Consider the following 142,425-nt stretch of genomic DNA (forward strand, 5'->3'; position numbering starts at 1 on the left):
TTGGTATGAGCACAATTCACCTCGGCACAGCACATCTAAAAAAGTGTGTCATAAAGTGCAGCCACAGCCACCCTGTGAAGGTCCCACAGAGGGGCAGTGGTGCTCCTGTTCCCTCACCCTGCTTTCTCAGCCAGCTGCTGTGGCAGCCCTGGTCCAGGGGAATGGGAGTCACATCATTCAGTGACAAGTCCTGGGGAATCCAAATCACTGCCGAGCCCTCTTCAGTTATAAATGGAGTGGTTTCATTTGTCTTGGGAGGCAGAACCCTTTTCTGCCCCATGCACTCCCCTGGACACATGGTTGCTGCCCTCTCTCTTTCCTGGTATGGACTGTGTGAGCCTGCTGCCCTGTCTGCTGCCTGGACAGTATCCCGCTGGTTTCTGGATATGGTATAAACAGGCTAACCCACATTTAGCAGTCAGAAAACTGTGCTTAGAGCATCATGCTGTGCACTTCCCACAGCCTATATGATGTGCCAGCCAGCAGCCTTTTCTGCCTCAGCCATGCATCATTATCTGGGCCCTTCAGATCCACCGCTGCTCATTAGGTCTCTTTCTTTAGCACAACAGGGTCCACCAGTGCACCCCCAAAATGTCAGGGACCCTCCTGGCTGTTGCTGCCAGGGTGATGATGCACACACAAAACCAGGGCTCACCAGAGGTGATTTTGGTAGACCACTGGAGCTGGCTCAGCTCCAGACTGATGCTGCTCTGGGGAGTGGAAGACGGAAACACAAGCTACTCTTGTTACCAGGTGTAGTAAAGACTCAAACCTGTTTCTCTCCTCTGTCTCCCTTTATTTATGCCCTGTGTTTGGGTGTGTTTGGCTGCTTATGGACCCCCCACAAAGTGTGCTGGGAGTGACTGCACTGGATCCACTACTTTTGCCAGTATTTTTGTGGTGATCTCACTGTTCTGGCTCAGTTCTCAGTGCAAGATAGAGCAGAAGAAACTCCCTTTCAAAGCTCAGGGTTCAAAATCAGACCAGTATCTCCCATAGCACTTTATTGCCTATCTCAGCTGTGCCTCCTGTACCAGCAGCCTGAGATGCTCCAGCACCCAGCCTCCCACAAGGAGGAGAGAGAGAGGAGATGAACTTCCCATCAAGCATCCAGACAAGGGAAAGAGCAGCAGCCTGAGCATCTCCCAGTGATGCTCATTCTTTCATGCACAGTGAAAGAAATTGCCACGAGTAGGTCAGAGAGCTACACTCTGTTGTCATGGGCTGTACCTCAGGCAAAAGACAGCTGAAGGAAAAATCAGAAACCTTCCAACCCAGTCAACTTGGATCCTAAGAAGAGTGAACAATGTTAGAGCAGAACTACATTTCCATCTGATGTCCCTAAATACAAGTGATCAATTTAGAAAATAATTTCATAATAAAAGATTCAGCCACCTTAATCAGAAATAAGCCCTGATTCAACACAGATGTAGAAAAAATGTTTTGAATTTTTAGGTCTACACCCCAACCCCAGAGAGCTAAACACTGAATCGTCACCGCTGTGAAATGCATGTTGTCTCCTGGAAAGTTCTCCAAAAGGTGAAAAGTGCTGTGGTTTGTTTTGCTTCCAGACTGATCTAACTAACTCTTCAAACTTTCAAAGAAACTGTGTAGGAGCCTGACATTTAAAAGAATGGGGAAAAAAAAAAAAAAAAAAAAAAGAACGTGGGGGGGAAGGTCGAATTTGAAAATATATTTTTCTGCCCCCTCCCCAAAGGAGAGTGTGTCTGGAGCCCTGCTGGGCTGGCGTTTGCTCCCAGCGGGCAGGAGGTTGCTCCGTGTGTGTCGCAGGGCTGCAGGAGAGAGGAGAGCGCAGGTGGGGATGCTGGTGTCGGGCTCGCCTCGCTGCGCTGGCCGCCCGGAGAGGATCGCTCCGGAGATCAGCTCTCCCTGCATCACGAGATGCTGCTCGGAACAAAAGGAGATACTTGCAAAGACTTTACGGGCTACGGGAGATTCGCAGCTGGAAAACACAGAGCCTGCTACAGACCGGTCATCTGCCCAGACAAATCTTGTACTCCCCTTAGTCAGTACAAACAGGAATTCACTAAACTAAACTGGGGTGCATTTCCAGTGTGCTGTTCCTCCTCTGCAGAATTTCCATGCATGCATACACATACAGATATATAATAGAATCATGTAGAATATATACAGCTATTATATATGCAAGTATTTTCCCCCATCTGTTTAAGTATTTCTTCTATATTTTGAGACACATCATGGATGCAAATTAGTTGTTTGGAAGCACAGTAAAAAATTTGCCAGAGCCTATGTGTAAGTTATGAGAGGTGTCCCTAGGTACAAGCTTTCTGAAATTTAGCACAAGAGAGGAAAACCTGCTTTTTCCTTAGGAAATCATCACCAGGCAATACATATTCTTAGAGAAAGTTGGGGTTTCTTTCCCTTGCCATACTGGCATAGACAGACTCACATAAATGATCTGGATTTAGATAAAAACTCCTGAGGTTTAAATGTTGACATACAAATGGCAAAGTTCCCTGTAATCTTGTTGAGCAGGTGACCATGGGTTACTCAGCACAGCTTCACTCCCAGGGCCCTTGCAGCTCCTAAGGGAAGGTGCAGGTCCACACTGAGTGCCAGAATGATGCTGTTACGACTGGTAAGAATTTAGCTCTCAGAAACTGCAATAAATGCCTCGTTCAGGAGGAATGAGGTGGATGTTACCGAGGCTCATGAGGTGTGGAAACAAACTATTAGGTTAAGTCCTCTCCCTTGTCAGCACTGGATGTGGACTGCTGTCCTCCAAAACTGGACTCACACTAATTTTTCTCACTTATGTCATGCTTCCTATTGAAGTAAAATCAAACTCCAGCGCTGTTCCTTTCTCTGAGCTTCCCTCTGCATCCTGTCTCTTTTGTTTCTAACGGAGATTGGGAATGCGGGCTGCTCAGGATCGCAGCTTTCAGCACCAAGACTTAAACTGAAAATAGTGCCTTTCTGGTGAGGTGAGAGACAAAAAAAATATCAAATAGAGGTTAAAAACGCATTTTTAGGGGCCTCAGTAAAAAATGCAATCCTGAGAGAGTAATAACTGATACAACTATCTGCAGAATTTTTTTTTACTAAGTTAATATTTTGATTTATTGGAGAAATGCAAATCAAGATCTCTCTTCCTTAAATAATTTCATTTTTAACATTTTTCTTTCATATAAGAAACCTGTAAATCTCCTAGTTTTCTTTTTTCCTTTTTTTTCTCATGGTAAGATAAGCTAAGAATGTTCAACAAAAATTTAAAAAGAGACTTATTTACATGAAGTAAAATAAAATGTGTAAAAACAAGACAGTAACAGGCTCTCTTTTCATTCCTTTTTTGATTTTTGGTAGTCACCTGGAAATTTTAGGGGTATATTTTGCTAAAATTATTTCAGGACTTACATCCTGCATATTCCAGTTACATTTTTAAATATTTCATATTATCATAGTGGCATATTTTCTGTTACCAGGAATGACAGTCATTCACTTCTGCGTGTTTTTAATGCTGGGGTTTCTTACATCTGGTTTATAGCTAACAAAAAGGTGTGAACTGATTTGCACCAAATTCCCTCATAACAGCAAGAGTTTATAATAAAAAGTGATTGTGAGAGTGAGGGAAGCATTAAATATAATGGCAGAACGATCCTTTTGATCACTCAGAATAGGATAAGCATGAAATGCAACTATAATATGAATGATAATCTGAAGGGGAAAGTAACAGCTGAAAGACTGAAAGAATTTCAATTAAAATATACTAAGCTTAACTGATTGTGCAGATAAAGCCCACCGATACAGCAATGACGGGCACTCCTTACGTGCCAATGTAGATTCCCCGAGCACACCGAACAGTTTAATTAAAAATGAATTTCGATACAATTATCATTTTAGCCTGACAAACAACCGCAACAGAAAGTCTCATTTCATCTTACGAGCTCCCGGCGCACAAAGCGTTTCACCGTCGGGTGTTTACCCGCCCCGGTTTTGTTTCAGGCCCGGTAAGGGACAGTCGGAACGCTCCGCAATGAGCATATCCTCGCGTTGCTCCTTTGTTCTGGAATTTTATCCGAAGCTATAATGAGAGGGAAGGCGGTGGCGCAGCCGGAGCCCCGCTCGGCGCGGGAGCCGGGCGCGCTCCATCCCTTCGGCTGTGTGTCACTGCCCTCTCGTGGCTCGCGCCGCGGGGACACGGGGGACACTGCCACCCGGGGATGCCCCCGCACCCCACCGCGCCTTTTGGCTGCGCCCGCACCCTCCGGCAGCCCTGGGGGGACTTGCGGCGTCCCCGCGGGGCCGTCACCCCGCGCTGTGCCCCGGGTCGCGGCCCCGCGGAGCCGGGGCCACCCGCGCTGCAGGGCGCAAGCCTGGCCGGGGAGCTGCGCCGCCCCCCGGAGCCCCCGGGCTTGTCCGGCGCTGACCCCGCTCCGGGAGCCGGCCGCCTGTCCGGTGCCTCGCCCCGCGGTGACTCACGCTCCTGCCGTGTACCTGGACATCAAAGGATGCTGCAGCCCGAGCGGTACCTGCCTGCGTGGGGCTTCTGTAACAGTCAGGGGTTATGGGCTGTGTGATGGCTACTTCAATACTTAATCGAGCATTTCAAAGTTCCCCTGTGATCTAGACATACATGACATTTAAAACATCTTTCATGTCTGTTTTGTTCTCGTAATATTTTTTTCTTCTCCACCAGCCGCTTCTTCCTGCCCCTTGCTCTCCTCCCGAACCGAGCAGTGCCTCTCTCAAGCTGCAGCGCTCGGCGCACGGGCTGCGGGCTCAGGAGCAGCCAGGTCGTGGGCAGCTGCCCAGGGAGCTTCCCACACACATCACAACTTTCTCTCAGAAATTAAGTTTCTTCTTCTCTCCTAGTCCCGAGTGTGCTGCCAGTCACACTGATTTGTACCAAACTGTGCAGTACACGTGCTCTGATACAGAAAATTGTGCCTAATTCTGAATCTCAGTCACTTATCTAAGACTGGTGAGGAGTCAAGCTGTGACCATTACATTCAGATCACTTATGACACAAACTTGATTTAGACACGTATCTCAAGGAGCATAAACCTGTGTCTTCTGACTTTACTACAGTTTTAGATGATGGTAAAAGTCAAAACCACCACTGTAATTACCCATCTATTTCTCATTGTGTTTTCTGTAGTGCCCATCACTGTAAAACCGAGGATATGATGTTTGAAAGTTAAATAAATGATGTGGAACTTAGATCTTTGTTTCAGCCAGGCATTTTTTACAGCATCAGAGCTTGAGTGCAGACTAAGCCTTGTCTGTGCACCATGTCTTTTATTGCTTCCTTGCTTGTACAGTGCAGCATGGAGATTTTTAAGGCAGAGGAGGGTGTATGAATTGCACAGCTCTGTACCACAGATGGAACAGATCCCTGATGTAATTCTGCTGAAGTAGGAGAGCTGTAAATGAGAAGGGGTTTTGCCCAATGTTTAGTATATCCATTTCACCATGCAGTGCTCTGCCCAGCCCCTGAAGCCTCGTGCTGAGAAAGAGACAGCTGGTGGGGAGCACTTGTAGGTTTTAAAAAAAAATTTAACTGAGCAAGAGTCATATTTCCTTCTTCTATTTTCTGTGTCTCTGTAAGACTATGTAGACATCACTTTTTATTTTCAGGGACATAGCAAATCAAAGCCATCGCAGGTCTAAGTTTGTCCTCTGATGCCCTCCAAAGGTGTGGGAGTCTTCCATTAAGATGTTGTTGAATCACTGGTTTTATCTTCTGCTGATACTGAACTGATGTTCCGATGTTCCAAGTGTGGGCAAGTTTCTTATAAAGATGTTTTTGCAAAAAAAAAAAAAAAGAAAAGAAAAAAGGAGGAGAGGAAGCACCATGACTCTCTGTGTTTCTGTGGGGTTCTTACTGGTTGGAAATTATGCGTCAGTGGAACTGAGGCAGCTCATGGAGGCAGCTGCTACTCCTGCCTACTTTCCCAACTTTTCCAGCCATGTTAAGAAGACATGTATCTAGTCTTTGAAAGGGGTGGAGGGAAGCAGATGGAGTCATAGGAGCTGGAAAAACTTCTACTGGGACCATCCAACACATCTGGTCAGGCAGTTCTGCTACATTATTAATATAAAAGTGTACACACACAGTTCTCAGTCTTGTATTTTGTGAATCATTAAAACCTTTCAGTACAAACTAGGATACCTTCTTTTCAGTCTTCAGTATTTCAAATACCTCTAGCATTGAGTATAAAGATGTGGAGAGAGGAGAGAGAATTAATCTGCTTTGTGACTAAAATCCCAAAGGACCAAGGGCTAAGATATTGAGCACCCATTTCAGTAGGTGTTCCCACTGCAGACCACAGAAAGCTGCAGTTGCTGCCACACACGTCAGGTGTGTGCCCAGGGGTTGGAAGAGCTGAGGGACTTTGTGGCTGCAGGCCCTTGCTGTGACTGTGAGTTGAAATGCAGCTCCCTTTGCACAGAAAAGGCAGTGAGAGGGGAGTTTCTGTATTTGTCTGGGCTCGGGTGAATTCTGTGTTGCCATGATTTTGCTTTTCTGTGATTCCTGTCCTAGTGAACCCTATCTTGTTGCTCACTGACATTTTCTTGAATGCAACTGTTACAGTCAGAACAAAAGGTGAATACTCAGAGATGTTTCTGGAAGCCGGTTGCAAAGGCCAGGTTAATGGTTACTTGTGTGCTAACACAGACTCTGACCCACATGGTGCAGCCAGAGCAGTGCAGAGCATGGCTATCATCTGCTCACACAGCACAGGATGGCACAACACAGAGGGGACCTGGAGTGGTGCTGTCTCCTCACTGCCTCATCTCTCATTAGCAGCAGCCTCTACAGCCAGAGATGCTTCTTTGGAAACTTAAAAAGTGAGCGTGAATGCTGTTCAAAAGCCTGCTTGTTAGAAGACTAGAAATGAGTGGCAGCCTGAGCCAGAGAGATATAGAAGACTTTAAATACATATATATGAATCATATATGCCAGCCTATGAGCCAGGGTGTATAGAAACTGACCTTTCTCTTTCATCACTGCAGAATAAACAAACTGCAGAATTTGCTCCCTCCATGTGTACTTGTCCCCTCTGTGCTGTCTGTCCCAATGTCACATGCTGTAGCTGCATTTGGCAGCTTGACTCCCTCCCTCTTCCCTCTATTCCTTCTGTCCTCTGTCAGCCAGCACAGCAGAGTACCCACTTCTCTATCCTGCCTGTTTCTTCACCAAAAATATGATCCAGTTCAGGTGCAGGGGGGAGTCCTGATCAGCTGGGCAGAGGCAGAGTAGATCAAAAAACATGGGAACACCTTGTAGGAGAGCTGTCAAAGCAGTCCCAGTTTTACTGGGACAGAGTACATCTGTCTCAGATACAGAGGTTTAGGTGGCTGGATGCTTATCTGGAAAGGCAGAGATCCTGCTCTTGGTGGAAGAAAAAATGTTATGGCCAAGAAGGGAAAGAACAATGTAAAGATCTACCACTTAAAAAGGCACATGAATGGAGTATTTAGACCTGGTCTAATACTTGTTCAGGTATCAAGATTTGAGGTCACACTCAAGGCCAACACATTTTCACAGTCTGTTTTGAGGATGTATCTGCTCCAGCTTGAAGAAATTCCTCAACAGAAGGTATGGCTTTCTGTTTGGATTCCCCAGTGTTGGGGCAATTTCAGATTCAACTGGAAAGGATGCTGGGGCATCTTATCTAGACTGTGCTTTTGCCAAGCAAGGTTGGACCAGGTCCGTAATGTCCCCTTCCATCATGGTATTTATGATTCTATGATTTTGTGATTTGTAAGCTAAATTGCACAAAAAGTTATTGTTCTCAAGACTGAAGATCTACATTTAGTTTTTCCTTGAGGTAAGCAATCTCCATCAGAAAATATATGTTTTTCACTCACAGAAGCAAACAAATATTTTACATGAAACTGATGCATAAAATAAGCAAAGAAAGCACCCTTCTGTGAGTACAGCAACCTTCTAGAACTCCTGAGTAAGCAGCATTAGAAATCTATTACTTCATGGAGGCTGGAAATGGTTTGCTTAATATTTTTAGCCCAGTTGACAGTTTTGCTAACCTCTCTCCCTTTAGAACATTTTTCATGTAAATATTTTTCACCAGTAAGTATAAAGAAGCAGAGTGCTAAAGGAGCAGGGAAGTGTAAGAGGAGCACATGAAACTGGCAATGCAGGAACTGAGACCTATGAAATATCAACTCTGCAGCCTGATCTCCACCTGCTCTCTAGTGAATGCCTGCAGAGGAAAACTTCAACATTCCCCTGCCTACAAATAAATCTGGTCTCCTCTGGGCTGCACACACATGCTTCATACATACTGCCAACACACAGCCCATCTCAGTGCATTCAGCTGTGAGCCCTGGCCCCTCAACATAGCAACTCTGACCCCTAAACATGAGTAAGAGGGTTTGCAGACAGGCACCCACGTGTTGCAGACAGGAACCCCAGTGGTGCCTCTGAGCACCAGATCCATGGTGCCTTTTGTGTCCAGCTCCAAAAGACTCAGGTGCCACTCAGGATAACTGGCTTCATTTCAGTGTAACACTGAGATCTAGTCATGAAACAGGAGTGTGAGCTCTTTATTTGCTCTTGACTGCTGATTTCAGGCATCCACTGAGGGATAGCCATCCCAGAAGATGATAGGCAGTTATTTAATCAGCCTTTTTCTCGTTGTTCCAAAAGAGATTTTTTTTCCTATAAGTTTCCAGATAAAGGTGAAACCATGGCCACAGAGAATTACAGATCATAGAAAGGTCAGGCTGCATGCCTGCATGCCCTGAATCCTACATAAAGTATTTCCTGAGCCTAAAAAGCAGGAAGAATGGTAAAGACTCACTGTAATGGAAATTCTGAGCATGTACTTAACCACCAAGCATTAAGGGAGGTTTAGGTGATGGGACTGGGGAAAAGCATTATTTGTGAGGAAGTGATGTCATAACTGGAAAAAAACATCCCTTTCCTTTGTGCTGAGGAACAGCCTTGCAGATCAGTGCTGGAAGGGGCTGTGCCAGGAGGCTGTGATGCCTCTGCTGTGAAACATCTCTGAGATCCTGCTAGAGAACATTCCAGCAGTGCTAGGACAGGGGACAGGTTGATGAAAATCAGGTGAAGTTATGTGATATTTGCTGTTTTCTGGCAGATTGGGTTGTTGGATGATTCAGCTATGTGCAAACCTCTGTCTCCTCCCTGCTGTAACATCAAATTACCTTCACTTCTCCTCTCTCCCTTCCTGTGCCGCTTATTTGGATGGAGGTTAGGTGACCTGGCATCCTTTATTCATGAAAGGAGCCCTGTAATATATGTACATTTGTTCTGTGTTCACAGGGTTAATTTATTTTTGGCAAAAAGTGCAGAGAAGCAGCCCTGAAGATAGAAATCCTGTATTTTCCTTCCCAGAAACAGTGTTGTCCATGCTGCAGTGGTTGTCCTGCAGAATTTCTCCTGCCTCATCTTGAAAACCACAGGGAATTTCAGCTGCTTGTACAGTCCTTGGCCTTGCTGAGATCAGGGTAACAGCACCAGCCTGTTATGCTAGCCTGGTACGTTTTACAGCTTCCCTACCTCCTCCAAGCTATAAATTGGATTGAGGGAACCAAATTTTCTTTCCCTGGGGAACCTCAGAGAATCACAGCTGGTGACTGATGTCATCCCCTTCTCACTACCCAGCTGTAACTCATGGGCAGAAGATTTGTTGTCTTCAGCAATTAAATGGTGGTTTAAAAACTGGTTATCTAGCCCTCTTATAGCAGGAGGTGTCTCTTTAATTGTGAAACTTAACACCGTCAGAAAACTCCTGTTTGTCCCACATGTGCAATTGTGGAACTTATGAGAAAGAAGTTGCATTTGTCACTGGGGAATAATAGCTCTTATTTATAGAGTAGCCCATGCATGAAATCCTCTGGGCAACTAACAAAATACAGCCTGGCTTTAAAAAAAAATAACAAGTCAAGTCTGAAAAAATATCTCCATGTAGTCCAATAAATGCCAAGAGGGGTGAAACAGTTTCTTAATGTTTTTAGACCAAATGTGGTCAGCAGTAAATGAGTGTCAAATGGATTTTTAACAGACATTTTCTGGAGTTGCTTGGCTGTCCTCTTCCAAACAGTTGGTAGCTGTGTGGGATGATCAGAAAATGAAGAGAGAATACAGCTGAAGAGGTGATGATGTCCTGACCTCCAGCTCATCAGAGCACCCCTTCTGTCCTTTCATCTAAAACTACTGGAAAAAAACTAATACAGAGATGGCTCTGCTGAACACCAAGCAACATTAATTTTACCCTCAGATGTGGCAAATTAGGAGAAAAGGCCACCTGTTTAAAATATTTCTGGGTTAAGTCTTGAAATCCCATCCCAAGGGAGGAAATATGGGGTTTTCCCTTCAGTTCATGTGAGCAGGGCAGTGCCCATTCTCTGAAGGGGCTGAAGTCACGAGGGGATCTGAGGAGTCCCTTGAAGATCTGCTGGTCCCCAGTGCCAGGGGTGGGTGTCACTGAGCATTACACAGAGACAGCACTGGGGAAAAAGTGTGAGAAAGGACAATAACATCCAGACCCTTTTTATCCCTGGCTGGAATATGTGTGAAGATCCAGGGAAGAGTCTGGGGACCAGAGCCAGAGGTGCTCTTCGTGTCAAGGTTCTCATCTCTACTTGCTTTTTGAGGAAAATAAGAATGAATTCAGGATGCTTTCAAAAACCAGATGATAATTTATGCAGGTACAATGCATCTCTTAATATCTTCCTTCCAACCATATTTCCTGTATGTTGCAGCTTTTATTTTAATTATTGCATTCCAAATGACTTGCCTTTCAGTCAGCAAGACCGAAAGATCTTGAAAGACCCCAGAAGTAATTTATGAGCAATTATCTGATTTTCATTTTTAGCAGCCTGTACTGTTTCGATTCTGTCACCTTGGAATATTCTTCGCTGCAGTGTAGATAATTTAACTAATAGGAGGGACACCCATTTAAAAGGGGGCTTTCTAATGACAGGCCCTGCTGAGCCTGCTGACACTGGTGCTGGTAGTTGGAATTATTATGGTGATTCTCAGCATTTTCATTAATCTCTTCTGCATTCTCTGGGGTTTTTGAGTTGAAATTTGCCAGGCAAGGTCTTAGCAAAGTAACAACTTTTATTCTCTTTCCTTAGGGCCTTTTTTCCTATTGAGGGAGTCTATTAAATAAGTTAAAAGTAGTTCACAAAACTACAAATGAAGATGGTGACAACAGGCTGAAGGCATATATAGGGAGAGCAATGACTGTCTGCTGGAGCAGTGAATTCCCCCTTTCTCATACTCTTGTCCTGAACATCTGGGTCGAGGAGGGTGATGGAGTGGCAGTGTGTTGGGGGAGAGGAATGAAATGCATGCAAAGAGCCCTGTGAGGGCTGTCAGATGGGCCTCCCCCACCTGGCAGGACATGCAGAGCTGGATGCAGAGCACTCACCTTCCCCCTCTGCTTGTCCAGGCACAGTGAGGTGTCCTCCAGCAAGTGTTGGAGAGTGGGGTAAGATTGTCAGTGGGGCAGCACAGTCACATCCATTGTTCACGCTCCCTGTCCACCAAGTGGCCAATAAGTGCAGGAAATTGCTTGGTCTGACAGTGTTTGACCAGCCCTGAGAGGGCAGGGAGCTCATGGAAGAGCTGGTGGGACCAAAGCTCTTGTATTCCTGCAGCACAAGGGCTCCAAAGGGTTCCCTCTTGGACAGAGAGCCCCACAGAGGTGGTGGAACCCTCATATCTCTTGTCATCACGTCACCAGCTGGGCAGAGGGCGCCCACAGCTCTTGCAAACCAAGTTAACCAGAGATGCCCTGGCAAAATTAGCATTTCCTCATTCTGATCACTAACAGAAATAATCTGTTTTCATCCTCCTTGTGGTAAATTTGCCATTGAGACTCCTGGTGATTCAGAAGACAAGAAAATTCCACTTTTTGCCTGTACAGCATTGACTGCAGGAGGTCCCATTTTTGTGTGGAGCATTTGGGCGCTACCACAGTCCAAATCACAAATAACATTTTTGTGTTTATCTTGTCTTCCCTTTGATCTTTCCCACACTGTGATTGCTGATAGATTCAGCTAGCTTAGAAAAAAAATATTTGTTGCAGCTATGCTCTTCCATAAATAGAAATTGTATACTTCTAATTTTTTTAAATGTGTATCTGGAAGCCAAAGGGAAGGAAATCACAAGCATTTAGAAGGGCACAGGATGTAGGCATGTGTCCCATGTCTGCACTAGTGCCGAGCTGAGCACAAATACCACTGCTGTTCTCAGCAAACATCAGAGCCTTTAGACATTTAAACATTCAGCACGCAGAGGAAGAAAAGGCATGGCAGCTACCAGCTAACTGGGAGGTTTTGTTTTATTTCTCTCTCTGTTCCTCTTGAATGCACTTAGAGGGGATGGCTCACTGGATTCAAGCTTCCTTGCTTGCTTGTAGGGAAAAAAAATCATCCCTGCTTTGGGAACCCAACTTCTCTACCCAAGTAGGAAGTCACAGATGTAACACATCAGTAGGTAAGAGGAATGCTCACCTTGCCCCCACCCTGGCACATCAGAAGTGAAACCTAGGTCAAATCTTTTCATGTGTTGCTCATAGTTTCTTTAAAATAGTGTTTCCACTGATGCACACCAACGTGATGAAGATTTTTTCATGTATTATTAATGCATTTCTTTGTACCATGTTCCAAAAAAAAAAAAAAGTTTTGATTTATTCTACACCTTAAACCCAATGTGACAAACTAGTGAGATGGCAGCAGGCTGCCTCTTTCTTTCTCCAAGATTTGAAAACTGAACTTAAAAGTCTGGAATTATACTCAGATGCATTCCACTCTTGTAATATTAACATTTTTTTTATTACCTGAACTATTTTCCCTGTCTCCCTTGACTCCCACAGCAGGGACTCTCATATTATTTCCTGCAGTGTTCCACCCCCACTTTCAGAGACCTGGATTTGAGGAGCTGCCCTACCGTTTATCAAAGCTTTTCCCTTGGTCATCAGAGAGAGTCTTGTCTGGTTTGGGCTCTATGAAATTGTCTGCTTCTACTTTTTTCCTTGCTTTTTCTTCCTCTTCTTTGTATCGAGTTATCTGTTCACAGCTGAGTAATCTCAGTAGAACTGCGGGGATGGAGATCTTCTTGCCTCACGTCAAAGATACAGAACCTTTTTCAGCTGAGCCAGGCATTGGTGATACAGACAGGTATTTATAAGTGCTCACACAAAGTAGGCATGAGGTGTCCTCTGTGGCAATTCCTGTGCAATATTGTATTGATCATATATACCTCTGACCTCCTCTCCTGCCCTCTAACCCTTCAGTTCACCTCCACCAAGACTAACTGCTTTCTGTCTTCTTTGCAGCTCGCTGCCTCTCAAGCAGCAACCATCTTTCATAGAAAAACAAAAGAAAAGAAAATAAAACTCAAACAACACACTCAAATCAGAAAAAAAAAGGTCTTTGTTTCTTTTCTTCAAGATGTAGGATTTTCTCCCAAATCAGGGCTGTAAAATATATCATATCCATTCCTAGGCGAGCTGATATATTTAAATCTCAGTGGATTGTAAAACACATTAAATCATCACTATATTTATCCCACATAGATTTGGAAAGCATTTGTTTGACAAGAGAGAAAAAAATATTAAGATTTAGGTGGGTGGTTGTGAGCTAATAGATTTGAAATTGCCAGTATTGTTGTACAGAGAAAAATCACAGATCATTTCTCAGTGAAACCAATGCTACTAAATTTGTAGACAGTGTCCATCATCAGTGAATATTTTAAGGATATGATATTAGTTTAAGTGATCCAACTGCAGAGTGGTGTGATATGACTCTAAGCAAACATTTTTGTTAAACTTGCTTGGGGGCTAAATTCTTTGTGAGCTTTCAGCTCTCCTGTTGGTGATCTTTTCCTCGCAATGCAAAGCCCCTTCCCTGCCTGTGCTTTACTTCTGAAGCTCTTCAAAACCATTTCTCCCTGCAAGCCTTTCTGTGGTGCAGGGATTTTACACAGGTGGAAATTTTCGGTTGTCCCTAATCTCTGTCCATTTGTGTGACAGTCCCCTGCATGGGAGCTTCTCAGAATAGAAATGAGTCTCTCCTTCCTGAGAGTTTGGAAATCATCTAGCCCAAATCAGCACCTCTGATAAAGATGCTGACACCAGTGTTGCAGATGGCTATTATTTATTTATGTTCTTGTAACAAGGTAATGGAGTGCTCTCACCTAATATTAATAGAAATATCTTTTTACAGCAACTAGATAAATAAGAGTATACATGATGGGAACTTTATAAACTTCACTAACTAGGTCCTCGAATATTTTCCTAAACATAAATGTAAATCTCCTTTATCTCTGTTTGTTTTTCAGTTATCTGGGGGAAGAAAATAATTCCCCCCCCCCCCCCCCCCCCCCCAAAATATAATTGTCACATTTACTTTAAAAAAAATAGAGAGAAAAGACCCCTCTTGTGCTGTGTTTTCATGTTGCAGCCCTTTCCAAGCCTGGGCACTTGTGGGGAAGCTAATCACTTTCTGTGGCTACTCTGGGTGACAACTGCAATCAGAAAACACTGGTGTTTGCTTGAGATCCTGAGATATAGGCAGAAAGCAAATTTGGAATGCTAAATGGAATGCAAGGAAACAAAATCTCGTTCTAAGAGCAACACTTGATCTGCTAACCTGACAGTGAAAAGGAAACCCATATGAGCTATATATACCAAACCAAGATTTACCAGCCTAGATCCCTTACCAGAGGGTTGAAGGAAAGTGTTTTGCTCATGGTTACAAAATACAAAATCTGCGAGGTATTAGAGCACATTTTGTAAACATAAAAAGTGGGCAAATCTATAGAATAATTTATACATACTTTTTCCCACTTCTTTTTTTCTGACAGCATAACTCTGCCCATACTGTGCTGAAAAAAGGGTTTTCACAGATTTGTGATGTTAACTGTTGAATCTATATTTATGAGTTTCCATGATGTTTCTGTAATAATAAGATTATTAACGTCCTTTTTACTTAGTATGAGGCACTAAGGCAATCAATGCATGAAGCTCACCCGCCTGTAACAGTGGCTGGTTCATTAGCCAGGGACTGCTGTAAAGACTGGGGTGAACATTATGGAGTCTGCATTTATTTTTAGCAGGGACTCGATATTCTGTGCAAATCCAGCATGAGAAAGGGGAGTGGATTTCTCCTTGGCAAAGAATCCTTTCCAGAATGGCCTCATTCAGACACTTTATACCTTTTCTTTCTAGTCCTGTACCCTAAGGTGATGGTGAAAAAGCATGAAAAGCACAGAGAAGGTTTTTTTGGTGAAACTGGTCCTCTGTTTTGAGTGATGTCCATGGAGTGTGGTTCTACCAACAGCTGTGCCCATTGAATGCTTTGTCTAGTTCCCATTTTTGGCAGTTAGCTCACGAGAACATCACGTTGGGTTCTTTCAAAAGCCTCACACAATCTTCAGACTTACCCTGCTTGTGTTGAATTCTGCTCTGTCTTTAGTATCTTCTTTCCTTTCAAGTGAGACCAGGTTAGATGGGGAGGCAGCTCCCAAAACCTGGATCTTGCACCCTTTTGAGAACCCCCCAGCCTTCGTGACACCCACATCCCTTGGTGGGTATTGAGTGGCCTCACCATCCATGTGTGGTCACAAAGGCCATGATTCAGCACTGGAATCCCACGCTGTCTCTGCATGGGGCAGCCCCACACCAATGGCACAGTGCTGAAAGCGTCTCTTTGACAGGAACAGGTTGTGAACATATTCAGTTCTTAAGCTTTAATTAATCAGATTGGAAGTCCACTTGATCAACTGAGGAGCTTGCAACAGCATGTGAAAGTGACAGCTGTGGAAAATGCCATCATTAGGAGCATTTCCATAGTGTCTATGGCTCTCCATCAGCAGGCAGACATCCCAAAGCAACGCACACAGTATTTTCAAATTAATATAAAGTGTATATGAGTGGCCTTTGTAAGATTGCTGTATATTCAGAGGAAGCTCAAACTGAGGCTCTGACCTGAATTTGGAAATGAGTGCTCCTTTCAGTTAAGTAAAAGCTGATTTTTCATGACTAGAATCCATTTATTAGGTGAACTAAAAACCCCATAAGCAGACAGTTTTAGGATTTCAAAGTGCCTTCATACAGGTTCTAGGAAACAACTTGCAAAACATGCAAGAATTTATACAGAGATGTTTAATAAATCAAAGAGACACTTACAACAATGAACATCACTCAGTTTAGGTGATTAGTTCTTTACAGTCATTAGGATTGGAGACCAGAGTGTGTGGACTAGTCTCTTTTTATAGATGATTGATGGGATGAGAGAGATCAGAAACAATATTGTAGACAACAGATGAACAGAGAATATTAAAAAAGCAATGGGGGGAGGATTGAAGCCCTGCTGAAAGATTAAAGAATAGAAAGAAGTACAAATGAGCAAATCAATTATTGTGTGAAGATTTCTAGGATGCTGTTTAATTCATATTGGCCTGTTCTATATTTAGTTTCCTCACAGTTTCTTTTTTTATTGATGTTTCTTTTAGTTCCCTCTCTGGAATCTGATTCTAAGATGCATCATTGAATCATCCTTTGAGGGGAAATGTTACAAAATGAGACCCAATCTGGCAAACATTTTCTGACATGAGCCGTCTTGCCTTAACTAAGCAAAATTCAATGATGCTGTTTCAGAGTATGAAAATCACTCAAAGAAGCAAAAAGTTTGGAAATATGGGCCATGGAGGGGGGTAAATCTTTTTTGGGAGGGAAGGGTAAAAAAGGACGGAGAAGGGGTAACTTCAGACATGCTTTTTTCTTCCTCTGGAATTTACTTGAGCAGCCAGTATATGGGGCAGGTTCCTGGAAGGATGGACCCACAAATGTCCAGAGCAAAGGGGATTTATGTGCAGCGTCTGTCTGTCAGACCCCCTTGCTGGATGCAATGCCAGGAGCTGGGCAGCAGCTCAGCTCAGATGGAAACATCTGTTCAGGACCAGCTTCAGGGGCCAGGGAAAATAGGTTTTCCAGCTTTTTCTCCTGCCTGAAACCTTCTTTTTCAAAGTATCCGGTACATGGTGTGAGAGATCCTTCCCTCGAGGAGGGTGTTTGCTTTGGTTTTTGGGGTCTCACTCAGGTGCACAAGTGAGGATGTCAGAGAGGAGAAACCTTTGTGCTAGGGAGGCACCATGGTAAAAAGTGGAAATAAATACATGTTTTTAAAACTATATACTGTTAAGACAGACCACAGACTTTAAAATAATGTAAGCATATTGCTTTGCTGTCTTCAACATGTCACTAAAGAGCTGAAATCAGGCTGTTCAGGAATCAGTTCCACTTTGGAGCACATTTGCATTAGTTTTAACAATAAATTATTCAGTTTTTCAATGCCTGGCTTAGGAATTATAACATCACTGTAATTACTTTTAATGTAAACACTGAAACGTGCTGCCACCCATACCAGCACCTCCACATTCCAAATTTGCAGTGAAAGCTTAGGGGCCGTCTAAACCTAGTGTATGAGAAGGGCTGCTTTACACACAAAATACAAACTTTTTCTCAAAAGGTTCTTTTTAACAACAGCCAAAAGAATTCACTGGTATCCTTCTTGTGAAGTATTTCATAGGAACATAGTGACTCTTGCCTCTTTTCTTCTTTCTGGAAGACTATGATGCTTTACAGGGAGATTGTCAACCAGGATGTTCATGTTATTACAAAGGGTTAGGAAAGGAGGAACTTGACAGCTGCTATCATGAAACATTGTCATGGTAGGCTCATATAAAAATTTCTCAACCTTAAAAATGCTCAACTATTGAGCCTTTGAGGAGTCTGGAGTGAGAAAACCAGAGTGACTTTCCAGTGAGCTGATACAGTTGTTGGCTGTTAACAAGAGAAGCCTCACTGGACACTGTCTGCATTTCCCTTTATGAACCCCAGACTCTGATTTTTCATGGTGCTGAGTCTGTTCATTCCCAGTCTGGCCCTTTGATGGTTGTGCTGGTGGTGTGGGCACAGAGACCCACTGGGCTGCAAACACCTTGCTTCCATCACTTCCACCAGGTCTGGCTCTTCGTACCTTCCGTCCTTGTATCTTTAAAGCCAGCAACATTTGATTGCAATGAGAATAGAAATTGGAGATTGGAAAACATAAAAAAGATATTTGGTAGCTGCTTGGTCAAAAAAAGGCTGGTTAAAGACGACCAGAGGGAAGAAGGCAAACTGTACTGAATGCAGTGAGCTAGGGGGAAAAAGAGTAGATGAAGATTTCAGAGTAAAGTAAAGATAAATTAAGTGGAAATGGGACACAAAATCCCTTAGGATCTGCTCACAATTCCAGTGACTAACTTACAAACCATTCCCCCTGCAGTTATTGATCTGGTGCTTACATTTAGCATTGCTGCTCGAGAGACAACTTTCTCATCTGACAAAGTCTGATAAAAACCACAATCAGTTTTACCTGTGGTTGCCGCTGCTACGTAGAGAAAATTGCAAACCATACTGTGCAGTTTCTGTTACAAGTTTCAGAATCTTAAATTACAAAAAAAACCCCTCTTATTTGACTCCAACTATGTTGAAAATGAGCTTGAATACTGAATCATTGTCTACAGAAAAAACAGCTTTTCAGAAAGAAAATACAGGTCAAAGTATAGATCTGAGAGGAGGGAACAAAAAAAGGAATTGTAACCTGGGGAAGCTGAGCTTGAAATTAATCAACATCTTTATGCTCAACCAAATTGGCCCTGCTTATCACACCAGGCTGGCCAAGTTGAACACAAAAACAAGATAAATGTGGCATGAGGCTACTCATGTCACCACCTCCACAAGGAGAACAAGAAGCTAAGGCAGAGTCTGCCACCATGTGCAGCCTTCCAGCTGGGCATCCAGAGGAATAATTCTGTCCATATGCACTAATGACCATTAGACAATATATGAAAATTTAAAATCTGCTTTATATAGTTATTTAGTGTGCTGCAGAGAATGAAATTTTAGGAGAATGAAATATTTGTACAGTTCTTATGGAAAATTCTTTAGCTCTGCCAGAACTGCATAGCTGTGCTCATGACATGTGTGCATCTTTGCACCTGAAGTTACTTGTCTCTGTTATTTCAGTCATTCAGACAATTCATTGAACAGCATATTAAATTATTCTGCTAAAGAATTCAGAGCTATTTAGTCTTGGTATTACTGTATGAACCTGTTGGATTCCTTTCCTGAAAAAAATGATGACTCGATGAAAAATTTGTGAGCCTTCTTTAAAATAACAACACTGCAGCAAGTGGGAAGAAAAATAATTTTAAAAGTTGCAGTAATTATTATTTAATGATGTATTTTGGAGGCATGTCTTGGGTTTTTTTTTTAAACTCAGGTGTTTTCTAATTTGTGATTGCCTCTAACGCATGCAAAATAGCATGGGGGTCATATTTTATTACATCTTTGCTTGTACGAGTTCCCTCAGATTAATGTTCCTGCTCTCCACTTTGCCTGGAGAACGACCAGTGGGGCCTGTGGAGGAGGTGTTTGGTAACTGGAGCAGAGATACTATATTAGCTATACCTTTGCAGTCTAAAAATACCTCTGTTTTAGGATGGTTGGACAGAATTTGGCCCTTGGGATTTATAGCCTAGGCAGGTTAAGTGAGTGCCGTGCACATTAAATGCAGACTTTGAGGTAGGCCGTCGCATCTTTCCTAAAATGATGTTACCCTACGGTCAGATTTTTGTTTGTTTTTAATCCTCTGTAAATTTACTACAGGGGCTTTGATGCATGTTTTTCAGCTTGAAAGCAAAACTGTCTTCCTTCATCCACCACTTTACAATTTTAATGCTTTTAGCAGGCAGCTCCAAGACACAGAAATGGGCTCAGAAAGCAGCACAGCTAACAAAAATATCTGGAGCTCTTCTAGGAAAGATTTAAAAGAACACCCAAGAGGCCAGAAGAGGGCAGAAAATCTTTTAGCTGGGCATGTGTCAATCTTTGACTGAGCACATGGACAAAGCTCCACCATGGCAGGCTGTTCTTCAAGGCGGTGTTTGTGCACCTTCAGAGGAAGAGTTTGGTACCAAACCAGTGCCAGAGAGAGGCTGCTGGTCCTGGTGTGCATCCCTGGGGTGGGATTGCCTCTCTCTCCTACCAGCTCAGCTTTTTGCACCAGCTTTGAGCTAGCATAAAGCCTCTGATGAGTTACTTCTGGCTTTCAGCAGGATGGACGAGGGAAGAGCCCTCTTACATGTCCAACAGAACTTTCTGCTGCCTGCACTCATTTTCTTTTTTGCTTGTTTGATTGTCTTGAAATTTTTAACTGTGCTTTTGATCTGAGCCCAAGAATTGAAACCATCACCGGGAATGTGCTGCTAGAGAGAATTATGAAGCAAAATGCAACCACAACACTTTAAATGTTGATTTAAGGGATGTCTAGACCTCATGCTGGCTTTCTGCAGCAAGATGAATTTCTCATAGAGGATACCCCATCTCCCCTTTCCAATTTTATATTAAAAGTCAATTCCCTATACTCTCTCTCAACTCCAGTCCTTCTGTATGAAGAGGCGTAATAAGGCTTCTGCTTTCTCGTTTTCATTTACAGTTTGGAAAGGTCTTGTATTTAATGGAAGTGGAGGGAACACTAAAGAGGAAGCTTGAACACGTGTAGGGCTTTTGAGTTATTAGGTTAATTAAAGAAAGCCAGAAAATGGTAGCAGTGTAAAAGACCAAAGTCAAAGCCATGCCTATTCCATGGCGTTGCTGTTGACTCTGAAGAAAGATGTTCTTACCCTTGAAGGGCGTGCTCCTGTGGGCTGATGCCAGCAGGTATTTCTAGAACTTCTGCTTTTGTTAGATTCACATACTAGATGTTTTCATCTTGCTTTTATCTTTGGAATTTTCTCTCTTCCCTCACAGCTGTGGTGATTTGTTTATTCTGGTGTTAATAACTAGATCTGCTGTTAGTGTGTCTAACAGCATAATAATCCACATACACCAGACACACAGAGGTAGATTCAGCACAGAATATTCATTTGTGTTGGAGGATGGAGAAGAGTTATCAGCCAGGAAGGGTTTGAAATGCTTTCCAGGATCAGAATTCAAGTGATCTGTACAGTGGCAGAAAAGTATCCAAGAGTAATATTTTTTCAGTGGAAATTCCCATTTTAAGGGGGAAAAAAAAGAGGACAAAGTAATGTTTCTGCTGTTTATTCTGGCAACCAAAGCTGCTCAAGCATTATAGACTATAATACTCAGTGGTAATTCCAAATAAATCATTTGAGACTACAGTCTTTTAGGTTGGTTATTTTTTCTTTCCTTTATAGTACACATCACAGCTAGGACAGGGTATGTCTTTTGCCTGGAGCTGCTCATTAACACAGGAAAAAATAGTGAGCCAGAAGAGTTTATTATCTAAACAGACAGGACATAGTGAAAGTAGAGAAGTTACTAGCCACACTCTTGTGATGGGAATGAAGGAGTATTTAGAGAAATTATTTAATCAAGGTGGTGCCAACAGTGATGCAGAATACCCCCAGCCCACCACAGTCCTGATCCAGTACTTCAAATTTTGTTTTCATCTATTTATCATCAATTTCAAAGGATTTGATGGTTTTTAATTTTTTTTCTCCATGTTTATTGTTGTAAGACACCTAAATTGTCACAGAGAAATGCTTCATGTGCATTGTCTGATGTGCACGCCATGATCACTAGGATGGGCTTGGAGATGTAGGGAATAGTCAACTCCCAAACCCACCTGTACCTGAGTCCTGCACCACCCTTAAAGCCTTTTGCCATGCACAGCAATATACTTTATGCATTCCCATGCCCAGAGGGGGTGGCCATATCCTGATGGACAAGGAAAACAAAATGTGGGCTCACTACTTTGAAATGTCAGAATGGTTCTAAAGCCTCTTTTCAGTTTCTTGAAGCTCCCTACTGACAAAATATTTCTGTATATAGGGAAGTGAAAGAAGGATTTCCACTTGTTTAAACTTATTGTATAAACTTCAGTCCATCTCCTAAAACCAAAGAAGTTGCAGGGAGGTTTGCCTTCCCATTGGGTCTGACATGAGGACCACTTTGCCACTGTCAGGGGACAGAATAAAAATGGTTCCAGTGGACATTCTCACTGGTCAAAATCCTCCTGGCAACAAAGAGAGAGCAGCAACCTTGTGTCTAGCATCTTATTGTGTAGATTTATGTGGTATAAAAGGACCATGAGCATTGTGCTAGCTCTCTGCACATGGCAGGATTTCACTCAGCAGCTTGAGAAGGTCAATTAAGTATTAAATAGCACCCAGGACAACAGGGTAAGATCACTAGGTGCCATGTAACATTTTTTACATATCATGAGCTGTGCACAAGGGCATATCTAAATAAAATGCATAGGAAATAGCATCACACAAATATGATCTACATTTTTTCTTGATCAAAGAGGCTGAGGAAAAAAATAATTAAAAAGTAAAAGCCTTATGCAATGAGATTTAAAAGAAAACTTTGGAGGCTGATAAGACGCATCTGGCACAACTTCAAAGTCCATCAAAGTACATATAATCAATGTTTGTCAATAGCAGTTTTGCATCCTTTAATTTATCTTTCATGGATATAAAGCATGATGTTATTAGGATCCAGTCCATACCTTAATTCTGTTTGAGATTTGATGAATCAGGGCTCTATTAAAATTCAGTGCAAATCAGCTTACTCAAGGACACATTACATAAAGTCATGTGTTATCTAACTCCTTTTATCTTGCTGTCTTTCTAACTAGCTAAAGAATCTGGAATTTCATAAACTTGTATTTGTGGCTGGCCACCAACATACTGACTCAAACACATATTGCTTGTAGGCACCTGCTTAAGGTATGCACATGTGGCATAGACAGGATACCAAAATTCTTTGTGTATTTTTTGATGTATGAAATCTCCTTTAGTAATGTTCATGCTCCAGAGTAAGGAATCATCAGAAACAAGGTTCTCTGATATCCAAATTTCAGCACCTGTCACTGTAATCATGACTGTCTTTTTCACCACAAAACCATTCAGGATGGGAAGTTTTGAAGCCTTTGTGATTTCACTGTTTTCTTCTTCATATTTCAACACGTGGACACTATTTCTACCACTTTCTTTGTTTTCAGGTTCTAAACTGTCTTGGAGAAAGAATGGTCACTTCATTTGTTTTTGTAACATGCAGCACAAACAATATCTGATCAGCAAAAGTTTGTCAGCATTTCTGCAACAGGGAGTTATTTATTCTTGCAGTACTCTGATTTCCTGAGTTGCTACTGTTGTTACAAATGCTTCAGCCTCAGGAGAATACAGGTTACTCAAGAATTTAGATTTTTTATTTAAAAAAATAACAAGTCCTGGTTCTCACATTAGTGGAATAAAGTTTGAGAATATGAACTCTGATACATGTCTGAAATTTAGAAAATAATCAAATAACACACTTTGATGCTTTTAAAAATCATATTTTATGTAACAAGATCTCACGGTTTTTCCGGTGAGAGAGAAGTGTGATGACTTTTTTTCCAATCTAAAATAATAGTTGAAAGATAATTCTAATACAAGGTAAATGCTTGTTTTTAATGTTAATTTATACTGTCCCCATCCTTGTTACTTACTGATTTGAAACATTTGCCACTGGTCAATGCAATGATTATCTGGACAGGATTCATTTTATTTGATCAGGGCAATCTGTTGAACATTAAACAATATTTGAAGCACGGTTAATTATTTGCACTGAATTAGCTTGGCCTCAAAAGACTGTGACTCATCTGAAAAATCATAGACAAGAAGAAAAAGCTAATTTCAAGAAAAAAACAAGGATGGTTAACAGTGCTTTGACACTTCAGGTTCTTCCACTGGTTATTCTCCTAAGGACCACATGTTTGGGCGTGAGTATGTTTTTATTCTCCTTTTCTTTCCATGTCCCAGCTCTCCTGTATCTGAATTTCAGGCCACTGAAGTGACCAAGTTAATACAACATAAGAGGGAAGCCCCATGGGTTTTTTGAAGCAGACATCTAAAGTGTCAAGGAATGGCTCTCCTGGGTGCACTGAGTGGCCACACCACTCCTGGTGGTCTGTGGTGGGGAGTATGGTCCCTCTCCTGGCCCTGGGCACTAAGAAATGCCCCAAAACCCTGGACTGCAGCATGGGCAACTCATCTTAAAATCATAGAATGTTTTGGGTTAGAAGGCACTTTAAGATCATCTTGTTCCAACCCCCTTGCCATGGACAGGGACATCTTCCTCTAGACCAGGTTGCTCAGAGCTCCATCCAGCCTGGCCTTGGGTATTTCCATGGATGGGCCATCCACCATCTCCCTGGGCAACCTGTGCTACTGACTCACCTCCCTCACCATAAAAACTTTCTTCCTTATTTCCAGTCTTCATTCTGAATGGACTAAATATCTGATTAAACAGGTCAGGTAGGCCCTGCCTCGGCAGTTTTGCAAACTCTTCTGTAAAAGGTAGAAGTTCCCCCAGCCATATGTTTTGAATGACTGAATTATCGTTGTTGCTAACATGGGAGGAAGGTTAATGGCAAAATATTCAACACAGCTAGGAGTGACCAGAGCTCTGCTCTGGCAGAGCTTGATATACTTTCTGACATCTATTCATCTCCTCTTTAAAAAAGACTGGAAGAATGACTTGTAATCAAAGGAAAGTTAAAAGTCAGTTAAAAAAAAATTCTTTTGTTCTTCCAAGCAATCAAGTAGATTTTCTCATGAAGGAATCTGAGGATCTTTAAAACATCTGCTTTCTTGGTGACTTTTCCTATGTGAGCAGGTTCTGAAATATTTACTGAAATGCATTGCAAAAATTCAGATGTTGACATGTTTAAATTGAATTCTTTGGGAAAAATACACGTTGAGGCTGTTTAATGGGGCACAGATTTTTTGAAGAAGTCTGGAATTTGAGATCAGTAATTTTCACAACTCAGTAGAGTAATTAATAATTAGTGTATCACCAGGACCCATGCCACATTTGGCCCAGTATGCATGTAGCTTCTTACTGAAGGGATCAGCTCTTGGGTACTTAAATGCCAGTTTTACAGACTTTGTGGGAACCCCATCTAATACAAATAAGCTCATCATGAATTTGGCAGTGTTAATTCATGCTCAGTTAGGAAGATGTGGGGCCAGTCTTAGACAACATGAAGTTTTGCCCAGATTTTTTCTAACAAGTCCTAAGTGTTAGATTGATTCAATGCTTTGACAGTCCTAATCTGACTTTGCTTTTAAAATTGCTATGGAAAATGTGGAGTATATCTCCCCCTGCCCCTGAAAATTCATTAACATTGCTAAAATGCAAAAGCAATTCTGCTGTCACTGAAAAGCAGCACGACAGAATATTCAGCAGGCTAGTTTTTAATAAAACATGCTTTTTCTTCATAATTAATATAACAAGGTTTTCTGGCTTAGCACTTGGCATGGATCCCAGAAAAAAAAAAAAAAAAAAGAGGGAATCAGTTGCCATGATGTGACCATTGCATGACAAACAAGTTATGAGAGGATATTTTTGTCTTAATGATTTATCCTGAAGAAAAAGTTGCACTGAAATAGTTTGAATGAAAAGATAATAGATGCACTTTGCTGAAACCACCGTTAAATTCCTATTTTCATCCTTTTCTGGAACTAACTATAATTTTTATTTGAATCTGGTTTTAGAAGTAATAAGACAATTAACAAATATTATTGGGGAAATATAGCAGAAGTCAAACATAGGTTTAAGCAATAGTTCATGCTGAGTCAGTCACAATTTAACAAGAAAATACTTGGATATTTGTGGATCTGACAGGTTTGGAGCAGAATCTTAAGACAAAAATTTTCATTCAGTTCTTTCACACTACCTGAAAAGAAACTGATCTCATCTGCATGAATGCATACTATTTCCATAAAAGGCATAAAGCTGCATGGTGAGCACTGAATTTGGTCCTTTGCTTTAGGATATGTGATGCAACAGCATCAAAGATTGTCTACAGACATGGCAGGTCTTCTTGGGTTGGGGTTTTTTACCCCTGTTTTTCATTTCACTTCTGCTCAGCAAGATACTGTAGTAGAAATATGCCTGCCATCAAGGTACGGTATTGTTAAGTATTCCTTAATTAATTAATTAATTAATTCAAAGATAAAGCCAAATAACTCTTCTGCAACTGAGTCTGTCCTCAGTTATCCAGACTTGTATTGAAGCAACATTTCTGGAATACACTCAGATTTAAATGACATGCTTAAATGTTGTGCTGAGTTGGGCTAGAGAAATCGGGAACAGGACAATAGGAAATTGGATCCCACAACACTCCAGGGACAGCTCTTTCCATACACCAGGCTGCAGCTCCCACTTAACAGTGCTCTAAAGTGATTCAGCACATGTTTGCAGGGAAAAAAAAAAGTTATTTCTAAATCTACAGGTGTTCAGATCAGGCCTTTTCCTTGTATCAGATATCCCTGCAAACTCACCATCCCTGGCAGTGGGGAGGAAGATTTGCAAGGGTCAGAGTAGCAGAGGTGGCTCTTCACTGAATATTTTGACACTTCAAAAAATTGATGTCCACTTAGTTGTGACGGAAAGTGTTTTGAAATCATGAGCCTTGCCCAATCCAATAACCAAGTGCACTTAGTAGTGGAAAGGGAAGGATAAAAGTATCACATTAAGATCAAACAATTGCAAAAAAGAAACCCTTATCATAAGGGCCTATGGAGAGCTCTTGGCCCACAGAAAGAGGATGCTGTTGCCAGCAGTGCAGGTCTTTCCTTGCCTCAGGCGCTTGGAGACCAACATTTTAGGGTGTTCCAAAGTCAGCTCTGTCTGATATCTTTTTCTAACCCCCAATGAATGCATTCCTGTTGTAAGCTCCCTCTGCTCCTACCCTCACCCTCACTGCAGGGCTGCACCACACACACAGGGCTTCATGCTCTGCTGTGCTGATCACTGTGAAGAGAATGCTGCCAAACCCGCCTGAATTTGGGGCCCATCAGGTGTAATGCCCTTCTGCAGTGTTCTCCTAAATTTGCCTGATGCAGCAGGAAAGCAACAAAGCCCTGGGAGCGCCCCCAGCTAATTTTGCACCGTGCTCTCAGAGAGGGAAGCGTTCCTCGCTGACCCCCCAAGGCAATCAGCTTATGCCCTGCAGCGTGCAGGTTGATATCCCGTGAAACTAAAGGGACTTAATGACTTTGCATAAGCTTTAAGTCTAGCAGTATAACCTGCATTCCCAGTGCTGGCTGCAGGAGTGTTTGATAGCACAGGCACTCATGTTAGTGCGTCTAGCTGGCTCCTGCAGCCCCCTGAAACACATTTGGTAGCTTCCCTGTGCTGTGGCGTCCAAGGCTGACCCCATTTTTCACCTGGGAGCACGAGTGCACTTCAATCACCAGTGAGCTTTGAAAACATCCAGCTGCTACCAGCCACCACTTACAGAGCAAAGATTAATTTGGGAACTTTGATCTCTTGGAAAACAGGAGCAGGTAACTCCTGAGCAGAGGACCAAGCTGGTTTCAGCAGTGCCTCTGAAGGATCTTGCTTTTTTTTGGATCCCTGTGGGTTTTGTATCAGGAGCTACCATGGGACAGGTTCACCACTAAATAATCAGCAAAATAAAGATTTAAAGTGTGAACTTCTCTGGGTACTCTGTGACTGGTGGATAAGGAACACATCATTTACTCTGATGCACAAATTGCAGTGCAGTGTGGAGGCAGGAGACGTCTTGTTAGAAGTGAAGAACTCAGAGGTTTTGGTGGAATCCTTTCAGAGAATGGTTTCCCAGGCTAAAAACACAACATGTGTTGCATGTGTGCTCCAGATGATAATATGCCCTGCTTTCATTATCCTGCAACCATGGCCTTGGCTGAGAAACACAATGTCATTGCTGGAAAAGCCACTTTCCCTTGAAGTTCAAAGACTGTCACTACCCAAGATGGTTGCAGGCAAAAATCTGGCCGATTGTAAGAGCATCAGAACTGTCGATTCCCTCCTCCTTTGGCAAGCAGCCCAGACAAAGGTTCCTACTGAGAGCTGTCAGCAGGATCAAGGGGTTCACTACGAGAAGGCAGTAGCTGTGTCTGCCCTCGTGGCTCCTTCATGGCTTGTGTCACTTGTGGATGGAAGTTGATCAAATATCCATCTTCATTCTCCAGTTCAACCCCATCCCACCTCCTTCTTGGCTGCAAAGCTGTGACTGCACAGATGAACAAATGAAAGCATAATCTTTGTTTTTCTGCCACAGAGGCCACTTAGTGACAAGTTGCAGGAGAATTCGCAGGACTTCATGCAATTGAGTGAATAAGCCAATTCCTTCCAATACAGTTTAATACTGGAATTCCTGAAGTGCTTTGTTGCAGTGTCTGTGTATGTATAGAGCTAATATTTGTCTCTCTTGCTACTCTGTTATGCAAGCTTGAGTGATTACACTGTTTTCTCTGGAAGTCTGTTTTGCATACATGGAAATTCACAGCATAACCCTGGGTTGTCACCTTTTTGCTCTCCTTCTCCACCTGCTTTTTTGTTTTAGTGATTCATTTTTATTGTAATAAGAGGTAGCAATGTACCCAAGACACAATAAACAGTTGAATTGCAGAAAGGTCCTGGCAGCTGTAAATAATTTCCCTTGAATTTGGGGCCAAATCTTGCTGGGTTTATTCAGAAAATATTGCTAGAGATTAACTGGACATTTTTGTCAGAGAAAGAGCAATAGGAGTCTATTCTGAGATAAAGAAAGCTCATGGTTCTGTCATTCCTGTTTGAAATCAATTCCATTTCATTAGTCTCTCTTTCTTAAGGAGTTGAAATGGAAAAATTGCATGTATCATATATGTACAAAATGCAATTAGTACAAAAATCTATTTAGCAAAATTTTGAAGGTTCTTTGGAGGGATGACGTTTTAGTGAAGTGCTAATCATTACAGTGACAAAATACAACAAAGGTCAGGTGAAAGTAGGATATTTTGAATTTCACCTTTTTGTTCTAGGAGACCTATAAAAGTAGTTGGCATGTAGGTGGCTCTGTAGTCAGCAGTGCACTGTACCCATGTAAAACGTCCTTCCTAGCTTTTTTTCTTTTTTTTTCTTTTTACTGTTTGGGAGGCTTTTGGTTGGTTTGGGGTTTTTTGTTTGTTTGTTTTTCGTTTTTTTGTTTTGTTTTCTTTTTTGTTTGGTTTTGGTTTGGTTTGGTTTGGTTTGGTTGTGGTTTTTTTGGGTTTTGGTTTGTTTTTTTTTTTTTTTTTTCAGTTTCTTTTTTATGAGCCTGAAGTAGTAAAATTTAAAATTGCTCTCTGCAAGTTCTTCCAGCTCTGTCCCTCATCACTGCAGAACTGCTATGAACAGAATCCAGTGATTTTATTCCCTCTTGAGAGAGCACACAAAGTATCGGTGTCGAGCTGCAGCAAGGAGACCGTTTGGTGAAACCAGCCCACGGTCTAATTTCTTCTCCCCCGCCCCCCTTCCTTTTGTTCAAATCCTGCTTCTCCTTGGGCTCAGTGTTGCACCTCGTCGGAAGGACAAGATCCTCCTCTGCTGGCCACGAGCAATACGGCACTGCAGGCAGGAGGCCCTGCCTTCTCTGCCCCTGCCTGCCTCCCTCCTGAGCCCCCTCCTGACCCCCACCCTGTGCACCCCTCCTGACAGCCTTCTTCTGTATCCATCTCTAACATCCTGCATCCCCATCCTGCATCCCACATCCTCTCCTGGAGGGGATGAAGGGGAGAGCTCCAGCACACAGGAGGGAAGGAGTGAGATCTTCCTCCTCCTCTGCTGCGCACCACCATGGCGAGCTTCAGGCCATGAGTCAAAAAGCTAAAATTTGGCCCTCTCCTGGCTAGCAGGGGTGAAAATGCTTCAAAAGCAGTGTGGGCTGGTGAGTGGTCCGAGGGATCCCAGGACAGAGGCGAAAACTCTCCATGCTGAGAAGTCAGCTCTGCCAGCGGTTTTGTCCCCTGTGGCTCTGCTGCTGCAGCTTGTGACAGGCACACGAGGAGGGAGAGCTGCAGCACAAAAGGAGATGCAGGAGCCTTACAATAAAGATTGCATTTAACTCCTGGACTCTCTATGCTGGGTGCTCCAGAAGCCTTTGTTCTCAGTAATATTTATATTGTGACAGCAGACAGAGGCTTACATCCAAAAGCAGGAATCAAAATCTGAGAGTCACCAGCCACCAAGCTACTGCCTGCTCTGAAGGATGATACTGTAAACCTGTGCATTGTTGAGGGCACCACTTCATTGCAAGAGGGATTTTAGGGTACCTGCCTTTCTGTGGTCAGCTCTACCCAAGTTTGGACAGGGCAGCAGGTGGATAACCTGGGAAATAAAGTAGTGCAGCACCATGCTGCATCTTACATCTTTCCTATTTCCTCGGGGCATGAGCATTGTGAGACTGTTATCTCCACCCTACAGCTGGGGAAACTGAGGCACAGAACAGCCTGGTGCACCTCACTCTGCCTGGGCTGAAACCCTCCAGCATTCCCTGGAGTGCCAAGGGCTGCCCCCAGTGCAGGGGCAAACCCACTCAGTCAAACCTTTCAGAGCCAAACCCTTTCCAACCCCTTAAGGCAAACACCTCAGCAGGGCAGCACAGAGAGCTGGAGGGCAAGGTCAAATGTTTCTTGCATCATCCTGCTCCCAGTGCTGCTTCCTTGTTCTTTGTTTCATCTGTTCCTCCAAAAGAGAGGAGTACACTTGCAGGGTTTGTTTTGGTCTGTGTTTATGGATGAATGCTATCACTAATTGTAAATGGAGCAATTAGACCTTTGCTTTATGTGGTCTCCATTGGGGTCTGGCAAAGGATCTGACGAGTGCTGTACCTGCACTCAAGAAAAATATACACCAAGGACAGGGCTTTTACAGCCTTCTCATTTACCATCATCTCCACACTCATTCAGGAAGGGCAATTGTGTGAGGATGCGTGTCCTTCCAGCTGCAAAGGATTTAGTTCTGTATGTGTGTGGCTCACTCAAATGCACCTGGGAAGGGGCTCTGCTGAGTGGTTCAGGGGACATTGCTCTCATTAAAGCCAGTGGGGAAGGGGAAAACTAGAGTTTCTGTTCTCCCTGGCTCAAACACAAGAGGGATGCAAAGGTGCCTGAAGCAAAAGCTCATTTATATATTCCAGAAAATATTCACAAATGTGAATTCTGAGCTTTTCTATTTTGTCCTGTTTCTTATTAATTTCTTCTGATTCATTTGTTCTGAGTCTCAACCAGCATTGTCTGAGAATGTCTTTCTTCTATATAGAATGTGTGATTATTTACAGTTAGTTGTATCTGTAGCAATGCATAGGTACACATAATAATTGTGTGTGTATGTATGCTGTCTTTACTATGTGTGTTAAATTGTTTGGAAATGCATTTTACTCCCTAAAATTATGTGAGGGATGAAGAATAGCAGGTTCAAATCTCTTTCACACCCACTGTTAGCATGTGTATCCTCACTGCAGGCGGGTAATCCTGTCCTCAGCTGGGATTTAGAGCAAGAGGGAAAGCAAACGGAAATTGTCACGCTGGGGATGTGTCCTGGTGTAGAGTCAGTGCCTTTCCTTTCAGACAAACCTCACTCACACTCTTCAAAGGCTAAGAGCTGTTTTCCTTCTTCTTCTGTTCCCTTTTGTTGCTTGCCCTTGATCGTGAGCCAAACAGGAAAGGCTGGAGCCCCACGTTGGAGGTGGGACGCATGGCATTTCCTCCTGGAGAGTGCCAGAAATATTCTCCTACATCCAAAGATTGTTGGCAGCCTTCCAGCTCAGGGGTCCAAGTCCCACTGGGTGCAAGGTCCTGGGCCATGCTGCACTGCCCAACATCCACTCTGCCCTGCCCAGGCACCCCCCAGCCTCCAGCTTTGGCAGCCACCTGGAGCATGGCCTCTGTCAGCATCTCAGAGAAGCTGGACAAATAGCCACTGTGCCATCACCTCATAAGCAAAGAGACAACTTAACTCATTCAGGTCAGGTTTGCCCCAAATCAGACCAGTCCAGCAGCTTAGACTGTATGCTTGGAGAAACCAGACCTCTCCCATGGGTTGTTGACATTTTATTACCTTTTTCTAAGAGCTCTAAAAATCTAGGTCAGTTAGCTCCAAAGTGGGGGGAGAACAGCCTTATCTGGGTGTCCAGTACTAGGGGCAAACAGAGCTTTGTACTGTAAGCAAAGCTCTGTGCTGGTTTTTGTTTTATCCAGAAAAAGGACTATCTGACCTTTATTATCTCATGCAGGCTTCCCATTTTTCCTTCTGGGCCAACATGATGAAAGGTAAGTGGTTTCAGTTTCTTCATTCCAACTTCTGCCTGCCACAAAACTGAGAGGCTGGCAACTTGGTTCATCGAGACCCAGTGCTGAATTATATTAACTTCATGGAGAGCCTTGCTGTGCTTAAAATATAGTCTGTGGTCAAGTAGAAAGTCTGTTTGACTTTGGACAAGTAATATGGTGAGTGCTTTCAGGCCTCCACATGTGCTGTGCCAGTGCAGGAGACAAAGCTGCATCATGTCCCAGCCAGGAGTGTGTCTGACACACTGGAGCCAAAAACAGAGGTACAGGCAGCAGTACCAACATGCAGCTGATCACAGGGTTCTCCTGGACCCCACCTGCAACTCTCAATTCTGTCCCAAACCAGGACTTTCTGCCTTCATGTGCTTTGGGGACCTGTGGGTGATGCAGTGGCCCATGGTCTGGAGAAAAGGTCATGGTGCTGGGCTGCGAACCTCACAGAAGGATAAGCAAAGAGCATATTTGGGGATCAAAACTGGGGGTCAAATAAATGAAAGCTGACTTTCCCCTGCAGCATGCAAGTAACTGTGGAACTTATCTCTGCAAGGCTTTGTCCCAAGTGCTAGAAGATTCAGAAACAAGCCCATGCAAGTAAAAATCGTTAAAGGCTGTGTCGCATTAAGATGTTGATAAGGGAAAAGCTGTGATGAATATTGTGTGAGGATGTGTAGGATGTGTGAGGATTTGTATATCCTTTCACAGCCTATGTGGTCCATGTAGAAGATTATGGTATTATTGATAAGTTTAGTATTTTTGCAGGTAAGCCCTGCTCTTTCTTCTCTTGATTTCAATGGCTCAGTTTATAATGCATATCTACTTAAATATTACAATAATTTTGCTGATTTTCCTGCAAAAAAAGGTGGATTTTAGTATGCACTCATTCTTCATCTGCATTCCTGTTCATTCCAGTGGTGTTTGGGCTGTCAGGTCAAACCAGAAATCTTATCTCTCATACAGCAGTGCCCAAATCAATGTTGCTTTTCTAACAACATGTGTATAGAAAACAAATTTCCAAATCATTTTTATGTCTGAGCTCACTATTTGGGTTCTGCAAATATTTGGCCACAGTCATGCACTTGACTCAGGGTTTACACAGCCTTGTGCAAACTGGTTGATCTGCCTTTTGATGGTAGCTTATCCCTTCAACAATTTCTTAACTCATTCCCTGCCTTATGGTGTATGGTCCTTACCTCTGTCCCCCCACTGTTCCTGCAATCTCCTACTCCCCATCCCCCTTAACGTCTCCACTCCTTCAGCCATCACGATTCCCCTTCACCCTGCATCCATCCCTCTGAGGAAAAAAGTGCTGCAAAACTGCTTTTAAGTAACAGCCACAAAACTATTTGAAAGGCTTTCTGGCTTTGTTGTTAGCTGGTCTCCCTTCTGTCTGAAGCTGCAGCTACTCCCAGCCACAGCTCGCTTGGAAGGGAGGAAATACTGTGAGGTCTCATCTCTCAGATGAGACGCAGAAGTAAATGGGGAATATCTCATTATTTAAAATACAGTCAGGATTTCAGCCTCATAAAAATAAAACTGCAATAATCTCAGAGCTGGGGACAAAAAGTATTTAGGGGGGTGGTAGGAAAACTCGTCCTGCTTAAATTAGGCCAGATTTCAGTCAGTCTCCAGAGGTTCAGAGAGCTTGAATAAATGCTGGGTACTTTCTGGCGCTCTTGATGTGTGTTGGCAATAGGCTTTAACTCTGCACATCACTCATCTTGACAACTGCAGTCCAACAAAGTTACCTCGCAATTCAGGTCACCCGATGGCATCCTAATGCATCACTTTCCCACTTGGAACATTAGTCATCACTTGATCCAGGGAAGGTTTTGAAAACAGTGTGACTGTCGGCATTGGGCTATCTGTTCTCTCCGTAACAGAGAGCCCGTGTCAGCTAATGAACAAGGGGATATTGATCAGAAATCCATTGCTTGATTGACAGCTCTTGGCAATGTGAAAAACTGCAGATGAAAGCTTGCACAGTTTAAAAGATCACCCAGACCTCAAAGCTGATTTGAAGCTTTAAAAGTCAATCTCTGTCTATCAATTATGGGGGGATTTTTTGTACTACACAGAGGAAAGTTATTCTTTGAAAATTTGCATGCAGGATGTCTAATTTAATTTCATGTAATAGTCACATTTCAGTGACAAATGTCAGATCACTGCTTTTTTAAGCATGTTAAGGTTTTCCAGCACTTACAAAGAACGAACACTCTGATTTAGTAATATGTTTAAATCAACCAGTGTATCAGACTTTGTGCTTTAATTATGTGCTCAGATAAAAAAAAGTGTTGTTTTTGCTTTACTAAACCTATGGCTTGTTATGAATAATTTAAAAATTTGGAATGGGAGCACTTCTTAAATAAGAGATGTGGAAGCCAAATAGTTATTTAGTGTCAAAACAGTGATAAATAAGAAGACATCTCTTAGTTTGATATCATATGCCCCAGTGAGGGTTTTCTGGTCTTTGTTTTTCACTGCTTCATGCAGCTGGAGATGACATGGAGCAGCTGGGAGATGGGAAACATCACTCATATGACCTGCAGGAGCTATGTCTGTTTCTCAGTTTCATGAAGAGGGATAATAATGGGGAAAGCAGGGACACTGGTCATTTCTCAGTTCTGTTGCATTCTTACATCACCTTGGCTGGTCTCCCAGCTAGTAACTTCAGCTTCCTGACTCCCATATCCACACGGGGAACAGGGTACCCAAAAGGCTTTGCTGATGTCTTCTGAGCCCTTTCCACATGCACCCTGAACTCCATGCCTTGGCCATTAAATTTCTTTAAATGGTAATGGTAATGAAAAATGGTAATGCCAGGCCTTGAGGGCATTGCTCAGGGTTGCCTGCTTTACCTCAGCCCTGGCTACCTGAAGCTGCCCTCTTCAAGGGCTGCTGAGTGCCAAACTGGCCTCAGGTGGGCTATAGCCCATCCCAAAACCACCCCATCAGTACACATGGGGGATTGTGCCCCCAAACCTCGTGAATTACATCTTGGCTCTCTTGTTTACAGAAGAGTTGAACTTGAAAATCGTTCATAACATGTCAAGTAATTACATAAGTTTTCTAATAAATGATTAATCTGTTGCTGAGAAATCACGCCAAACAAAAATCAAGTGACAGTGGTGTTATTTCTTAACAACGCACACATTGCAGTTGGCTTAAAAACCAGGGTAGATGATTTTACAATGGCTTAGCTATTTGTGTTCATTCAGGGCACTAATTTTTCCTCTGTTGACTCAGGAGAGTCCTCTGTAAAGCATGCTGGCATGTTTGCAGTCTGCCTTTCGCAGCCGTCGCTCCCCTGTTCATCCTTCATAACTTTAAGCAGGTATATTTTTCCATAAAAAAGGATATCCCATCCTTCAGACAGCATCTGTGGAATAAAAGCCAGCATGCCCCTCTAAGATTCTGAAAATAAACAGGGGACAAAAAATCAGACTACTTCAGACAGTTCCCTCAACCCCAAGTTGTTTGCAAAATCTCCTCTCCAACAAAGTGAACTTGGAGGCTGCATTTCAGGCAAAACTTCCTTTTTGTTTTTCTTCCTTAACTACATCACATTAATTTTAATTTTTTTCAGTGTAGACAATGTCCTTATCTTTCAGCAAGATCCTTCTGTTCCTCAGCAAGGCGTACACTCCTGCAACACTTGCACATAGTGGAGACTCAGCTCCTGTGGAAATAATGAGCTGAGGAAAAGGAGTCTTGACTTGACATAGCAATAAATGAGGTGAAACTTTCCTCTATTTTTTTTTTTTTGTGAGAAACGAGAGTTGGCATGTAGAAAAAAAAAAAAAGAAGAAAAAAAGATGGTTCTATTTTAATATGAAATATAAAACACTCATTGTACAAACGTGGAATTTCTTTCTTTTTTTTCAGAAGCAAAGAAAGAATAAAGATAAAGGCTGCAAGTGAATGAATGAGGAGAGAAAACTAAGATAATGCAGTCGATAATCAGTTCAAGGCAGAGCATTATCCATGGGGCCATCGGTCCGGCCCTAGGGGAGAGCTTTTTAAGATGTCTCTGTACGTAGCTTAGCTTTGCTCATTACCATAGCTTGTCTTTGAAACACTGGAGTGGCTTCCACTGGCAAGAGCTGTACCCGTGCAAGGAGCCTCCAGTCCACTTTAATCAAACACCCCCTGCATGGCTGGCAGAGCCACGCTCCCCATGGGCTCCGTGAGGGCTCTGGCTGCTGCAGGCCACGGGCTGGCAGAGGCAGGGATGGGCTCCTCAGCACAGCTCGTGGCTGCAGTGCCAGGCCCTCGCTGCTCCAAGGCTGTTTTGTGAGTGAGAAGTCACAAAGTCGTGCAGGTGCCTCGGGCCCTCTGTTCCCCCAGTTGCTCTCAGGATGCGACTCTGTGTCCCCGCACACAGCAGGGCCCCTGTGCTGAGGAGGGCCCTGCTTCACTCTCTGCAGCAGTGGTGATGGTCAGCAAAGCAGAGGGACAAAGAAAATCCCTTCGTCTTATAGGAACTTTAATCTCTTTTTGTGCTGTTACCAGCCCCATCATCTACCCTGGCTGTGGTACCACAACTCCTTATGCCTTTGCCTGGAGAGCCCTGGCCTGCATCCCTTCTGGGGCATCCTGGCTGTCACCACAGGAGCCAACTGGGCAGCCAGAGCCCCCGTGGCCTTCAGGAGCATCCTTGTGGGCAGCACTGGGGCCAGCTGCACTCAGGGTGAGCACTAGGTGAGCTCTGCCTATGCCAAGGAAGAGCTGAACAGCATCTTTGGTCCTCCAGATGGTCACCCGCTGACATCCCAAATCAGCAGAAAGGGAAAGTACTCTCCATCTCAGGAATAACTTCTTTCACAACTTGTCTCCTTCCAGTTTTAATTCCTCTGTTCTTTCACTCTCTTCTCACCCCTCCCTGCAGATCAGGCTGATGACTATGAGAACTACTACTATACAGAAGCAACGCAGGACACCAACCTCCAGCAGGAGCTCTCGGAGGAATATAGCTGGATGGAAACATCTTTAGGTGATATCTTTTACACGGAAGGTACCTGTCAGGGGTGGGCAGGATGGCAAGAGGGGTAAAATCCCAACCCTTTGCTTGAAGCATAAGTTTGGCAGGCCTGGCTGCCAGCCTGCTCTCGAAATGCCTGCATCAAAGGGATGAGTTAGGAGAATTGTTTGCAGTGTTCTTCTTTGTATTTCTCTTGTAAGGATCCTGTGTTTTATCTCCAGGTTTCACAGGATGGATTCTGATCATGCAGAACATTTCTGATTGCTACTACAAAAAAGCACAGGCTTATTTGTCTATAGACACTGTAAGATTTAATTGCTGTTTTCATGGGATATATGTTCTGTATTTATGCTAGGAACCAAATATAGAGCAGGTTTCTTTTTTTTTTTTCCTTCTTTTATCAGTTGCAGGAATGTTATTTCTTTTGTTTGTTTGTTTGTTTTTTTGTTTTGCTAAACTTCAGGAGAACAGGAAAAGATCCTTGGGATTGCTCAGGGGACTCAAAAGGAGAGGCAGGGAAGTTGCCTGTAACAATCTCCAAGTTTTGCCCAGGTACAAAGCAGCAGAGCTGACTTTGGGCTGTCTCCAGTACCAATTGCTCCTGGCATCTCCACTGGACTGCAGTGAAGATGTTGAGCACAGTGTAAGGAGCAGCACATCAGTGACTTTCAGCAGGTGTCAGCTCCCTTTAGGAAAAAGCCACCCAGAGGTATGGTAGAGTCTAATGGTAGTGGATGGCTTTTCCAGGGGAGATTTAATGCTGTGTTCCAAACAGGACATTGCCGAATCTGCATCACTCCAGACTCAGTGCATGGAGGGAGACAGCCAGAGGCAATGCCACAGAGACAAATCTATCTCTGATCAAAGGAAGGGACTTGCCCCATTACAACTCTGTAATAGGACAAGAGGAGTAGAGGATCTCCAGACCCAAAGCTATGAGCCACTGCAGCTTGGAATAAACTCTGCAGCAACTCACACCACTCCTGTGGGTGCTGAGTTGATGTACAAGCGCAGCACTTGTTACAGAGGATGCTGTGCCCAGGAAGACAGACTGGCAAGCACAAAATGCAAGAAGAAAAAGCAGGTGATGAAGGTTCAGATGCTGAAAGATCTCCATCCTTTCTTCTGCAGACTCATGCTCCTCCAACCCCTGCAAGAATGGTGGTACATGTGAAGCCAAAGGAAGTGACTTCAGCTGTCACTGCCCCGAGCCATACGGTGGGACTACATGTGAAAAAGGTAATGGCTTTTTTGCTAACCTACACTCCTTATTTTGGCAGGTAATGCTACTGTTACAACTTTATAAACCTGTTGTTTGCTGAGCTGAGTGTTCTGACAGCCCAGAGCAGTCATGTCCATAGTTCTTAGGACCTCATCCGGGCCAAAGTCTGTCTAAAGATCATCCAGTGAAATAAACTTCAGGAGTGCAGAGAGTGCTCCTCTGTGCCTTGCAAGGTGGACAGTGGGAAGCTGCTCATTGGTACCGCAGATTTATCTATCACAGCCATAGATGTTGTGAACAAGAAGTGAGATCCCAAGTCCACATCTGCCAAATGAAAGCCTCCTTGGAGCATCAAGGGAAGGCATCTTCCCATGATCTCTGCAAGGGCACAGATCTCTGCAAGGGCACACAAAATGCTGATGATGTACCTTATTTATGTTTTCCACAGTGGAGGACATGTGTCTGGAGAAGAACTGCCACTTTGGTGACTGCCTGATTTTATTAACCCCACCCTATTTTAAGTGCAGCTGCAAGCCTCCCTACAAGAGACCCTCCTGCCAGCGTGGTGAGCACTCAGCTGGGCACAAACTGGGGGGGACAGCACCATGGCCAGTCTGCCCATTGCAGAGGGTGATCCTGCCCTAATAATGCTGCAGCTCCCATCCATCACTGGCCAGTGATGAGTTATGCTTGGTCTGCAGGGTGATGGTTCAGTCACTGGTAAAACCCCCAGAGATACGCGTTTTACAAGATTTCATGAGAACTCAAAGCCAACAGGCTGAGTGGGAGCTCTCCCCATCTTCCACTGGGCATGTGAGTGGCTGTTTAGTGTTCAGCACATTGACAAGGCTGTTCTGTGTTTTCCACATTGACAGCATCCAAACAGTGCAGCCCAAACCCTTGCAAAAATGGAGGCACCTGCATACGGAACAGATACAGATCAAAATTCACCTGCAAGTGCCCTAAACCTTTCAGAGGGAGATTCTGCGAGATCGGTATGTCACAGCCCCTCAGGGGGAGGGGTGAACCTCCAGAGAGCCAGGGGCTGGCTTCCCCCTCCAGCCAGACTATCTGATGCTATTCCTGTAGCATCCTGTGGTGACTTCCTGTCAATGCTCCAAGAGCCTGACACTGGGGCACCAGGGACCTTGGAGAGAGGGCCAGAGGAAGAGGCTGACTTCTGCTGCTACTGCTGACAAAGGGGCTTGAAACAGTTCCCATCTTGGTGTTTTCTAAGTGTGCTTTGGCAAGGTCCCACTGGTGCATAGTCCAGAGTCCAGAAGTCCTCAGAGGTTGCACATCACAAAGGGAAGAAATGTCAGGATTTCCTTAAACATTCAAAATCAGACGTAGTGAAGATGCCTGCCCAGTTGCCTGTGACTCCCCAGGCTGAGGGGACTGCTTCTGATGGGTGACATTTGAAGTCAATCAAGGTAGAAGATGGACAGATGTTGAGACATTATTCTAATTTCTAGCCTGTGTACAATAAGGAACAGAATTATTTGGCCCAGTAGGTGCTTCTGATCCTCCATAAAATGAATGTCAGACAAGGAAGGGAAGGAAGAGGAACCACTCTGAGCAAGGAACAACACAAAAGACATTTTCATAAGAGTGTTGTCTTTCTACAGGACCATATGATTGTTATGAAGAGGATTCCTCTACTTATAGAGGTAGAGTGAACCAAGCAGAAAACGGCAGGACCTGCCTGCACTGGAATTCCCACCATCTCTTGGAACATCCTTTTAATGCCTTTATGGAGGGTGCTGACTCATATGGCATTGGTGAACACAACTTCTGCAGGTAATATTTTGAAGAAGGAGCTGTAGAGGTCTGTATCAAAGAGATCCTTGAGGACAAACTGCTCATGAATTTGAGAAACTAATGGTATTAAGATCTCACATTTTTTTAGACACTGTCTGCCCATAAAACACCAGAATGTTAGAGATACCTTCTCTAACCATGCTGATACGAGGCTTCCAGAAGCTGGCCTCTGTTTTGAACCAGTCCCACATTTTTCTTATGGCTAAGATAAGGAATAGGTATGGAAATAGTAATATGGCTGTATTGTATGCCTCGCTCAGGCATCTTCTTTGTCAATCTTATGAAGTATTATCTTTGTTTATCTCCCATATGGGAATACGAAGCTTCTCCCTAAGAATCCTCAGCTCCTTCACTGGCTTCATGGATATTTCCCCATTCCTGCTGGCTGATTTTCTCAACTGTTCCCTTCAGGAATCCTGATGACGATGAAAAACCCTGGTGCTACATCAGGAAAAATAATGAAGTGGATTGGGAATATTGTGATGTTTCACCCTGCTCAGGTAAAGAATTAGAAGCAAGTGATTTGGCAGCACGTAGGTGGTCTAGAGCAGCAGGTGACTCCCTGCTGCTTAACTCCAGTCTGATATTAACTCTGCCTTATACATCTGCTGTCTCTTCCAATGCAGCTGAAGAACCGACAGAACCCCCTACAGAACCCCCTGAAATATTCCAAACATGTGGACAACCAGAAGTTCGTAGGACACTCAAGAAGATCTATGGTGGATCCAAGGCTACACCTGGAAAACATCCCTGGATGGCATCTCTGCAGAGACAAACTCCAGATGGGAATATACATTTCTGTGGTGGAGTGCTAATTAAATCATGCTGGGTTCTTACTGCTGCACACTGCCTTGAGTAAGAGCATGTCCTATCATTAGGGTAGATAAATGTATAAAAATCAGGATGGTTAATAAAGGCAGCTGGGTATCCAAATTATTTGCAATCAAAATGATTGCTGGGAGTCAAAATGAAAGGAAAACATATATGCGGATAGAAAAAAATTTAATACATGCATAAAATATCTATATAATTGAAAATGGTGCTTACTGAAATAACAAACTTCAGCTCCACTCAAACAAAATGAGCTAAAGAATTTGTGTGAGAGGAAAAAAGGAGGAAAGTAGGGAGATTTTGTCATGTGTAAAAGAAGAACTCTATGCAAACCTCAGGGGATATTGGGATGCCCTAAGCAACATCACCCTATTACATCAGAATTAAGTTCTTCAAAATAGCTAGCTCAAAATATTACATTTCCTCCAACATTTGTATTGAATCAGTTGGAAACCACCACCCTAGGAAACAGGTAAATTACATGTTGGAAATAATTTCAACATATATGATTTTAAACATGCTCAGACAATGGCAAGTAACTCTACTGCCATGGCTACATGAACTGCCCCTCGTCATCACTGCCACAGTAATAGACTGTGCACACTGCTACTCTGCTCTAAAACGCAAAGAAAATCATGTACATGCAGCTTTAAATCACTTTATTCCATGATTGCAACAAGTTAAGAGAACAAGCATTTTCCAACACCGCTGCTTTCCTACCTAAGCCTTCCTATAATGATTTTAGGAAATCTTCTGGCCAAGCTTTACAATAGGAAGAAATATCATGACCTCTTGTTATGAAAAGTGCATGTTTACAAAACCACTGATAAAAAATGTCTGTATATAACTGACTTTTTTTTTTTCCCCAGAGATGTAAAAACAAAGATCCAAGTAGCCCTTGGCAAGCAAAACCTCAAGAAGAAAGAGGATCATGAGCAAATATTTGATGCAGTGCAAATAATTTTACATGGCAACTACAGAGAAGAGACAGGTTATGCCCTATACAATGATATAGGTAAATCCTTTATTTGATACTCCTGTGGCTCACCCCCAGCCTTTGTTGTTTGAAGTGCCTTTCTCCCACTAAAGACAATGTAAAATTCTCATTGATACTATGCTCTGGAAATAATCAGGCCAAATTGTGACCTAGACCCATTTGGATCTTGGGATGTAAATTGTGATGGGCAGGCCGAAGTCACTGCTCAGGAGGAGCCAAACAAAGGGAACAGGTCCAGGGGGGCAAATGGGATGTTGGGTTTATGCAGCTTGGCGTGGCAACAACTGCTAACAATAGTCAGGGATCAAAATTGGCTCCAAATGCATTCTGTTATTGTTTATCTCCTCTCCAGCACTGGTTAAACTGCAGCCTGTTGATGGTTACTGTGCAGTGGAAACAAAGTATGTGAAAATAGCATGTCTCCCAGACTTCTTCCTTCCTCCTGGGACTTCCTGCTTCATTTCTGGATGGGGCGACACAGAGACAGGTACTTGTGGGCTAACTGTATTTTGGTGGGTGCTCCAGTGGCAAGGTGGGCTGCTACTTTCAGTAGCAATTTCCAGACCCAAATGAGGACCTAGGCACTGGTGAAACCAAGACATGGAATTAAAAAATAAATTCAGCTAAAACATGCCATGCAAATTACTCATCAGCAGAAATCTCCAACTGCTAAATCAACCAAACCTGCCAGAGTTCTGATAAGATGCCTGATGCATTTTTTAGCCTGCTATCCAACTCTCCATGTCATGGTTTCATCTGAAGCCAGCTACAGAAGCAAGGAAGTATCAAGAAAGGCTATCATATAACTTATGTGTTTCCAGAGAGCACCAAGAAAGACAGGAATTTCCACATGGTTTTCCAGCCCATTGGGTCAGATAAAGCCTTTTGAAAGGAGCATCTGGACCTTCAGATGTACTGAAAAACAACAACAAAAAAAAAAATCCCAAGCTTTTCAAGTTCAACCAGCTCTATCCAAAAACCTTTCTTGCCCACAGTAAATCCTAAGGGGAGAAATTATTATTCTTAAAAAAAGATAATAGCAATTTTCTGAAAAATGCATTTTCTCATGTTCTGATTGATGTGTTGCTGTGAAGCAGCAGAAGGAAAACCTGTCACTGAGGCTGCAGTAGGTGCCCTAGTGCTTTGTGACTGATACAGCCTGATACGATCCATGCAACTGAATTCTCCCTTCACATAACTCCCATTGAAGTCCCCAAGAGACAAGTGTGTTCATTTGATCAGAATGTACCAACAGAATTTAATGGACACTTTTTTTTAAAGTTCCAAATGAAGTCTCTCTTAAAAAGGGTAAGGGAGATTTTACGGGTCTTTTCCCCCTAACAAAGAATATCAAGTACCCTGTACGTGTTCAAACTAAATGACTCCTTCTTTGAGCAGAGCTATTATTAGCATTTCAGGAAATCACTGCAGAGATGGAATATTTCCTGAAACTCAAGCAGAACCAAACTTATAAACCACCTTTAATTATCTACAGATGTAGTGCTTTGAAACTAAGGCTATTGCCTTTAGATGTCAAGTTATGTCTTTAGATTCACTGTAATTAATCATTGCCCTTAAATATTGTATGATTTTCAGTTTTCATCTGTTTCATTAGCTTGCATGTTAAAGCATCTAATAGTACCAGTCTGAGAAGTGCTGAGCAGCTCAAAGTCCCATGGGGAACTCTGGGAGCTGCAGACAACCAGCACCTTGGAAAAGCAGGATTACACAGAGAGAGCTGATTGGAACCAAATTCTGAATACCTGACTAAACTTTCATTTAGACAACAACTCTGTCCCGAGTGAAACCTCAGGCTCCAGCTCATTGGAAACTTATCATTTCAGTCAGGTAGTTCTTTCCTTCCCAGCCTAGCACATGCATCATCCCCCCTTCTCTTCCCCCCTCCCATTTGTTTGCCAAGCAAGCTTGTATTTTGAATAAAAGACAAGTTACGACAGGAACAGGAAGAAAGTAACTCCATTTTTTTGGTGCACATCCCATAGGTGACCCATCCTATGAGCTGTTAGATGCCAACGTCAAGCTGATTTCGCAGAGGAAATGCAATGAACCCAAACTACATAACGCCAAACTGGATGATAGCATGTTTTGTGCAGGGAAACTTCGGAAACCCAGATTCGATTCCTGTCAGGTTTGTGGCTTTTTCTGTATTTGAACACTAATTTTTTTTTTGGTGTAAAGAGTCAGGCTGTGCAGAACTTTGGCAATGTGCTGCATATGTATCTGTTCTCACATCAGTGTATTTCAACAGCCTTTCTGCAGTACACTTTGAGCTGTACATCCTTAGAGCTAATATTGCCACTGTCACCTACAGGCAGATCTGTGGAATCAAGAGACTTCTGAGGCAGTTTGTCATAATAACCTGAAAACTTGCTCTTTTTTTCCCCTTCAGTTTTGTTATGGCCTCTACCTTGACTGCCAATTCTAATCTGATTTTCACTATCAGAGCTAAGTCTTGCAGGGAATCAGTATTGATGTTTCTTTTCATTACAGCTAACACAAATGTGAAACAAGTTCATACTTATACCACTGAAAGGGAGGAAACAGTTTGAACAACACTTCCTAAGGTGCAAATTACCACTGTAAAGCATATTTTGCAAAAGAAATCAGAAATAAAACAAAAGAAAATGCAAGTAAGTAACTCAGAATAAGGCTATTTTGAGGAGTGTGAGACAGCTTAAGTTTTCATTAATGCCAGGGATCCCATCTTTATCTTTCTGAGTTCAGGCTCTGAATTCCTTGTACTTTCAAGCCTGGGAAATTTCATGTGACCTTGTCAGATTTATGTCACAGACTGGAAAAAATTAAAGCTTACAGCCAAAAAGTCTGGTATCATTTGATCTGGTCACAGAACTGCAAGTCCACTTAGGGACTAAGCAGCATCTGATGGTACATCTGTTAGGAAAAAAACATCATGACAGCTTCAAAGTCTTGAGATGAGAGAGAAGCATTCTGATTTTGGTTACTATTTTGCTTCATGCTTTGAACATGTATTCTTTCCTTCCTCAGGGAGACTCTGGAGGCCCACTTACTTGTGCAGAAAATGGCTCCTACTACGTATATGGCCTTGTGAGCTGGGGTGAAGGATGTGGGTTAAAAAACAAGCCAGGAGTTTATACCCAGGTGACAAAATTCGCCAGTTGGATTAACACTGCAATTCAGTCTTCATCAAGATCACGTCATTAGGAGAGAGCTTTGGAATGATAAATGGTAAGATTGAGAGTTTTACTGGTTTTATTCATTCCCTAAATGCCTCATCTTTGATGAAAAATATTACTGATATTTTCTCATGGCCTTCATGGGGCATCCTTCATCACCATCTTGAAAATAGCTTTAAGAGTGTTAGCTGAAATGTCAGTGACAGATTTTCTGTTGTGGGCTTTCAAATAAGCCCACATTTTTTAGCTAAACAGATCGGAAAGTAAAGCTACTCCATTTCTTCCCCTAAAAAATCAAAGGCCCTGACACCATGTTTCTAGATCTGCTTTTCAAGCCAATTCTCCCAGCTCAGCTGCTGCCAGACATTTCCTCTTCCCCTCATGCTCCTGTCTAAGATGTGTTTTTTCTGCACTCATTGGACCCTGACACCTCAAAGCTATTGGTGTGTGCTCTTAAAGCCAGTACCATTTTTTACACACATAAGAATCACCATGTGGCTGAGTTTGCAAGATTGAAGCCATTGGAATTTCCTGAGAAGAGAGGATCAGGCAGGACAATTATTTTTTAAAGCACTTTTGTGGGTAAATAACTACAAATTTTATTAGTGATGCATTTCAGATTGAAAAACCAAACAAACTTTCAGTACTAGAATTATCCACTTTATTGCTGACTAGAGAATAGTTACATGTTATGCTCCAGAACTACAATGGTTTATTTGTACTTAACCAGTGAGAGCTAGTAGTACTAAATGCTACTAAAAATCTGTCTAAAGCCATTGGATAATTTGAGAGTTCTCATAAGAGGTACCTGTCAAATTGTGTAACTTTTGCCCAATGATTCTGCACAGAAATTTGAAAAACAAGAGATTGGTATTAAATCAGGATATAAAGAATAGACTTGTTTGTGAAGAGTCAATTTCTTAAAATAGTGATGGTCACTCTTCCTTGAATTCCAGGGTTTCCAACCTTCTCTAAGCAGCTACCTAATCTGTCAATAGCTACCCCTACTACAAAGAGTAATTCTGATGTTTCACTTTGGAAGGTTTGAAAAAGACTGAAGAACTGATTGTGTCCTGAATACATCCTGATAGTCTAGAACAGATTCCCTGATGTCTGCTTGCCTTTGGCAAGTCAGAGATAACTTTTCTCCCACCGGCCTTCAACTAGTTCATCTCTTAAACCACCTGAATTGCGCTTTTGTTCTCTCTAAGGTCAATGGTGCCAATATTCTAGGAACATAAAAATCTCCAAAAATTACAAACATGGAATAAGAATCACCTGATTTATTCATTATAAATTATTTCATATTCTACCATCCATGGTACAAAGCTGAGCCTGCCAGTCATCTAGTACTAATTTCATTTACAGCTTTAAATAAATAGCAGAATTTGTAATACATTCAGTGATGAATCACAAAGTATCCACACAAAAATAAAAAGATCAGTTATAAATTGCAATGTTTTGGTTGCCTTTTAAAACAAAAATTCTTAAAAGCCATCTATTGTGTTTCCCAGAAAACTGGAAAAGCTACAGGATTTGCAGGACAAGATGAAAATCTATGTTATGTCATGTTTCTGTTTACTTCTGATAAAGCTGCATTTGCCTTCTCTTGACTTGCAGAATTTCTGAAGCATCAGGATTGACTCCAGCTTGCTGAGATCCTTCTGTCTCCAACTGGTCCTGTAAAATCACACCCCAAAAAATTGTGAAACCAGCCAGTGGATAGAGGAGGATTTTAACTATTATTCTATAACAACGTTTTCATATTCAAAATAACACAACAGGCAAAAAAATTAGGAAAATCTAAATCACTGTTCTGCATGGAGTGAATTTCTGCTGTGGAGAAGTGCAAAAAATGGACCTGTTCATGTAAGTTAGATACCTCACATACCAAAGGACTAAATGTGCTCAAGTCTTAGTTTCTATTTTGAATCCTAAAAAAAAAAAAAACCAAAAAAAAACAGCAAACACCTGAGTTCCACATGGATTGCACAACTGTAGGTTTCCCTGGGACCATCAGGTCACTGTCATACCTTTGGCTTATGAAGATACTGCCTGTAGCTCCCACTGCCTCCATATACTGAACCATAGTTTTCACTTATTTCCTGAGTAACTTTTGGGAATGTAAATCATGGATATGTACTGTTTCTCTTGGTTTGGATTATTGTTTGACTTCTTACCAAAGTTAACAATTAAATGATCAAAGTATTTGAAGTGCAGTACTTCTCTTCTATTGTAGCTGAATGGTTCCTAACTGTAAGGGCTACGAGATTCCCGTATGGATTTCTGCTCTCTTGTGCTGGGACACTGCAGACTGGGAGTCATCCAGAAGGAAAGCCTGGAAGATCCCTGCTTGTAATATCTTTAACCTTGAGCTGGACAGAGGCAGAAGAGACTGGAGCATTGCCCCTTTGCACAAAGCCTCCCACAGCACACATTATCTGTTAGGAGCCTACTCTCAGACTGTCAGTACAACTGCCAGTGGAGATTACATGGCAACACAGAATTACATGGCAACACCTGGTTCCTGATGAAATTACGAAAAGAGAATGGGAGTTCCATGGGGAGTCCCTTCTGCTTCTGCTTGCCTCAGAGGTACTAGGACACTTGGAGGTCTGACATCATCCACATGTTGGGGAAAACACATCCTGACATGACACTGCTGAATTCCCTTCAATGGCTCTTTAAAATTGAGATGTACACTAAGGCACAAAGCTTCATGAGGGAAGTGCACATATCAGACAGTAGGGAGAACTGTAGACTCCAGGGAGCATTCAGAAGTGTTAGACAGGATGTGTGCAGGTAAGGAGCAGAGCTGTTGGGATTTGTGAGAAGGATGGTTTGCTCTACTTACAGCTCCAGGTCTGTACTGAGTAGAAGGCTGCAGCAATCCCATTTCCCGAAGGTATGCCAGCTCAGCAGCTCTTCTTGCCATTTCAACTTTGTGAGAGCCTGGGGGAGTCCAGCCAATGCCTCTGAGCCAGTTCAAGTCAGACTTGTATTTTATCTGAGAGAATGAAACAAGCACCATGATGTCTTATTTTGTTGAGCTCTAACCAAATCACACCCCCTGGGTATTCAAGAAAGAGCATATAAAGGAGCTGAAGGGTCAATAATAAACAAATTACTCATTTTTAGCAAGCAGACTGTGGTTCTTTCAAGGTGATTTTGTTGGCAGGTAAGGTTTGCAAAGGAGATTGCACAGACAGCTCCCAGGCCAGGAAAGGACCGTGTCACTCAGCCACACTTACATCACTCTGCAGCTTGTAGGCCTGCTTTGCATGTTTCACGTTTAGCTGCTCAGGGTCCCAAGTGTATTGGTGCAAGGGCTGCCTGTAGTTAACATTGCTTGCAAGCTGCTGGCTTCTCTTGGCATGGAGGAATCCTGGCTGGTTGAGGTGACTCTGGAATTGTGCCATGTTTAGGGCATAATCACTCCTGTACTGGAGGTCACTCTGGAGTTTCCCCACTCTGAGGACATGTCTGATTTTGGGATCGTCATTTGCACTGAGGAATCCAATCTGCTGGCCTCTGTCTCTCAGGAAGGCTTCTCTGTATTTGTACTGCAGGAAGTGCAGAGGAAAATCTCATTTTCACATTCAAATTACCTTCAAATTCTGTTATGAAATAACTTATCCTCCCCCGGCTATCAATCATGCTTCCTGTAGTGCACAAAGACCAAGGGTTTGTTTGATATCAAACCACATCTCCTAATCTAACAAGACACTTTAGAAGAATTACTTTTGTGCTCATTTTTAAAGGAGTGGAAAGACTTAGGGGGCCCAAAATGCTCATCTCTCAAAAGTAATCAGAGATCCTCCGACTGTTGCACTCTTGGGTATACACAATACAGAGCTCAACCAATGAAGCTCCTCCGTCTTTAGCTTTCTTGCCAGCTGTGGTCTTGTGTGTTCAAAGATAACCCACTTTATCCTAGACCATGCTTTAACTATTCATAGCCTAATACCTATATTATTTGATGAAATCATAATATGTCTTCTTCCCAAGAAAAGCTCTTGGCACATAAGAACAGCCTGGTATTGGACATTATTAATGGTTGACTTCAGTTAGAAATCTTTGCACTTTTAACCAGCACTTTGTTTCATTGGATCACCAATTTTCCATACCAGAACAATGTTCACTCATGTAAAACTTCACCCATTTTTGCAGGATGGAGTGGCTTGGGAAGAGGGTTGGGAAGTGTTTGAAACAGAACAATTCTTACATCACTAGCAATCTCTCTTGAAGCCTTTGCTGTCTGGAATGGGATGGCGTCAATCCTAAAATCATAGCCAGATGCCCTTGTCTGTTCCCAAGATGTTTTATACAATTTCTGTGTTGAAAAGAAAAGAACAAAAAAGTCATTTTCCCCCTGCAGTTTCTTAAACGTAGTCCCATAACTGCAATAATAAATGTTTTATCCTACTGGGCTTATTTGTATCAAGAGTCATCAGTACTATCTCCAAGGTTTTGATCCAGTTCTATAGCACTTCAACTTCTTTTCTATTCACCATAATGATAAAATGCCTCATCTGAAAAGTGCCACCAGGGTTTCCTTTTGTACTTGAATGTGGTTGTTTTTGATGTGATTTAATTTCTATTAGAAACTGTGATGCATCAGTCACATCAATATTGCATTGATATTGCCCTTATTCTCTCTTTTGATGCATCCACTCACAGTGTCTTGGGTTTCCTGGCATCCTAATTTCAATACCAGTTATTTCAAGCTTTTCAAATGATCCTCATCTCTATCCCCAGCCACATGTGGCTTCATTAACTCATGTGGAATAACAGCCGGTTGTAATGCGACTTTGAGGATGTGAATCACATTTACATCCTGAAGAGAAGTTGCTCTAGATTTGGTTCTTGTTCCATTAGTAGCTTTCTTAAAATAGCTTCCAGTCTGCAGGTCCTACTACACAGCCGTGGTATCTTAGCTGACACTTTCAGCTGTCCCCTTCTGATTTTATTCATTTGCTTTCTGTAAGTCTTTGATTCACCCCTCCTGAGGTTTGTGACCGTAGGAAAAGGAGCACAAAATCTACTCCACATTTTAAGACAATCTTCTGTTTCACTGGTGACTGTAGTGCTAGGTGGTAATAAACTTGAAAGTAAATTTAGATGCCAGAAATCCTGCAAGACAGCCAGGGCAGGAGCAATATAAGCATCACTGTACACCCTGCTAATAGGGATGACCTTTCATTTGTGTGCAATCCTTGCACGTAATATTTGACTTTTTACATTTTCCTCCATTGCTTCAAAATGTAATTTCTACTTGTTTCTTTCACCTATCTCAAAGCTCCTAGCAAACTGAAGTCATCCTGACCCTACAGGTAAAGCTATTTAGTCAGGCAACAGGACAATAGGAATAGACTGAGTTCCTATGTATGAGATAATGTGGAAACAAATTCTCTTTAAACTAATTCCACTCACTGATTCAGTTACATCCAGATTGATGACAACTATGCCTAAGGGATCATTTCAACACAGTGTTACAGCTTCAGAAAGGTAGAATACATAGTCTAGGAAAGAGACTCCCTCACTCAAACAAAATCAAAAATATTTTAATTTGTAACTAATCATATTTATAATGAAGGTTTGAAATCCTTAATAATAGCTTACTGCCCTAGAAAATGAAATGAATGCTCAAAAGGAAAATTAGCAGACTTTACCCGACTCCTCCAGCCCAAACCTAACAACATGTTGGCTGTTCACTGCCTCTGGCTTCATTTAGTTCTGGTCAGGCTCAGAAAACTTGGCTTCTACATACATGAAAGTTTTTATTCCCAAACAAGTGTTCCAAGTCAGCTCCCCAGAGGAGAAGGTTCACTTACATCACTGATGTAGAGTGCATTCTGGCGGGCTCGGATGAAATCCGGATGATCAGGAGGCAGGGTGTACCTGTGCCTGTCTTCAGAACCTCCAGCTCTGTACAGCCTCTGTGGGGCCAAAAGTCATTGAATGCAGGTGATACTGGAAGCAATGTCAAGATCAATTCTTTTATGCATTATGGTACAGCAAAAGTTAAGGTCACTTATACATTAGAATGAAACCTACATCATTGCACTGGAGGTAGCTGGTTTTGGCATGAATCAAACTCGGAGAGTCAGCCACAGCAGTGAACTTCAGACTTTCTGGCTTCTGACGGTACTTTACCTGAGAGGGGCAGGAGGCAACAAAAACAAACAAAGGAAAAAAAAAACCAGGAGATGTTTCTGTTAATAATATGTGACAATTCCAGGAGTGTGATAACTGGGGTAAAACATAAAAGACACTTTCCTGAAGCCGCTGCTCTGCTTCAGTCTCAGTTGCTCTTTCAGCTAGGGACTGGGGATGCCTTTGTATCAAGCACAGAACTTTTTTGTAGTGTGTCTATGTGTGTGTGTGTGCACAAAAGACTTCCCACTAAAATTGACATGCAAAAAGCTTTTGAACACTATGCTTTTGACAGCTGATAATTTTTCTCCATTAATGCATGATACTGAGCAGGCAAATGCCCCTTCATTGTGGTTGTCAGTGCTGTATCTTTCTACACAACTTCCATAACTACCTGCTTAGAATTTCATAATGGAGTTTCCTGCATTTATTTATTGCTACATGTTTTGCTTATAGTCTTGTGTTTCATTTGGAATGGAAAATATTCAGCAGGTGTCACACAGTGGACTTGCGTCTCCCATACTGCTTCCTGGTAACTTACACCTTGTATAAACAGGCTCCCACATCAAAAGGAAATGATAAGCTACATTCGTAAGTGTCATGTAACGAGGAGCCTTGATGGTAAACAATTCCTACAGACTTGCTATCCCATGAAAGATTTATCAGTTACCTCGCTGATAAGCTCTCCAGCCTTCTTTACACTTTCTATCTGCGGAGATCTCAGAGCCATCCAACCAACTCCTTTCATGAAGTTCAGGTCTGATTTATAGCGATGCTGTTAAAAATGAAAATCGTTAACTATCAGTTTTGTATCCACAGCTATTAAGGTTTTTTAAAAAACTCCCTGGTTCATATTCACATTTTGAGGTTTTTCATTTGCCATGCACATATCAGATCGTAAAGCCAAACTGTTTGCATTTGTTCATTCCACCAGGAATTAAATAATGTATCATATGCAAGTTACAAGAGAAGGCCCCACGAGTGAATTAGTATGACTCAAAGCAGTAAGTAATAACCTGTTTGTACTGGGCGTAAAAGAACCTCTTTTGAAATAATTTTATGAGGTGAGTACAAGTCAGGAATACTAATTATTTTATCTGGTTCACGGTTCCTCGTTAACCCCATTTCTAGGAGGACATATTACTCTTTCTTTATTCACATTAAAGGCTTGCTTTTAGCTCCTAATCTATCAAAGAAAATCAGGCAGACCCAATAGAAAGCAAAAGTCAGCGAAGTGCCCGCAATCCCAACAATCCTGACTTCACTTCAGAGTCATGGTGTCTCACTGTGTGACTTTAATCCAATCATCCAATTTTCATTTTTGTTCTCCCCTATATGTACAAAAGACATGACAATCAACTAACTCATGTGTGCTGTACATTACTCTGCTAGGCAGTGAGGGTATCAGGCAAAGCCATCATCACCATTTGTCTGGGAGCCTGATTTGGGGTTCTAAAGGTGAGAGCCAAGTGTTGAGGTTGCCCCTGACATCCTATCCCATCCCTCTCTAGGCAGGCTCAGAAGCAGCCTGAGCCACTGGTAGAGCCTACCTACTGAGGCTGGCAGGGTCCAAAAGAAAGATTTTACCTCACTCTGCAGCATGTGGGCTCTTTTGGCCCACTTCATCTTCATGTCTTCGGGAAGTGCTGTAAATTCATGGAGTCTCTTTCTGTAATCTTGATCACTCGCCAAGGCCTGGGCTTTCCTGGCATGGACAAGATTGACCATGTCCATGGGCAGATGGAACTGAGACCACACATCTTGGGATCCCCTCTTATACTCTTGTTCACTCTGTAATTTGGCAGCGTGCAAGCAGTGCAGCAACCTGGCGTCATCCAGAACACTTCTGGCACCAATGCATTTTCCTCTCTCCATCACAAAATTATGCTTATATTGGTACTAAAAAATTTAGAAAAAGGGTAAAAGTGAAAAAGTGCCAAACTTAGACCAGCTACTCCAAATAACTAAAGATAAATTACTAAAACATCTTTGTTTTCTGTAAAACCAGTATGTAGCAGTAGAAAGCAATTGTTTGAATATCTTATTGCTCTCAAATTTAAATACCACAGGAGCTGCAACATTAAAGTTAAGAGCATCTCATTACATTTTCTGAATATGCCCAAAACATTGATCATGTTTAACCTTGAATCATGTACTATTATTATCTCCCTAAGATTTCTATTCCCATTGCTAGCAATGAGAATGTGAGAGAAACAAACAAAAGACAGAAGAAAAAGAAATCTACACAAAAGCAAAACACCGTGCACTCTGTAGCCTTCAGATTTGCAAATGCCACCCAGCTATTTTAAAGAGTAAATTCAGTTTTCCTGGAAAGAATAAGAACCAGCAACCCCTCATTCTCATCTTAGCTGGGACTATGACTCTCCCTGTGATCTTGCATTTATCCTCTCTGTGAAATAGTGATGATGATGATAATGCTTATTTATACAGCATCAACAGGGTGCTTAGAACTTTAAAGGGAAGGCCTGGGCCCTGAAGAGTTCATAATGTAGTTGAAATGGGATAATAACACTTATCTACCACACAAGAGAGTTGTGGGGATTAAATTACAGCATCTAATGTTTATAAAGTGCTTCCAAGATGAAGGGCCAAATTCAGATCTGTTGTAAGTGGATGTAATTCTATTACGGACTTGTACCCTCTAGAGCAGATCTGAAGCTGTAACCAAAAGCACTCTGCAAAATATGGTGAAGTCTATATTATAAATTACAACTAGAAATGCTTGCTTCATTAAACAAACGTGTGTGAAATATATTCATATTTTATCACATTAGTGATAAAGTATGCAACTAAGTACTACACAAAATGAAGACTTTTTCCATCTTCTAGAGTTTATTAAATATCTTGTGAAGGAGGGATAAACTTAGGCTTTCTGAGAAATGGGTACCACCATGTCTGAGTGTTTTGCCTACAACAATCCAAATTATAGGATATTTATAAAGGTAAGATGACTTGTTTCTTCTATTTTAGAAGTTAAGGGGATACATATTTACAGGAATTTGCTCTGATTTTTACTTCCTAATCAGACGGTGTGATCTCACACTCCTTATTTTTGAAATTCAAAGAACCCTCAGCTTTTTCTGACTTCATTTCAATTTGGACATACTAAATACTTCCAAAAGTCAGCTCAACACAGGGTGGACAGAGTTACTGAGCACTTTATAATATGAGGAGCCAACTGCCTGAAAAAGAGCAGATTTCCCTTTCTTTCTGTTTGCAAATGCTTTAATTCATTTGCTATTTCCCACTGGAAGATGTTTAACCTGGCTTGGTTCCCGATTAGCAGCAATTCTTCCTCTTCCTTTTTTTCCTAATTCACACAAAGAATCTCATTCATAAGTAATATATTCTGTCTCACACTTGTCTCACATGGTTATGGAGTTGCTTTAATTCAGTAAAATCTGCTTTAGACATTGTTTTACATGAAGTTAACAGAAATTAGGCAAGAAGGGAGGTTGAATCATTCAACTCACATCACTGGCAATTTCTCTGGAGGCCCTGGCAGTCTGGAATGGGAGTGCTTCCATTGTCAGCTTGTAGCCTTGAGCACGTAGATTATGCCAAGATTCTCTGTATTTTGCCTAAAGTAGGAAAGGCACATGTAGACTGCTGCTTTACTTTTAAATGCACAAAGGAACAAACAAAGGAACCAGCTTTCATTTGTTATTCTGTGTTACAGTCTCATTCTTTATAATCAAAGGATTTTTTTTTAAATTATCTTTGGGAAATCCTACTAACTCAGACAAAACATGTCTCGTTCTTTATGTAGATTTAATTTACTCACAACCGTATATATGCTAATGAAGATATAATTTGATTATAATCAAATCAAGGAAAGCATAAATAGAATAGATCTCAAATTTCCTCTACTTATTCATCTTCCTTGCCACTGCACAATCCATCCTGCATCTGAAATAAGTTGTAAGAAATACAGAACAAATTCTTACATCACTGAGGTTGGCTGCATTTATTCTTGCCCGTGTAAACTCTGGCAGACCCAGTGTTGGTGTGTAGTGGTGCCGACTGTCCTCTCCTGCTGCTTTATACAGGCGCTAGGAAAGACATCAAAGAGACAACTGAAATTAACTTTCTCCCTTGTTTCAATAATACAACAGCAGTACTTAAGTTGTTAATGTTTGTGACAACTGTAGTCAGCCATCATTGAAAATAGCTGAGGATGTCATTGAAATTGCAAAGTTTTTTTTTCCTTGGCATAAAGATGTGGGGCTTTTACTGAGCATAAAGGACGTTTACACTAATTTTTATAAATATATGATGATGCCAAACCACTACATTCTCAGCCTTGCATTGTTACGTTCCCAGCAAGGCAAAAGTAGACCTAAGAATGTCAATGGCATCATGAATGTGTGTGACAAGGAAAGGTATTTCTGGTAGACTGGGCGTATTTTCTAGCTTGAATTTTTTCTTCAAGTTATTATATATTATTTTGATAATTTTTATATAGGTTTTGTCTTGGTTTTTTTTCAGAATTTAGAACAGTTATTCTTTTCTAAAAAAGAAAAGGCCTGGGCTTCTTTGAGAAGCCCTCAAAAGTGGATCATAGTATGCAAATGAGCTCCCTCCAGAACACCCCCAGTCCTGATTTTTGAATCTCTGTTTCATGCAAAAAACTTGATAATGGAACTCTGTTGTTTGGAAACAATGTCAGCTTTTTGAAAGAGATTGAATTGAAAATGGTATTAAATGCTTGGGGGGAAAAAAAAGTGATCTAACTGTGAAAAAGCACAAATCAGTGATGCTTTCACTTTTTTTGATGCATTTTGCTTTCAGAACAGGGTCGCCTCTTTCCCAGTTCTCCATCCCCAGCTTGCTGCATATTGAAAAGCATGTTTTCTGATTCACGTTAGGAGAGCCTACCTCATTAGCAATCATATTGCTGAATTTTGCATGAAGGAGGCCAGGAGAGTCTGTCACCGATGTGTACTTGAAGGAATGTGGCTGCTGACGATATTTACTCTGAGTTCACACACAAAGAAAAATGAGCAAAATAAGTAAATTGGCTTGTCAGATAAGGGATTTTTTTCCAATTCTAGTGGAATTCCACTGCTTCTTGTGCTTAAAACTCTAGTTTGTCTATTGATCTTTAGACTAATTTACCTTTTGCTATTCTGAGTTAGGTGCATTCAAGTTTCACTGGGAAAACGAAAAGCAAATAAGGAATAAGACATGAAAGAAAAGTGCTGCCGTACTGAATATGCTGAAAACAGTAATGAGATTATTTCATCCCTTGGTGTCATTAACCTAGAGCAGTGGAATTACAGCAAAGGCAATCCAGCCCAGAGAGAGAAGCAGCTGCACAAACCCACTGAATTTTTTGAGAAAAAAAAAGGTTTCACCTGGCCTGTGGCCTGATGTCAGAATTGTGAACAAAACAACTGCAAGATCACTGCAAGCAGGCACTTGCTCCTTAGAACACAACTCCTACTTTTCCTCATTTCACATCTATGTGAATACAGGCAAAAGATGCAGGATTTGAAAATACGAGAGGCTGTACATGACAGAAGACCATGAAGAGAACATGACAGATGAAATAAAAGTCCAGTTCCAGAGGGAGAAAAAAAAAGCACACAAAAGCAGCAGGTGAAAAACAGACTGACTGTAAAACAGTAGAGATGAGGGCCCTGGACACTGCACAGCTAATTCTAATTTTGGAGAAACAGTACAAGGTACTTATTACAGATAGGCACAGATTTATTTTTAGTTGAAAAAGCCCATTTAAACTCCTAAATAAATAACATTAAATAAATACCCCCTGGGTCTGAAACACGGGAGAAAAGATTTGCAAAATAAGTTAGCAAAGTTTGCAAAGCCTAAAACTCCATCAGGTTCACCCATCTGCAGTAGGACACGAGTGGAATGATCAAACGCAAGGGGAGGGAGTCTGGCATTATCCAGTGAGTCACTTTGCCAGCCCAGTCTAATAGAAAGACATCTGGCAAACTCTTGTTCGTAGTGGAGAAATCAAAACCCTCTTTTGTTACCTCGCTGATGAGTTCAGAAGCTTTCTTCTTTCCTTCAATCTCCAGGGCCCCTGGGGTAATACATCCAACGCCTCGCATAAAGTTCATGTCAGAGCGATATAAATTCTAAGGAAAACCAAGCAGAAGTAATTACGAGTTTGCATTTGAGATGCCCTATATTTATTCACCCAAAAATATGCAGTAACTCCATTAAAATTAGTATCTACCACAGAGAGTTTGTACACATTGCCCTAAGATCTTGTGTTTATGAATGTGTCTGTGTGAATACAGCCCTGACAGATCTACAGCACAGATGCAGGATTCTGGGAACTTCTGAGCCTCATGAACACCAAATGCTGCTTCAACTTCTGTCTTCCATTTGTAACCTTGAAAAAATCTTTTTTAGGTATATGAGTTTTCTTCTTATATAATACATAAATCACAGGTAGATATTATTGATTTATAAATATATATAAAATAAGACCAGTTTATAAAAACATAAGAAAATATGTCTTTTCTTTCTCTTTCAAGTAAGAGAAACTGCAAACAAACTAGCCTTAATTTTTAACAGTTCTGAATGGTCATCATATAAGCAAGGAAGACTAAGGAAAAGGAGAACTGAACCACTGCATACTCATCATTAAAATATTTTCCAGATCACCAAACCTAGCAGTGACTCCCTGTAAATACACTTTTTTCAAAATTTACCAATAGGTAATACATCACAACAATATTATTTCATTTCATAATGAGAAAGATGAGTAGCAGGATGGATGGAAACCTGCCTCAGAATCTCTGATTATGTGTGTTTCACCCAAATTAGGGCAACGCAACTGGCATCTGATGTTACACTTGTTTGGACACAGTCTGTCATCTCTGTTTGTTGGCTGATATGTTAAGGTGATATCTGGTAGCATTTTGTGGCCAGGTAGGTTTTTAAGATTAAGCCCCTCCTGAGGTCTGCAGGGGCAAGGTGATCTATGAAAAGCCCTTTGCTCGAGGCTCTGCCTACAGATTTGTAAGGCATTATTTAGTTAATTTTACTCAAGACTATGTAGGGAGTTAAGCTCATCCTTAGAATTTCAGTGGATGTGTCTTGGGCCAGAGCTTATAAGAGTCTTACAAATCCAATCTTTCTTGTGAAAGTACACATTAAATTTCTCCCAGATCCAAACCAAGATGTAAATACCAGTAGGTAAAGCATTTGCATTGTTAGAAAGACCTTAAAAAGGGTGTTTTTACCAACTGTCCAATAATCCTCACTTGCAAACCTTTCTCTACCAAATCATCAAAGACTGCTAGACTTTATTTCTAGATGTAGTGTGGTCACACACATTGCTCCACTGCGCAGTAAGACAAATGTCTCATTCCTGCACATAATCAAGGGGGAGCAGCCATTGTTTATCCCTCAGCTCTGCTCAAACACTTGCTGCCAGCTGACACGAGTTGCAGCAGAACTTTTTTGCAACAGAACCAGCGGGGAAACATGCCAGGGACACTGTGCAGTCACCTCACTCTGCAGCCTGTGGGCGTTCTGGGCGCAGCGCAGCCTCACGTCGTCAGCCAGAGCCGTGTACTGGTGCAGCAGCTGCCGGTACTCCTGCTCACTGACCAGCGACTGGGCCCTCCTGGCATGCACCAAGTGCATCATATCCAGAGGCAGGTGGAAGTGAGACTTTGCGTCCTCAAAACCTTGCTTATATTTCACCTATCAAATGAGAAACGGATCACATAAATATCACAGCAAAGTAATTAAAATTCAGGTTTTGATCAGAAGAGACGTTCCTCATATTTCTTCCATTTTGCAGTATAAATTATTCTTTTTAAAATAAGTTCCCTAACTTGTTTAACCATACTGTGAAAGATCAGTAATTATAATTAGAATATGTGGCAGCCTATACTTCATCAAAAAGTAGCCATCTATATTATATTAAATTAAACTGAGATTATTTATTTTGTTAGTTTTTTGTTAAAACTTGATATATTGAATTTATAAAATTAAGCAAACTGGCAAGAGAAATCCTAATTTACTGCATTTTTAGAAAGTGCCACAAAAAGAGGCAGCTACTGCCTGAGTAAAACATGCAAGCAGCCTTATTTATATTAGAATTAGGAAAAAACCTTCAGGTCAAAATATTTGTTGATTTGGCCAGTTTAGTTTCATAATTCTAGACTAATATTTAGTGCTGGGTTGGTTTTTTCACTTCTTGCCTCTGTCCAAGAGAAGAAAGATACAGAAATCTTCAAAGAACTTTTTTCTCGACATTTCCCAATCAGATTATGCAAATTTGAGATGTTCAGGCTGTTCATCAGGATAATGAATATCCAGAGTTATTGGGGTCATCAAATGACTTGGAGTAACCTGACAGATGGATGAATTCTTCAAACACTTTCTACTAGCTGTTTGTCTAAGCCTGCCATCACTACAAGACCAGCACTTCCGAGAACCATGAACACACTCCCATATATTTCACTGCTTTCTGGATCAAGCCACACTCTTCAAAATGCACTGAAAAGTTACAATTCTTATAAGCAAACAACAAATTACGTCAAGACCAAGTGGGAACAATTCCCCAACCAAAAGGTCCAACTTGAAATTCCATAAACTCATTCATTCTTTGTTCTTTCAGAAAAACGATAAATTGAAAATCAACACTGAATAACTAATTTCATTTACTTCTGTACAAAGACCAGTGCTAATTCTCAATTAGACCTGCCTCTGAGTGATGCTTTCACAGAGTAAAATATTCTGTGATAGGCAGCAGTGGTGTGAAGCAGAGGAGTGTGCTAGAACACAGGCTTCTTTTACTGTCAAATTAATATTACTCTAAATAACATAGAAGAATGGCAAGAATATCACAATTATATTAATATATCTGAAAAGTGGGACAGAAAGCCCTGAGTTTTAAATAGATAGGCTATTCTACAGATAGACCACAGCTAAGTGCATCTTCTTTGAGGTACTACTCCCAGTTAGGAAACCAATTCAAGAATGCCCCCACCTTCTTCCTTGTACTTACATCACTCTGCAGAGAGGTTGCACGGACTGAATGAGCAATACGAATGTCACCATCCAGGCCACACGAGCCAGCCATCTGCCCTTTCATTTTCTGAAAGGCCTCCTTATATTTGTGCTAAAAAGGAAGTAGAAGGAGAAATGTGAATAGGAGTAAAGAGAAGTATTAGTCCAGCTGTTAAAACTTGAATTAAAAGGGTTTTCATAAGATAGTAAATTCTGACAATATTCAGTATGATAATAAATCTGAATGAAGATTTAGTGGGTTCTAGGAAGACCTCACCCAACTGGAATCCCCGTGACTGTGCAGTCACTGCAGCAGGTAAACTGCTCAGCTGTGCTTTCACAGACCTGCCTTTCCTTATTTACCAAACACACCCCACTGTGGCTGCACCTCCAAAAGCAACGCTAACTAGTCCGAGGCTAGATGTCTCCCAGATGCAGAGCTGGCTGGACATGCTGTTTCCATGAAAAATCACTCAGCAGGGCAGATAGAGTCTGGAGTGACTGCCGTGTCCTACGGACAGTGTCAGCAGTAGGTTCACGTACATCACTTATGATTTCACCCGAAGCCTTTGCTGCCTGGAAGGGGATGGCATCCAGTCTCAGCTGATAGCCACCATCTCTCATCCTTCTCCAGGACTCCTTGTAACGAGTCTAGGGAATATGGAACAGAAATGAAGAGGAGTTGCTGTTCAGAGGGTTGACATCGCAGCATTATCGAGACGCTAGAAATGTTACCAGATGAGTTCCGTTCTATTCTAATGCAGAGGGCAAACACAAATGAAACTATCAATGCACAACAGGAATTATTGCAAGGCAAATGTCCATTAGAAAAGACTATTTATTTGATCATTCTTAATCTTTCTATGTAGGTGAGGTTGGATAAGAAGTTTGATTTCCCACATTACTTCAGAAATATTTAGACCATAGAATGATCATATACAGGGGAAATGAAAGAAATCTAGTAGGATTTCCTGTTTAGGATAAACATTGAAGCACTATCAACATTTCCACTTTCCTTTAAAATATTAAAGGTCAGGTTTATACCTCACTGATATTCATAGCATTTAATTTGGCCTGCAGGATTTCAGGAAGATCTGTTGTTGGTGTATACTGATGCTTTATACTCTCTCCATGCTCCTTGTACAGCCTCTGCAAACAGAGATGACTTTCAGTAGCAAGTACTCTCTACATTTTCAATCATTAGTTCAAACAAAAACATTAACAATTAAGTTTATGGAAAGCAAACACTACAGAACAGCAGCAGAGGCATTAATAAATACAGGTAATTGTATCAGTCAAAATGGATTCAAAAGCCTTTGGGATCTGATACACTTATCAGCAAGAGTATGCTAGAGAGGAGCTCCTTGAAGTTTTGAGTGTGTAAATCAATGTATATGAAAATTCAGATATTTTAATATTAATTTGATACAACTTCTAACGTATGTGGGTAGGGAGAAGAAAAATCAACAGTAGTGATTAAGGGTGTGCAGCAATAAGTAGCCCACTAACACTTTGAAATTCCACAGAAATACAGGGAGTTGAAGACCCCAAAACGCCTCTCCAAAGGTGTTGAATTTTAGCATTTAAATGGGATGTCAATTATCTGTGCAATTACTCCAAATTTATCTCCAGAATTAGTTGCAAAGGGGTGCTCAATAGTCAATGGGAAGAGATTGAAACACCTCAGAAGGTGATTTATCCCATCACAGAAGAGGTGTCTGTGTGTGCCACCCACATCAACCCTTGGAGGAAGAGCACAGAGCTGGCCCAGGACCAGATAACTTTCAGATGTCTGCAGACAGGTGAGAGGAGTTCTGTGCAATTAACTGGAACTGCAACTTCCCCTTCAGTGGCTATGCAGAGTTCTCCTTTTCAAATTATTTTTCTTTGCTAGCCTAGTTATCTTCATTCATTGACTCCATAACTTTCAGATGGGTACAGAGAGACACCTTTCCTTGGCCGTAGATATGGCCCATGTCTGCAGCACCTGACTTGCCTTTCCCAGGCTATTATTTCTGCAGAAGGGTTCGAGACCCTCTAGATTAGAATGGACTCCTCCATTTCACCTGTCTGACACTTTTTTAGCAGCTGGGCCCACTTGAATTGCAGCTCCGTAAGAGGAAAATTAATGAGAACTCCATGTGTGAAGAAGTAGAGCACCAGACTGATTTTGACTGTGACTCAGTGAAACAAAATTACTTATATTTATCCTGCCTGAGATGTAAGCCTTTTGGATGTTATTAATTAAACCAAAGGCACAGACACCAAAAGTATTACAATAGCATGTGTTTTACACAAAGTCTTTCATCTTCTCCTTCACTTTAAAAATATCTATTTTCAAAATAAAACATCCTCTCATGTTTGAAACTTGTCTTTTTTGAGTGACTTTTGCTTATTATTCACTTCTGTATTATCCCAGTTAAGTCTACAATATTTTTAAATCGCTCTTCTATTAAAAATAAACATGTTTAAACACCAAACAGCCTCAATTCTTCCCTTTAAGGTTTCCCCTCCTGGATTTCTCTCTCAGCAGGATGACAGCTTGAAATAATTTATTTTTCCTTCCTTGTCATGCTGCCTTACGTTTTGTTTCCAAAGAATATGCAGAAACTGAAATTTGAAAGATCTGTTTGAAAAGGGGAAAGAACCCCAAACATGATCTTCCTTAATGAATATCAGGAGGCCAAAATTCTTTAAAGGTCAAAGGACAGTCTTACTCCTAAATTTTACTTCTAAAAATAAACAGGCCAGAAAGTGCTTTCTGTATGAAAATCCCATTCACTTCTGGGGGATTTCTTCCCAATCCAAGTTAGAAACATGCTCTTTGTGGGATGCACCACACCAGAATACAGAAGTTTCATGGTTCCAAAGGATAATCTCAGAGAAAGAAAGAGAGAGAAAGCCAGTGCTTCAATCAGGTCGTTCAAAGAGGATACCACTCTTATAATCATAATGTATATACATTATAACTTACATCCACAGCCTGGTTATAACTAATTCTAGCCTGGATCATCTCAGGAGTGTCTTTAATACTGGTAAACTTCAAAGCATATGGATGCTGACGGTACTTCTTCTGTTGAGCAGAAAAAGATCAAAGCTGTGAATTTTGTGCTGCTCTTTCATGCTATTTGAAAGAGAAAAATCATAGGTTGCTGGAGATTAGAGTGAATTTGTGAACATAATTATTATTCCTCTTTCCTCATCTTTATGTCCTAGGTACTTTCAGATTAATATTTGTTTCAGTTCAACAATAACCTTTTGCCAATTAATATTAATCCTTAAATATAAGAAAAATATTTCAAAATCAGGTTCTGCTTACCTAAATACTCCAGAACTCAGGATTTTAAAATCTTTCCTACATTACTTCAAATACAGTATGACCAATTGTATTTTTAATTTACAGTTCCTTTAAGCAAGAAATAATAGACAATTGTAGTGTGTTAATAATGGCAACTATTTAACTTACTGGTTAGGTGTTTGGGTTACCTCCTTAAACCTGCAGCAAATCTGTGCAGTTATTGACACAGTACCTAATTGTTATGGCATATCTTCTAGATAATGATATTAATTTTGCTTGCTGTTAAGGACTCATAGTGGCTTCTGAGAGCTTCTTGGTCTTGTTATATATACATAATTAAGGTGCAGGCAGTTCAGTGGAAAAATGACAGTTTTCCATTTGGCCAGGTCACTGAAAGCTTCCCTTCCTGCAGGAGTTGTCTTAAATCCATCAACACCTTGGTCACTTCTCCAAATAGCACATACCAAATTTTCCAAATGCCTGACACAAACTCATGGCTTGTCATTCTCCTTTAAACTGAGCTGTGACCCACACAAGTTTATTTGAAGCAACATCTTGACCCTTCGAAGACTAAAAATACTGATGTAAAACACACAAACACTTTAAAGTATTATAAACTTATAAGTAATATTTTTGTTTCCAAAAGTAATATCTTAAAACTGAGATTAACTGGGAACAAAACTGGTTTATGCCTTATCTTAATCAAATTTGGAGACAAAGCAGGGTTGACCAGAACATATCTGCAAAAAATTGCTAGAGATTATATCCTGGCAATTGTTTTTTATCAGTATTAGAAGGGCTGGTCACTATATGAATGAAAGGACAAGGCTCATAGCAACCTAACATTACTTAGTACTCACAAAAAGGTTGAGATGAGCAGCCCAGGGGGTGAAATTTCTACTCAGCAGTTTTCACAACTGAAACACCCAATGGAATACCCAAATGAAATTCACAGTTACTATTCCAGCTAGCATTACTGTAGCAGCTACCTTGCTTGACACTACATGAGAATCTCATTTATTGTGTCTGAAAAATCATCCTTCTTCACAATGGATGATTACATGGGGGGAAAAATATAGTATTAGCAATCAGTCAGTTGTGAAAGGATGACTGTATTTTTCTGAGACACCACAGACTGAATGGACACGTGACTCCTGCATCATAGTTATTGAAAAATCACAGGATTCAATCTCTTACAGCAACAGATGTGGCCGGCAGGATTACCTCTGAAATAACAGAAACAGAATACTATGAACCTTTTAACCATTTAAACCAGAACTTCATTTGAAGGCCTCATGGGACAGGCACAAAGTATTCTAGAGTCTAACTTCTCCTGTAAGTGATATTGGTTATAGGGAAAAATAAGGATGAAAACTACTTGGGCTGATAGGTAACTACAGACAGAGATATCTATATGAATTTCAATAGCTAGCATGAATATATATGAAAAACGAGCAAGAAGGAAACGTGTATCTGTTACAAAAGGTTCTGGGTCCAATGGCTCCATCTTTTCATCATCTCTCCTGTTTTGGTTCATTAAAAAGGTAGGCTAGTGGGTAGCAATTGAGCACTGTTTGATTGCCATTATTATTCATAATATCATTTGTCACCTACTTTGTTTTTGCAAAGGCTATATGGACTCCTACTGGTATGTGTTTGGTATCTGGTTTCCCTCTAATTACCAGTCCTATCCCTGGTTTTGAGGGCTTTCATGTGGTATGCCTTTTTCTTTCCCCTTTGAGTGGAAATTATTTTAATTTTATACAGACATTTTGCACGCATTATGCAGCAAATTCTGTTACATGCTGTCATGAAATCTCACCTCACTAATGAGTTCTCCTGCCTTCTTAGCCTGTTCCACATTTAATGACCCAGTGGCTATCCATCCAGCTCCTTTCATCCAGTTCAAATCTGCTCTGTATCGGTTCTGACAAAGAAAAGAAAATGTCCTATTGTTGGTGTTCATACACTTAAAATGCCATTAAAGGATTCAGACATCTCTGGAACAACAATGAAGTCAAATTAGTGCCTGCTTTTGTTTTATTCACTATTGCACAGTTGCAAGGAAAGCAAAAAAATTACAGAATGAAATAGAAGTATAAGGACTCACCAGTACTTGTGCAATATGCCTTGCAAGGTAATTTTTAAAAGCGGTCTACACCTTACTGTTGTTTGCAATTTTTACTCTAACTTCAGTTTTATTGCATATGGAGCACTCTTTAAAAGATCATCATGACTTGCAGTAAAAAGAAAATGACACTTAGCATTTCCCAAAGCACACCCTCCTGTTTTACTGGACAGAAAGCATTTTGGTTTGTTTGTTTTTCCATGCGTCTTTAAGGAAGTAGAGTACAGGAGCACTTCTCACTTTCCTCACAAAATCTCTCCTACCAACAGTGCTGCATTTCAAATGCTTGGCCGTAAGTCAGGTTTCTCAAAGATGTCACAAAGGTTTCAGCAGCCATACCTCAACAAGGCCTGTACACATCTCTACCTCAGTCTCCTTGAAAAGTTCTGACTTACAACCCTAGAATGGAAATTTTACCTTAACTGTTTACAGTATCAGACAGTTCATCTGATGGTTACATGTGGTCTCCATATGGAATTTTATCACCAATTTTATCACCACAGATTATTTAACCTCCCTGCACATTAGGAAACAAAAATAAATGTACATCATATAGGAATCCTAGTGTTTTATTAGCATTTGAAGTAGGCTTTGAAGAAGCCATGCTCATAAACGGAGTCATAACCCTCCTCAGAAACATTGCACAACTTAAATATACCTCTTGAGGAAATAAGTGGTTATTATTTACTGCTAAAAGTCATTGTTTAATAGCTGAAAAATTAGGTGTATAAAGATGCCATGGCATTACAAGCATAAATGTCTGAAGAAAGTCAGCCCTAAGTGGGCTGAGAGTGGGCAGGATGAGAGAGGGTTGAAACAGGTGAAGCTCTGGACTTACATCACTCTGTAATCCGTAGGCCCACTTGGCCCATGCCACTTTCCTGTCAGTAGGCAGGGCTGTGTACTGATGGAGAGAGGTCTTGTATCCTATATCTGTGGCCAGATTCTGAGCCTTTTTGGCATGAACAAGGTTAACCATATCCATGGGGATCTGGAACTGACTCTTGGTGCCCTCAAAGGCCTTCTTGTACTCCAGATCACTCTGCAGCTTTGACATCTGCAGGGAATGAGCCATCTGCGAATCTTCCTCCACAGCTTTCACTCCGATGAGCTTGCCCTTCATCTTCTCATAACCCTCCTTATATTTGACCTGTGAAGAAGAAAACAGACCAAGAGCTAATGATTTAAGCTGCCAAACTGACAGCTCTCCTGGGAGTAAAGCAATGGTCTGTCAGTGGTGTGGCATGCTGGGTCCTCAATAAAAGCAAGAAGAAAGATCATTTACAAAAGAGAACAAGAATGCCTTAGAAATTAGTGCCTATAAAGAATAAGCCCTTTCTTGATGACAATAGTATGTTCACAAAAACCTGTAAGAAATATTTTCTTTTTGGTTCTCTCTAGGAAAAACAACATTCTTCAGGCTCGGAGGTCAGAAGGTTCTTTCAGGAATTTTCTGGCCAGGCAGAGATGTATTAAGTTATGATGTTTCACAGGAGATTTCCACTTCATTTTGAGTTCTGAAATTCACCCTCGGGTCAAAATGAGAATAGGAAAACACAGTCAGCATGTGGGGAAAAGCTCTGAATTGCTCAGAGCAAACCTTCTGACTAATTACAGAATGCCAATCACCCAGACAACTCCTCCATCGCTCCTTAGCATGAATCGAGTGAGGGTGGCTCAGGGCACTGAGACATATGTGACACATCCCCAACACTAGCAGCAACCTGGACTGTCAGCTGTCCTAAGAAAAAGGAGGCTGATGGAGACCATACTCACGTCACTTGCCAGATCCCTCTTTGCCTTAGCTGTCAAGAATGACAAAGCATCCAAACGAAGCACAAATCCTTTTTCCTTCTGCTTCTCCCAGCTACTCCTGTAGAGTTTCTAAAGAGATGACAACAGAACAGTTTCTTTATTACTATCAATCCTTTCTATTTCTTCTATAGTCACAGTGAAAGCTCTCAAGTAATGAGTCCCTCCTGCACTCCATGCCCAGGAACAGTATGGCTACAGATCAGATCCTGGTGTCTTCCCTCAAAAATTCTGTATCTGTGGATACTGTGGTTACTGCAACCCCAATATCTCACTGGTTCCAGTGAAACTGTCAGCGTGCCACTTGCCTGGAAGTGTGTGAAAAATGCACAGCTTCAAACTCTAGAAGTGGCAAGTCTTCAGAACAGCAGATGTGACCACTATTTATTAGGAGCATGGAATTAAATTTCAATATAATATCTAAAACATGAGGACCTTCTCTGAGAAAGAACATAACTTTTACATACAGAACAATTGTTTCACAGCAGCTGTAACTATTCACAGGAGGGAGGGAATCACACAGTACCTCACTGATATTGGCAGCATTTGCTTTGGCCAGCATGAAGACAGGGTCATCTTTGCTGATGGTGTACTGATGAAGAAACTGCTCTTTCCCTGACCTGTAGGCAACCTGTCCACAGGAAGCAAAGCAGGGTCAACAAGCAGTACTCCACATTTAATGTTGAAGGAATAGTGGTTAAAACACCCCAAATATCCAAGGATTTGTAAGGGTTAACTTATTTGGGAAAGTTATTCTTTAGCATCTTGAACTTTTGTGTTAAATGTGGAGTTAAAAACTGACCTACAGGGTCAGGTTGACTGAACTACTCATGGCTAAATTTCAAGGAAGCTGTGAAACAGCACATATATCAGGATACTTTATTTCCCAAAGTTAGCTACTAATCTAGCTATTAAAGCTGACAGCAATTCATACTCTATACAAAATGCATGCAGGAACATATTTTACCCAGTGTTAAACTGCAGCTACTTCTTTGGTAGAATGAAAGTCTAGGACACAGAAACTGAGAATTCTAGGCATGAAATTAAGAACACTAGCAATTGAATCTGCAGAGAACATTTGTGACCTAAATGTAATTGCTGACACAATACTCCAGTGAGGACTAACATTACAACTGTGAATGAAAACATCAAGGACCTTTTATGATCTGAGTAGAAATCATCCCCATTTTATATCCCAGGGCTATGACAGCAGAGAAATGAACTGCTCTGTTATAGCCCATGAAGTTCTTGGAGAAGCTGTTGAAAAACTATGAAAATATGCCTCATTCACAAAGTGTTACATTTCTTACATCCCACAGAAAAATAAGTCCCTACTATAAAGCTCAAAATCTGTGGTTACTCTTCTGTTTTCAGCACACACAGAAAGGCAGCTTGTCTAGCACACAAAAGACTCCCAATGGTGCTTGATTTTTGTTGCTGTTGTTCTAGTTCAAAGAATTCAAGGAGAGAATTAATCAAATAAACAAATAAAACCCCTTAGAATTAATCTGAAGAAACTTTATATATTAAAAGGCTTCATGACTGGGGGCTCTCTGACCATCACACTGGGGTACATGTGTCAGGAATGACCTAAACTGTGCCTAAATTGCTTGCAAAGAGAGAAATTCAGTCAAGGACTCACATCACTTTGAAGTTCCTGGCTTTTCTTGGCATGCTTGATCTGAGAACTGTCAGCCACACTGGTGAACTTCAGAGCATCAGCCTTCTGCCTGTACTTTTTCTACAGAAAATTAAAGCAAGTTACACAAAATCTTCTACAGTACTTGCCCTCCTCTAAAAATGTATCACTTTTAAAAAATACATGAGTGATAGAGCCAGAAGTGTCCTGTAATTCCAAGACAGTTTCAGCACAGGAATCAACCAGGTAAGCTTCCAAGTACTACCCACTGCTGGTATTTTGAGGTGAGGAGGGCAGTGCACAAGAGTATGCCAAATGCACTGCTGCTGACCCTGCAGGCATGGATCCCTTTGGTGCCAGATGTGCTGACTGCATCTCTTACAGGACCCAGGTTGCACACCAACCAGGGAGTGGTTGATTTCAGGATCTATGTGATGACTTAAGTCAGGACCCCAGAGAACTGATAAGCCCCACAGTCAGTGTTACTATCTCATTTCCTTACAAGAGACTTCTCAAGAACGTGCATGGGTGGTTCAAACCACTGAACATATGTTACTGAGATATTTTTAAATTATTAAGATGATAATTAAATTAGAGCTAGTAGTTTCAGAGTCCTGAAAGCAACTTGAATTCAAAATTTTCCCCATCCTCTCAAAATCTTCCTCTTTTCAGAGCAGAGCTAGGCATAGAGATTGCAGTCAAGCCTTTTTGAGATGAACAGCTATGAGAGTTCTCCACTAGGCTTGTCTCAGATATGGGAAAAAATACTGCTCTTTATTCATCCTCTGGTGCCAGTACTTATATAAAATCCATTTGAATGGACAAATGAGCATAGAGACTAATGTTTTTCGTTTGGTCCATAAGACTGTCCATAATTTCATTCCATTTTACATTTTGCTTTACGTCTGAAACACACTGCAGTGAATGGAAAACTTCAATTGACTTCATAAGGCTTTGGAACAGGCCTGTTTTAAGTTAATGTCTTTGCCTCAACCTTTTGCACCACTCATTTGAGAGCGAGGTAAGCATCCTTTCTTTCCTTGAGATTGTACAAGGAAATGCAGGACTCTCTTTCAAGAGGACAATGTGACAGGGAGACCAAGGAAACTCTTCTTGTATACTTTAATTGAATTCTTATTCTACCAGTTCAGTCATGAAGTGGGGCATTCCACCTAGACAGGGTGTAAACGCATTTTTTTTCATTATCTGGCATTTCAGGAGAGAAATTCTTCTGTTCGAACTGATGGGTGAACAGATCAGTTTACACTGTGTCTCTGCTAGGGGAACACAAAATAGAAGTTAAAAAAGCATGCAGCACTTCAAAGAGGTGCTCATCGCTTTATTTTAGAAACCTGGAAGGGAGGGCGGCAGATTAAAAACAGCATGTTTTGTCACCTTGCATGGAACACAATGTAGTGACATCCTGCAAAGAAATGACAAAACACCAGGCTTTGTATGGCAGTAGAGATCTCTAAAATAATATCCACCAGTCTCCAGTTCAGGTGACTGGCAGCTGTCTCGTGGCCTTGCACAGCGCTGGAATGAAAAGGCAGATCATTATGGATTAAATATTTGTGGAAGTGATTATTACTACAGCACACCCCAGAAGCAGATGTCAGTAGCAAGACACCAGATCTGAAGTTGCTGCTCTTTTTTTTGTTTCTAAGATGTATTTTTTTCCCCTTGTAGGAGTAGTGAGAGGATGTCAGAGACCCAAGGTGTCAGAGAGTGTGATCACCAGTAACTAACTGGCTTCTACTCCTTCTTCCAGAACTGAGTAGGATTTTATCCCTCTTGTCAAACTTCCCCTAATTTATTCTTCCCTCTGTTCTCTAGTTTTCCTAGCACTAGTGAGGCTGCTCAACCATTGCTGAGAAGCTAAGGAAGTTTACTTCCATAAGGTTAATGGCAGTGCAAAGCCATGAGTTAATAAAGCAAAAGCAATGAAAAGCAGGAAAAGCTGAAGCTGCCAGTAAAGTCACAGCCAAGGAGCAAGGAAATTTTTCCTTGCCAAGGAGCAAGGAAATTTTCAGCTATGGCTGACAAATATCTAATTTTTCAATACTGCTCCTCAAAGCCTCTTTGTACTTCATACAGCACATGAAACTCAATGGAAAATCAATGCTGAGCTGCAAAATGGACAGGAGAACGAAAAGAGGTGGAACCACAAGCACAGGGATTTCTACCTCACAGATTATTTTGATAATTATATAAAGGGAAAATGTAATTTTAATCTCTAACCCAGGATCTTCTAACCTACAGAATAACTAAATTATGTCCATCAGTTTTTCCATTTCTCAGATATTCCTTGTTAGGAATCCGATACTTATTCCACATAATGTAATAGAATAAGTGTGCAGGAACCTTTGAACAAACAACAGACAGAAGCCTGAGAATTTTGCTTACCTCACTGACTAAATCTCCTGCTTTTTTGGCCTGTTGGATATTAAGACTTCCTTCTGTGATGCATCCAGCTCCTTTCATCCATGTCAGATCTGCCCTATATTGGAGCTGCAGAGGAAAATTTCATTCATTGGCACAGAGAACACAAGAATAATGTCTGCAAGTGAACATGTGCACCCATTCCAGTTTCAAAGCCATTGCAAAGACATTTTTAAAAGCCATAGTACAACCGGACAGAGTTCATATGAAACAAGAATTAACATCAGCTGGGGAAAGTTATAATCTCTTGTACTGTTTTTAACAGTTAAACTGGGTGCACATAATCTTACATCACTCTGGAGATCATAGGCCTTCTTTGCCCACTTGGTCTTCATATCTTCTGGAAGCACAGTGTACTCATGGAGCCTTGTTCTGTAATCCAAGTCACTGGCCAGTGCCTGAGCCTTCTTGGCATGCCTGAGGTTGATCATATCCATGGGCAGATGGAAATGGGCCTTGCTCTCCTCAAAACCTTTCTTGTAGGCAATCTAGACATAGGAGTGAAAATCGATTGTCTGCATCAGATATTGCAAAGCTATCTTAAGTCACCCCTCTTGTTTGGTACTTATGCAGATTAGGCAAAAAAACCCCAAACACATGTAGAAATTGGGTCCTAGAAGTGACAAAACAGATGCCAGGGTAAATTTTCTAGATTCTGGAGACATTTCCTCTATTACAGTAAATCTTACTTTTAAACATACCTTTGCAGACTTGAAAGTTCTGAGTAGAAGTGTTTATATTGAGGTTTTAATATGTTGATGTTTTATTCATATTGAGGTTTTAACTGAATGTTATTTTCCTGCCCCAAAATAAGGGCACCATTGCTCAGAATCCCCTGCTGTGCAATCATTGCAGATTAACAGATGGTGAAGGCAACCAATTTTGTTAAATACTTCCAAGAATTTCTTACAGTGAGAGCATAACAGTGGTAGATTGCAGAGTGTTGCTGAAGGTTTCGTAATTATGAAAAACACCTTTTGAGTAAGAGAAATCATTTACCTCACTACTCATCTTAGCCACTTTCAGAGAGTGCAAAAGTCTTGAATCCTTGGTTTCAGTCGCTTTTCCTTTTGTTTTTTCATATTCTTCTTTATATTTAATCTGTCAAAAAAACCAGCATAAATCTAAGAATATTTCCAATTACCCATGAAATAAGCAGTACGTTTTTCACTGGTGATTTGGATGTCAAAATTTAGAAGAGCTTAGTCTGATTCATTGTCACTTCAAATTTCCCAGATTTTCTCAGAAATTCCCAAGATGCAAGATCAGTCTCATTTATGAGATCTTTACCCTCATTCTTTGAGGCTCAGCCCTCTGAGGTGAATATGCTTATAAACTTTAATTCTTCTGATTACCTAAATTATCTGGCTCTTAGAGGCAAAAATAAGAAATCAGTCCAAGCAAGAAATTTAAGACTTTTAAAAGACTTTTTAAAGGATTTTTTTAATGAGGTGGGATTTTAGAATCCCCACCACTGCTGAACACTTTCCAGCTGCAGAAAAAGTAGCTCTCTTTTCTGCCTCTCCGCGGGTTAAAAATCTTGATATAAGTTGTTTAGAAAGATTTTGTTTGGCATTTTTTTATGTACATGTGTTTATGTTAAGGAAGCAGACTAAAGAAATATGCATTCCCTTGGTCAATTCAAAACACTGAATTTCACTATGGGTTTATTAAGCAAATTTTGCTTCACTCTGTACACACGATTTAAAAAAAATATATTTTTGGAGAGTGAAATTTCCCAGCAGAATTTGAGAAAGTTTCCAACTGCTCATTAGCCATTGAGAAAGATGGACAGCCAAATGCAGGATTTAAAAATGCGGATGAAGCAAGCTATGCTTTATTTCCCTGTGCTATAGCTACTTATATAAAGAATAATTCCCAGGCAACTAAATGTAACATACATCACTGGCAAGATCCCTTGAAGCTTTGGCAGCAAGTAAAGGCAGAGAATCCAGTTTCATTTCAAAGCCCCGGCCCTTACTCTTCTCCCAGCCCTCTTTGTACTTAACCTGAGAAAGGAAAGACAGCAACATGTCACTAACACAAACACACAGGATTTTCAGACAAACATGGAAATTACTCAGAGAAAAACAGAAGCATAAATATGCTCAGTCCACAAACTGGGACCTTCTTAACTCACAGTTCTTTGTCATTTGGAGCTAATTAATTGTCTAGGAATGAGTCAAAATTTTATTCTTAGAGTTCATGGGCACTTAATATCCCAGAACATCCAGCAATAATTCTCAATTTCAGACAGATATGGAGGAGGAAGGGTTTTTCAAAATTGCCTCTGGTTATGTCTACCTGTGAAAATAGTATAGAGCTACAGGAGCTGATCCATAGGCAGAACAGCTAGTGCTGAGAAACAGACAACGCTCCACTCATTTCAGGATTTTTCTTTCCCACCCCCAAACTATAACCAGCCAAGTCCCGAGCACTGAATTTGAAGGTGCAGTTCTTTACATGAGCTGCTGGAGAGCATTCCAAAGGAACCCAGCTGGTGTGCCCTGAGACCACCCCACCCCCGAGGTCAGTGCAGCATCCCTCACAGTCATTGTCTTCAAAAGCACACTCAAGAGCCACACTATCTCACAAGCACCAGTGAAATGCATGAGAATCACATCCTTAACTTCTGAAAGTTGGTGGAATTTTTTTAAGTAATAGTTTTTAAGCTCTTTTTCAAGATTCCATTGATTCCAAGATTCCATTCCACTTGAAATTCTGTTAAAGCAAGATCAAGTATGCCTTCATCCATACTCTGCATTCACCTAATGAAGGCAGAAGGCTTTCAGGAATCCCCAGTTTCTGGATTTGGCTTTTTGCATTTACATTTATCCTGCTCTTTATCAAGCCTAACAGTGGGCTTGATCCAGGTTGGCTGAAGTCACTGTTTCTTTCAGTGGACTTTGAATTACTAGAACTGTGCAAATGTTGGTTCTTCAATCTAATTTCACCTCAGAAGCAGTTAATTTTGTGGAATGAATACTGATATACTGATTTAAAGAAATTCAGATCATCATAAAATACCTTGAAAAAAAAGTCTAGAGGTTTCACTGCCCTTGAAATTGGATCTCTGTCTATTCTGGGCACCATTTTTCATGTTGTTTAGTACAAAGCCAAATGATAAAAGCTAAATGCTTCCAGAAAGTGTGTCATCATCTTTACATTAATTTCATTCTATTAACAGCATCATGAATGCCAGTATTTCCCCAAGGCTTGACTTACCTCACTGTATAACTCAGCATTGGCTTTGGCTTTCACTAACAGTGGTACATCCTGAGGTAGAGTGTAATTTGATTTTGTCTTCTCATACTGGGCTCGGTAGTTCACCTGCATATGTTGAAAAGGTCAACAAGAAACTCAGTTATTTTTAATTTTAAAGAAATGTAACAATTATACTGAATGATCGTTGTTAAATTTCAGATTATTGGTGCCATAAATCATAAATAGACTCATAGGAATTAGTGATGCAAGTATGAAGGCTTTAAGGCTACCTTTTACTTAAGCAGTAGGAAGTAGAAACTTACTCTATAAATAAAAGAGCCCCTGATTATCTTTAAGTAAAAAAGATAGAATTTAAAACCTTGCCTTAATAAATACACAGAAAATAATTTCTTAAAAAAGCACGCTGATACAAATCTTAAAAGTGGAGACAAATATTAGATCTACTGGTATGCTTGCCACATTTTTTAAAGTGATTTTATTCAATATGTATTCTTGGTTTGGCTATGAATCTCTGAAGAACTGTCAAGAATAAAACATATAAGGCTACAAATGCTATGAAGTTAAATTATCTCATCATTCTAATAAACAGAAGTGGCTAATAATGACGGGATAACTTACATCACTGAGCTGCTGTGCATTTATTTTGGCTTGAGCAATTTGTGGAGTACTGGCCACAGAGCTGTACTTCAGCTTGTCTATGCTTTGCCTGTAGTTTACCTAATTTAAAATAAAATTAAAAAAAAAAAATTTAGTAAAGGAACAAATGGTCAGATGGGAAAATGACAGATTGAATAGATGAAGTTTTGCTAACTAATATTGTGGATAAAGCATTACTTAAACCATAATAAATAGAGCTGAGGAAAAAATGCCAGGATCTCTTGGATGAGAGCTGAGTTAGTGCTCTGAAAGTTTCCCTGTCTGAGGCCACAGTTTTTATCCCACTCTGAAAACTATTCCACTTGTAATCCCTTCCTGTCAAACCCACAAATTCTTACAAATGCAGCACTGGTTGCAAGTCATTGCTATAAAATCCCCCAAACCATTGCTATAAAACTAATTTTCTTAACCATCATTTAGTCCATTTTTATCTTTATCAGACAAGAATTATTGTAACTGTTTATGAACTGGTCTGTCCAGTGTACCACTGGGTAGAGAAAATGAACTCTCTTATACTTGGTCTTTACTGAGTTCTAATGTAAAAAATTAACCACAGAATTTCCCTGTGTGGTCAGAGTTTTGTGTGGATGCTGAGAAAAGAAAAATACAGACTTATAGTACAAAAAAAGTCATTTTAATGTCAGCCAACAAGAGGACTGAAGCCCATTAAATTACTAACACATTAATATGGTAGCAACAACAATAACTTATAAAATAAATATGTTAAAGCCCCAAATTATGCATGACAAAAAAAAAATCATATGACGCTTCCTTTCAAACCTGTTGCTGCAAAAGAACTCATTGCTACACTACAAAACACAATTATTATTCTCCATAGGCCCTCATTAATATTCACTGTAGTTAATCACCACTTTGCAAACACTGCAAATCACATTGTTTAAAACTAGTTTCTTAAGAACACTTCTTTCCAGTAAAGTGGAGCATATTTCTGGAGACTTTGAGTTACTGAAACTATTTCAATGCAAACCTCCTTATCTCCCGTATCCTCACATAAACTTCCTCATTCTGCCAGAATGATAAAAGCTAGGAAAAAAGGCCTGAATTATCTCACAGGTCCAAAGTGATTAAGGTACTTAAAGCAGTGCATTTGCTTCCTCAGAGACAGAGAGAATTTTAATTCCATGGAAAGGGATCATTTCTTTTTAACTGAAACCGAGTATTGCTAGTTGTGATTGCTTAGTGTATGAGAGAGGTGTATTCCTAAAAGAGTTCAGAGTAAGCATGCTGGTTATTTGGGAGCACACAAGTCCTGGGACTGATTCAAAATCCCAGATCAGGACTGGTGCAACTGAGTCTCTGTGGCCAGTGGAATTATGTGTTCCAAGCCCTGATGCTGATTATCAATTGTAGAGCCACTGGAATTGCTGAATTTTTTTTTACATTTTGGACATGAATTTATGCTTACCTTGAACACCTTAAGAACACAGTAAGCAATCAAAAACTGATTTTACTGTTTTCAGCTTTTACAAAGGCAAAGCTGAAATTACTGCTGTAGAGGCAAGAGTTCATCTTAGAGTCGAAGTATACCCAATACTTCCTCAAAAGCATCAGGGTTCCCCATTCTAGCTCTTCATGCTACCCTCCTTGTCTTGGAAGAGGAGTTTATGCCCAGACAAATCTCACATAACGTTAATGACCTCTTTAAGGCATAATGCTCCTGGTTTTTTGCAATTTCAGTGTAAAGACAGGGTGTATGTGCCTTAGGAAGGCAGAAATGTCCTGCAGAGCTGCTGCTACTTTCCTGTTGATTTTCTCAGCAATGCCTGGTGGCTGTGCTCCCGGCTGAGGCGCAGGGTGAGTTGCCAATGGTAGAGGAATCAGCCAAGCTTTTCATGCTTCTGAGAAGTGAAAGTATCATACTTTCCCTTCCCACAAGCCAGGGGCACAGGGGGCTCCTCTCTCAGGGCCCACAGCTGGAGGAAGGTTCTGTGACCAACCCGTTCCCCTCCAAAGGGGAACACCAACCCCCAGGGAATTCACAAAGGATTCACAAAGGCTGTTTTAGTCTCCCTGTGCTTTCAGTGCTCGATGCTGCTGTTGAAGCTGCCCCAGGGTGGTGAGACTTTAGCAGCACAGAGCTGGGATAGGGCAGAAGTCACAGATTTCACATCACTCTACAATCTGGGCTGAGCTGACACCAACAACAGGACATGCAGCACTTTCTACTGCTCTGAGACCCCTTAGCACTACACTTTTTTGCTTTAACTTTGTTAGCAGTGGCTGTTTGCTCCTATTACTAAATCATCATTTGACACATGCAATCTATCACAATCTCTCCTACAGAGAGATGATGAGCTATGCAAGTCACAGGGAAAAAACAAAAACAAAACCATAAAATTATTTACATCTTTCAAAGGGACCAACTTTCTTGTTGTCTGGTATGAAGGAGTGAGAGTAGCTGGGTAATTGTAGTCAACACCATCGTGTTTGTAATCAGACTTATAGGCTATCTGAAACACAAGGAGAACAAAAAAAAATCATTCTTTTTTTTTCAGCTGTCATTTGTTTGAATAATTATCAGTCAAGAGGAAAAGAGAAACAATAATATTAATATTAAATGCAAGAAACAAAGTAAGTTCAATGTCATGAGTGACAAAGAAAATGAAATTATTTGCATAGTTTAGCCACTAATTGATTCTTTTTCAGCTTCTCAATTAATCCAATGCCAACAGTGGGAGCATTAACTTAACTTCCACCTATGACACATCTCTTTTATCTTTCTGCTTAGTTCTCAAGCTTCTTACAGATTTGTAAATAATGTACTTGAAGGAATGGTATGTAATGAAATAGCTTCTTGACTAACCCAGTAAATTAAATTGGAATCCAGAAATCTTCATTAAAGACTGTTTTTCCCAGCAAAGGTCTGACCCTGGGGGTGGTGGCAAACAACCTTCAGCATCCTACTGATGTCAAAGAAAACTGAAGGATCTCAGTATGTTGCCAGATCACTGAAATTTCTTATTTTAACTTCTTCCACACAGTGAGCCATAAAACAGTACAAAAGGGTTTCCAGAATTTCCCCACTTTTCAACATATCTATCCATCAGATCCCCAGTACAGTATGATCTAAAGTTTTCCATCAACTTAATTCTGGAAAAACTGAAAGACAAGGAGGCCACAAGCACGCAAATGTGATTAAAGGGGACTCACATTGCTTGCCAAGCTGCCAACTTTCATGGCATGGAGCATCCTCTTGTCCATGCCAATTCCCACATAGTGACCTTTCATCTCATTCTGGTAGGTTTCTTTGTATTTAAGCTGTACCAAAAAAAAAAAAAAAAAAAAAAGATAAAAATACTCTGAGGAAATATATTCAGCTTTTTTAGTGAAGAGTTTCAGCTTTTAAGAGTTTCCATGTTTTGCAGCAGGGAGACAAATTGTTACAGCTCTGGTCTACTAGTGCTGCTCCAATACAGGAACTCCTTATTCCACAGCAGCCTTGGTATTTTGAAAAATAAAAGCTCAAACCCTCAGTGAGTTTGTTTTACTACTAGATATCATTGACTCGCTCTTCATATCACCTAAATGACACATAAAGTAGATACATCTGTGTTTCACCAGAAACAAATAGTAGAACAAAGTCCCAGGGAGACAATATTTGTTCATTAAGAAATGAACAAAATTGGGTTCTTTTGGTGCATTTTTCACCAATCCCAGAGTGGGGGATTTGACAAGAAAAGTTTATCATTCAACCATCTGAACTGTATGGCAAAATATTTACTCCTCTGGGATTTCAGAGAATGGTAAGAGACAGTATGAAACAAAATTGTATTTCATGAGAAACCAGAAATTCAACCTCAGTTAAACCAGAGGGGTTTTAACTATTAACACTGATTATTTTCACACAGCAATTATGTTTCTCTCTGGCATGAACTCTGGTGAAGTATCTTGTGCCTAACTGTCCAGTTAGGAAATGGACATGCACAATGAAATAAGTGATAATTATGACAGACCAGAGCAGCAACTCTGCTGCTTCTCTAGGTCAGCAGTGCCTGGTAAGTAACCTCTCTTCCAAATACCATAATAGTTCTTTTCATAATTCTAAATTTAATGAGCCCCAGCTATACATGAGGACACACTAGGATAAGTGTTGTACAAAAACAGGCTAAAATCAGTTATAATCACATTTCCAGCACACATTTATATGAAACACACCCTCACAGATGACCTGTGATTCCAGCAGCTACCAGGGCAAGCAAGCCACACACTTGAGGTACTGAAAACTTACATCACTGGTGAATTTTGAGATCTTGCTCATATTCTTGAATTGTGGAGTGTCACAGTAGTTCATGCTGTAGCCTTTGTTGTTTCCAAGATCCTTCTTGTACTCCACCTTAGTAACAAAAATGCACAACAGGAAGCTATGGTAAAACCTTAATCTCCTCTATCAAGTTCCTTCACACACTTTTTATTAGGCAGACCCACTGTTCAGAGATTTTGACACATGGTGTACATCAGATGGCATATGATGAAAATTAATATGAAGAGAATATTCATATACTCAGATCTCATTTTACAGGCAAAATTTACATGCAATTTCATCCTCTGCAAACTATACAAGAGAGTGACAGGAGGGAAACTATTAACAAAAACAATGATATACAAAGAAATTCTAAGGTGAGCATGCAGCAAATGAACATGTACAAATGTGCCATGTACCAAATGCCAGCAAGACCTCAGCAAGAGCTTTTGTACTCTCACAGTCATTCCTGTTTAAGGAACTCAGCCTGTAAAAGCTGCAGTGAAAGACTGAGAGATGAGAAGAACTCAGCTTGCTTAGTTGAGGAAATCAAAGGCAGCGAGAAGAAAATGATGTATTTGTAAACCTCTCAGAAAAGTAACCATGCAGGGAGAAGAACTTTTTAAACTAAAGGGCAAAGCTAGCACAAAACACAGTGGTAATAAAGTGGACAGGAATAAATGTAGGCTAGAAATTGGAATAGGAGGATTATACAGTGCTGTGTCGAAGCAGCAGGAACCAGGAATCATTGGCCCAGGAGGCCCCTTCCAGCCCTACTTCCAGGGGTTTTTCATTATTGAAGGTTTTATACTTTGACATCTCAAGAGTATAAGTTTTTAAAGTGCCATGGGGAAGTTCTAGAAACTCACATTTATTAATAGTTTTATCGCTGATATGACACTATAAATAAATTAATAATTCAGAATCTACTGAGAATTCTCTTGCAATCTTCCCTCATCAAGCAGAAAAAAAATCAATTATCAGTGACTCACAGTCTTTCACAGGAAGGAAGAAGACAGAAATCTGCATAACCAGAATGGTATAAATTCTGTCTCTGTTCTTATTTTTTGATTATTAGAATACCCTCTGAGACTCTCCAAGGTACACACCAAATTCATCCTAAAGCTTTATATCTTCATATCATATTAAAAGCACAATTCAGGTCTGGGGTGGGGTTTTTTCAGATTTCTATTCTTCACGTGGTCAGAACTAGAATCACTCTCCTGGGGTTCATTTCCCACACTTTGACACAGATGATTGGAAGGGCCAGAATGCAGCAGCTGAAGATCTGCTCTTGAGCTCTTCTCTCCAGTTGGTGTGCAACACAGAGATGATTTTTGTTATGTACAAGGCAGTAAGAACAACAGCTTTTTTTTCAGCTTGCAGTGCTCACTCATCAAACACAGATGTTTGTATGAGCTGCTCCCAAACTTGTTAAGAGATCGATTCAAGCCCCTACCTCGCTGACAAGCTTGTTAACACTTTGGGCTCGTTTAAGGACCAAGTTGTCTTCAGCTGTTAGGGAGTGAAAGTGAGCTGCACCTTTCATCTTGGACAGATCTTTCTTGTATTTTATCTGAAAAGAAGTAGGGAGAATTATAAAATAGATGTGCATCTTTTCATCCTTACTATTTAGACTGGCTTCATGAGTCAGGATAATATCTTCCCTGTGCTTGCTTTGTATCTTCCCTGTGCTTGCTTTGATGAGTAAATGGAACTTGCCAAGCACAAACACTGCATTTACTACCTTGAATAACCCAAATATAACCCCATAGCCCTTCACAGTCCCTCTCAAGACATTTTACTAGATAGCATTTTTTATAAATTTTTGACTGAACAGCAGTGGTTGTTGTTCATAGCTTGAACAGATTACTAGCAGATTCTTGGCTGGAGCTTGTGTGCTCTTCTATTAATGAAGTTAATCCTCAGTACTTAATTTTAGTCAGAGGATTACAGATAGTTATCAAGCAGCCTGCAAACTTTTCCTTTTGTAGAAATCAGCTTTTTTTAGAAGCTGTATCTTTTTGTACTTTTAGTGTGTTGAAGGGAATTATATTTCTCTACTAAATCAAGATTGAAATAAAGGATTTCTAAATTAAATTTAGACATCAGGTTTTTGACATAAATTGGACTTGGATGGGTGAAGGGAGGTAGTACTTGGCCTTTTATAAATTATTTTACATGAACTGAAATGCAAAGTTGTTTGGGTTTTTTATTTTCCAAGTCTGCACACATTTCCTCAGGCTTTAAAACCATAAGGAAAGTTGGTCAATACTGTAGTGTGCAAATTTTACTTCCATGAAGCAATCCTCCTCTTCACTCTATGTATTATAAATTAATGAGGAAACTACTGACCATTAGCATTTTCAATTCCTGTGAAATCGTGATCTTTATCTGGAAAGGTTAAATATTTCATGTTTAAACAGGGGATCACTGAGTTTGTCATCAAACTGGGATTGGTCACAGAGGATTTGAGGTGTTTTATATTCTCCCAGTGTGAAGCTCAGGTAACAGAACATGACTGATCCTTTCACTCCAGTTTATTGCTTGTGTCTAGTCCACACTAATACAAGCTGAAAGGCTCCACCATCTGTTATCTCCCCAGAAGACAGACTGAGCTCATCAGCTCAGGCAGCCCCATCGGGGACAGGTGTCCACACTACAAAAGTTGTCACTCTCAGGAGCCCTCCAGAGCAGCCACAGGGTACTGACCCACAGACTGACGCATTTTTTTTGTCTCTGCCAGAAATGGTCTCCCCAAATAGGGCTGAGGCCCTCTAATGGATGGGCTGGATGCAGGAATCACACACCACCACCACCTCTTTGCCAATTCTGTAGTTTACCACCCAAAACCAAAAATCGCATCGCAGAAATAAGCTCACTTTTGTGAAGTGACAGTGTCACTCTCTATGCTTCTTTTCCTCCATATGACTTGCCTTGTGCTGGAGGCATGATACATCAAAATATCAAAACCAGTGCAGTTCATTCATCCTCCATTTATTCACTACTGGGAATACCACAGTAGTCCACAGGATGATTAAGGCAGTTGAAGGTTTCATTAATAATACAGGTGCAGATTTGCCAGGAGGGTTAACCTAACAGTAGGGATCCCCATTAGTTGCTACATCCATCTCCTCCCTCATGCAAGTTGGAGCTGTGCCCCCTTCTATTAATGGATATTATTAATCCCCTGAGCCACCCAGTTCCCAGCAATGCAGCAAAATGTCACTTTTGTTTACTTCTCAAGTGCAGTTTTAGCATCCTCCTCCCAGGCACTGCTCTGACAAACTGCTGTTTTTAATTGTTTATGAATTGTATTGATTCAGGTTTCATACTTACATCACTTGCCAATTCATTTGCTTTCTTGGCATTTTGATAAGCTGGAGTGATCATAGCAGGAAAGCTTCCTTTCCCTCTGCGTTCCTCAAACTCATCCATATATCCCTGAAGAAAATTCAGACTGTTTACTCATCACACATGAGCAGGTGGGGCCATGGGTTATTTTACAAAGCCCCGCAGTCCTTGTTAGTAGGAATGTTCATGGCTTCAATGATTTTTTAAATGAAAAAATTACCAAAATATAAGAATAAATTGACCTGTTAAATTACCTGTGCCTCTGAAACTACCTGTGCTGCATTCCAAGAGAAATTTAGGTAGCTACTAGCTGTGGTAAAGATAGCATTCAAGTACAATGACACACACCATTCTGCTCTCACCTCATTTCTCACAGAGATGATATTGTTCCTCTGTTTGTCAATACATGTTTCCCTGGAATATTATAAAAATAGCTAATGGCTTGCTTAGCCAGGAGACTGGCTTAAAATTAACAAGTTTAACATAGGATCAGCCTTCCTTTGTGATGTTACAGGGGCTGCTTGATCTTTCCATGGTCATTTTTCCCATCATAATTGATCAAAAATAATAGTTCTCAAGTGCAGTAATGTATTTTGATGAGGGATTAATAAATGAAGCAGAGATACCTAGATATCAAATTGCCAAACTCCTTAGTGAACAAAATCACGAATTTCCATTTGTCTGATTAAAAAAACCCCAATTGTTGTGGAAGTAACACCCTTAAATCCATCTATAGATAAGTTTATGTGTAAATATCTGACAATTTGAAAGCCATTTAGGTAGTTAAACAGCAAAATACTGGATTTTTTTTTAATGTAATGGACAATAATAATCTCAAAGCCTTCTATGGCAAGATCTGGGGAGAATATGGAGTACAAACAAGAATACAAACAAGTGAGATAACGTGTAATGTGTCTTCTCTGCAATATTTCGTAAATCTTTTGTAGTAAAGAGGCAGTTTGAGTGAAAATAGAATGTGCCATGAATAGAAAGCATGGCAAGAATGCTATGGAGAGCACAGATAGGAATGGCTACAAATATCTGGGATATCTCTTTTGTGTGTTCTCAGTGCAAAACCATCCATTGTAGGTCATTTTGGGCACCATCAAAGTCACGTTTTAAAATAGATCACACCACAAGTTTGTGAACATTATTGCACATTAGTGAACAGTAGTTACAATGGCATCAAATTATTATATAAACAGGCACAGAAAAGAAAAAAAATATAGTTGATTAATCAGCTGAGTTAGTTCCTTAAAATGTCATTAATGCGTTTGAATTCTCCTATAGGCCAACCTATCTTTACTTCTAACTTTCTTAAATATAATTTAATATAATTTCTAATATTGTGCATATATTCAAAGTTTCAGAAAACTATTTTAGCCACCCTTAAGGTTTTTAAACATGAACAAAACAAATGTTCAGCACAGAATTTTACCTTCAGATTCCTTGAATTGTCTCATGTTATATATATATAAATATGCATGTATAGATATATCCATACATATCGGTCTGATGCACACCCAATTCATTGTTAATGATCTCAACAGTTAGAAATCTAATCTCTTTACCCATGTTAAGTCACAATTTACTCAGAAACATCCATTAATTTCAGTGACTCTGTGTTATTCGACTATTAATATCAGTATCCAATCTATGAAGATTAAAACTCAAATCGAATTTGAAGTCCATGACTGAAGTTTCAAAGACACTTTCAAAGAAAGAAAACTTAAATTAATTCTAAAACAGAAGCATTCTAATGCTTGGAAATGTAATTAGTGCTTTTTCAAATTCATTTTATTTGTTTATTCCTATTAAAACTTGTAGCAGTTCAAAAGACAGAAGTAATTGAAGGCTTCATTGCTACTATTCTAAACTCATATTCTTCAAGGATGGTTTGCTTTCCACAGAATACTAAATGTGGATTTCAACAGAAGAAGTGAAGAAATGTAAAATACCAAAAGTTTTAGGAAAATACAGTCCCTATTCCTTCATTTCTCCAAAGTATATGGACCTCCTGAGGAGCAGGACAAAAACTCCTGTGAGTAACCATATAACTTTCTTTATACAACACCACTGTTCAGTTCCTTTCAAATTCCATTTAGCTGCATTCAGTTCTATATAGCTGTGCTATTCCCCTAACTTAATTGGAATTTTGGGTGCAACCACAAAACCAATTGTATTCCCTTAAAAATGAAACAAGCAAAATGAATGCCACGGACCAAAACAGAACTAAAGCCTATCTGGTTCCACAAATACAGAACTACAGCTTGTCAGGTTTATTACAGGAGGTGAAATCTGAGATTGTGTATCTAAGAGATTCAGTGCTGTTTACACATATTTAGAGCTGCAAAGCTCCTAAGATTTGTGAAAATACCCACAGAGAAATGGCACCTAACTATCTGCCAGCTTTCTACCATTTCACAACCCTTTAGCTTTTCTCCTGACTGAATTTCCTTATTCATGGAATGGGAATATTTCTTCCAGTAAACACATTTCAGTGTGATACATAACAACACCTCAATAGAAATGCAGAGTGTGTACACGCACTGATTAAATTTGCCAAGGTCAGTCTTTGGGAATGGCCCTACCATAAGTGTCATGCAGTGACAGTGCAGCCACCTTGTAGTCACATCTTCAGGTGCCAGTGACAGATACATTACACTTCAGGAGCACAGTGCTGTTTGCACACCATCCTTTCCCTTAAAACTTTGTTTTCTCACACGGGAAAACAAAGTGAAAGTAGGTGTCACCAGTTTCTAAAGCCTTGAGCAATCAGCTGTAGTAACGATCAACACCAGCAGGGCTAACTCTTGGATGTTGCATACCTGTCCATATTGATCTGCATTTTCTCTTGCAAAAGCAACATCTGTTCCAGCTGTATGGCTGGCTTTCCCCTTGATCTCTTTTTCATATCTTTGATGATACTTCACCTAACAGGAGAAAAAGGGAAATGAATAATCTGGGTGAGTTTAGTCTGCTTCACAGATGCTGCACAATGAATAACAAGCAATGGCATGCACATGTTGTCAATAAAGGACTGTCAAAATTCCCATTGCCACCAACCTGCACAAGTCAGACATGCCACTTGAAGGTATAAAAACAGAACTAGTGGTGTACTCAATAATGCACTAGGAGCACGGGACTTGCCATTTCAACCCAGACCATTGGGTCAATGTGTTCAGCACCACCTGCCTGACAGTGGCTAATCCCTGATGCTCCAGCAGTTTAGAAAAATAGAACCGATGGTAATGCAAATTCATGGTTACCACAAGGCCCTTTTTTACCACAGAGTAACCTGAAGCCCATTAATAAATGGGTTTGTTTCTGAAAGATGCTTTATCTCCAGTGATAAAGGGAATTTTAGGCAATCAACCTTCAAGTTTAGACCAAGGTTTGCACTACATTTGCTGAAGTCAAAACAATGCCTGTAACCTGATGCTGCCCTTTAATCACCATGTGTGTTTGCTGACAAAAGTGAAGGGTTTTCCACAGATCAAAGGCAAATAAAAACATGTAATTGTTTTAGAGTCAGTTGCTTTTACCTTCAAAATTACAGATCTCTTACTTTCCTCAATGACTCTTAACAATGTTTTAAATTCACTTCCTTTGAGTTACATGTTCTTCCATATGTTCCTTCTTCAACAAAAAGAGCTTTTCTTTCAGTTTCCAATAACAAAGCACAATTAACTGTACATTTTGAAGGAACACTGATGTCCTTTTATGATGCTTATTAAAGAGTTCAGAGGTGTAGTGGTTTTGTTATATTTGGAAAGGAAAAGAAAGCCAGTAAAGATCAGGATGCCATGCTCATGGAATTTCTGCCAGCAAATGTTTTAATTCAAAATTTGTGTGACAGTTTAATATTTTCTTTCCCAAAAGAGACTTTTCTTTGGACACTTACATCACTGGCTAATTCATTTGCTCTCTTGGCTATTTGATAAGCAGGAGTGATCATAGCAGGAAAGCTGCCTTTTCCCTTCCGTTCTTCAAAGTCTTCGGTGTATTTCAGCTGTAAAAATTCAAGACAGTTCAGGAGCAATTAGAGCAAATATGTCTTGATTGCACACTTAGTCAATCCTTAAAGTTGCAAAGTCAGGTGCTCCATGGCTGTCATCTGCCAAAAGGAATATGAACCATGAGGTCTGAATCTCTGCAATTTGGTCTTTAACTACATAATCACACATCTTCTACATGGCCCCTTTGTCTTGTTCAGGGTGTAGGACGAAAAGAGTTGTTTAAAGAAAGTACTTAAAATGTCTGCAAAATGCCTTCTCTATTTACATTAGAGTCAGGCAGCTTCTTTCTTTACCTTGCATGGCAGCCAGTTGCTGAGTATGGAACAAACTGGTGCCCCAGCTTCTGCTCTGACAGCCTAAAATGGCTTCAAATTGAATGTCTTTGCAACTGAAAGTATTAAATGCTTAATGGCAAAACAAGTCTGCCTTTAAAATATTATTTTTAAATTTTTCTTTGTGTTCATATTTTCAAGTAATTCATAAATAACCTAGGAACCACTTACAGAGCCAAAACCAGATCAATCTATTTTGTTTTACTTACATCACTTGCAAGATGTGCTCCAGCCTTTGCATGAAGTATATCTGGAGTGTCTACAACAGAGGTGAACTTTGAAACTCTCTCTTCATGTCCACGCTTATATTCCACCTGAAGAGGAAAACATATATATTCATATTACACCCAATAAGCAGCAAAAGTATATTTCCTATCAGAAGGCTTCAAGAGAAAATGAGCAACAGCAGTCATGACACTCTCTACTCTCCACAGTCAAGCTATCCATATATTTAAAGTCCAATTTCCTTAAAGTGAATACCAAAACCAGTCAGAAATTGAACCAAATATTCAAATTTTATGTAAGCAACTCAATTTATGTAAGCATTACATTTGATTAAAACACCATGAGAATAGTCACTGATGTACCAAGATCATACTTCAATGGCATTGTTGATAGTATCTGCACAAAACAGTACAATACTTTAGAATCATTTTAATGGGATTTATTTTTACTTATCTTTTTCATGTGAATTGCTCTTAAAAAATAAGAAATTTCTGTACATAAATTTAAAGTAGCTTGTATATGAATTAATTTCAATATTACAGCTATTTGATTTCAAATAATAAAGTGAAAAGTGTCAAATGTAAATAATTTGATGAATACAGCCCTAATGGGAAAGCAAAGGTAATGAATTAAACTAACATTTCAGTGCGAGTCACAATCTTTTTCAGGTTGTGATAAATTATGCAAAAGTAGCTACATTTTCCAGGAAATATCTACATTGTCACTTATTGTATATGATTGTCTTCCCAAGCCAAGTAATTCATTCACCCTGTACCATGTTAACATTTTCTCACTTCGTAACAGTATAACAAATATTCACCACAGACTCTAGCATCTCAAGTGAATGGCCTGAACCCCGGATTCTCCAAATTCAGAAGTAAAATATAGTAAGTGTATATAAGTGTAAAATATAATTAAATAAAAAATAAAATTAAAATAAATAAAATAATTTTAAAATAAAAAATAATTAAAATAAAAACCCTTGTGACTTACATCACTGCTTAGCTGGGTGGCTCTCTTAGCAACCTGATAACCTGGAGTGATCATAGCAGGGAAGCTGCCTTTGCCTCTTCGTGGCTCAAATTCTTCTGTATATTGAAACTAGAAGATGAATTTGTTTATTAGAAAAGAATCCACTGTATTTTAATATGATTCTTCTTTTCATGCCTCTTCCTAAAGGTATGTATCACTTTATTCAAAAGAAAATAAATTCAAGAACTTTCCACTTTGTTCGTTACAGCTATTTCCTACGTACAACAGAAAACATTTCTCATTTGTATCAATTATCCACTGTTAATTGCCTATGCTGATTCGGTCACTAACCCATTGAACAGACACAGTCATAATTTAGAAGTGATTTTCATCAGTCATGGAAATTCAGTCAATGAAAAGGTCTGGTCTGTGGAAAATACGACACATTTTCCATCATGAGTGCTGCTATACTGAGAGAAAGAACACTGCCTCCTAGATCAGAGCACCTCAGTTTGGTCAGCAGTTGAAGTGCTTCTGAGTTACATAAATATATAAATGTGTGATGCCAATAGAAATCTCATGTGGCTTTAATTGTTTACATGGCTAAGTATTGGTATTGACAGAAATAAACATGTCTGTCTCTCCTTTGGCAACATCTTAACCAACAGACCCTCCAGATACCCTTCCTGCAAAGCCTGGAAGTGACTTCTTACCAAAGATTGATGCATTTGTAAGTCTTCAGAATATGATAGACCGTGAAAATAAAGCCAAACATCAGTCCACTTACATCAGTCAGAGCCTTCTGTGCCTGTGTTATCTTGACCATATCAGGATCTGGGATTGTTCCTCGGTACCACGATTTTCCTTCCTCATAGCCAGCATAATAGGCATTCTACAAAACAGGAACTAAATAACTACCTATCTTCACCCTGGTTATAACACTCAAACAGCTGATCTGACAGAAAAAAAAAAAAAAAAAAGGAAGCACACAGTGCCGTGGAAGTGGAATTGTGCAGCACAAGGCCTACATTCCACATCCCTTCAGACTGCCAAGGCAGAACTTGTACAGCAAGAACTGACATCAAGATGACAGGATCTAGGATCCTGGAGTGAAACTCAAATAACACCCCCTGGGAATCAGATCTCCTGCTGTGAAGCTCCAGTGCCAGTAGAGAGAAGACACATAGACTGTGGCTGTACATGCAGCAGCTCCAACAGCTGACTATAGACACACTCTTCCTTCCTCACCTTCTGATTAAGCTATAGTTGAGCTATTTTGTCTTGAAAAGTTTAGCCAAATGAAAAGCAAAGGCTATTTTATTTTTAGCATTGAAATGTTGTGGTTAAACCCCTGACAATCAGGACAGCCAGGGCCAATCCTTGGTGTCCTGCGGGCTGCTGGCTGGGAGACTCAAGGGATATTTCTTACCTGGGTAGCCAATTGTTGGGCTTTATAGACACTTTCAATTTCTCTGGACCTTGCATCCCACTGAAAGACTGATTTGATTTGTTCACTCTCTTCTCGATATTTTATCTAAAAAGGAAAGATAATGACTCATTTTAGTAGTTTGTTAGTGCATACTAACACTCACCCCCTTTGGAGAAGAATAAGAGAGGAGACAAGGTGATGATGGCATTTAGCCCTAAGGCCAAAACTGCTTTCTAGTCCACTTCTCCCTAAGATTTCTGCCAGTATATTTCATACAGTATAGGAGCTGCACATCAGTAAAGGAGCAGCATATTACACCTGAGACCTGGCATGACATTCTAAAAGAATAATTTGATATTTAGATAATACTTTTGGGGGAGACAATCTATGAGAATTGAAATCCCTAAGAAATTTAAAGCAGGATGTGTCAATGCATTAGATGAAAAAACTATTAGCAAGTGAGCAATACTCTACTCTCCTATTTCCCTGCACAGTGTCCACAAAGTGTCATATCCTAACTGTCCATATGTAAATGACTACTATATTTAGTCCTGGGTCATTATGTTTTTACTGCTACTTTTATCATGATAGCATGTAGAAGAAATCCAACTGAAATCACAGATCTGTTATACAACTCTCTTCAAATATAAAAACCCAGAGTAGAAAATTTAAACTGACTGGACAGAAATGTTACTGAGCACAGGTACCATTATTCCCATTTATAAATTAAGCACAGAGGTGCAGAGAGCTGAATTATTTGCCTGCTAACACAGAAATTCTGTGCAGAGAGACCTAATTTGTATCTCTGCATTCCAGTTGATGTCTCAAGACTTACGTGAGAACATCATGTTGGGATTGAACAAACATTCCATTTTCTGCATCATTGGAAATAAACTTCAATATAAAAAGAACAAACTTCCATAGTAGCAAGAGAAACCTCTTCCTAAGTTATCATTATTTTATACATTTACTAGCAAAACATTTTCCTGCTCTCTATTTTTTTTTTACAGAAGTGCTCCCTTTAAGCAGGTACTGCGGAATCAGCCTCTTTACTACCCTAAGCAATTTTCTCTCTGAACAGAACCTCATTATGTGATTGAAAAGGACAGAAGGTGTTTAAGGTGTATAAAACAAGGGAAAGTGATCTTTGAGCTATAATTTCTCTGGCTTGTGTACTCACATGCACTGGAAGTATCAGTCTCATATCACTGCCTAAACCAGAAATAGAACCTGCAGTAATCCCAAACTCATTCCTGAGCAGATCTGTCACACACAGTTTAAAGTAAGTGAGACAGTCATTGCTGAAATAGTTACAGCCCATGATACTGCAAAAACTGAGGCATAAGAATGCTGTACAAAATGATAAATGGTAGTGTCTGGTGAAGGCTATTCATGTGCATCAAGCCTTTACAGCGAATACAGGACATCTGAATGAATTCAGCATGCCATAATCCAAGAAATACAACTTTCTGTGTTAATTTTAGTGATGACTAATCACATCAAAACACATTGCTTTACCAGTGAAATATATTCACATGTAATGTTGTTTTAGAATATAGAAAGATGTGACATTCAAGAAAACAGCATTAGGCAGAAGAGTGAGGTAGCCATCGATTATTGGGCACCCCTGTATTTTTTATTCCACCAGACCCCCAGCATGCAGGTTTGAAGATGATGTGCCTGGAGGGAATCAATGTGGGACATCGGGGGGTGGCACTGAGGATGATCACGGGCCCAAAGCGGCCCTGGCGGCCGGACAGGGCATGGCAGCACCTCAGGGGGATGCGCCTCCATCCCCAAAAAACACCACCAGCAAAACCCTGCAAAGCTTCCTGGATCTGCTGCTTTCCCACCTCAGGTCTGGTGGAAATACTCGACAAAGCATTTATGGGAACTTCTGCGTGCGTCCCACCTAGCTATAATTTATCTGTTGGTTCGTAGCAGTTTCTGATGAAATCACAAAGCAAGTCGGTTGTTCTTGCTTCCAGAAGTTGTGAAACCCTGCTTAGTCACCAAGTTCGCACAGCTCTGGGCAGTTTAGGTGAACTGTGCTTCCCTATAGATTATCAGATACACAGATGAGCAGCTCCAATCAGTTTCTCTTTCTGAGAGGAGAAGGAAACCCAGATCTAAGATTTCTTTCACATGAGTAATTGCATTGAAAAAAAAATTATGACTGAAACCCAGCAGGGATTTGAATCATACACAGGAAGGTTAGTAAAAAGCACATATTTATACTCACAAAACAAGAGGCATCAATATGTTATTGAAATGTAGAATAAATACATTTGACCCTCAAGCTCCTTACCTCACTTACCACTTCCGACAGTTTTTTTGCATTCATATTGATTGGTGTTTCAAATACACTTGTGAATGCATTGTTTTTTGGATTGTGCCTAGAAAAGGGAAAGTGTTAAAGGATATTAGGAATGTACCAGACAGCCCACCAGAAAGATTCTCTTCGAGCACTCAAAAACACAATACCAGCCTCCACCCCTCTCTACATATCTTTTCCCCCACTCACACAGAGATCTTAGATTACACTCAAGTTATTATTGTAGGGAGTAGATGCCTAGAGCAAAATTAATTTTAATGATCATCATATCAATGCTGTGTTTCTAATAACAAAAGAGAATAATAGAATAAAAACCAACTGTCATCTCTCCTTTTTCTGCTGACAAATTTGACAGGAATTGATCATTATAAAATAAAAACTTCCTAGAACAAACCAACTCCAAAATCTGCATTTTATACATTTTCCTTATGATTAGCTCAACCTTGTTAACTCTTAACCACTGATTTGGAAAGCACTGAATTTCGTGGTTGGTTTTATTTTCTTCCCACAATACTGAAACAGAACTTAATTTGGTATCTTTTAACACACTGGACAAATGAGGAAGCTTTATGTATGGTAAAAAGAGTTTTCCCACCATTTGTGATTCTCGTAAATGCGAAGATATACATGAAGGCATAGACAATATCTAATTTCACATCACACATGGGATAGACTGAGTCCAAATGGTGATCTTCCATTATATTAAAATGACTAGCCAAATTAAACCATTGCTTAAAAAAAATAAAATAGAAGGAAAAAAAGGAAATACACTTACGCTTGACAGTAAGGCTTTTTCTCATGGCTAACAAAGTTGTTTACAGTTAACATCATCTTGCATACTTCACAGTGAAAACAGGCTTTATGCCACGTCTGGACATGCCACAAAAGAGAAACCAAACAGACAGGATTTGTATTTCATTATTATTCTGCTGAGTTTAAAATCTCACTATTGATCCTTACCCTTCATTTAATGAATCTGACTATTTTTTTCTTCAAATATATACATGTTATAACAAATATATACATTAATAACAATTAATTCATTTCATTTCTGAACCCAGTTATGAGCAAAGAACTTCTGGAACCGAGAGATTTGCACAGTGTTAGAAGTGCCAATCTGTACATTTATTATAGTCCAAAATGATAAAGAAAGAGAACTGACCTGATCTATACAGTTAATCTTCTCAGCAGGGTAAACCCCATAGCCACATCTAGCACACGGCTGCACATTCATCTTGAAATCCACAGAGTGAAAAATATATAGGTTTATACAAAAGGTTCAAAGAGTATGAAAGTGACTTTTTGGCCTGTGCAAAGCACACTCTAGACACTCCAGTCAAGGCCTTTTGCTGTGGTCAATGGCTCCCATTAAAGCTCTGAATTGAAGTCTGTTGCTCCCTTTGCTGACCTTCTGTTTCAAAGTCAGCTGCAGGCTGGCTTTTAAAGCTGCCAGTTAGTAAGAGCGGTTATTTTGGCAACTGTGTCAGTGCAGAAGGGAGGGTAGCAATATCTTTCTCTAAATAGAAGAATGAACTCACAGAAACGAATCACATCCACATGAATGTTAGAGCCTGATCATTTTGTATTTCAGTTTTGCAGTCATAAGCCCAGGATGAAGAGAAAAGTGCATACAGCAGCAGCAATTTACCATTAGTTCCTCCTCACTCTGATAAACAAGTGACCTCATGGGGGAGCATGTTGTATTTAGGAGCAGCCTCACAGCAGAAGGAGGCACCACCAGAGATACAGGCCAGAGATGGGTTTGAAGATTCCTGGCCCTTGGGTGGATGTAGAAGTTCACTGCCATTGTCCCAGACAAGTCATTAATTTTTTTCCCTTGGTGCCAGCTCAGTTTCCCCTTCTATATTATGTCAGAACACTCATTTCTCATATCTTCCTGTTTCGTTCACCTGTCACTCCATCTCCAGGTGTAAGAGGATGCACAGAAACAGGCAGAGCCTCTTATCTCGAAGAGTTCTAAACAGGATGGGTACAAATCCAAATTTCTATCTCCTACAGGAAAAGCTTCAGAAAGGAACCATTTACTTCTGAATAGAATGAACAAAGCAGCTATTAAACAGTGTTCACCAAGAGTAGACTGCAATAGATCAGAATATAAAAATTCCTTCACCAAAAAATGATAAGAAATGTCTGATATTAGGATTTAAGTAAGCTGTTAGGGTTGTGAAGTCTGCTCTGAACAAAAGAAGCTATTAAATTCTACCAGCTACAAGTGGTCAAGATTTAAGATTTACATCTTACCTAATCATAATACCTCCAGCTGCAGGGCTCCATAACCCTGGGACACAGCTAAGAGTTATCTCAATCTGAGTAAAAGTCTACTTAGTCATCTATGTATCTGCCCCACTGCCTGCAGCAGTCCTGGGATATGGCTAAGCACTTCCCTTTTCTATAAATTGCAAACAATTCCATCAAAATAGTTTCTGTCTAAACCTTCTGGGTATGCTTAGAGAGCCTCCTATTCATCTCTCTATTGAGATATGCAGTTCTGCTTAACTTATTATTGCTACTTTTACTGAATGCTGACAATGTACTGGCACAATGTCCTGTCAGCAACTGGTGTGCTGAAAATAGAGTCTCTAATCTAAAGAGCAGTGGCACTAAGTCCTGAAAACACTTAAGGCCTTTCAAAGTAACTAATATCAGTATATAAACAGATGCATTTTCATTTCTTAAAAATGTCCCCAGAACATAATTTCTTATACTAAAATAACTGCTGAGTTACCTTATGTTATTCTTTTTGGGATCAAGAGAAATTTATGTCGACAACAATATTACATCACAATAATATTTATCTCACTCACACCTGTGAACCAAAGTAATTTGGAAGGCTTCCAGTTCCCTTCTCACACAGCTTTGCATCTTGTCCCAGATTGCCATTCTGTTTATGCAAGTGACCTGTGTTAGGGTCACAGTGGTCAGGCTGTCTCCTCCTTACTTAACACTTGGCACACTACCAGTTGTCACCTCTTTGTGTTCACCTACTCCAAGAGTCACCATACTGTATATTTTCTGGACAGTCCTAGTGGTCTCCATGCTGTCTGAAGCCATGTTGGAGCCCTTGTCTTACACTTTAGCAAGAATAAGGGTGCATGACCTGCTCCTGTCCCTGCATTGCTTAAGAGCCTCCTGAAATGAGTTCAGAGAGGTGGTGAAAGCAGGACATCCCTGAACCACACAAAACCATAAAGACTTGGCAATTACAGAACAAATAATTAATCAAGGAGTCACCTGAACACTGATCACCTGGGGAGGAGTCCCACATGGATCATCATCATGCTGTCCATATGCACTGTGCACCCACAGAGCACACAGACATCCCTGGAGGCAATGAGACCGAGTGCTCCTTCCAAGAGGAAGGAACAAATAAAGCCCTTTATTTCACAGTAAAATCCTACTTCATTTCAAGACATACAAAGCCTGTTTTACTCTTTTCACAGTGACAGATACTACCAGCTTGGCTGGAAGTCAGCAAATGCATTTTCCAAGTTCTCCTGCTTCTCCCGAGTCACAGCATGTTCAAGCAGGGAAGTGTGGTAAGACAGAATGTCCTCTACAGCTACTGTCTTTCCCAGCCACACTGCTTCTCACATCCATTGTGCACCAGTTCTGCTGGAGTCTCTTAAAGATTTTCCCATTTCTGAGGACCCCAAAACTGTCCTGTTCTTCACCACCCTGCATTAAAGCTGAGTTGCTAACAAAAAAGGGAGTTTATTAAAAAATAAGCATTGAATGGTCTCATTACAAAGTACACGCTGCATTTTGATCATGCAAGGAATTAAATCACAAAACCAGTGCAAGTTTGTTATCTTGACAAATCTTAGCAAGACATTTTCTCTTCAGTTAAAAGCTCATTGTGGCTTTTTTCCTCCTTTAGTAAGGCCTCATAAAGGCCTTTTGATATCAATGAAAATCTTAAAAGGCTTTACTTAACAGTAGAACCTTAATCAATGTGGTTTAAAAGTCCTCTGGTTACACGTAAAGTACAAGGAGACAGTACCTTGAAAGTGCAAATTAGTGGGAAGAAACATTGTTACCTCTCCAGCCTCCTTAAATTCCTTGAATTAACTGCACAGAAAACTTGAAGCATGTCTGCATCCTCAATGTGATTGTAAAAAAGCACATATTAGTTACACAAAGTAACCTCTCCAGAGACATTCAACTCAGGGTCACCTCCTCTGTCACTCCTGAATTGAAGCTGTGCCCTTCCAACCACATGAAGAACAGGAAGCCAAACATCACAAATCATGGCAACCCCATCTTCCCTCTGTTTGCAAAACATCCCAAAGGTGCTGGTTCACTACAAGAAGTGGGAGTTTTATCCACTGGTAAAAGCTGCCTGTAAAATTTCAAGCACTCAACCAGCCTTGTCTACATTGACCTTCTCTGAATGCTGTGGTTAACTGGTTACCTGGGTTCAGGGCCTTTTGCCTCTTACAGTCTCTCCATGCTAATCAAATTTAGCATAGTAGCAAATCCAGCTTGATAAAAATATTGAAAGAAAACTGGAAAAGATTTATCAACACCAAAATCTCCCAAGATTTGAATAAAAACTTCTAAGGAACCTTCCAAACTTATACAGTTGCTTTTTCCATTTTTGCTGTTTTAGAAAACAACCAACTGTTTATATTTCATGATTAAAGAGTTTATGCTTACACTTTCCCCCTGTTGCCAGTGTCAGGAAAACCTGAGAGTGTAGGGATTTTGCAAATGGTTCTAACAGAGTGAGACAAAGTAAGAGAGAAATTGAAAAAAGAACCAAGAGGCTAAGAAGATATCACTGTCACAGAGCAGAGAAAGGATGGGTCAGGATGTGCTACAATCTTAGCTAAAAGCTTGAGGAAAAGTGTGAAAAGCATATAGAGCATAGCCCACATCACCACCAGTGTCCAAATATGCCCATTTGTTGTGTCTCATAACACAAATAGGTCTCAAGTTTAAAACTCATAAAATATGGCATGTGCATTATTCTCATCTCAGCCTGGTTACAGAGAAATCCCAACAAAACACATGCATCAGGCTGACTGAGGTGTTTTACTCTGCAGAATTCCATAAAGTTGTAGTGTGCCCAGTCACCCTGCCCTACCCCCATATCCCTCACAGCATATCAAAACCATCCATCCTTCCTTGCAAAGTCCATGAAAATCTAACAACTGTTGCTTAGAAGGGAGCACATAGTGAGTCACTCAAACCCTCCATCCTAGAAGTATCCCCACACCTGCCTCCCAGGTCTCACCAAAGCCCATTCTTGTTTTCACAGCTGTTGTGCAGAACACAGGACACAGTTATTATTCCAGACAGGTTTTATGCAGTTGCCTCGAGCCTTCTGGTTTGTACCTGCCATCTACCTTCCAGTTCCCAAAGGCACACCCCATTTTCATCCTGCAGCTGCATGCAGTGGTTAAACACTTATTTTCCCCAACATAAATATCCAGTCAAAAGCTCCATTATTAATGTTTTTAAGGAGGAGGCTGAGTCTCCAGGGCAAAGGAGAGAAATGGTGATGCTATAGGTATCACACTGCTGGCTCTTTCCCCTGCTCAGTAATGCATACAGCCACCTGGGCCATATTCTGCATGAGAATTTTTGTCCTTCCTGACCCTTTCCTAGGTAGCAATCCCTCCACGCCCTGAAGCAGGATACTTCCTTCTTTTTCTATTATATTTCTAATTTTTCCCTTACTCTATACTGGAAACAAGAAAGATTTTCTGAAAAAGAAGTCTAGCACCTTGGATTGCATTAAAATTAAGATGTATTTAAGAAAGGTATTGCAGCACACTGAGGAATCAAACTTTCTCTTTGTGAAGGCCAGCAACCAACATGAAAAGAAAATAGAAATATAGAAAATAAAAAGAAAATAGAAAGAAAACAGTTTGAGTTTGAGAAATTCCCCACAACCAATTCTAATAGTGAACTCTTGAAAACTGGCAAGCATTATCAGACCACTTTTTTGATAGCAATACAATGATGTTTAGAAAAAAGCCATTTCTAGGTCTGCTAATTTGGCTGTGGTGACCAGATGGCAATGGATAAACATTTACATGAAGATGTAGAAGCAAACAGTTTCTGTATTTCCTGGGTAACGCCCATACATAACATCAGAAAAGCATATATGGATTTTCTGAATTTCAGGTGCCAGTGTCAGTCACTGCTGGTGATTACAGAGCTCCTCTCCTCTCCTTACTCTCCTCTCCTCTCCTCTCCTCTCCTCTCCTCTCCTCTCCTCTCCTCTCCTCTCCTCTCCTTTCCAATCTATACATTTGATCTATACGTAATGATCTATACATTTCCAGTGTCCCTGCTGTCCATGGTGATCCATTATGGATTTGGAAGCGACGCTGTTCTCTCAAAAAGGACCAGCTAACAGATGGCATGGGAGGAACCATGGGATCTGCTAGTTTGATTTTCAGGAGGAAACTTTGGCTACAGATCCAGCCAGGAGCCACAGGCATAATCCCAGGGAGCAGTCCCAGCAGCAGCGTGCAGGCACACGGCAAGAGCTCCTCCATCACATGGAGGCACTGACCTGTCGGGGAGCAAAAGCCTGTTTGTTACCATGCCTGTGTTTTGTGCCAATTAGGAGGCAGTTACACTGAAAAATGTCTCTTTGATGTAAATCTCTTCAGGTAGTGAATGTTAAACACCACGCACCGCTGGGTAGGTGTATGATTTTGCAGGATTGGAGCCTGCATCCAGGAGTAATTAGCAAGACTGTGCCAATCTTCAGTCCATGTGCTGAACCGCTGGGCCTGATGCTACGGCTGCACAGTGGGATACCGTAATTAGCAGAGATGCAACACGCACAATAATTGGGAGGATAAGGAAATGCCACTGAAGTTTATATAAGGGGAAAAATTTCCTTAGATCTAGACAACCTCGTGTCACCATGAAACTTTTGACTCTTCTTTGGCAGGGGTGTGCCGGTGCGCAGCTATTAAAAAGTGGTAATTTCGGTTTTGCTGTGATGTGGCCATCATTACCCGGGGAGGGAGGAGGGACCGGGGACTGTGCCTGAGACCCTCTGCCGGGGGGGACAGGGACAGGGATGGGGTCAGGGATGGGGACGGGAAAAGGGTCAGGGATGGGATGGGAAAAGGGTCAGGGATGGGGATGGGGTCAGGGATGGCGACAGAGACAGGGATGGGGTCAGGGATGGGGACAGGAGCAAGGGCCAGGGATTGGGATGGGAAAAGGGTCAGGGATGGGGATGGGGACGAGGGTCAGGGATGGGGATGGGAGCAAGGGTCAGGGACGGGGCTGGGGACAAGGGTCAGGAATGAGGATGGGGACACGCCCGGCCAGCCCGCCCCGCCCCGGCGCCGCCGCGGGAGCACCGCCTGCCTCTTTCGCTTTAAGTGTCGCTTTAAGTTTCGCTTTCGCTCCCGCGCGGCCGGACCCAGCGCCAAGGCAAGCCCCGGGCCCTTCGCAGCCCTTCCCCTGCCCCTGCCTCCCCCGGCCCCGCTGCCCGGCCCCTGCCCTGCTCTCCTGCCCCGGTGCCCGTTCCTCGCTGCGTTCCGCTGCCGGGCAGCCCCCGCGCCGCTCCGCCGCCCCTCCGCCCGCGGCCTGCGCGCTCCGCTTGCTCTCTGTGTGTCTGTGTGTCTGTGTGTTTGCCTAAGCCGAGCCTAGACCCGGCTTTGGGAGCTGCTCTTGCTCTCGGGGAACTCCCAAACCTCTGCCACTGCTCCCTGGCTGGGTGGTGCAGCCCCTGGTGGGCTCTGAGCTGCTGCTGCTGCCGGGTGTCCGGGGTGGTTTTCGATGTAAACGTGTGCTCTTCTCAAATTTGATAAAATTTGCTTTGATAAAAGCAAATTTAATCTGCCTGACTATGGGAAAGGGGCAGGAATCACGGCTGATTTCCTGATGAAATCTGGAAGCAGAGACCCGAAGTTTCAGAGCATCCCACCCTGAGTGGAGGTCCTGCGTGTGCCCTGCGCTCCTCTCTGCTGAGCTGGCGCGGATCGTTCTGCTGTGGTTTCCCAAGTGCTGAATGATGAAATTAAAACCGCCCGTGGGAAACACACAGGACTCTTTCGTTTATACATATCTGACAGTGTATATGCAAACGAAAACACAGGAGCCCTTGCTTTCATCCCAACATGCTTCTTTCCAGACCATGGGAAACCATCTGGGAATTACTTCTGTGGTGAGGGCAGCTCACTTGGGCACGTGGCAGGGTACTTGGGACTACCTTGTGTAGGCCAGGTGTTGGACCCAGGGCTCCCCTACAACTCGGAATATTCTGCTTTTATTTTATGATTGTATTCTATGATTCTGTGATCTTTCACCCTAGAATTATTTTTGATTTTGCTGTAATCTGCATTTCTGAGAGTGATGTTAAACGAGTTCCTTTAGGTAACTGGCTCAAGAAAATAGAGATGGCTGAACACGTGCAATGCCACAGCAATTCAGGACCGGAAATCTGTAGCCACTCGTTCTTCAGGAAGTATTGTGCAACAAAACTGACTAAAACCCTCAAATGTATCTTCCATAAACCAGACCATAAACAGTCTGGTTCACAGAAGTATTTCTGAAATTTCAGTGCTCACTGAGGGACACTGACATTCTTGTCCTTTCATTTGTAGATGTCAGAGGATCAGCGTGATGATCTCCCTGCTGGAGAGGGAGATTATGAAGATGGCTCTGATGAAGTTGATGCAAGGCCAGACAGAAGCAGCAGGTTCTCACTTTTTGTAAAGTAAGTTCCTACTTACACTCCTGTTTTTGTTGTTGTATCAGCTGCCATGGTACCCCTTAAATCAAAGAAATATGAAAAGGCTTGATTTGGTGTTCAGTTTGCCATGTCCACAATGTTACTGATGGTCTGGATGGAAAGGTGGTTTATGTTGTATGAATTTAATGCATTTTGTCTGTACCTTAAAGCATTTCTATGTAATATCCCCTATAGGGAAACCTATAATATCTCCCATAAGTTTTATTTGGCAGCTAAGAGACCACCAAGTTCATTTAGCATCAATTACAGTCCCACATCTTAAACATTGACCTTTGGTGGAGCTGGGAATTGAATATGCCATTAATTATCTATTTTACTACACTCAGCTCAGCTAATCTCCAGCATCACTGGAATCCCCTGCTGACTGTCTAAGTTACTTTAAAGCCTGGATGTGCCATCGAGGCTGTAGCACAAAGCAGCTTCACCAAGTCTAGAGATGTAACCCCTTACAGAACATGTTAAAAGCCTTTCATTTTAAAGCATAGTAGTCTCACTGAAGCATAAGCTTGCTTTTATTAAACCAGTGGGAAGCAAGAACTATTTACTGCTCATCTGTACTCCTGAAAACACTGGATAAATGTGATTAGAAATGCAAAAGATGAAAAATGAACTTACAGAGTTTATAAATACTGTTGAATGTCAACAAATGGCTACTTCACATTGGACTTAGTGAGATTTTGCAAGAGATATTTGATGCAAAGTCTAATGCATTTACAGAGAGGTCTTGATTTGTTTTACTATTGGAAATTTACATTAAAGTGAGCAGTGTAATTCAGAGAGTACATGACTCATATACTTTTATTTTTGCTGTTTTTCCTATGAGTTTAATAGGGGTAACAAATTTGTGAGAGAAGTGAAGATGCTTTAGTCTTAGAAGACTTTGATGTGCTGTTAAGCAGATCACTGTATTTTCTCTGTCTCATTTTATCATTCCTCAAATATGTTTCATGATGTGTATGTGTATTATTAATTTTAACAAATAGAAATATGTAACATTTGTTTCTAAATCTTGTCAAATATTTTTTCAAAAGTTTCTTTTCAGCTTTGTAAAATGTGTGTTTTGATATTTGATTTGGTCTTTTTTATAAGAGGTGATATGCTAATACTATTACTAAATTATGCAACTCAAAGTTAATAATTGCCAAAGAAAAGGCAATAACCAGCATTTCTATGACTTTTTCAATAAGAAATTTTTCAAATAACTTGGCCATTCATCAGTTTGAGGCATTCATCTTTTGGGAACTCCTTGAAGATGCAATTTGCAACATTTTTCTTTAGAAGTAAAAAAATACTCCGATTAAGTGTGAGGTAATTGAGAGAATTCAACTTAGATTTTGCAGGAAAAAGATACTTTTGAGAAATCTAACAGAGTTTCTTGAAGAAAGTAGTGATTTCTTAAAGAGGAATGAGGTGCTTGACAATTAAGGTATTTGTCTTTGTCCTACAGAAACTAAAAGTCTTTGGTCTGAAGGAAGATAGGGGAGGAATGTGAGAGGATAAAGGAAAATGGGATCTGTGATTGTGATAAAGGAGAAAGTGAAGAGAGAATGATCACTCTTTGTGCCTCACAGGGAGTCTAGGGGACATCCAAGAAAAAGTTCATGCAGTAGGTTTAAAACAAGTGTTAAGGTGTAAGTTTAACGTAGTGCAGAATGTCACTGTAGCCAGGGGATTTGCAGATGTCGAGATTTTAGGTAAATGCAGAAGAGATTAGATGTATGTGTCGAAGAAAATTCCAGATGTTAACATCTGTGGTGACGATGTCCCTAAGTCTCTGTGAGTATATATTCCGTATCCAGTTTCTTTTGTTTGCTCTCTTCACTCATTCCCAGTCAGTACCAGACACCAGGCGAGATGTGCTTGTACTGGAACCACTGGGGCTCTCTGTCTTGATTGCCAAAGCCTCATTTTGGCAGCATGAAGAAATACATCTTAAGGTGTGCAGAAAGCTTTAGAGTGACTACGATTTCATTGTCCCTTTTTATTTGTTCTATCCACCCAGTCTTCTACCAGCTGTGGAGTACTCTCAGTGAATTGTTCACTGCATTTCATGTACTGTTGCTTAACATAAGCAAGTTCAATAGGAAAACAAGGAACTTGTGATGTTACATAAGCATATTAATTTTAATTTGAGAGAACAGAGCAGTGAGAAGCCAAATTCAAAGCTGTGCAGAAGGACCAGCTGTTTCCAGTAGCTTCACAGCTCCAATTTGCCTCTCTCTGGCTGTGACTGGAGATCTGCCTTGTCACAGCAGTAACTAGAAGGAAATTAAAATCTTACTCACCACAGATATTTCTCTCTGAGAAGTCTGTGAGGCTGCTGAACCAAGGAGGCCACGAGGCTGAGAACAAGCCAGGATGGGCAGATTCTTCTGACATCTCAACAATTTAGGGGAATTATCTTCTACGTATTACCTGCTCTTTGGAAAAGTGTTAATACTTAGCTAATGTTGGTGAGAAAAACTGTTCAAAGGGGAAAACAGTTGGAAGAAATTTTGGATTAAATGTGCCAGCTGTGTTTGGCTCCCGGGTTTTATTTAGCCACTAGATGGCAGGAGGGGATTAATTTTGTGAACTGAGAAAAGAACAAGAAGTGGGCTGTGCTGCAGTTGAGCAAAATGGTCCAGCAAGGAAAAATATCAGAACACGTTCTGGCAAGGCTGTGCACCAAAAAAAAGTTTAAAACACATTCAAAGAAAGATTCAGCCAAGGATTTCAAATGTGTATTTTATTTTTTTTAGCTAACTAATAGAATTTTTTCTATGTGAGTTTGGGGTTTTTTACTATGCTATGTGTGCTCCTTTGACACTTGCAAGGCTTTAAATATAGTCTTAGTTCTCCACTGAATGATTTAATATCTTCATTTGGTATCTTTTGTATTTTATTGGGGACCTCCATCAGGGAGATTGGCAACAAATGCATTTTAGCATCCAGGAAAGCTAAAGTAACATGAAATGGAGTAACATTGCACTGTGTTAAGTAGAGCTAAGATTTATCTTAATGCTAATTAAAGGTTTTTTTTTTGAAAAGCTGCATCCAAAAATTCCCAGGACTTGCATTTGCACTGTCAAAAATCCTCGCTGCTTGTGGGCTTCAGTGAAGAAACAATGCAGAAGTATTGTTGTTATTAGTAGTATCTAGGTACCAGTTTTATCCTAATTTAATTGTACAGAATCATTTGTCAACTGATACTTTTATCTGCTCCAGCCCTACTGTCTTGTTTTATAGTCAATTTTCCCCTTCTCATCTGGAAACAGAAAACACAAATATCTATTCAGAAATCTTTACAAATACTTAGTTACATATAAAAGTGTGTGATTCTGTAGTGCCCTTAATGCAGACACATTAAACGGCTTGTAAGAAAATCCCACTAAGAAATTTCAGGGGTTTTGTGGGGCATGTAGTCACTAAGAATATTTTGTCTGTTTAACACTGCAAATCCAGAATATCTGTATTTATTTTTGTCAAGTCACACCGCTTTAAAGTTTGAGACTTTTGAGTAATTTGAAAGTTTCCTGGAAATGCCAGTGTGCCTCTCACCTTCTATAGTTCAGTGGCTGTGGTAGTTATATTGTTAAGAGATCTACCAGGTTTGTAAATTAGTATTTAGATGAAAAAGATTCATGGATATATACCTTTTCTTTTCATCTGTACGGTGTTTATTTGGGTTGTAGGACATCAAAGTGGGAAAGCAAAGGTGTTACCAAAGGCTGTCAATTTTAACTTAATGACCCTTGTCTCAGTACAGCCATATTTCTCAACATAAATAACCTTGTCCTTCAAAGAATAAATGTTCATTTTTGTGATTCATCCTCAGCTGAACCTCAGGTCTGGAGCTGTAACAGGTGTGGAAATTTGCCTTTGTTTCAGCTAAGCTTTTCTGTTGTTCCTCTGTCTTTTAGGGGTCTATTTCCCATCCACTTTTTACAGTATCACATTCATTCTGAATTGGAAGGGACCCACAAGGATCATCGAGTCCAGCCCACAAGTGCCTGTATGGGGATTACCAACAGCTTATTTTTATATTGATTTGTGAAAGAAGCTGCTTTCAGGTAGAAGTTTTATGGAGAGCAGCTTCACACTGATGCAGATACAAATGTTCTCCAGAGTTGTCCATTTTGTTACACATTTTTCAGTGTCAGAATATAATAGACCTTTCAAAATAAATATTGCTGAGAAAAGTATCTCTTTTATCCTTAGATAGACTAAAAATAGCTAGCTACTTTAAAGGAACTAACAGCTGATGAATCATTATCTGAAGTTATGTTCTGGGCTGCAGCTCAGATGTCTGAGCTGACCTCCTCTTTCAGCCTCATGTTTCCTTAATATCTCTAAGGAAGTCACTGTCACAGCTCCAAAATCTATCACAATATAATTTTAATTTTGTTTGGAGTTTGCTTTTTCTGCTTAGCACTAGGTGAATATCAATTGTTTGTGTTCACCTGAAAGCACCAAACATAAAATTTCAGAAGTAATTTATAGTCTGGAAAACTTCCCACAAAGACAATTAAGATTTTGTAACAAAGAAAGCAGGGATGTTTCATTTTACTACTCTTTTTAAAATCAAAGGTGGTTTTGGTTTGTTTTGATTTTGTTTGTTTGGGGAGGTTGGTGGGGGGTTTTTTGTGTATGTGTGTGTGTGTCTGTGTTTTGGAGGTTTTGTTAAAGCAATTTTTGTTAGATCTGGAACTCAGCTTCTGGAGAACACTGCAGGAGTATTTAACAATGGGTGGAAACTGTGGCCAGTGCTTGTACTTTCCCTTGGATGCTTACTGCATTTGCCTCATAGGAAAAGCCCAAGTATCTTGAAATAGTGTTTATTCTGTATTACAGGAACTCACTGATTCACAGTCAATATTTGTTTCAAGTCTCCTTAGAGCCTTTTTAATGTGAAGTACAGCAAACACTGGGTTATCCAGGAACTGTGTCTGAAGTAATCACAGTCAAGTATCCTAATTACTTTTTGTAATTAATGTGGTAATTTATTTCCTTCATTACAACAAACTCTGGGCTGTATCATAGAGAATTTGGAGGACAGCATTTTTGTAGTGTCACGCTTAAGCTTTCAGAGCAATCCAAACAAATTTAAGCCAAATTTATAATAAACCCAAACTGTTTGAGGGTAAATATGTAGGAAGTATTTGTATTAGTTAAAGTATAGAGAGGCTTTGTAAACTGTGCATGTTAATTTGCATTATTTTGCTAGAAACACTCATTGTGTGAATATTGTAGCAATGGTGGATCAGGTTTTGACAGAAGGGACGGATCACAAAGTGAAGTCTGCTGTGCCACCTCCATCTCAAAATCTATTTTCCTGTACTCTTGCACAGGAACAGAGATAGAATGAGTGATGGGAGGGTGTTTTGTGCTTGTCAGCAAAGGTAGCTCAGGCTGCATGACCTCAGCTGGCAGGGTGATGGTGGGGGGGTTTGAATGGCCCCACAGAGCAGAACAGTCCAGCGTGACCCACTGCTGACACAGGCGAATGCTGGGGCCTGAGCTCACAGAGCATCCTGCTCTCTCTGCAATGTAACCCCGAGCATGGTGGGCTCCTAGCATTGCCAGAGAACACCAGACTTGCTCCTGAGGACAAGCTGAAGCTGTTTTCAGATGCAGTGTGGAGTACCATTTGATGATGAGCCAAGGTACCGTAGAATGTTCTTCACCTCCTTCCTTCTCTGCCACCTGTTTGGAAAAATCATGAGTTTATACCCTAAAACAGTTCAGTTTAGCTAATCCTAGCTTCACTGGCATTTTGCAATTGCTAATCCTTGCCGGAGTGTTCTCTGAGCATTAGTGTTTGGAGGGCTTGCTTTATTTTGAGTCACTTTCCAAGCAATCCATATGTACCTGGTAATTTCTCTCAGTACCTATGAAAGGTAAAAGAAGTTTCATCTTTTTTTTTGCATATAATTGTCAGTTGCCTATGTACATTGTACTGCCTGGGGTATGATCGTGCAAGATTTCAGTTTCCAGAACACCCATGGAAGGTATGGATGTGCAGGTTTTCTAGAAATTAGCAGAAAGCCTTTCAGCAAGCAAAATTCTTTATTTGTAAAAATTTACCTTTTGAATGTTTTTTGGCTGTTATGTTGTATACAATATTGTGAGGCCTGCATGGCAGATATCATGCAGCTAATTGGGAAGCTGAATCTCAATTGCAAAGTGATGATTGAGAGTTTAGAGCTCTGTTTTGCAGGCATCACACCACAAAATTGTCACGTGGTTTGTAAGTGATCCCTAAAATATTAAGTGCACAAAACTAGGACACTGCTACCTGTTTCTTTTCTTTTTACTTTTGTCTTTTTTTAACTGTTGTGAAATATGGACAATGTTAGATACTTGCCTGTTGAAACTTCTTGTCCAAAGTGCAGCTGGACAAGAAGTTGCATTAGTCCCAATGCACTTGGTCTGCTTCATTTGTATATAATAAATTAAATTGCAGTTGTGGTTTTGATTTGAATTAGTTAAGGCCGTCACTAACACATACTTAAAAAGATAGGAAGGCATATTTAGATTAACTATCAGAACTTCAAAAGACATTTACAAAGTATCCCAGAAGTTGTAGTCTGAGGCTTGTTCTTTCAAGCAGGTCAACTCTTTCATCATACTGTGAGTTGTTTTGGACTGAGTTTCTCAGTGTTCCAGGTTTTTAGAGAAGATTCTCTCTCCTAATTGGAGATGGATCTGAAACTAAAATGGAACAAAATTGCTACAAGAGTAGCTTAGGGTCTGAAAAATGTCTTATAATGAGATATTGAAAATGTATTCAGTGTTTCAATGGATGTTTCAATAGCCATACAGGCACTAGCATTGTTCTCTCTTCAGGGTAACTAATGTGTAGTAATCAAAGTTAGGAATTTGTTTCTGGACTGAGATCCACTGTAAACCTCCGTAGTGGAGGTTTACAATAAGAATGTAAACATTGACTTTACAGTAAGGATGGTTTGTTCCATGCCTTTTCTTTCCAGGAGGCACCTGTCAGTAAGCTAACCCACACACTCTAGACATAAACATTGCACAGATGGACGAAACATGAATTTCAAAAGTATTCTAGATTAAAATTATTACTGGATAGAATCCCAGAGTGGGTCAGGTTGGAAGGGACCTCAGTGGCTCATCTGGTCCAAGCTCCCTGCTCGAGCAGGGGCATCCCAGAGCCCATGGCCCAGGATTGCCCCTGAGATTGGCTCAGCTGGTTGGAACATGGGGCATCAGGTTTTGTACTACCCTCCCCCTGGAAAGCAGCCACGTGATCTGCAATTGCTTTATGAAATATGTTTGTGTAGACTTCATTTTGTGATGGAAGAACTGAGACCAAGAAATATGGAGTTACTTTCCCAAAATTATTCAACAGCAGAAGCACAGCTCATTTTGGTTTGTTTAATACCTGTCATCAAGTTAATTGGGCAAAGCATAGCTAGCATATGGTCTTAATAAATATATTTTATTCTGTGTTGTACTCTCAGATGTGATATTAAAAATTTAGGGAAATGCCAGGATTTCTTTAAATAAATTGAAGCAGTTTATTTTGCAAATTGTCTGTGAAATCTGTTACAGTACTGCTTCATGTGTCATATCAAGAACAAAAGTACTTTTTTAGTATGACATTATTTTTTTTTGGATGAATGAACTCAGTCTAGTCTTGGAAAGAATTTTTTTAATGATAGCTTAGGTCCTTCCCAGCTTTAGTATTATCTTGATAAATTCAAGGAAATAATCACATTGTTTACCTAACTCCTTTCTTTTGATACTGCTCCAGCAATATTTTCTGCTCAAAATTACTGTTTACCATTATTTGAAGGGCCTGTGACACAGAGTTTCCAGATAAACAAGAGGTCCTGTCCTAGTAGGTTCCTAACATCAGGTTTCTTCAAAGAAAAGGCTTTGCCTCTGCTGGCTTTCAAACTGGCTTTGTCTAGTCAGCTGACAGTCTGATTCCAAAGATGCCCTTAAGAACTCATGAACTAATGGACAGTTCAAAAAGATACTGAAGGCTGATTAATTCCTGTGGCCCTGTTCTTGAGAACTTTTACAGTCATTATTCTATTGCCTGAGCAGTCCTGTTGGTCCCGGGAGGAAAGTGGAGTGGGTTTGTTGGTGCCTGTGTTGTTCCAGGAGGCACTCTGGCCATTCCCCTTTGTTCCACCCATTCCCAAAAATGACTTTCAAAGTTTAGACATTTCAGCACAGCAATATGTAAATAGGCAAGGGCAGCACATACTTTATATATCATCAATAAATATGAACTTCAGACTCCAGTATTATCAGCCTAGCATGTTTTACTGAAATTTTGAATTTATTTAACAGATGAAACAAGATCCTGACAGGGAACAGAAATCTAGGAACACTGATTTTTTGTGTGCATATGTGTGTATGGTATTGTGTTGTTTATGTTTGCTATTCTAAATTGCAGCTGTCAGTTTTCCTGCCTTTTGTGTAAGACAGCTGTGTGCCATGGTAAGCAACGTAGGTGAAATAATGTTTAAATGCCTTTTGGGGAACTTCTATGTGCTGTTTTTTAGGATCACTTGTCTTCTTTCTGCTAAATGAAGACTTTCTGTTGTGTGGAAAATATCCTGACTTCCCTATTTCAGTTTTCTTTTGACCTCTATCTGGAATATATTTTAAAATAACCTTCTAAAGCCTGGTGATTTTGTTGGTGCTCATCTGTTAAAGTCAGCAGTCCTTTACTAATGTTTGCTAATAGGGAAATTGAAAGCATGCAGTGCTTACTTGAACTTCCTTCTATACACTTAGTATTGCCCCTTTTTCCTCAGGAGACTTCTGTTTCAGCTGTTAAGCTTTTTCTTTCAGTTTCTCTCATGGCACATAATTTGCAAGCCCGAGTATGCACTTTCAAGTGCATTGTCATACAGTTTTAGTATTTGGTCTAGACCTTGTGGTTTAGTCTTTATCCCATGTAATTTATGCTTTCTGATTTTTAACAGTAAAGGAATATTCATTTTTATGAAAGGCAGTTCAAGCAGTGACACACTGTTCTTGTCCAGAAATGCTGATGTTCTGCCAACCTGATGCAGTATTAATGGAAAAAGGCAATAGGATAATCTGTTATTTGCATGCAGTTCTAAATCTTTGTGACACTACCAAAGCAGCTCTGACAAAGAACAAAGAGTGTGGCTTAGGGAACTTAAGATCTAAAAAGCTCTAGTCAGGTTTAACAAGTGTTTTTTCTTGATATTGCCCACAGGATTCAAGATTAAAAAAAATTCAAAATGGGGAGAGTGTACAGTAATTAGAGGTGTATTAAATACAGTGAAATTGACTGGATAAAGGTATTAAAGCTGAATAAAAGTATTAAAGCTGGTAGTTTGAAGAGAATTTTATGTAGGAGACCCTAATGCATGATCATCAGAAAGCATCAAAAGTATGAATTATGGAGCCCATATCAAAACACTAATTATTGAGGCTAAGGGAGAAACATAGAACAAAATATTGAACCTTGTTTTGACTAATTTATAAATTCTGTTTCCTGTTCTTTTTTTTTTTTAATGAATAAATCTAAATTGATCTCCAGTACACTCAGTTTTACTGCACATAGCTTAGTGATGCCTTGTGAATTCAAACACAATTGTATTTGCATTTTCATTATTTTCTGTCTATCCTTTCACTATCTTTATAAATAAATAAGTCCAGTCTAGGATTTTTCCCCAGGAGAGCAAACAGCATTTGTGATGAACAGTAGTCACAAATATAATTTATATTGTGCATGCAAACAGTGGAAGGAGAGTTGGAGTTTTTAGGCAGAAGGGGCAACACAGCTACACAAACTGCATAAAAATAAATCAGCAATACAGGCTATGTAAGTTTCTTTAGAGGCCTTAGAACTAATGCTTTGTCCCATGCATGCCACAATATTGTAACTTAATGGGAAACTTGTTCAAATGAAGCCTGTATAGAGTCCCCAAATGTCAAAAGTCCCAAGGGAAACATCTCAGTTGTGTGTAATAGATTGAAGAGCATTGCAATTTAAGACACCTTGCATCCCACAACACTTAAGTGTGTGAAAGTTCTGGTGGGTGTCAGTGGATTACCTGAGAGTGTTTGTACTGTCCACTGCTCTGATCCTGCCCAGACTCAACAGAAAGGCTGAGAATCTGACAGAAACTAGAATAAAACTATTCACCAGTGCCAAAAAAGCATCTGGACTCCAGAAGGTGTCCTGATGTGATGTGTTTTGCAAAGACACCATGTTTTCAAGGGCAAATTTTCTTTTTATTTGAAACATGTCATCAGTTATTCAAAAACTATATTGCACATTGTATAAAAGAAGGAAGCCAGAATAAAACTGTCAATGTTTTGAGATATTCCTTATCAAGGAAAGGCAAAGTTTACTGAACTGCATAGAGCAGAGTAAGACACAGTTCTCTCCTTGTGTGGGTTTACTTCATATAGAAGTGAATGGAATCAGTGTGGCCTTTTCCACCCAACTTTGAATGTCAGCTCCCTTAAATTAAATAGCATAGAGTTGTATAATTTTTTTTATCTGCTTATATATTTCAGTAAACCAACAAAAGACCCTAATTTTCCTGGGGAGAAGGGGACTATAGCTTTTTTTAAAGCCTAGATATCCCTCTGTAATACCATTTTTAGTATTTATTTTGAACAACTCTCCCTGGAAAAAGTCACTGAAATAGCCAGGCAGAGGAGTTGATGAATATTAGATGAATAAAGACAATGCTCAAGCAAGCCTTTGTCCTGCACATGGATTCTTAATGCGTTGGTATGTCACACTAATATATGATAGCAGCAGGGACTGAGGAAGGTGCCAGTAGAAAGGAAGTCAAAGGAGAGAAATCACAGCTGCTAAGAGACACTGCTTTATTTTTTCTAAATAATCTTTGGGTGTAGTTAAATGTTGTTGGTGATATTTTTATCCTTAAATCTTGAACCATATTGGAACAATATTTTATTCCAAGTATAAGAGAAAAGAAGGTTTGTTGTGGTAAGTACCAGTCCTTTATATGATCATGTCCACTACTTGTGCAAGTGAGGTATCTCCATTGACTGGCAGAATTTTAGCCACTCATGCTGACAAAACACTTTACTACTATTTAAAAGTTCAGTAACAAAATGATAAATAGAATAGATAACTTTAATTTTATATTTGAAAAGTGAGAAGTTGATAATAGTGATTTTCACAGGGTTGATACTGACTGAGTCTAGATTTTATGAAATCACATTCCCAAATATGCCGTTGGCAAGCCTGAGGCCTGGATTTAGAGACACAGTGAGGGTGAAAATGTGCGAGCTATATGGGAGTGCCAGAGTGGAGTTTCAGTTTTTCTGAACTTTTGAGCAAAGGGAGAAAACATGAAATACATGACAGCAATAATGGGGAGAATATTTCTGTATAAGGGAAGGATCAGTGACCACTAATGGAGTGAGGAATAATGGCACACCTGTAATTAAGACCTGAAGAAGGAGTAAACAGTCATGAAATTCAACTTTCTGCTTAGTCCAGGCAAGTTTGAATCCCAAAAGAGGGAAATTAAAGACACTAGATGTCAGAGAAGTAGAAAGAGATCAAGCAGAGGGCACATAGTTTAAAACATTTTATAACAGCATATAACTAATTTCTGGAAACCCTTTTGGAAAATACAGTAATTAGAAAGCTTAGTAAAAACAGCAGTAAACATTTATACTAGCTGGTGTCCAGTTCAAAGTTCAGAAAAAAAGATTTAGGCTTTCAGTCATAAGTCTGCCTGTCACTGACAGGAGATTTCCCTTAAGGCCTGATTATTACTTATTTATAACTTCATTAGTTGTCATTACAAGGTCTGATTTAGCTTGTTGAATCTGAAAAGTTGGACATTATACTGTCAGTGTAGTCCTGTCAGGCAGTTCCCATGTTGAGCTGTGTTGGCACAGGGAGCAGAATCTTGTCAGGACGGCAGGTCCAGGCCAAGTATAATGCACAGCCTTTGCTCCCTTATTTAATCAGTTGGGACTGATGCCAAAAGATTTCTGGAACTTTTTGTTGTCTGCCGGTAAGGAAGCGATAGGCATAACCGTGCTGTGGGTTTTGGGTATCTCATTAACCTGTTCAGCTTGGGAGGAATCATTAGAGTAAAACCACAGTGTCCTGTGCAAAGGAATGGGGAAGTGAGCTGCCAAGGCTTGTCTGTGGCATTGACTGGCACAGAGCTGCTGGCTGCTCCTGAGAATTCCAGCAGCCGGAATTACATCCCTTAAACTCACGAGTATTTCTGCATGAATGAGTGCAAACTATTGAACCTGGGAGTGAAGTGGTTTCATAGAAGTGACGTGGCTATATTGCTGTGCCACTTAACCCTTGCTGCTATTTCCACTGGGGCTTTTTGTGGGGTAACGTGCCTGCCTGATTTCTAGGCTGGAGTTAGGTCACTTCCAGCAGTTTAGAAGAACAGACAATGCAAACATGATCCTGCTCAAATGGGTCCATGCCTGAGTGTTGACAGCTGTTCATGGGTTGGACATAAACAGAAATGTGTGCCCAATCCCCTTGAAAATATCCTGTTGTCTATAACAGCCACTGTTGTTTGAATGACTTTTTCAGGAAATCACTGAAGCCAGATAAATCTGTAGAAACTGGAACTTGTGGGCTGAGGAAATGCCTCTTCATGGACCTGAGTGGTTATTTGTTCTGAAATTTCTTTTTCTCTCTTTCACAAAGAACTGTCTGGTGATGGAGGACCAGGGGGAATTTTAGGTTAAAATAAGAATCCAAAATCTCTTTGAAAGTCATATGTAATACCAGCATCATACAGCTCTGACTGATTCTTTAAAAGAATTAGTTAAGAATTGGTTAAGACTTTTTCTTGAGGCAAAGCATATTTAATTATTGCTTCCAGAGCCCTCAAGATGCATGTGCAGGGATAATATCCATACTTGCAATTTGTCAGAAAAAAACCCTCTATTTCCAGACATAATCCTCAAGTAGATACAGTTCAATATCTTGTTTTTCAGTCTCTAAGGGAAGTCTAAAAGAGGACATGATATTAAGATGGTCACATGTAAAAAGAGTATAATGGAAGCCTGCCAGGTGCAGCTATTTAATTTGGCCCTTTATAATAGAATGTGACGGCGCTCAAAGAAGCTGTTTTGAAATTGAATTGCAGTAGCATTTATACATGATGAATCATTTAAAGAAGGTTTATTATAGATTCCAATTGGTCTTGTCCTTTAGTAATAAAAAAGAGGACACTTAAAGCTAAAAGACAACCATTGTTAAATCAGGCAGGTAAGAAAATAGATTACCTAAACAACATTCAATCAATTCAGTGCAATCTCATGACTACAGGTTATTATTGAAGCAAATATATTAATATTTCTTTAGGAAGATGTCAGGATGAGAATAGTGAAAGTACTTAAATTAATTGAGGTTACAGGAAAAATTTAATGTTGTTGTAACCAAACTGTATTATACAGTTCTTTGTGCTGTGAAAGTAGTTTATGTTTTCGTCTCAGACATCATCAGCACTAAATACTATTGGAAGCTGGATGGTGGAACAAATAAGAGAGGTGCTAATAACTTCTACCCTTTCCTGAGCATTGTTTTTAAGTGGGCTCCAAAGCTTGCTTATAATCCTGGGATTGAATCAGTCTCCTCATAGGCTCTTACTGGCTTCAGTTTTGCTTGAGGAAATCTTTACCACACCTGAAGCCACCTGCTTGCACCAAAAAGTCCACCTGTCAAAGCAAGCACTGCTGAGTTCCTCATGCTTGTACATCAGGTGTGCATGCTGGCTGTAATTGATTTGGTATTCATACTTTATTTAGATTAAATCTGTGAGTAATGTCTGTGCTATCCCTTGGCATCTCTTTCTAATCCAGTGTAAGGCTCCAGTACAAAGCAAAAAGATCAGTACACAGTCATATAACCAGAGAAGATTTATTAACATAATCCATTAACTTAAATATTATAATAGTTTGATTTGTTTTTTCTTAGGTTTTATTTGACAAAGTTCAGGTATCAATGATTACATTAAAATGTGCTTGGGTCTTTGCATAGATTCAGACTGCTGTTTGGCAGACCAAATTAACATGTGCCTTGTTCACATCTATAACCTTTTCCAGTAGAAACTACCTACTTCTTGCTCTTAATCTACACAAAATTTAGGGATGATGGTGATTCAGTAAACAAATCACACAGTTGGGTAAACTGCATATCTGCATGTTCCTAGAACAGCTACTATGGGAAATCTGCCTGTTCTTACATTAATTACTTACAGTAAAAGTAAAATATGTCCAGAAACAGTTTGCAAAAGGTTGCTGCCAGCCTCACTTCATGTAGGCCATTTGTTTTATGTCTGGGTCAGGATCTGTGTCCTGCTGTTGGCTGCAGTTCACTCCAGAGTTATTTCACCTGGTCAGAATCCATCCACACACAATAATCACTTCATGGAAATCACGAGATCTTTATGCCTCAATCCAAAATGTAAATGAAGAAAACAAATATTAGAGAAGGAGAAACACTGGGCAGGGCTGCATGAGTGGTTTGAATTACAGTAAATGGGCCATGCATGTGACTGGCCACTAACAATAATTTCATTTGATTTATCTAGAAAAAGGAAGAATGGAGAAGAAGATAAGCCAAAGCCCTCTCTCAGTAATCAATACCGAATTGTCACACCCACATTCCAGTATAATATGGATTACAAGAAAGTTGGCAAATGTATTATTATAAACAACAAAAATTTTGAAGACAAAACAGGTAATGTTCTTTCTTTGATGATACTCATTACAGACCATGGAATTTTTATACTTTGTTAATTCAATAAGTATTCTATTTTTAGGACATGAAATTTTAGTGAATGTTTTTATATTTTTTGATAAATAGTTGTTCCTAAAACTTTTCCTGTTCTCTAACACCTATGTTAGAGTGGCTCTTTTCAACATCTTTTCAGTATATGTCTCAAACACCATGTCTCCTTGCTGTACCAACTTCAAACTAAACCTTCGTTCCAGAGTTTAAAACTATGTTGTTAAAATTTGAACTTTGGCATCTGCAACCCATGTTATAAATTCTCTGTCCCTGAGCTACAGCTATGAGCTACAAAAGCTAATAGCTGTAGGTGTGCTCTGTTCAGATTCCTGCATTTAACTTTCCAGACCACATGTGGTTTCAAGGTAGACAAATACTTGTGTTATAATCAAGTTTGTAGGATTTTTCCTGTACACTTGGCAAACACAAAAAGTTGTTTTCCCCAAAGATTCTGTGTCAGCTCCTTTTACTGGTTATAATAGGGACACTTTTCAACAGGTTTTCCATGGGGTGCTTTGTGCTGTACTGCATAACCAAAAGGAGATGGATCATCCTTAGAGCTCCTGTGTTGCAAGGTGCCGGTGTCACGCCAGCATTTTTCAGGATAAAGATATGTGTTAACACTGAGCATGCCTTATTTTTAAAATCTCACAATTTGTTCTCAGTGCTGCTAGAGGATTGTTTTAAAAACATGTCACCGAGACATTGTTGAATTTCATCAATGATAAACTTAAACATTTGCCTTTGAACACGTGAATCATTTTGAGTTGTGTAACGTGCAGTCAACCATGTTCTCTGTTTTCTGGCAGGAATGGGCACACGCAATGGCACTGACAAAGATGCTGGAGACCTTGCTAAGAGCTTTAAAAACTTAGGGTTTGAGGTTGATATACACCATGACCGAAGCCGTGATGATATGGAAAAATTACTGAAAAAAGGTAGAAATTCAGAATTGTAGACTAATCTAGAGGGGAACCTTTGGAAGTCACTGAATTTACTCCCTTCTCACAGCAGGTTAAAGTAGAGCAGATTGCTTAGGCCCCACACATATAATTTTATGTATTGAAGGAATTGTTTTCTGAATGGACTGGGCTTAATTCCCCACCTCATCCCCCAACATCAATTCAGAAATGCACAGTGTTCTTGTGAAGCACTCATCCTGTGTAATAAAGAGTCTTCATATTAGATAAGGAGTTCAGCCTGTTAATTCCAGTGGGCTAAACTCAGAGTCAAGTGAAGGATGCATCCATGTACTCAAGGTACTCACCACATTGTAAAAGATGATCCTCTCCTTCTCATGCCTGACAGTAGGAGCCCAGTGTATATTTAGCCTCAGAAAAATGCACTTGCTAAATATAATTTCCATTTAAAATGTGGCTTCCTCTTGACTCAGAAGTGTTTGCCTTGTAGCTGCCGAGGAGAACCACAGTGATGCTGCCTGCTTTGCCTGTATCCTCCTAAGCCATGGGGAAGAAGGGCTCATCTATGGCACAGATGGACCCATGGCTATCAAGAGTCTGACTGCACTGTTCAGAGGAGACAAGTGTAAAAGCCTTATAGGCAAACCCAAACTGTTTTTCATTCAGGTAATAGCCCTAAGGTAAATACAGTGTCCTACTGCTGCAGCAGGGAGAACAATGCTCTCTTGGTTGTCTGCCCTAGAAAAACCCTGTAGCTTGACTTACTGAATGTTGCTGGAGGTTTGTGAAAAAATGTGTTGAGAGAAGTTATCTGTGGGTAAAATTATTGTTTGGTTTTAAAAGATAATTTATATACAAGATTCACAGGTGTATAGAATGTTATCACTGTAATTTTCTACATGGTTTTTCTTGGTAGTATATGAACTTGAAAGCAGAAAAATAAACTCACTTTTGTGCAGACAAAGCTAAGGACTGTACATGATTTTCAATAGGAATAATACTGTCCAGGTGTCTTTGAATTAAGGCTGCCTTTACAAATTACTGCTTAAAGAAACACTTTTTTCTCAGTAGCCTAAAAATTTATATTGCATTTTTAAATTAGCATGTAATTAATTGTATTAGTTAGTGCATTTATTAGTTAATGTATTCATTGTATTAGTCAAACTTTTATATACGACTGTTTCAAACAGCATTAACTGATATATCATGGGTCTGAATTATCTTTTTTACATAATACATAGTATTATTTACATATAAGAGTTGCAGCAGATGTGTTTTCCCTAGGCTATTCCATCAATTAATCTTCATCCTCAAAGTGAAAACTGTTTTAGACTCTTCATAATACTAAAGTTATGTTACTTCTGATTACACTTTTGCAATGGTTACTTTATAGACTTTAAAATTATTTTCATAAAGGCAATCAGCCCTCTTATATAAGCCAGTTAGACTTGTTCTTTTGCAAGGGCTGTCAGTCAAAGCTACTGATCAAGAGCTGAAAATTACCCACCAGGACCATTGTCCCAGTGTGCCCTTTAGCTAAACCCATGATTAAGAGAAAATTAAGCATCAAAGAGATAAATGGAAAAGTATTAAAAACACAATATACTTGTAATGGGTGGTCAGACACTAGACCACATTGTCCACACTGTAGAGTCTCCACCTGTGGAGTCCACTGTCAAGAAATTGTCCAGAAGTCACACTGCACATGGCATGATGTAATAATTGGGTGCTGAGAATGACTCTGGACTGGTAAAATTAATCATGGTTAGAATAAACCAGTGCTGACATGGCACTTGTTGACAAACAGCTGAGATGCACAGCCTCAACACCTTTGCCTCCCTCTACGTACAGGATGCATATTTTTCAAAGGGTAAGCTAGTAACTTTGTCACTGAACAATTAGATATCCCCCAGAATTGCATCTCTGCTTTCAATACGTGCAAAGTACTGCTTAGAACTTTGATGAATAAAACTTTGATGAATACTAGTTGTTATAACATCTTGTTTCTGCTTACTGGAAACATGCTATTTATATTCTCTGCTTTCAGGCCTGCAGAGGCTCTGAATTTGATGAAGGTATACAAACTGACTCTGGACCTGCCAATGACACCCTGGAGACAGATGCCAACCCGAGATACAAAATCCCAGTAGAAGCAGATTTTCTGTTTGCTTATTCCACCGTGCCAGGTAAGGAAAAGAGGGTCATGATGGGGGTAGAAGCCTGAAAACTCACCATCCATCCTGACTGGATTGGAGATGGACCCCGCCCAATGATAGGTTGTGCACTGATGGACAAAGCACAAAGGCTTGGTGTACATTGGGTATCCACCCCTTCCACACTGGCTGCAGAGGAAAAGGGAGATTACAGATAGCAAAGGCAGTACTGTGTTCTGGGAATCCTGCCCTTCTGGGTCCTGGTATGCTGAATGTGTGATGAAGGCAGGAAGAGGAATAGTTACAGCGCAATACTTACTCTCAGAAAGGAAACCTGTGTGATTTTACTTCTTGCAGATTCCCGAATACCAAAATGTAGAATGGTACTTAAGCAGCGTGAGGTTTGGAGAGTTAATATACATTATTCTCAGCTTCAATGAAGTAGGATGTGTAACACAACAGTTAAAAGTTCAGTTTTCAGTGTGTGCAGTGTTAATCTTTGCCCAGAATCTTTCACACAAAAGAGCAAAAATAACTCCCTGTATTTTCTTCCTGGTCTTTCCTGCCAGGTTATTACTCCTGGAGAAATCCTGGAAGAGGCTCCTGGTTTGTGCAGTCTTTGTGCTCTGTGCTAAATGAGCATGGAAAGCAGCTTGAGATCATGCAGATCCTCACTCGGGTCAACTACGTGGTGGCCACCAATTTCGAGTCGCAGTCCGACGATCCGCGCTTCAGTGAGAAGAAGCAGATTCCCTGCGTGGTCTCCATGCTCACTAAGGAACTTTACTTCTGAAAGGGCATTCTAGTGCAGCCCATGCTGAAAGGTCAGGCTGTGGTTTTGGGTGGAGATGTGATTGTGGACAGGAGCAACACATTTTTAAAAACAGAAATGTGGTAACACGAGATTTTTTTATGTTGTATAAGATGGGGTATCTGATGGATGGACAACATGCAATATTTTAAAGAAGCTATGGGCCAGCCTGACAGCTATTACTAATTATTGTGTCTTGGTTTCTCTTAGTGTGGCTGTCATGATTTATGGCTGCTGAAGATGTTATGAGTCAGCTACCTGACCCATAAAGCTTTTTCCCAGAAAGCAGATTGTAAATTAAGAATAAAAACAAAAAAATCTTGAGACTCCTTCTCATTTACTGCTAGTTCGTGGAACTATAACCTCCTTGGAAATTTCCAAAGACCATCATATTATGGCTATGTCCAGTAATAAAACAGTTTGTAGCTATTTTAAAGGGTGTCTCTTAGTCTAATATATTAATTTCCTTTTAATGAACATTATTAATGAAGGCTAATGGTTACTCTCTGCTCAATCTGGAAGTTAGTTTACTTAGTCATCATTCTAGGATAAGATGAATGTATAAAAAAATCAATATTTTTATTTACCTGAATAGTATAGAAATGTAACAAATAGAACAATCAAAATTAAAATCTCTGTAAAAGATTGGCAAATTTTACTTGGATGGAACCATATTGAAGTGCCTTTGAAAAGATATTTTGCCTTGCAAATGACAATTGACTGAGAGAACAACCTGAAACAGTGGTATTGCATTTCTTCTGCTTGCAGAAATAAAAATGTCTGCTTGTTGATTCAAAAGTTAATGACAAGGCTTTAAAACATTAAGATTTAATGTTGAAAAGGTAGAATTATATGTTCCAGTAACAAATGTCTGTTTATGATTTAACTTCTATTTGGGAGGAGTTTTGCCAAAACTGGGAATGGTTACTTGGATCAGAAACCAGAAGTGCCTTCTTAGTTACTGTACGGTCTTGATTTAGTGTTTTAGAGTTTTGTTGGTGATCTTTATATTTCTACTTTTTTATATTTCCTTTAGTTGGTAGCTAGGCCAAATAAAGTAAGTTTAATGATTTGGTTAAACTGGTCAAGAATTAGTCATTCACTCTTTTCCCAATTAATGTACTTTATACTCCTTGCAATCTTCTGAGAAAATGAAAACCAAGTTAGCAAATTGTTAAGTTTATTTTCTTACAAATACTGTGACATAGTGAGACATATATTTTTTTCATAAGTCAAATTTACAGTTGTTTGAGTTAAATAAATGGTGATTTGTGGCAATACTGAGCATTACATCAATAAAACCTCTTTTTTAAAATTTCTTTTGTACATCTGCATGTTTGTTACTCGATCTGGTAAAACAAAAACAAACCAAGATATATCCCAGTGCCATTCTCTTTAAGGAATGCAGGAGGTCTCTGGCATCTTTCCAGGAGGAGGTTTACAGTGTCAGGGGAAAGGTAGGCTGGAAAAGTAATTTGGCATTGGGTGACGTGGGTTGGGCAGGCCACGTCCTCTCTTGGAGTAAACCAAAGTTAATGGAGGTATTTTATTGGAAATATTGTGTTCCACCAGTGCTTCGTCTTGCCCTTTACACAATAAACTGTACAGTGCTCTAGCAGAGCATGTGAATGTGTTCTCCCTGTTGCTTCTGCCAAATAGCTCCATCTGAAGCTGTTTTCTGGACATAAGGAAGTTCCTGGTTTACCATGGCCAGCCACCATTTCAGTATTTGTTACTTCTCTAGAGGCTCTTTGCTGTCTTTGTAGTTCATTAGTGTTTATTTGCTTGAGGTCTAGCCTGTTTTTAGATTTCTGTGAACAATATTTCCCTGTCTCCAGAACTTCAGGCCAGTTCCAATATATGAGATATAGAAAGATCAGCATAAAATACCTGAATACACTGCCAGAGAGGAAAGTAACATGGAAAGATTAACTTAAAGTAGAAGTGAAAGACAGAGAGAAAACCACCCCCTTGTGTAAGTACCAGGATCTCTGCTAGATGAGCATTGCTTTAGATCATGTCCAGATAAAATTAATATTATTTACAAAGAAAAGTGTGTACCAGCAGACATCACCCCTGAGGGGTGATACTGACAGAGCTGGGAGCTGTGCAGCCCATGAGCCTGAAGGAGCCCACGCAGGGTGAGCAACCCTTGACCCTTTCACTCCAGCAGAGCCAGGTTGCTGAATAGTGATTTAAAAAGCTGCAAGGTGTTTTAGTTTTTTTGCCTGATCAAATTTAGGACTATTTTCTATTGGGAAGCAATTCCTTTGCCATCTGCAGAATTAGCCAGATGGTTTAGTGTGTAAATCCACTTTCATTATTGATACACTGAATGTTTCTGGAGAGAATCCCAAAAATTCACCTTCAGCCAAGGCTGATGCTGAAATTACCTTGTCATGACATAGGCAGCACAAGAAATCCTGCTCCACCATTGTATGTTTAACTAAATGCTGTTTAAATCTGAAATTGGTTTCAATTTATGGTACTTTTATGATCTTTTAGGGTTCTTACTGCTGATTTATATTCCATTCATGGGTGGATATTATGCTTTAGAAACAGCTCGGGAAATGAAGGGACTGTTCAGAAAGCTGAACCAACAAAACCAGGCTCTCTCCAGGCTTTTTTTTCTGTGTGGGAGACATTTATCACTGCCTCAAATGTGCATATTTTTCATTGCTTCTAAGTGAATATTAATCTTCTGGATTTCCCCTTTCCAGAGCAGTCTTTAGTTACTTCCCGTGCAGAAACAGGAATTTCCTTGTGGGTCATATTTCAGGTGCTTTTATTTATCCAGGGACTATAAGAGGGCAGGCACAATGCAGGGCAAGGACTCATCGTGTTTTGCTGCAGGAGGCAGTACAGGGAATCTAGATTTACTTGGAGGTGTATTTCTCTAATAACCTTCTTCACCATGAAGACATTTTGCTTGTAAGTATTAACACAGTTTGTTTTCCTTATCTTGGAAATTTTTGAAGTTTTATAACAGCTTTCATCATAATGATTTGAGGCATTTTATTTGCATTTTGACTGAAATGTCTCATTGCATTTCAAAAGGTTTCAAGCAATCAAATCCCTTAATGCCTGGCATACAAAAATCTGAGGGGGTATAATCATGGAATTGGCATTTTCTGTTTAGAATTAGATACAACCTGTTTAAAATGTTGCTTTCTGTTGAAAAGACAATTAGATGTAACAATTAAAAACTTTTTCCCAAAAGGCAGAGTGAGATGGCACAACTAATCTCACAGGTATTTGTCTTCCTACATGCAAATCTTGACTTTTACTGACATCCAGAAGAGACTTGTATCCTGTCAGAGACTCTTGGAACATTGTTTTGTAGTAATTGCATCGTTTGCCAGTTGAGGTGACTGTCAGTCACACTGAACAGAACAATGCATTGCCTTTCATTGCAGCCCCAGGTGTGTGCCCCTACTATTGACTTTGTGTACAGTCATTTTTAGTTTTGGAAATTGCTTTTTTGTCCTTTTATTTTTCTGGTAGGCAACAGATGAAAACTCTAGAAGCAAATTTTATAACAGTTTATCATGACATTTGTACGACAAATCTTTCTTCCAAAAAGGCAAAAAATTACAAAGGTTTCCCTGAAAAAAAACCTCAAAAAATACAGACAGAAATGTGCTGAAACCTCTGATGGACCTAAGCTTACAGTGGGTCATTCCCATTTACAGCCTGGAACAGGAAGAATGAAAGTCTATAGCTTTAGTTGTGTCTCAGGGGTAAAATTCCATGTGTAACCCACCCCATTTCTGACCACCCTACTCCTGACTGGACCATATTTACTTTTGGCACCATGGAGCAAATCACTGAAGAAAGATAAACAGAGGAAAGCCCTTAAATCTCTCGCTGCAGCCAGGCTTCTCAGTAAAGAGCCAGAGAACAGCACTTGGAATCCTTCAGATTTTCCCAGGAGAGGCTCTGTGGCTTCAGGTGGCACAAGAGGGTCTGTGTGACCTCCTTGCAGGCACAACAACTTCCAGCCAAGACCTGATTTTGCAGGGAATGAGAGGTTTGAGGTAAGGCAAAGGGAAACTTTTGAAAAGGCATTGTATTAATACGACAAACTTGCAAATTATTAAAATTGCCATAGTATTATTACTGCATTTTCTACATATATTTTAAGCTCTTTAGGTCAAGTTATGCCAGTTTTGTACAGGACTCATCATATTGGCAAAGCAGTGTCAGAAACATACATGGGTGCAGTATTCCTAGGTTATAGGTGTTGTGACTAGTGCAAAAGAAAGGGCCAAATGAAGTTCTCTTGGCAGCCCTCATCACTTCTAAGTAACTCATCTTTTTGGCTTATAAAAGTGGATAATATTTTTTGTTTGTAATTTTGTGATTGTATTATAAAATAACAAATGCAGCTCATAGTGTCTAATATGATATAAAATTCTTTATAAATACACTTAAATTACTAGTTATTGTGGCTGTTTTATGTATTTTGATCATCAGTATGAAAATTAACTGTTGTAAGATTTTTGCTATTTTCTCAACAGCAATCGTGTGTGCAGTGAAATGCTGCTCAGCAGCAAGCAAACTGAAAGGAATTAGCTTCAACATTTTTGCTCTTTTTGTTACCTGGGTGGAAGAAACAATCAGGATGGCTTCTACAAGTAAAAGACATTATGCAGGTACAAAATTTCTTATACTAAAATTTGTCAGTAGTAAAGTTGTGAGATGATCTATCCTTAGCTGACCGAATGCCATCTATGAATTTCTTTAAGGGTGCATTTCAGATCACTAATTATGAAGCTAAATAAGACCAGACCCCAAAAGTTAAATAAGATCAGTTAAATAAGGCAGCAGCTCATGATATCTTCTAAGCCCCTACATTTTCACTAGCACTACTTTGCAGTTTGGGCCAGTTGTCAGCATTAACATCAGGGAAGCAGGGCCTGGCTCTATATTTTATAGCCTTGATTTGTGTTTGTTTTATGACCATTTAAGCACAGAAACCCAGTGGTAAGCAACAATCTCCAGTTCAAACAGGTCTTTTTAGAGAGATTAATTGGCAGCGAGTTAGTAATGGTGCTGTTCATTTCTCTTTGATTAGTGAGAATTCAAAATACATTTTGCCCTGAGGGTGGAGTCTGCAAGCACGGATTCCTCATCAAATCACCACCTCTTCAACTTTTCAGCTCACAGGTATACCAGCACAGATTAGTCATATTTCAGCAATCTCTCGTATCTGCTGTCCTGAATTTTAATGAGACACGCATTTCTTTCTCTTTGGCAGAATTCCTGGAAGAGGCGTCTGTTTGTCCTGTCCAAGTCCAGCACAGGGAATTACATCCTGAAGTATCTAAAAGGCCAACATGTGAAAGGCTCCATAGCTGTTGACCAGTATGTAGCTCAAATGCATCATCTTCTTTATTTTAAGTCATGTATCAGCACTGTTCAATGGCCACTGATTGTACAAGCTCTTGTTCCTGGCTGAACAAGTCAGGATTGGGTTCTTGATTCAAACCCAATGAACTCCACAAAAGAATCCCATGGGATTTGTAGGCTTTGGGTGCAAAGCCAAATGAAGAAGTGAAAGTCCTGAATTGCTTTATTATAATTTACTTTTGTGTGAGTGATAGTGATGTATCTGCCAGTGAGATACCTGGCTTGGCTCCGCAATCCCACAGGCTGTGTTCCTGCAGTAGAACACATTTCACCTCCTGTGGGGACAGTGCCAGGCTTTCATTCACACGTGAATCAGGACAGGCTGTGCCCCTCTCAGCTGTGGCACACACCCTTTCCCAGCTTGCAGCTTCACAAAGTGCTTTGCAGGTTTGTGCAAAGGTCTCCTGACTTTGTCATAACCCTTTGGGCTCTTTATGGCTGCTCCCTGCCTCTTATTCTGCCAAGAAATTGCCCTGCTTGGCTCGTTTGGGTTGGTCATTTCCCTCCTGTCAGCACATGCCGACTGCAGCAAGACTGAGTGTCACTGGTTTTGCACTGGCACCCTTTCCCATGCCATGGGGGGTATGATCTATGTGCAAGGGAAACAGAAAAAATGTAATGGGAGATGCAAATGCTTCCTGTCAGATCTAGAGGTTAATACTCCAGCCTCCTGGAATTGTTAGGCAAGGAAGTCACTCATCACATTGCTGTTGTGCTTCTTCCATTAAAAGGATTGTGAAGTTTTCAAAAATACTGCAGCTTGCTCAGTGGTCTGTGGTTACATTATTACCATAATTATTGTTGTCATTACTTCTATTAATTTGGCTTCTTGGAAGTTAATGGAAGAAGTGCTTCAAGTGCTTCAAGTATCCATTAAGTGTACTTCTGCTCCTCTTCCCCTCCATTAAAACACTATTAATATACAATTAGTATATTAATCTATTGTTTTATAGTGGTTAAAAAACTTCCACAAGAAATTTTTCTTACTATTGTTTCTTTTCAAGATTCTGAAATAAATCAAAAGCCCCTTTTACCAGAAATGAGGATCCATAGTCTGGCACTTTGGAAAAGCAAATTTTATATATTTTGCCTGGAGACTTTCTTCATTGAAAGACCACCTCTTTTGAATGTGTGCATTTATTTTCTCCAGCAATTTTTTCTGTGGAAAAACGTTTAACTTTCCCCTTGCAGATCTCATATTATGCTGTGCTCAGAGTAAAATACGGACATGCATGCATGTGTGTGTGTCTATTTGTATAGAGTTATATAGGATGTAGAGTTATATAGGATGTTTCCTATGGTTATCTTCACAGGATCATAAGTATTCAAGTTGGCATAAGCAATGCTGAAATTATGGAAACGGTGAGGAAGATGTTTAAATGCCTTCCTGAGCAGGTGATGTCCATCAGCACTGGAAGCAGACGTTACTACCTCGTTGGGGACAGCAGGTGGGCACAGCAGGATGTGCAAAAGCAGTGTGACAGTGCTGTTAAACTAACGTAGCACTAAGCTGTGCCCCAAGGGAGGGTCCTGCTCCCTCACAGCCACTCCCTTCCCTTCTGTGTCTCAGCTGCTGATGGCCCAGCTCTGGGAGGAGGTGATTCAGCTGCCTGATCCAATGGAAAACAGCTTTTTTCTATGGCATTGCCTCCCCTTACTCGTGGCTGGGTTAATTTTTTGCTGGTCCAGGCAGGTGAGCTCCCCTTCCCTGCAGCCACTCACAGCACCCAGCATGTGAAAGCAGAGGGAGCGCAGGGATGGCAGTGGGATGGCAGTGCCAGTGCCTCAGTGTGGCAGTGCCATTTCACACTGTGCTGCTCAGGGGACAGGAAAGGGCAGAGACCTTTGCCTTCTCACCCAGCAGCTCCTGGGAGGTAGAGAAGGTTTTGCTCCTCATGGTTAAACCACAATATTGCCTGGAAACTAGGTTATTAATCAAGGGAAGCAGACTGAAGGCAAAACTTCTCCTGAAGGAAAACAGATCCCCGAAGTGCTGGCTGGGGCTTTTGCTGCAGCAGGGGGGTGCAGTCTGTGCTTTTTCGGGCTGGAATTGGGTCCTGAAGAGGGGCAGAAACTGTTTCTGTGCAGGTGATCGGCCAAAGCTCAGTTAGGTGGGGGAGGTGATGTTTGTCACAGTGCTCCTGTACTGCTGGTTCCCAGCATCTCCTCTTCAGTTTCCCACTCACGAGCACGTCAGGGGGAATTTTTGCTTTTTTGCAGAAGAGCAGCTGATGTGTGAAATTCTGATAAGAAGGAAAACACATACCTGGGTGCTACTTGAGCGTGCCACCCAATGCCTTCCCCTGGGGCGCGGCTCTCACAGCCCACACTCCACGGGAAGCATTCCAGAATTAATCCAACTAAATCCACTGCAAGCATGGAAAACAGCTTCAACAGCCCTTTCATGGCGTGTTTCTCATCCTGGTGGCCCAAATGCATTCCCAAGCCTTGTTGGCTCTCTGAGTCAGATTTTGCAATCTGGCTGTGACCGCACAAGCACTCTTTCCTGAAAGGATGATGCAGGGTTTTCCCCTTGATCTCAGGAATTTTTGTTTTGGGCCCCATAGGAAGAAGTAGGTAGGCAAAAGAATTGCCCTTGTGTGTTACTTGTCAGTAACTTTTCACTCCTCTTGTTTCAACTTCAGGCAGGAAATAGATGACTGGGTCACTCTGATATCTTCAGTCTGCAGGGAGGACAAAAGAAGTGGATGCTGCCCTCAGGTGACGTGTTACTGTACTTTATTTTAGTAAAAAAAAAAAAAAAGCTTTGTTTTTTTTTTCATTACAAAACTCTGCAAAGGAATTTTCCTGATCTTTGCCTTGCAAGTTGCCTCTGACCTTGGTTATTCAGAAATTCATTTTCATGTAAATCCTGTACCCTAGCTTTATGCATCAAGCAGGCATTGCACAGTCTGTCTGCACTGGGATTGATTTTACATTGAAGAAATCTCTTTGAAGAGTAAGCCATATGGAAATGAGGGGAAGATTGGTATTATGCTGCAACGAATCACACCTGTGATGCATCGGAGTGAAAGCTTGTGTGTTATACTTAGGGGGTGCATTTCAGATCTATTTACATGTTGTTTTACATCAGTCTGTCAATGTTATAAATCAGCTGGAAGCCCTGGTAGTTCAAGCTCAGGCCCAAGTTTCTGCACCATGTCAGCCAGCCAGGCCCACCAGTTTAGACTAAGTACTCACATTGCTCGCACTAAGTACTCACACTACACACTGGGCACTGCAGCTTCCAGGCAGCTCAAAAAGCAAGCAGGGCAAATTCATGTCTGCCTGAAAATGCCATGCAGACAATGCCTCTGAGCCATTAGAAATAAAATTTGCTCTAGTGAGATGTGTCGGTACATTTTAGCCCACACTCAACAGGTGCCTGTTTTCCTATACTGCTTTTTCCTTATTTCTAGAATAAAGATCTTCCAAATCCAGAGGTCAGAAGCCGGACTTCCTCTTTGCCACTGTTCTTGAGTTCTGTAGATATGGCCAGCTTTTCAGATAGGCAAGGCTACCAGAAGGTAAACAAATTACCTGTCCTTCATAATGAGTCTGTGCCTAGGCATGACTGTGACATTTCTTTTGCATAGTTGTTTTTTTCTCCATCAAGAGTTGTTCAGAGTTTCTGCAGTGGGTACCTGGGTGGTCTCTTCTGGTGGGGTTCCTGAGTAGGACCTGGGTATGACACCACAAAGTCCCCACAGGGAAAATACTTTAGAGGCAAGTCTGCATGTAAGTGAAGGCAATGAGAGACAATCCTCCCTGGTTGTCTCAACTGACTGGCACATTGTTGTGAACATTAAGTAAACTCCTGAAGACTTGCTTTGACATGCCTTGGCAGAGGCATGTGATGCTTGTTTTGGCAGCTGCTAGCCACATTCCTCCTGATTTGTGATTGTGCTTTTATTTCTCTCTCTCTTTTTAGGCTGTAAAGCTCAGAGGAGAGTTCAGATCCAATTCCTCTCTGCCTTACTGACTTTCCCCTCAATATTTAAAGAGAAGGGAGGGGAAGCATTGCTGCTGTCCCCCAGTGATTGCAGTCCAGGTGTCAGGGTGAAATAGCAGCCAAGGAGTTGCTGAGTTTCTGTGTCACAAAGCTCTGTGCAAATGGCCTGGTGAGAGGAAGCTGAATGTGGGTCAGGCGCCTCCAGTGTATCTTTATGAGGAGTCAATTTTTTTTCCTTTTTATACAGGAGAATGGTTCCTCAGAAGACAAGAACAGGCCTTATTCAGATCCTGGCCCCCATCAGGCTCAGTGTGACTCACCAAGAGGAGTTTTTCCAAGCCTGGTGAGCAGAACAAATCAAACAGCTCTTGCCTTGTTCCATCTGCAGAAGTGAATATTGGATTTTATCTCACCTGGGTATCTGTGACTATAGATTATCCACTTACTTTCCAAGCACATCGAGTTGATTTCCACTATGAATGTTTCCTAAATATTTAGTCTGTTTTCTTGCTTACTACTGAAAATGATCTTCTAGAACTTGCTTGAAATACCTGTGTTCAGGGGTTTTGGAGTCAGAGCCTCAGAGTTTCTGTGCAGCAACTGCAACTTGTGGCAGCTCTCACAAACTTGATGAAGAAAGCTCTGCATTTGCACTGGTTGAGGATTTGTCCCTCCCAGCACATTTCTCAGCTGTGCCACAGTTGTTCCTAAATGGTTTATTTCTTCAGCCTTTGCCAGTAGCAATCGAGTCAATGTAACTAAATTACAGAACAAGAGCTTGTTAAATTGAGGCACGTCTTAGAACTGACCTTCTGTCAGCATTAATATGTCTTCAAGTAATTTCACTTCCATATCTAGCAGGAGTGATTTGGAAAGATAAAAAGATGAATGTTATCTTGTATTAGTGGCTAAGTGTTCTGACCTGCGTTCCCTGAACCAGTGCCTGCAGCAGTTTTCCTCTAGCGTGGATCGCTGCCTTTGCAGCAGAGTCAAGAGGACAGAAGGCACAACCAAGGCTCTAACACACCCCTCTGCAGCTTGAACACATCTTTATTGACAGTTTATGCGTTGAACTCTGACCTGGAGTGGCTGAGATACAGAGCAAAGAGTCTGTTCTGCTATCACAGCTAACAGGGTGGTAAATCACATGCTGCAATCACCATCCCTGTATATAGGCTGACAGCAAGGATGAGATAATACAGCTAAATTCAGTGGAAAGAAGTGAATAGTTGAAACTACATTCCAATGCCATGGGCAGTCAGCATAGCTCAGCTGATGCACAGTACTTTTTAAAGTTGCAGTAATTCAGTTGTGAGTCTGAGCTCTGAAATGCACTGAGTTAACCCTTGGTTTGATTTTAACCAGTCCTGTTCTGGGTGTATGTCAAGAATTTCTTTGTGTCTCTTCCTTTCGCATACCTTTTCTGTCTTATTCATTAATTCTTCTCATACTTACAGTGCCTCAGAGAGCAGGTATTATATGCAGCTGTTCAGGCTGGGACAGGCTGACCATGAGGGTAGAAGATAAGGAATTTGGATTTTAGCTTTTTAGCCTGAAGCAGAGGGAATAGCACAAAGCTCATGTTTCTGTTTTGGCATGTGTGAAAAATAAATAACCTTGCTGTATAGAGAACAAGAAACAGCAATGTTTGTTCATTGGATAAAAATGTTTCTCTTGCCTCATAAGTTTAACATCTGCTAAGATCTCTGGACATATTCTCTGATCAGTGACATGCAGACAACTGACTTCCTAACTAATCCCTTGTATTTACTTCCTTTTAGCAGTGTGAGTCCCCATTTCAAGCATCTGATGCATTTTGCTTTTTATTGGTGGTTCCCTCATCCAGGCCCAGGTCTTGAAAACTCTTTGTTAAGTAATTGTCCCTCATGCAAACAGGATGTCTCTTACCATGTTTTCTGTGAATATTTGCTGATTCTGCTACTTCTCCACAAAAAGGAAAAATGCATGTTAATCTGTATAACTGAGCCTGTTATATAGAGGCATTAAATACAAATGCATTCTTTCAGCAGGATAAAATTCTGGGAAGAAGTGAGGAGAACCTGCTGTTGTCAGATCCAGAGGAAAACATGAAAAAGGATGAGGAAGATTATTACCAAACTCCCAGCAATGTTTTAGCTAAGGTAGTTCATCAGCTGTGAGTTCTGCTGCTCTGTTAACAGCTCCAAGGGCACAGGAGACATTTAATGAGCCAAAGAGGAACTGGTAGGAGGAACCACTTGTACCTTGCAAAAGGAATACATAGATAAAGCACTAGGTAATAGAGCTTTCATTTATACAAGAAAAAAATACTTTGACTTATTCAAAGGATCTTCTGGTGCAAAGTGGCATTTTGACAAAAACATTGCTGATTTTGTTGAAATTCCCCAAATTGAGTGTTTCATTGTTAATGGCTTTTGCCTCTTGTATAATGGGGTAGGGTTGGGGTTTTTTTTCTGAAATTGGAAGCTTCATTTAGAGAAGGTAACAGTACATTAGTTTTATGTATTTTGAAATGTAATTCTGTTGAAACACCAGTAAGCTGCATAAAAGCAGTACTTTTAAAACACTGCAGTACATTTTGGTATCTGCATTTCACTGTGAAACAAGGCAGCAGGAGAAATCATGCTGTTAATTTTATACAGATTTTGACACCCAGTTTGGGAGGCTAATTTCAGGAGAAGAGAAATGGTCAGGAGAAGAGAAATGGTCAGGAGAAGTGGTCAGTTTTCTGCAGAAGTCATCTGCAGACTGTACATCTGACTGAAGGACATCAACAATGGTGATGTGGTCATATAATCTAAGTGCTCTAAGTCAAGCATACCCAAAGTACAAGTCTCCTTTTTCAGCCTGCTTAAATTAAAAGGCACCAAATTTTTTTTGGTGGTAGTACTTCAGAATATAGCTGGTTATGTCCCAGTCTGGCAGTGCCAATAATTCCAGGATTAACTTTTAAGTTTCAAGCACCTTTTGAGCTCCCAGTTTCTGGAATTGACTGATTTGAGGAATCCCAGGCTGTATTTTCCAATATGTTTAAACAGCATGAGCACTGAACAAAATAAGGAAATTAATGGGGGTTTCTTCTGTAGGCAGGGCAACGACATTAATGTCTTATATTGATGTGTGTTTCTGACAGTGCACTACTGAAGTATCAAAGCCTGACCCTTCAGCTGAGTCTGACATCCCTGTGCAAGAGAAGCCATTGCAGAACAGCCCAGTAAAGGAGAACATTTATATGTCAATGAAATCACTGTAAGTAACAACTTCATTAAGGTTTTGGAAATTAAATGTGGCACAGCAATAGAGATACAGCTGACATCTCTGGTATTTGCATAACAAGATCTAGAGTCTGCATCTCGTTTGAATGAGTCCTTGTTGGGTCTTAGTTCACAAAGTTCAGCATTCATGGGAACACTGGAGTCAAATTCAAACTCATCAACATGAAATTTAAGCTCACACTGCAGACTCCTGCACTTACTCAGGCTCTGACTACACAATGCAGCACCTTTTGTTGACTCATACTTTTTCTGGGTGTTCATGACAGCAGCTCACCACTTTACTGAGTCACTGCAGCCCAACTCCAACAACCTTTCAGACAGGTGTTCTCCAAAGCAGGCGGCATTATCTAGAGGTTAAAAGAGAAAGGTAGAGATGGGGCATTAGCTCCCAACTTTTCCATGAAGAAGTTGTGTGGGTCAGGACACATCCTCCCTTTCATTTTGCCACCCAAAGAGCAGCTCTGTTGCTGTGTGTTTTGAAGGTACAGTGTCACAAAGAATGACCTGAACTTTGTGTCACAGTTCTTGGGCCACAAGGAAAATTTACAGCCTCTGCATTACAGCACTGAATACTGAAGAGAATTGTGCCTGCAGGGTAGAGCTCCTCCTGAGCCAGAGGAGGGGTCAGTAGCTGTTAGCTGTGGCCTGACACCTACAGACAGTCACATCTGAGGCCACATGGAGGGAGCAACTGGAAATGCAGACCCACTAACCAGAAAATCCCAATAGATTAATTCAAGCTTGTCTGTGTCTTTGGGACCCCCCCAGAGGGAATAACTATAAAAAACCTCACAAAGTTATGCCATCTGACTTAAAATATACCAAGAGCAGCTTTTGCTATTAACCCCAGTCTTGTTTGGGGCACAATGGGTAGTCAGCTCCAGGCAATATAAGACTTATCAAATAAAACTAAAATTATTTCAAGTAGTTCTGAGTTATCACATCTCCCAAGGGACAGCTTTACATCCCTCCAGAACCCAGTACAGCCAAGGCCAACAATCTGTACTCAGTTTCTTTGTCAAGGCATGCTGTTAGCTGAAATGTTTCCAGGCTTAATAAGTAGTTTTTGCATACTGAAAACCTTTATTTTGAGATTTATGGTCCATTTTTAGAAGGGCTGTTTATTTTACTTAGATTTTATTTTGTCCACTGGATATTCTACAAGAACTTGTTATTCTTTGCTTTATTGAGGGCTGCTTGATCCAGCTTCAAACACAGTAAGAGTGCCTGGAACTGTCAAACCCCTTAATTTTTTATCATCGTTCCTCTTTAGTAAGCTGCTGGATGAGACATGCCAGCTCACGTGCAGACGTGATGGGCTCCCATCCCCTCCCAAATGCCAGAACAACAGTGCATGTCCAAGAGACTTGGAAGCAGACAAAGGCACAGAATTCCCAGAAAGCAGCACCAGCCTGCAGCCAGCCCTCCAGAGAAGGCAAAACTCATTACCCCTCTCAGTGGTTCACTTGTCTATACTGCTCAGGTAAGTGTCTTCTCCAGCTGGTAGCAGAGGAGACAGACATGCTCGTGGGTTTGGGGTTTCATCTTGCCAAGCCTGTCAGCATTCCAGAGGCACTTTAGTCATGCTTTTTTAGGGAGTCTGCAAGGAGCAGGGAGTTGGACTCAATAATCCTTATGGGTCCCTTCCAATTTGAGCTGTTCTGTGATTCTGTGGTCTCTGATGTTTTTCTCTCACAGTCAAGTTACAGATGACATGCAGCTGCAGAAACTGGATATTTTCGTACCCCTGGCTGATATTAACAATTACCTAAAACTTACTGAAGCAGCAGGACGAATTTGGTAAGTCTGGATGTCTTGTGACAGTGCCTGTGAGATGGGAATAAGTGTCAGGCACAGAAGTGTTCAGCTGTAGACACCCACGTGCAGTTTTGGCAGGGCAGAACAGGGCAGGGGCAGTGCTTGCTGGCACTTCAGTGGTTCCTTCTGCTCTCTCTGATTCTTTTTGAACTTGAGTTTGTATTTCAAGTGCTGTGGTAAAGAAGAATCCAGCATGCAGTGGAATAATTAGTGATGGTTTCAACCAGAAGCAGATAAAAAATGTACAAAGTCATTGAACACGTGTTTCATTTCCAGAAGGCAGCCCCATAAATGCAGTCCTGCCAGCCACTGCACTGACTGCCTATCCTGTGTGTTTCCTGTGTTGTCTGCCCTCCACAGTGTTTCACAGTGGGCTGGTCCTCTCAGGCTGGGGTGTTTGTTTAACCACGGAGACCACGTGGTGGCAGTGAATGATCTGCAGCCCCAGGGTGTGGAGGAGGCTTACTTCTTCATCAGCAGGTCCACGAGAAAGGAGGTAAGCTTGACTAACCTTGACTCAAAGGTATGGAGCCAAATGAGAAAGCAGTTCCCTCGTTTTCATTTCAAGAGGCTCAATTCAAACCAGTTTACTCTGGTCTAAGTTTGGCATGAATAACTCCAGCACCAAGGGTCTCCTCAGCATCATTCTGATGTATTCCTGAGCTGTGTGGGGAACACAAGGTCAGCACTGCAGATAGTTTGAAGAAGAGTTTGAGCAACACCAAGAGATGTTACTGGGCAACCATAAATTAGAATTACTTGGGATTTTTTTGCCTAATGCATATAAATTGCAAGTTTTGGGAAATAAACCATTGCCTCTAGTGGATGTGTAGTTGCTTATAGTGGTTTGGGTATTGAGGGCAGAGCCCTGGACTCCTCTGTCCTATTGCTTATCAAGTGCTACACATCTCCTTGTGTGAGACTGTGGTTTTTGAAGAACATGGGACATTTCTAAGATGTTCTTTAACCCAACTATGACCCATGACATGTTTCTGAACTCCTATTTCAGTATTCAGGTTCATGACCCATTTCCAAACACATTCATATTTGAATTCTAAATTCTACTGAGAAGGTTGAGGTCATGAGATGCTGTTGCCATCTAAAGAAAGGAAAGCCAGTCTCAGCAAGGAAAAAAAAATACTCATCTCTCTTTATGGAGAATTTTTATTTAGCTAGTTCAAACAGAAGTCAGATAGTTGCACAAACATTGACCAGATATAACAAGGTATAAAAATGTCCTTTTTTTTTCTTTTTTAAGGTGAAACTTACTGTATGTAGGATTCCACATTCAGATATCTTCCATGCTAAAGGCTGCTCGTGTTCCTGAAAAATAAAAAGACCTCAATGATTAGGTAAGTGCCAAAACTCAAGGGAAAAGATCAGGGAGGAGAAGGTGATATATGTAGAGATAATCATCTTCCTGAGCTGCCAGACATCTTTTGTTGCTGAAGTACAAAGAATGAAGATTGTGGATTTCGATTTATGTCCTAATAACTTATTTTGTGGCATGAATGGCATTTATTTGGCTTGTATTTCATGCTGTCATGTATTTCTGTTACATGGAAGAAAATGAGGGTCAGATAATTTCCATGACCTTTGCGCTGTGTATACCTTTCATTTCAGCAGAAAATACTGGTTTGTGCCTCTGCTCACCTCTTTACACTGAGTTACAATGCTTTATTAGTGAACTCCCAATCACTTAGAGGTGGGCAAACAACCAGCATTTGGACTAAAGCTGTGTTTTCTCTGGATTCCCCTTAGCTACAGAAAGGCTCAAGTGAGCTAAGAGCTGCAGTGTGGGAGGAAAGGCTGGTGTATAAAATGTTGTGCAGTGATTCAGTGGGGCCTCCTGTTGTGTTATGCCCCTCTTATGATACAGCCACAAAAATACATCCAAGGGATGACAGGAAGAAGAGGAAGAATGTGTCTGGAGCACCTTTGGGCTCATTGACAGCCAAGATAAGCCCTAAGCGAAAAAGGAATGAATGGATTTGGGAGAGAGAAGAGCTGGCCTGCTCTGTGAAAGGGTTCCTGGTAAAGACAGCTGGGAAAACCACAGAGAGAAGTGATGTATCTGAAGGCATGTGCTCTCACCCCAATGCAAGCAGAGTTCACTGTTTCTCACAGAGAATGTTTTGATGCTACCAAGTAGTACCACAGGGATGTCACTGGTGCAGCAGGATTTCCAGAGCAAGTGCTTATTTGTTTCCCAAACAAGGATGTTTCCTGTAAATATTTATTTGTGGAAATGCCTGCCTCGCATTGCTACCATAGAAACATGACCAATTTTCAGCTGATAGCACACCAAAAGGAAATTGATAAGGAACTGCCTTCAGGAGTGCTCCGGTGGATGCCAAAAGGGAGTTTAGTCCTGTCCTAGAGTGAGCTCTGTTGCTTACAGCACCATGGTGTGGCATGACAGAACCCATACTGTGCCCTGTATGAACATGGACACTTTATGTGGGAATTTTTACACACCCATACTGCTGCAAAATAGATAGTGGCAATGTACAGTGGTGTGGCAACAGACAGAATCACTGGGTTTGAGTACTGATCATTTCATCTTGCCAGATACAACCAAAATAGCTACTGGGTTTAGCAGGCACAGAATTACTGATATAAAGAGATTTATATAAGCTTTGATTAAGGTGGATTTGGCTCAAAGGAGGTATTTATCCAGCCTCCAATGGAATAAGGCCAAGTTGCCTACTATGGTAAGGAACTACACTCACTAAAAATCAGCATTGGTGCAACTTACTTCAGTAGTAAATTTGATAAATTTGCTGGACTTTAAAAAAATTGTTATAAAATTTTATTCAGCTGAAAACAGCATCATGTAACTCAAAACAGGCAAACACAAGTATGTATATAATCTATTCAGACTCAGCTCCTGTTCAAAAGATTAATTTCCAGACTGAATGTTTCCACAGCCTGTCACTTCTGCCTTTGAGATAAGAATGTTTGGGACATGCTTGTTTCTCAAGGTGGAAAGGATCACATTTTGATTTTTCTGTTTCAGTGGTGTTCAAAGGCCTGTTTGTGCTGAATTCTGCATAAATACAGAGGGAACTCCCAGTTCTGAAACTACAGAGGCTGAAAATGGAAGAAAACACATTCCTTGGGAGCTCTGCTCCAAAGCTGCTATGGGAGTCCTTTGCTCTGCACTGCTGCTTTGAGCACAGCAGATCCATTTCTGCCTAAGGAGCCCCTGAGGGATGGGATGGCTGGCTGTCACTATCCAGGGCTTCTTCCAGCCCTGAAACTCTGTCAGTCTGCTAGGACAGTCCTCATGGCCTGAATCCTAAAATCACAGACCACCTACTTCAGGAACCTCTGCTGAGGATGGCATCCTCAGCCTTTCCTGGCCAAAGTTTGCCTCAGGTCTTCTGAACTTTGGAAAAGGAAAGTCCAGACTTTTCTCTGTTGTTCCAAGACTCATCTCTCTGTAAAATCAGGAAATTATTTTCTAATATTTATCCCAGATTATTTTTTCAGAAAATTGACATGATTTTTTCTTGCCCTATTTTCAGTGGGCATAGGGAATGTTTGGATTGCCACTGTCTGCACAGAAATCTTCATTATGGAAGATATTTTTTCTACCTATTCTTCCTTCTCTTTTTCTTAGACCAAACATCCTGCATGCTTCCATAATTTTTCAAACAGCTCCTGAAAATGGTAATGTGAGACAAATACCTTGTGTTTCCAGTTATGGATGAATGGAGGAGGTGAGAAACTTAAATTCAAAGAATTCAATTCAAATTGAATTCAAAGAATTCAAATTCTTTTTGAATTTCATCAAAAAGAAAGCCAAAGCCATGAAGCAATTTCCTAGAAGTTCATAGAGAAACATTTCTCCAAAGAGGTGAATTAGTGAGGAAGATTCCCCCATGCTGGTGGGAGAAGAGCTACCTCCAGGGAACCTGCTGCAGAAGCAGATGTTGAACACTGCATGCTGCACCTCTCAGCCATGGAAGAATGTTACTTTTGGACAAAACCAGGATTTGGTTAGATATAGCATGTACAGAATAAATCCAGAATACTTTAAAGCCCTGGGGGATTACATCTGTGCTTCAGTAAACAGTTAGAGATGTGTTACTCCATAATTGATCATTATGTCAGTTTGCACAACGCTAAATGCAGATAATTAATGTCACATACTGGCTGATTCATAGCACTTACAGAGATACAATATGGCAATTACATTGGTACAGTAAATTCTGGTAGCGTGTGTGAAGTTGTCTGCCCACATATGATTAATAAATGTCCTAACACTTTACAACACATTGTATGCTGCAAAACACCTCATTTTCTCCTAACTTGGCCCCTCCTTGCCCTGCAAAAATTACCTGTAACTTCCCAGTAATCTGCAGCTGAGTCACTTAACAGCAGCCCCTTTAAAAAAAGCTTCACTTAAATAAAGATTTAGGTTGTTTCCCTGGCTGGTGATTTGTGGCACGTTCCTATGCTGCTCTCACTCATTAGTGGCTGCTAATATTTCCCCTAGGATTCCCGAACTTGAATCATGCTCTTTCTACTCCAGCATCTAGCTAGGAAGATGGCAATCGCCCAGGAGCAAAGCAAGTCCTGGAAGAGAGATAAAGTAATGGTAAGGGAAGTCTCTATATTGATGTGAGGTCATTGAAGTTAAGAAAAATAAAAAGCCCATTGAAGAGAAAGCACAAACCAGACCACACAACCTCCACACTTCCTCCCAGGGGCAGCACTCCTGAGAACTGGGCTTGGAGGCACAAAGTGATCAAGAGAGCACAGGTCCTGCAGGAGAATGAGTGCAGCCAGAGAAGGCTATTTGTGCAATGTCCACCCTGAAGTGAGCCAGAGACAAGCTCTGTGTAATGCTTAATTCGCTTTTTAGAGTCCTTCCAGCCTGGGGGATTGGAAGGATATCTGTATATGTAATAGGGATGCCTAAATAAATACCTACATATTTAACAGGGGTATCTAAATAACAACCAGACATACTTCAGTGTGGCTGGAATTTCTGCAAAGGGATGCAAAGAGGAGCAGCTGCAGTAAAGGAGAGTGATGATACTCTGCACACTGCAGAGAGAATGGATCCGTGGTGAGCTGGGGACACCAGGTGCTTAATCTGTGTTTTGCCCCAGATTTTCTCCTGACTTCAGGAGAGCCATTTCCTCACTAATATTTACACTAATATTTACAAAGGTATTTCCCTGCTGGTGCTCCCTTGGTCAGAGCAGGGGCTAGAAAGTGCCTGCACTGACTGTCTGCCTTTGGGTTTCTGGAGATGCCAGGGTAATCTGAGATGCTCCAAGGGCTTTTTTAGTTTGTTTCCCAGGGATGAACACTCCTTCCACATACATGCCTTGCTGTAGCCAGCCACTTCCCTCCTGCAGGCTGGCCAGCAAGTCACTGCAAGGAACTTGGGGCATGCCAGGCAATTCCTAGAAATGCCACTGGAATTTTGAATGTTCCTTTTGGCCCCTTACCACCTTCTAATTTATTGCATCCCTTAAAGAAGTGGAGAAGCCAGACAAGGTTGATACAAATTTTTCATTCAGGAAAATCACTTTAAATGAAGCGATGCCTTCACTGTGAGGACCCTCAGTGACCAGGAGCCCTGTGTTTGCTGCTGACAGCTCCTTGGTGTCTCCATCTTACAGCAGGATCAGCACTTTGGGGAGCACCAAGCTGCTCTGGTGGCAGCAGGACTGGACTTGCCACAGCAAGTGTCTGGCCATGTTCAGTTTTTCATCCTGGGGTGCCTGAGTTGATCTGTGCCAGAGAATTTGTTTTGTTTATAACCCAGCAGTAGAGGATGAAATTAGGCATTGGTGGGAACAATAAGATCAGTGGTGCTAATCTCCTTGTAAAATGTAAGATGTTTGTGATATTCATCAGTGAGGACATCACTGAGCTACATCCTTTTTTTTATTTCCTGCCTCTGTAAGTTTTCCCAAGAAATCTGTTTCTGTTTCTGTCTGTGCCTATAAAACACAGCATAAAGCCATGGTTTATGCCTCAAGGCTGTTGGAAGGATGCTACCTCCATCAGTGATGAGGGTTGCACAATTTTTTAACCAGGAGAAGCCAATGTTTTTGAGTAGTTGCTCCTCAGCAGCATCTACTGATCAGTCACATATTCTACACTAGGAAACTTTTTGCCAAAATAACCTCATTTATAACGCTAAATGTCCTGAAAGTGCCCTACAGGAATTCTGGCCTTCTGTCCTCCAATTTGCCCCTCTTCTATTTTATTCAATGTCCAAAGTCATTCTTCACAGATGTCATTTTGCTTCCAAGCAATTGCCCTTGTGCTCCAGTTACTAAGAATAAAAGTGAATTCTGGCAGCGTAACATTTCTGAGAAATCCCCAGTAGTGGAAAAGTAGCTGGGGGGGGAGAACAAAAAGGAAGGAAAACTCAGTCATGAGGAACAACTATAAACAGCAAGAGGGACAGTGGATAGGGAAAAAAAAATATGTCAAAGATGGTAAAACAGGAGTTCTCTGCATTAAGTACATTTTTGTTACACATGGTGTTTTTTTAAAAAAATAATAATTAAAAGTCTGCTTCAGGTTATTTCCCAGCATCAGACAAGTGGCTGTAAGTAGCACCTTCCCTCAAGGTCAGCTAAAACATTGAAATAACCCGGAGTAAATATGTGCCCAGTCTCTCTGGCACCTGGATGAAACATCCCCTACACAGTGCTCTGGTCACCCTGGGACCTCTCCATCTATTTGTCTTTTTAAGTTCTGCCAGTGGCACACATGCTGATGATCACAAGGCTGGGAACAGTGCAGGGGTGTTTTGGCACTGCAGCCAGGAGACAGGAGGGTGTCTGTGCCTGCAGGAGGGGGTGGTCACTGCTGTCATCCCTGAAGGGGACCCACACCAGTGACCCACCCGTGTCAGTGGGCTGTGGCACCTCATGGTGATGTTAGCTGTCCCTTTGGCTGTGTTTGATGTGAAAAATGCATGAATGAGGCCCATTGGAGTTCCTGCACTGCCCCTTTCAGAGCCCTCACGGAGCTGCTGCCACAGCTTGAACTGAACCTTTCTGGAGCAGAAGTTCATGGCAGGTTCCTGCCCTGCTCCTCCAGGAGGGCCAAAGCCATGAGACTGTCAGGGAATGGTGCCCAGCAAGGAGGTTTAGAAATGCTTAGAATGAAAATATTCCTCTGAGTCACTCCAGCTGGAGTGGTGGGGGGCTCTGCTGCTGGTGCTGGGGTGAGCAGGGAGGATGCAGACCCCCAGCTCCCCCCTGACAGCAGCTCCAGAGCCATTCCCTGCTTGCCTCCTACCCTGCTGTCCTCAGCCTGACTTCTCCCATGTTCTGAGTCAGCTTTTGCCAAATGAGCCCGGGGGGCATCCCTGCTGCCCCCCACCCCACTAATCTGCTAGGGCAGTTGGGTAGTTAATAATTTCCTAATGAGCTGTCACTAACTGCACCACAGTCCCGCTGCATTCGTCCCCCTCCCTGCCACTCCTTGGTCAAATACAAAATACTTTGGGCTTATATGGCAGAAAACCAGGAACCTTCACGCACCACTGGGAATGTTTGTCATGCCCTGGAAGGCACCCATAGTCCATAAGAGCCCTGCCATGGCCCACTGCCCCCCAGGCCTGTCAGTCCATGCCCCAGCCATTCTGTGGATGCCAATTGCCCCTGCCTGGCTGTTGGCCCCACAGGAGAGCTCCAAGGAATGAGCTGGGCTGTGAGCATGAAGGTGTTAGTGGAAAACCAGGCTCCTGCTGTGCTGCAGAGCTCAATTCCTCAGATGGTCGCTGGGTAGCAGCACAAAGAACAGAATTCAGCTTTACCTCCCTTGTTCAGGCAATAGATGTGATCAAGAGCAGGGCAGAGAGCCAAGTAAATAACAAGGTCTCAGTAACAAGAGAAATCCAGCCTGCCTTTCTCTGATTGAAGAAGCCCTGCTGAGATAAATGCTCCAATCCATCTCTTCTCTGAAACAGGAGCTGAAAAGTGGGTCAGATCCTGCTGCTGGCAGTGCTGTATTTGAGGAGGTCTCTGCCAGGAGCTGACAAATGACTGGAGCGATCAGACAA

The 142,425-nt window shown here is 40.8% G+C and overlaps 4 protein-coding genes across 18 annotated transcripts; 3 read left to right on the forward strand and 1 right to left on the reverse strand.

Moving 5' to 3' along the window:
* The first annotated feature begins 23,681 nt into the window (after positions 1–23,681).
* On the forward strand, positions 23,682–47,429 carry HABP2 (hyaluronan binding protein 2). Of its 6 annotated transcripts, none has more exons than XM_038140565.1 (14): positions 23,682–23,826; positions 32,131–32,167; positions 37,071–37,196; positions 38,295–38,402; positions 38,834–38,950; positions 39,261–39,380; positions 40,014–40,185; positions 40,618–40,706; positions 40,833–41,061; positions 41,907–42,052; positions 42,387–42,521; positions 44,038–44,183; positions 45,062–45,262; positions 46,831–47,429. In XM_038140565.1, exons 1-13 carry the CDS (start codon positions 23,758–23,760, stop codon positions 45,236–45,238), a joined length of 1,671 nt encoding a protein of 556 aa, XP_037996493.1. In that variant the 5' UTR covers positions 23,682–23,757; the 3' UTR covers positions 45,239–45,262; positions 46,831–47,429. The 6 variants fall into 6 exon arrangements, with proteins under 6 accessions (XP_037996493.1, XP_037996494.1, XP_037996497.1 ...); XM_038140566.1 differs by having other exon boundaries at positions 37,071–37,175; XM_038140567.1 differs by lacking the exon at positions 23,682–23,826 and adding an exon at positions 36,068–36,214.
* Positions 46,695–94,094, reverse strand: LOC119702447 (nebulin related anchoring protein). Of its 2 annotated transcripts, none has more exons than XM_038140564.1 (42): positions 93,681–94,094; positions 93,294–93,388; positions 92,501–92,579; positions 90,184–90,288; positions 89,542–89,646; positions 88,776–88,883; positions 87,767–87,871; positions 87,111–87,218; positions 86,035–86,139; positions 83,192–83,296; positions 81,312–81,428; positions 79,841–79,945; positions 78,763–78,870; positions 77,958–78,062; positions 75,553–75,651; positions 74,935–75,039; positions 73,611–73,718; positions 72,709–72,810; positions 72,000–72,197; positions 71,674–71,778; positions 69,271–69,369; positions 68,155–68,259; positions 67,593–67,700; positions 66,655–66,966; positions 65,511–65,615; positions 63,365–63,463; positions 61,435–61,539; positions 60,934–61,041; positions 60,389–60,502; positions 58,879–59,076; positions 57,390–57,494; positions 56,266–56,364; positions 55,335–55,439; positions 54,861–54,968; positions 52,954–53,265; positions 52,037–52,141; positions 51,268–51,366; positions 51,045–51,149; positions 49,436–49,543; positions 48,462–48,773; positions 48,065–48,217; positions 46,695–46,890 (listed from the first exon to the last, which is right to left on the reverse strand). In XM_038140564.1, the coding sequence occupies exons 1-42, from the start codon at positions 93,750–93,752 to the stop codon at positions 46,789–46,791; spliced, it is 5,205 nt and encodes a 1,734-aa protein (XP_037996492.1). In that variant the 5' UTR covers positions 93,753–94,094; the 3' UTR covers positions 46,695–46,788. The 2 variants fall into 2 exon arrangements, with proteins under 2 accessions (XP_037996492.1, XP_037996491.1); XM_038140563.1 differs by having other exon boundaries at positions 92,492–92,579; positions 93,681–94,091.
* A 5,728-nt stretch (positions 94,095–99,822) lies between these two features.
* On the forward strand, positions 99,823–121,054 carry CASP7 (caspase 7). 2 transcript variants are annotated; one of them, XM_038140185.1, is made up of 7 exons: positions 99,823–99,946; positions 101,122–101,234; positions 115,838–115,986; positions 116,847–116,975; positions 117,448–117,623; positions 119,005–119,143; positions 119,680–121,054. In XM_038140185.1, exons 2-7 carry the CDS (start codon positions 101,122–101,124, stop codon positions 119,901–119,903), a joined length of 930 nt encoding a protein of 309 aa, XP_037996113.1. In that variant the 5' UTR covers positions 99,823–99,946; the 3' UTR covers positions 119,904–121,054. The 2 variants fall into 2 exon arrangements, with proteins under 2 accessions (XP_037996113.1, XP_037996112.1); XM_038140184.1 differs by lacking the exon at positions 99,823–99,946 and adding an exon at positions 100,393–100,682.
* Positions 121,055–122,188: 1,134 nt separating this feature from the next.
* PLEKHS1 (pleckstrin homology domain containing S1) lies at positions 122,189–138,659 on the forward strand. Of its 8 annotated transcripts, none has more exons than XM_038140181.1 (15): positions 122,864–123,958; positions 124,442–124,576; positions 124,999–125,090; positions 125,182–125,288; positions 126,647–126,781; positions 127,979–128,054; positions 128,753–128,860; positions 129,533–129,628; positions 131,313–131,426; positions 132,419–132,534; positions 133,834–134,043; positions 134,259–134,360; positions 134,739–134,874; positions 135,637–135,730; positions 137,398–138,659. In XM_038140181.1, exons 2-14 carry the CDS (start codon positions 124,546–124,548, stop codon positions 135,703–135,705), a joined length of 1,392 nt encoding a protein of 463 aa, XP_037996109.1. In that variant the 5' UTR covers positions 122,864–123,958; positions 124,442–124,545; the 3' UTR covers positions 135,706–135,730; positions 137,398–138,659. The 8 variants fall into 8 exon arrangements, with proteins under 8 accessions (XP_037996105.1, XP_037996106.1, XP_037996107.1 ...); XM_038140183.1 differs by having other exon boundaries at positions 131,316–131,426; XM_038140177.1 differs by lacking the exons at positions 135,637–135,730; positions 137,398–138,659 and adding an exon at positions 122,189–122,852 and having other exon boundaries at positions 123,614–123,958; positions 134,739–135,623.
* The last annotated feature ends 3,766 nt before the right edge of the window (positions 138,660–142,425 follow it).

Source organism: Motacilla alba, chromosome 6 (assembly GCF_015832195.1).
Source record: "Motacilla alba alba isolate MOTALB_02 chromosome 6, Motacilla_alba_V1.0_pri, whole genome shotgun sequence".
Lineage (NCBI taxonomy): Eukaryota > Metazoa > Chordata > Aves > Passeriformes > Motacillidae > Motacilla > Motacilla alba.

Coding starts and splice junctions, on each gene's coding strand:
- LOC119702447 (XM_038140563.1), bottom strand. CDS start 93,752: ATGAATGTGCAGCCGTGTGCTAGATGTGGCTATGGGGTTTACCCTGCT. Junction 73,719..74,934: donor ATGCTGAGTTATACAGTGAG/GTAAGTCAAGCC, acceptor TTCCTTTCTCAG/GTTAAGTACAAAGAGGGCTG. Junction 72,198..72,708: donor TGGCTAAGATGAGTAGTGAG/GTAAATGATTTC, acceptor TCCTATGTCTAG/ATTGCCTACAAGAAAGGTTT.
- PLEKHS1 (XM_038140177.1), top strand. CDS start 124,546: ATGGCTTCTACAAGTAAAAGACATTATGCAG. Junction 126,782..127,978: donor TACCTCGTTGGGGACAGCAG/GTGGGCACAGCA, acceptor TTTCAACTTCAG/GCAGGAAATAGATGACTGGG. Junction 134,044..134,258: donor CACTTGTCTATACTGCTCAG/GTAAGTGTCTTC, acceptor TTTCTCTCACAG/TCAAGTTACAGATGACATGC.
- CASP7 (XM_038140184.1), top strand. CDS start 100,527: ATGATGAAATTAAAACCGCCCGTGGGAAACACACAGGACTCTTTCGTT. Junction 101,235..115,837: donor AGGTTCTCACTTTTTGTAAA/GTAAGTTCCTAC, acceptor TGATTTATCTAG/AAAAAGGAAGAATGGAGAAG. Junction 119,144..119,679: donor TGCTTATTCCACCGTGCCAG/GTAAGGAAAAGA, acceptor CTTTCCTGCCAG/GTTATTACTCCTGGAGAAAT.
- HABP2 (XM_038140565.1), top strand. CDS start 23,758: ATGGTTAACAGTGCTTTGACACTTCAGGTTCTTCCACTGGTTATTCTC. Junction 23,827..32,130: donor TAAGGACCACATGTTTGGGC/GTGAGTATGTTT, acceptor TATCTCATGCAG/GCTTCCCATTTTTCCTTCTG. Junction 42,053..42,386: donor TGCCCTATACAATGATATAG/GTAAATCCTTTA, acceptor TCTCCTCTCCAG/CACTGGTTAAACTGCAGCCT.